Raw genomic sequence first — 144179 nt, 5'->3', positions numbered from 1 at the left:
GCCGAACGTAATTATGACATTGGTAACAGAGAGTTGTTGGCAGTAAAGTTAGCGTTGGAGGAGTGGCGTCATTGGTTAGAGGGTTCGGGGGTACCCTTTATCGTTTGGACCGATCATAAGAATCTGGAATACATCAGATCTGCTAAAAGACTCAACTCCAGGCAGGCTCGGTGGGCTCTTTTTTTCGGACGTTTTGATTTTGTTCTCTTGTACCGCCCGGGTTCCAAAAACATCAAACCCGACTCTTTATCTCGTATTTTTGATTCATCCGAACGCCCGGTGACTCCCGAGTGTATTTTACCTGAGAAAGTTGTCATCTCCACTCTGGTATGGGAGGTCGAATCGAGGGTCAAGACAGCCCTAGAAGGGGTAACGCCTCCGCCTGGTTGCCCACCGGGTCGTTTGTTTGTTCCGGAGGGGTTACGGTCCGACGTTATTCGATGGGGTCATTGCTCCAACGTGGCTTGTCATCCAGGAGTGACTCGTACCAATTTTTTAGTTAAGCAACGATTCTGGTGGCCATTAATGGCTCGCGACATTCACGATTTTGTGTTGGCTTGTTCAGTCTGTGCCACTGGTAAGACATCTAACCAACCTCCAGATGGGTTACTTCGACCGCTGTCTGTCCCTTCGAGACCCTGGTCCCATATCGCTCTAGATTTTGTCACCGCCCTCCCGCCTTCCAATGGCATGACGGTTGTTTTAGCCGTAGTGGACCGGTTCTCGAAGGCGGCACATTTCATCCCCTTGCCCAAATTACCTTCAGCCAAGGAGACAGCGGTCGCGGTCATAGATCACGTCTTTCGGTTACATGGCCTCCCGATGGACGTGGTCTCTGACAGGGGTTCCCAATTCGTATCCAAATTTTGGCGAGAATTTTGTAAATTACTGGGGGCCACGATCAGTCTGTCCTCGGGCTATCATCCCCAGAGCAATGGCCAGTCTGAACGAGCCAATCAGGACCTCGAGAGAATGTTGCGATGTTTGGTTGCCAAGAATCTGTCGTCCTGGAGCCAACAGCTTTCTATGGTGGAGTAAGCCCACAATTCATTACCAGTGTCATCCACGGGCCTCTCGCCATTTAAGTGTAGTTTAGGTTACCAGCCACCAATTTTTCCGAGTCTGGAATCCGAAGTTGCGGTCCCCTCCGCTCACGCATTCATCCAGAGGTGCCCGTGAGACTCTACTCCAAGCAGGGGGGGCGCATGAAGGCCAAGGCCGACCGTCACCGGTCAAAGCCTCCCGTCTACGTCGTGGGTCAAAAAGTGTGGCTTTCTACCAAGAATATTCCGCTCCGCTCCGTGTCTAACAAGTTAGCTCCCAAATTCATTGGCCCGTTTCCTGTCACCAAAATTATTAGTCCGGTGACAGTCCGACTCAAACTCCCTCCTGCGTACAGGAGAATTCACCCCGCCTTCCATGTGTCCAAAGTCAAGCCCGTGTTTTATTCTCACATTAATCCGCCTGCCCCGGTTCCCCCCCCGCTGCGACTCATAGATGGGGAACTTACTTATTCGGTTCGTCGTATTCTGGATTCGAGGCGGAGGGGACGCGGATTTCAGTACTTGGTGGACTGGGAGGGTTACGGTCCAGAGGAGAGAAGTTAGGTACCTGCTAGAGACATTCTGGATCACTCCCTTATCGATGATTACAATCGACAGGTAAGGTTATCTGGGAACGCCAGAAGGCGTTCCTAGGGGAGGGGGTACTGTCACGGTTCATGAATCGGCTGTCTCATTTCTGATGTGTGTGTGTGTGTCTGTATGTGGGCGTGGTTACTCATTGTAGTGATTAGTGTTGCCAGCTGTGATCAATCCCCGTTCCCTTTATATGTGCAGTAATTCCCATCTCATGCTGTCAGATCGTTGTGGTTTCCCCGGTGTTGTGTCCTGTTCCCGTGTGGCTCTCTGTTTCCCTGCTGTGGATTTCGTTTGTGCGTTTTTCTGACCATTAATAAACGCCTTTTACTTGCAATTGTATCCGTTCTGATTTCCTCACAGTAGGCCGCTGCGGGGTCTCATCATCCCTGACTGCAACCACCTGTGTCTCATTATCTTGTCAGTCTCAGCCGGTTTAAAGCCTTTATTGTTCATGAGTCCAACATCCAGCCACTCAAGAAAACATGCAGTCTACCTGAGGGAATAATATGCTCATATGTTTTGCTGCTCAAGAAACATTTCTGGTTATTACCAATGTTGAAAATCAATGGGTTTTTTTTCCGCATTCTTTGATGAATAGAAAGCTCAAAACAGATTTATCTAAAAAAGAAAGCTTTTATAAGTTATAAATGCAGCAGCGGCTCGCTCATAGAGGGCGCTGGGGCGCCGACCTCCCTGTCAGTTTTTTATTTTTATTTAATTTTTTATTTAATAATACATTTTTAATAATCTCTCATTTTGAAAAATAATCTGTGTTAATGACATGCTATTAATGGTTTTACTTTAGAATGTGCTTAGAACTCTCCAGAATGATATTTGCATTCACTTCATGTTGTTGGTGTAGTAGTAGCCAATAGGCTGTCTTCCCTGGGCTCCAGTTCGCTCAGCCCTACAGTGCTGGAATTTAAGCCAATGGTTCCCCTGTTGCTACGCAAAAAAGTTTATATTTTACCAATCATCGTCGTCGAATTGTATGGTTTGGGGGCTCTGAAAATATCGCCCGTAGTACTAAGACCAGAGCAGTGCACCTGCTGGACCATGGGACATTTACCTCAGAGGAGTGCGAGTGCAGTATGGAGGCGCCGACGACGTCGAGTAGCATTAATGTAATCGTGGGAGTTGAGCTAGCCCCAAATTCAGTTAAATCTCTACACCTGTATCCCTTCGAAAGAAGAACATTAGCGAAAAAACTCATTGTAAAAGAACTCGGACCAGACAAGCCAGAAGTGAATATAACCCAACAGGCGCGAGAAAAGGAGAAAACCTACAAGATAACCTTTTCCCGAGGTTGGTTCAATCGAAAGCTTTGGCTTACTAGCTGTGGTTACGCCAATGCAATCTTTTGCTTCCCTTGCTTACTGTTTAAAACAAGTGCTTGTGATAGCTTGTGGACACAGACAGGGGTGACAGACCTGAAAAATATGTCAGAACACATTAAGAAACATGAACGGGCAAGAGTGCATATGGACAACTCTGTGAAGCTAGCCATGCTAGGCCGAATTAGCATAGCCACACAGCTAGATGAGGGACACTGCAGAATCACTGAAGGAGAAAACCATAATTTAAGTCACCATTATGGATATCAGAGTGTGTTTTAGTTGGTCTCTTGAACCAGTTAAATTATTAACTTTAAGTTTTGTTTGGCTGCTGTACATGTTATAACAGCCAGATGAACAAATAGAAAAGGTGATCTGATGGTGTTGGTTGTTTTAACATAATCATTATTTCACAATCATTTAACCTGAATCACTGAACTCATATAGAGTCCAATTTCTGAGTTAGGTTTACTTTATTAATTATAGCAGCACTGGCCTTAATGGCCATAATATTTTTAACTTTTACAATGAATGTAATCCATTTTACGATGTTATAAAGCATGTTGCAGTGCATTCTGGGTTCATAAATGAACTGAGATTCACAGGCTGATTCTTGATGTCTGTGTCTCTCTTTTTTTGTATAAGAGAAACTTTTTAGAAATTATTTGGATTACATTGTAAAAGTTAAAAATATTATGCCGTACAAGGCCAGTGCTGCTATAATTAATAAAGTAAACCTAACTCAGAAATTGGACTCTATATGAGTTTTCTCCTTCAGTGATTCTGCTTGTTAACTGCTTGTTAATGGTTAACTTATGGAATTAATTAGATTAATACTCATTCTAATTTTTCATCAATCAATAATATTGCTTGTAATCTGTTGCCACAATTTTGAGTAAATATAGCGTATTAATTTTTATGCTGTCATTCTCACTCACAGTCACACACACCACGTTTCACACACATTTTCCATTAAAATAGTGATCTCAATAGGAATGTAACAGTATGTTTGCTTTGCTTTTTTTTGTTTTGAAGTTCTGAGCTGGATTACTGTGTTTCCATACTAGTTAAAATGTTAAAATCATCTTTCTTCTCATACTTGGTGTTCTTCAAGAATGTTGTCCCACCCTCACTTTGAGAGTCTTCTCTCTTTCTCTAGTATCAACACAGACTGTTATCCATTATCCAATTTGTCTACAGTGAACTTTTAAATATATTTAGTCTACAGCTGGGGCTATTATACAGCTATTGATTAAAGAACTAGATTGTTGTATTCCTATTATAATTTATTGTTATGCGTTTGCACTTTTTCTATTCTGGACACGGAGCATAATAAACTTGCAACTTGTTCATTATCATTACCTGTGAAACTGTTGATTTCTACATGGCAGTTCAATAATTAATGTTTTTTTAGACCATTGGTATTGACTGGTTTGAGTTATTTTATTGGTATAAGCAAGGGACATGGGTGGCCTAAAATGCACCAGAATGCAGGAAATCACAACTATGAAATTCAAAATTTTCTGGGGGAGGAGCCCCCATATCCCCCGCTCAAACAGCCCCACCTAAAATATTTTTCACCAGCCGCCACTGTATAACTGTCTTTACTGCCACTTTTGATCAATGTAATGCATCCTTGCGTAATAAAAGTATTACTTTCTTAAAAAAATGTTACAAAAGCTTTCTATTTCAGATAAATGCGTTTTTAAGGATGGTTTGTGTGTAATGTTACTTTTTTTTAATGACATTAAAATTATTATTAGAATTAAATTGTCCATAAATAGGTTAAGCAAAACAAATATGTTTATACCTGATAATCTTTTGTACACACACTTAACTGCAGACACTGAAATGACATACACTGTGTGGTAATAGTACAAATATTTTGAGTCTTCAAAGTGTCACGATTGTCCCTTATTTTCCTTTTCTGAAGTTGGCAACCCTTCCTTCATCTTGGATGAGCTGAGGCTGGGTAAATAAACAGCAACTTTTCCTTTTTTGGGTGAACTATCCCTTTAAGATGGCAGAGTATTGTTTATTAGGCATTGAGAAAGTTCACACAATTTTTTTTTTCTTTATCAAAGTAGTTGATTAATCTCGTAAGTTTCAGTTTTAGTTTAAGTTCAGATAAATGCCTCTAAGCTGCACAGGTTTTCAGCACATGTGTACAAACACAGATTATGCTTTTTTTAAGCTATACATTTCCAATCACACATTTGGCATTCAAAAGCAAACAGATTGTATGTATTTATGTTGCTTTATTTTCGCAATGATATTTGAGAGGTACTTCTATATTTCTACAACTCCCTTGTGTTCAACATTTACAGCTCATTTAAGTGCTGCTGGTTTCACTGAATGACTCTTGTTATAGAGTTCATCATATAGACAGAAGGTGGCAGTATTTACCTGTCTGCAAAGGACATGAAGCTGTTGAGTGATAGTTTCTGCTTCAAAGAGATTAGAAGGCATTTTAAGAAACACTGTTTGAGAAATCTCACTAATGAACACCGAAACTGATTTCACAGTACAGCAATATCAGCTTTCTGTGATTCATTCACTAACACACACTTCTGTTCAGGGCCGTGCACAGGGGGGTGGCCCGGTGGCTAGAGCCACTGCCCCTCTGCCCTCATCGACTGAGGTGCCCCTCTTCCCCACCCCCACCCCCACCCCCACCGCTCAAAGCATTCCGCTGATTCCGCTAATCCGCTCCAGGTTTTCCCGCTCGCTCCGCAGCATTACTCACAGTATACGACAGTTCACGAAAGCTGTCGCATTAACAGGTAGGCTATGCAAGACAGTGGTTGAATCTGCGAAATTAGTCATTTGTTTTTGTTGCTTTTTTGTATTTATGTCGGTAATGTTTTGCTCTTGGTCTTCTGGCTTCTGGCTCTTTCTACTAGTGCTAACAACTTGTACAACCAGGGCTGGACTGGCCATCGGGCATACCGCGCACTTTCCCGGTGGGCCGACGTGCTTTTTGGGCCGATACATCTCATACTCATACATTATTTTTATTATTATTATTTTTTCTTTTTAACGGCCCATAAAATTTGTATATCGGCGGCCCATTCGTTTTGTTTTGTTTTGCTTAATTGGCTGTGCTGGGTTTGTGCTGGTGTAATGCATTGGTCAGAAGGTTTTTTTTTTTTTTCTTCTGACAGACCAGTCCATGAAACACGTAGATCAGCGGCCCATTGGTTCTTTTCTTGATTGACACTGGGCTGGGCCAATCACAACTTTAAACGAGTGAGCGAGCGTGCAGCAGTGTCAGTGTGTATCTGTCAAAATAGTCAGCGAGATGGAGAAGAAACGCAAGGAATGTGCAGAAAAACAGCGTGAAAAAATAGAAACAGGCCCTTGAAGCAGACACTGTAAAATGTGTCAAAATATACACTACCGTTCAAAAGTTTGGGGTCAGTAAGATTTTTTTATGTTTTTAAAAGAAATATCTTCTGCTCACCAAGGCTGCATTTATTTGATAAAAAACAAACAGTAATATTGTGAAATATTATGACAATTTAAAATGACTGTTTTTTATTTTAATATATTTTAAAGTGTAATTTATTCCTGTGATCAAAGCTGAATGTTCAGCATCATTACTCCAGTCTTCAATGTCACATGATCCTTCAGAAATCATATGATGATTTGATGCTCAAGAAACATTCATTATTATTATCAGTGTTGAAAACAGTTTTGTACAATTTTTTTTTTCAAAATTCTTTGATGAATAGAAAGTTCAAAAGAACAGCATTTATTTAAAATAGAATATTTTCTAACATTATAAATGTCTTTACTGTCACTTTTGATCAGTTTAACTCATCCTTGATGAATAAAAGTATTGATTTATTTTATTTCTTTCCCCCAAAAATAAAATAAAAATTCTTACTGACCCCAAACTTTTGAACGGTAGTGTTTAATGTTACAAAAGCTTTAGATTTCAGATAAATGCTGTTTTGAACTTTCTATTCATCAAAGAATCCTGAAATAAAAATGTAAATAACTGTTTTCAACACTGATAATAATCATAAATGTTTCTTGAGCATCAGATCATCATATTAGAGTGATTTCTGAAGGATCATGTGACACTGAAGACTGGAGTAATGATGCTGAAAATTCAGCTTTGATCACAGGAATAAATTACACTTTACTGTATATTCACAAAGAAAACAGCTGTTTTAAATTGGACTAATATTTCAAAATATTACTGTTTTTGTTTGCATTTTTAATCAAATAAATGCAGCCTTGGCGAGCAGAAGATACTTCTTTTAAAAACATTAAAAATCTTACTGACCCCAAACTTTTGAACAGTAGTGTATGTTTTCTGCCCTTCATCAGCTCCTGTGGCAGATGATGATAGTGAGGAGGATCAGGAGAGAGATGAGAGAGTGTAGAGTCCGCGGTAAGCAGAACTACTTTCAAAACACTTAGGCCATGTCATGAGTGTAGGAACCCATAACCCAGTTACAGATTATTTCCACATCTGCATAGTTGATGATTACCGCAATTCACTAGAAATTTAATGAGAGGCGTTTGTAAACCATGTTTTCCGCCAAAATAAATGCTTGATGCAGTTTCAAAATAAAAGATCATGTGCTTATCTCTTTCAAGTATAGAAATTGGTACAAAACTAATTATAAAAGTTTTTTTGAAACCCGTGAAAACACGTAGGCTATTGGCCCATTGGTTGTTTTCTTGATTGACAGTGGGCTGGCCCAATCACATCTTTAAACACCTCCCCCTTTGGGCTTTGAGTGAGCGTGCAGTGTCAAGTGTGTATCTGTCAAAATAGTCTGAGAGATGGAGAAGAAACGCAAGGAATGTACAGAGAAATAGCGTGAAAAATAGATACAGGCCCTTCAAGCAGACGCTGTAAAATGTGTCAAAATATATATGTTTTCTGCAGCAGCAGCAGGACCTTCATCAGCTCCAGTGGATGATGAGGAGGATAGTGAGGAGGATCAGGAGAGAGATGAGAAAGTGTAGAGCCTGCGGTAAGCAGAACTACTTTCAAAACACTTTGGGTATGAGTGTAGGAACCCATTACCCAGTTACACATCATTTCCACATCTGCATTGTTGACGATTACAGAAATTTACTAGAACTTTAATGAGACGCATTTTTATGTTTTCCGCCAAAATAAAAGCTTGATGCAGTTTCCATCAAAATAAAAGATCATGTGCTTATCTCTTTCAAGTATAGAAATTGGTACAAAACTAATTATGAAAGTTTCCTTCATTGTTTTAGTGCATTTGTTTTACAAAATATGGCTATTACTGTCATTGGATTAATATTATAACTATTATTATGTAGTGTAAATAGACACTGTAACTAAAAGAGATTTGAATATTTCTTTGTTTAATTTGCACACTGAATATGGGTTGAAGCTTTTAATTTTGAACTCTCAAAGTGCACCAGATTGATGAATTTAACATTAAAATGCACAAAATTTTCTTAAGGGGGGGCATGCCCCCGAACCCCCCTAGAGGGACAGAGGTCCACTCATCACAGCTTTACCAAATATCCTGTGAGAAACACTGGTATTGCTATGCCAATGCAGCTTATAGCTTGTTTTAGGATTCATCACTGTATTAATAAATGTCCAATTTTTACTTATTTCATCTGTTAACTCTCACTCGTTCATATACTCACTCATTACATGGGATTAGTGGTTTTAAGGAATTGGAGTTGAAATGCATATATTTAAGGGTTTGCAAAGATGGGTGGTGTATATGATCATATAGTGGGCCAGTCTGGGCCAAAATGCCAGGGCCGATTTTTTTTTTCTTTGCCCCAGTCCAGCCCTGTACAACATATCCACGTTCTTAGAATTAGACGCTTGTCTAATCAAATTATTGTACTCTCGATCAGATCTATAACTAAAATAACTAAATAACCCCCCCCCCCCCCAAAAAAAAAACCCAAACAAAATAGTGCCCCTTTTTGGTTTAGGCCACTGCCCCATAAAATGTCCTGCCTACAGTTGAAGCATAAACACTGATGAAAGTCATTTTTTCACTTTCAAATACAGCTTGTATTTTTAACAAGCGACCTTCGATGATTTCTTCAGTAACACAAGAAATGGGTAAAAAATCTCTAGAAAACAGGATACCAACTCCACCACTGTTAATACTCTTATGACTGAGAACAACTTCCCCATCCCAATCTTTCTTCCATGCAGTTTCATTTTCAACGGTGCTATGCGTTTCTTGTAAATAAATGACATTTAACTTTAAACAAACTGATAAGGGAAACTCTCTTTGCATCCTCTCTTGATGCTTAAAGAACCCAGCTTTATGTCACACATAGCAAATGTTAATTTGCATTTGAACAAAACAGAGAGGTTAACACAAACAAAGAAAAAGAAAAACAAAAGACACCCAACCATCATTAGTTATTAACTTTTATCATAAAAATGTCTTGATCTGTAAAGGTCAGGTGTTCTGTATTTTCATGAATAGTTTAACTGAATAAAGGAACATCTTTAGATCTGGGAAAAACTCATCAACTTTAACTGATCTCAAGCCTTTGGTTCTTTGTAAAAAGGACTGAATTTTGGTGAAAGAGTAAGCACTCTCCACATCCATCTGTGTGTCTCCACTAACATCACTTTCAGACTCTTCGTGTTCATCAAACGTTCATCATTTGACTGAGAAGAACAGCTCATGGGATTCGTCTTTGACACTTTTGTAACTTGTTCAGTGTTTGATTTAAAAACACTGAACTTGATTTCAAACTTGATTTAAAGTTAGATTTTTTTCTGTATTTTTTAAATTTGGAAATGTCAGCGTCCAACAAAACCTCTTCCTCAGTAAACAACACTGACTCAGCTACTCTAGTCGTGGTTTGACCAGTTCTCTGCGGTTCGCCAGGTAAAGAGGCTCCGCTTTCGGCCCGAACGGTCCGCTGCGTTAACAGCCCGCGTCTCACCTGCTCTCTCTGGGCACGGGGGAATCACAAGCCCTACAGTCCCACACCCAAAGCATTTCATCGTCTCTGATGTTACATGCACAGTGTAGTCAAAGTCATCAACCTTAAACTTAAACACCAAATTCAATTCTTCATCGCTCTTTTTGAGAATCATGTGTACATGTCTCCTAAAGACACAACGTGTTTAAGATGAGGAGATTTACAGCTGATAGGAATCATCTTTATCGGAGACACTAATGTCTATGATAATGAGCAAATGAAGAAACACAGACACATTTCCATAAAGACCAACACAACTTACCAAGAGCAGCGGAAATGAAAAATAACAATGTTTTGGAAAGTGATATTTTCAGATAAAGTCTTCCTCTGGCGTTCCACATAAAGGAAGACGAGTGGAGTAAAAGAATCGACTCAAAAGATTCGGTCATGAAGTCGTCTCAGAGATCTCAGTTTACATATATATTTATAGCCTTGTCAGAAATTAGCTTAGCACTGGCGCATCCTCGCCTTAGGATTTCCTAATGATTTTCCTCTTTTTTTTTTTTTTTTTACTCTGTCACTTTAATTGAAAGAAAAATTATAATGATCACCTAAAGAAAAGAGTCGCACTTACGGGTTGAATGTCAATGAAAGCTTTTGACTTTTCACATAGGTGAAATAAAAATGTATTTACTCTGGCTTCTTCCTTTAAATATCACAATCCAGACACTTTAATTGGAGAGTATAGATTTTCTGTAGCCATCAAAAATACATCTGTTTGTCATAATTGATCTTCTCACTAAAGCTGATCGTCTGTGAACCAACGCCTGGCCTACAGTGTTGAACATTTACATGTTTACTTTCCACCTCTGTATATTTCAGATTGTAAAGAGTCTGTAAATTAATGTAAACTAAAAGCAGAATCCCTAGAGCTCGATATCATTATAATCCTGAAGATTAATTCCTGAAGACTTACCCTGATGATGATGTGATATTTGTGCAGTGTAAAATATGTGTTGGCTCTCTGTCACCCTGTTTGAGTTTGCATTCTGTGCGCTGTCTACACTTTCCTGTCTGTGGTTTTCCTTACGCAACTTTGACGCAAGCAGAAAACAGGCTAACTCATGTATTGACACATGTATCCTCTGTCCATCTGTATTAAACTGAGAAACAACTGAGCAGCAATCTGGTCTCTGTGTCTCTTATTTGGTTCTCCAAGTGCACTGTCAGGCTTCACGAGATTTGGAGGGCATTGCAGAAGACTGTAGATAATTGAAGAAAAAAAGTCACGCTGGTTTGGGTTTTGTTTTCACTTTCACGTTTCATGTCTTTAATTTTGTAATTTTCCTATAGTCAAAGTTCCTGTCATGTGATTCCCTTTTCCCTCATGTGTTCTTGCCATGTGCTCCTCTTGTGAATGTGTCATGTTAGGTGTGTTGGACATCGGCTGATGTAACCGATCGGCGAGAGTCGCTGAAAACAGAGACGTGAAGTCTGAAGACACTTTCTGCTTCCCGTAGTGACGCTCGCGTGATGTTTGCATACTTTACCACAGCTTTACCTCAGATATCAACAACAAATAAACCCCGTCCATCTCCAGACATCAGTCACATCAAGTGTCTCCAGGAATGGTTTATATTCTGAATCAAGTGATGAGAGTCGGCCTGGTGGATTTCACCTACGATTCTGTGTCATTAATGTTTCCATCAGAGATTGGTTTACATCTTCTTGTGTTGTCTTGTTCCTGCAGAGAATTAAAGGTGGAAGAATCATTTGAAAGTGTTTTACATTAAATCGGTTTGTTCATAGTCAATTTTACGGACCTGTATCGTGTGTTAAACAGGACAGTCCAGTGTGCGCTCATGTAGAATATGTAAATCTCAGTAATCGGCACATTACCAGAGCTTTACTATTATTATTATCCGCCTACACCTAAAATGATGATTTTACTGTCACATATGTTCATAACGTCCTGAAAGTCAGTTGTTGTGAAGTAAAAGCACAGTTTGTGATAAATAATAAGAAAGACTAAATAAGGCCGAGTCTGAAACTACAGTCTCTACTGAGAATCAAAGCTTGTTGAGATTGAAACAAACACTCGCTGATATCTGATGTCTTCCTTCCAGATTATTGTCTAATCTGAGGAGGATTCGTTACGATTAGAAATATTTCACACATTTCAGTCTGTCATATTGACCCTGAACACCTTCTGTGTGTCTTTGATTATAAACACACACAAATATGATCTTGACTTTGTCATGTTCATGATAGAGATATTTCAGTGTGAGCTGAGACACAGAGGCTGGTGTGTGTGTGTGTCACTCCTGTCATATAAAGCTGTTGTGCTTGTCAAGCTCTGGCATTTTGTACACAATTTCCCCGCTTGAAAGGAACAGACACATCATCAACGAAGGCCTTAACTGGATTCCACTCTTCTCTTTATTGCATCAATTATGATGAATGTTCAAATAGGTAGACAGAAGAAAGGTGAAAAACCTTTAACAGAAATCAAATGTAAATTAAAATATGTAAATTAATTGCAAATAAAAGCTTATTAAACATCCGTTGTTGTCATTTAAGTCTGTATCTCTCAAATAATTCTCAAATAATATTCATTTCATTCTGCTGATCTCTCGTCACATTCATGATCATTCATACTGTCATCAGTTAATATCAATCATTTTCCTTACTCTAAATAAATGGTAACTTAAATATAATGATGAAGAAAGTGGTGTAGAGCCAAATGTATATACAGTCAAAAGCCAAAAAAGTCATAAAGTATGAAAAGGATCCGCACATGTCGAATAGTGCAAAGACTTTCCAACTGTTGGTTGATGATGCTTCATTAGAGTGGGGAGATTGCATTGGTGGATTCAGGTGCAGCCGGGAACTTTATGGACTTATCTCTTGCTAGGAGTCTCCAGATCCCATCTCACTCACTCACTACCCCTCTGACGGTTACTGCACTGGATGGAAGACCTCTGGGTCCTGGGAAGGAAACCCTTCTAACCTCTCTCCTTCACCTCTCTATTCACCAACACCAAGAGGAGTTATGTTTCCACCTGATACAGAGTTCCCTGTGGTCCTCGGCCACCCCTGGCTTTTTCACCATAACCCTCACCTTGACTGGGCCACTGGCGCTATCCTTGACTTGCGCAATGCTTACCATCTAGTGCGCATTAGACAAGGTGATGAGTGGAAGACCACATTTAACCCCTTGAGGTTGGCAAACGCGCGGGCGCGTTTTGCTGGATTTTCTCCACATTGTAGCACTATAAACTTAAATTACTCCGTCATTTATGGTCATACAGAAAAAAGAAATATGAAAAAAGAATCTGTGATATTTCTACTTTTGTATGTGTCCAGTTACAATCAAATCAAAACATTGTGCTTTTGTAAAATAAAGAAAATAAACAGGGTGTGCGTTCTGCCTCTCCGTCGCGGTGAACTTTTTTTTCTTGAGCACAACTATAAAACTGAAACAAAACTCAGCGAATACTTGTCACACATTTATGAGCCATATACCTTTATAAACATTTAAGTGTGTACTTTTAAATGAACGGATTCAAACAAAACAAATATTCTCTGTTTAAGTAATTTGTATAAAACCAACAACATGTCCAGTATCTCAAACCCTTGCTCATTATTTTTTATTTGACCACGCCCACACGCACAAAAGAGATTGACATGCAAATCTGGAACTAAGTCATTAGATACTAGTACCTATTAAATAGATACTAGTACTTATTCATTAGATACTAGTATTTATTCATTAGATACTAGTACCTATTAATTAGATACTAGTACTTATAAATTAGCTACTAGTACTTATTCAATAGATACTAGTACCTATTTATTAGATACTAGTATTTATTCCAAATGTTACTAGTACAATATTTTATTTTACTAGTAAGATTTTTAATTGAACTCTCCAGTGGCCGTTCTGACTAGTCTTAAAATAAGACAAGTAAAAAAGCAGTTGTGACTAGTAAAATAAAAAATTGTACTAGTTTGAACAAGCTTGTTCAAGTCTCTCAGCAGTACCAGCGACAGGCTAACCGTTGACGCAGACCTGCCCCCACCCTGCGTTCCGGACAGAGAGTTTAGCTCTCCACAATTCAATTCAATTCAATACCTTTATTTGTCCTCCAGTGGGGCAATTAGTTTCGCAGCATAGGAGCACACAAACTTACAAAAAAGAGAAAAAAAAAAAAAAGAAAAAAAAAATATATATATAAATACACAAATACACATAATATGATAAATAACTTAATGCACATTCTGATCAAATTCAATAATGTGTAAGTTACCTTTTCCTCCTGGCATTTAGAAGAGAGACAGTGCTCTTCTAAATGCCAGACTGTTTTCTGACATCCAGAGTCAACCTGGAATTTAGATTTAGATTTTTTTAGTTTTCTAAGACAAAAAAGACGCTGCTGGCTTTTCTTATGGATCGAGTCAGTATTTTTCTTGAATGTCAGCTTGTTGTCGAGGAAAGTGCCTAAGTACTTATAAGACTCTACCGATTCAACTGTCTGACCATCGATCACTGCGATGTCAGGGGAAGGCTGAACACGTCTAAAATCAATGCACATGTCCTTTGTCTTTAAAACGTTTAAGGATAAAAAAGATTCCTGACACCATTTTAAAAAGTAATCAATCTTTTTAAAGAACAAAGAACCTTCCCTTACGAGTAGAGTCCCGCAAACTCTCTCAGCGGTTCATTGGGCCTTTCAAAGTGGTGAGGAAAGTTAACTCTGTTACTTACTGTTTATTAGGGCTGGGTAAAAAATATCGATTTCTCGATTTTAATCGATTCTCATTTTTACGAAACGATATCGATTCTTAAATCCCAAGAATCGATTAGTCATCCTGTTTTCAGTGATGAATGAATGGAACATTGTTGCGCGCATTCTCATTCAATAAATCGCAATAATCTTTGTGCTTTGTTATTATTAATATGAAACAAAGTCTCAGATTTCAAATTACGTCCATGTTCTTATGAAATTCAAAAACATAAATACCGTTTTGGCGCTGTGGCGTGAGATCGCTCTTGCTCAGCTCAAGTGAAGCAGCAGCGCGGAGCGCACACGATAACACGATATGTAACGTCACATTTACCTCAGAAAAACCATATCCAGTGACCATAAACTCGTTAGTCAGCTAGAAAAATTAACTCTAGAGAGGAGCATTTTGTGAAATATATGCACCATATTACATATTCATTATATTTTTTAATGTTTTCAATATTTAATGCATGTTTGAATAAATCTGGAGTTTATAACAGCCACCATTTAAATTTGTATATAATTTCATATAACTTTATTATTATAAAAATAAATAAGTGTATTTTAAGTGTTTGTATACAAATCAAATCAGTTATTTTTTTTACCTTCAATATTATAGTAGGCTAATGAAGCCTATAGGCTACTGACTCCCATAGTTTACAGCATTAGTTCAGAGATTTGTTTTCCTTTGCAATGTATTGTACCTGATATCCAAAATAATTATTGAATCAAATCGAATCGTAATCGAAATCGAATCGAATTTCAAGCTTGTGAATCAAAATCGAATCGAATTGTGAAATTTGCGTCAATACCCAGCCCTAGTTGAAATAGTGTGGCCCACGCATGACATGCTCGGACAGACTGTAGTAAGACAGACTTCAGACTTTTGTCATGTTCCTCTTAAGTTGTGCCATAACAGATTATATCATCAAGGCAGCATTGGCAACCTGGCAGATCTGCGTTCTTTTTTCTTAAATACAGCGGGTGCCGAAGCGAGACCATAAAGGCCTGCATAAACCAGTACAGTCCTTCATGAGATAGAAACGCAGTCAGGTTTCTGCTTTCCACAGCTAGAGGCAACTGATGATAAGCACTCTGTAGGTCAATCTGAGGAAATACTGTAGCACCCTTCAACTCTGCAAACAGTTCTTGCATATGTGGTAGTGGGTGTGAATCCACAATAATACTTATATTTGGATCGCGTAAATCCACACACATACAGATTCCTCCTTGTTTCTTTTTCGTCACCACAAATGGGGAAACCCAGGACCTCGCATCTATGGGCTATATGATTCCAGCTCTGAGCAGCTGTTGGATTTCATTTGAACTTTTCTGCTGCACAGGTTTAATGTTGTGGTCCACTTGAACCTTTTGAACCACTTACCTTGTCTCTAGGTAGTTTTCGCTTTCTGCGCATGCGTACTTTCAGGTGTATATGTGTGGTGAGCTACGGTTCCAGCCATTCATTGAAGCTCGCCGTTCTCACCGGGTTTTTCAAAATGTCTGAGGGTCGCAAGAGAAAAAGTGTCTACGAATTGTATGACAAGAAGAGAAAGGCCTCTGAAGAAAGAAACAAGACCAGAGTGTTTTTGGGAGAATATTTCACACGCTGGCGTGTGCTAAAAGCACAGGTTGGGCTTCCCACTGATGCCTCAGTTGCGAAGTTTCTACTCGACCGGTAAAGTCTGGCATGCTATTTGGAGAAATCCATTTAAAATCACTGCTAGTTAATAGGCGTTCCCTCTTGGGAGCAGGTAGCACATGTTGCACATGTGCATTTTTTTAAAAAGTGGAGAGGTCGGTTCTTTTCTAAAATTCAAGAAAATCCTCCACTATACCTTTAAGTGTTCATCCACCCAATTGAGCACCAGTGTTGTCGCTTGGATTGCATGGAATAAAGTACTATACATATCAGCAACATCTTCCGATGCTATGTGATAGTTCAGTGGTCTGATTAGATCCAGTCCCAAGAGAGGTACTCCTTTCTACACAATGTATACATTTGCGTCAGTCACTATATAATGTCACTATTGTAATGCTGATACAACCCAGTACAGGCAAGGACTGTTTGGAATAAGTGACCAGTTGAGCTTTGGGCAGAAGCAATTGAGTAGATGTGAAATGATTCTCCAACAAGGATTGTGGAAGAATTGACACGCTTGAACCTGTGTCCACTAACTGTTTCACTTTGTGCACAAAGAGCCTTGTGGTCTTGATATGTCATCTTCACTGTAAACCTTATCATTCACTGAAGCGTTCAAATTAAGCATTGTCATTTCTGGCACAGATGTTTATTGCACTGTTGTCGATTTCGTTGGCATACTTGTGCAAAATGGCCACGTTTTTTTGCATTGATAAAAGGACAGGACAGGACAGTCTCTATCATTAGCTAAATGATTACGGGATCCACAGTGGTAGCAATGTGGACTTGGTTTTGGTGCTTTAGAATCTTCACGTCTCTTTTTTTGTGCAGAGCGTGTTTTATGGCGTTTCCACTGACCTTTATTCGCTGAAACAACTTGCACAGCACTCTGTGGTTGGTTAATTAATGTTGGGTACAAGGGGGCTAGAGGCACACCTTAAGAAAAATGTGCTTTTCTCTACTCCCATGGTGTATGACTGCATAAAAAAATAAATACTTTTATTGAACATTGATGGAGAAACTGATTTTGTGTGAAAATAACTCATAAAAATGGTTTGTTTTGTTTAAAAATCTTATGTATGAGGTGGTGAGGGGTGCTTTTTACCCCACAGACACACACAGTAAAAACCAGAAAAAGACACACAGTTTTGATACAAATGTTTTAGCTAAAATAATGTTTTGATAAATAAATTATCTCATTTTTGTTCAATATATTCATTAAAACGTTCATTTAAAAAAAATAACTAAATAATTTTAAAAAGTAAAGATTCTGAAAGCATTGAATGAGTTACACCTTAACCCCCTGAGGTCGACGGTATCGCCGGCGATACCAGCTCGCTTTTTTTTTATCAGTGTAAAAGAAACTCATGAATACTCTGTTGACTTTGATTTTCCATAGGAGTTCCATACATCAATCGATTCTGTTAAATGTGTATTATTTTTGTGTATACTCACAATAAAAACATAGTGTTGTGCTTTTCGACAAATAAAGAAAAATTAACACGAAGCGAGTTCTGCCTTCTCTCTGTCCGTGTAGTCCATTCTGAAACGCGTCCGAAAATGAACCATAACTCAGTGAATACTTCTCACACATACAAGTGATATATGTCTTTATGAAGCTTGAAATCTCTTCTTTTAAATGAAGTAATTTATATAAAAAACAAATATTCTCATCTTGTGAAATCTGTATTAAAAGAGAGCGATTCCAGTCGACCTAATTAGAGCTAATTCAAATGTAATGTGACTCCGCCCACGGAGAGCGTGCGCTATTCAAACGCAAATGGCTGAGGTAATCCGCGCAATCCTGTGAACGCCCCCATCAGCTCGAGAAAACCAAAACACAAGTTTATTCAGAACATTACTTGCTTACACCGTCTTGCAGCGCTGTGAGGAATAATGAGGAATACGAGGAATATGAGCTGAGGAATACTAGTAAGTTTTTCCTTCTCGGGTTTCTGTTTATTGACGAATGAACGGCATGCGCTCTGTTTTTTCTCCATTATGGACGCGAGTTCTAAAAAAAACACTAAAAGACTTTCAAACTTTCACAGAGACCTCAAAACAAAAAGTACAAATCCTTTCTTTAAAACGAATTTCGTTTTGTATCAATTGTATCTTAATTTTAATAATTTTTTCATTAACAACTTTCCTGGATTTAAAGTAAATAAGCCTATCGTCAACGAATAATGATGTTTTAGCAAACTGTATTGCTATACTGAGATGAGTAAAAATCGACTGAAATATGTTGAAATAAAATGTTGGCTATTTGTATAAGCAACGTAAACTGCAAATTAACATTTATATGCCCTAATATTTCATGAAAACAACTTTACAGTCAGGCGAAATATGAAAGACAACATTTTGTTTAGTAGATTTGGGTACAGTTTTTACTGTAGAATATACTGCCTCGTCAAATAAGCTTTTGTTTAGCAATTTCTATATATAAAATAGCCTAATATTTTTGTCAAAAATAAAGTCATCAACTAAGATGTTAGCTGTTACAATGTTGGCTATATTCAAAGTAATGAATACATAGATAAAATGTAGGCCTATAATCTTTCTCTTTTTTTACAAAGAAAGAGTACACTTGAAATATTGTTGAAATTGTAATTATTGTGGTAATTGTAACCTTTTTAATAAAATAGCACAACATATGTACAAGATAGATGTAAGCAAAATCTTAAATGGTCAATATAAGTCTTCTTCTAAATATCTTTTGTCCAAGCATTGTGGCTCAGCCAGTTTCACACCTGTGTGAATGGCTCATCATTATGCAGAGTGGGTGGTAATTCAGGTGAAAACCACTCCTCGTTCACGCCCCCTCGCATATTGGCTTTCCAAGCAAAACCTGTTTTACATCAATTTAAATCAATGTATGGTTTTATTTGAACGATAAAGCAAGACTATTTTCACATAATTTTGAAGAAAAAACTATAGGCGACGACATCCATTGGTCAAAAGTCTTATTGACACATATTTACTATGTGTTTTGTGGCCTTATTTCAGAAATTTTAGTTTTTAGTTTTTTCAATATCCACGCATAAACATTATTCTCTCAAAAATTAAAACATGTACATACACGTGGCTCACATATTATGGTAGCCCTGTTTGTGCTTTATAGAGTGAATTTACACCTTTGCCATTAATATGTTTATAAGCAACTGAAAAAAGCACAAATGTAAGAGCATGTCAGAACATCTCAAGGGCCCAGAAAACCGCTCAGACTCCAGAGGGTTAAGCTGTACCTTATCGCTAATACGCGTTTCCCGAAACGTTCTTTGTTTCTAACCTTCTGTAAGTCATACGTTCGTAAGGTTGGTCTGGACCTCTCTTAGCTTTACCTTATCACTGTTGCAGGTCTATACGAATACAATTCAGAAGTTTTAATACACCCAGATAGTGTTCAATTAGGCTAATTTAAGTGATTTCATGCAAAGAATAAAATTGCCATTACACTGATTGTTGTTAGATTTTTAATTATATTATCCAAAGGTACATCAGCTGGCAAACCATTAAAGGCTTAATAGTCTATTTAAAAGGGAATGATTGTGGTGGGGAGTTTGCTCAAACTATGGCAGTGATACAGCGAATGGTTGTTCTAAAAGACGGCCTGCGGAGCGCTTTCAAAGGCCAGTGAAAGCATAGGCTACTGTCAGTCAAGTCCTATTCGGACACTAATTGTTTCTCATGGACTCGTACAGTATTTTAAACATTTACAGGGGTAAAAACTGTGATTTTAGTGTTGTCCGAATCCATAATGTCAGTGTTTTTTCTCACCCAACCTGTGAAAAAATCCCTGACCAAATTACCTACTGTTTTTTGACAAACAGGTTGTGTGGTGATTTAATTGCCATCTGAATCCACATCTCTGTTTTGTTTTGTTTGGTACGGTTCGCTTTCACACTGCAAACAAAATGTGGGTTAAGGTCGTCCATTCATTGGTAGAGGTGTGAACCGACACTGGTCTCACGGTTTGGTTACGATTAAGATTATCATGTCATCGATTCAGTTCAATTCAATATCACGATGCACCGCATCCTCAATTTAAAATTTTACTTCAAAAGTGATTTAAGTGCGATAAGACAAAAGAGAACGCTAAGTCTGTGAATGTCCTGATGCACACAAGACGCGCAGAAAAACGTGCGATTATTTTAGTAATCCAGTATTCTACTGATTATTCCATCGAGTAATCGGATAAATAACAATTGTAATAAAAAGTGAACAACAGCCATATTAATTACTTAAAATACAAATAGGTAACTCTTTACAATATGGTTCATTAGCTAACATTAGTTAACTACCTTAGTTAACATACTAAGAAGAATGAACAATACTTTTAAAGCATTTATTAATCTTAGTTAATATTAATTTCAACATTTACTAATACATTATCAAAATCAAATGTTATATTTGTTAACAATACTAATAGTGTTTCCCCTATAAACTTTTCCAGCAGCAGTGCTGTTACGTGCCAGAGGTTGTTACCAAGCCGCTCGCGGGGGGCCCAGGGGGGGCATGCACCCCTGGAAGATTTTTTTTTTAATAACCCCTTAAACCATGACTTCTGGCAAGTTTTGTGGATAGAAATGGACATTTTGAGACATACAAATTTGACATACCATCATTTGGCATTAATGCTGACACGCATGCACGTGGCCAGATGCTGTCCTTGTAGCCTATTCCTCAGGTCTGTCTTCACCTAGAAATAAAGCAAATACAAACACTGCATGAAGAGATTTCAGTGTGCCTGGAGCTGTAGGTATACAGAAATCACGTCAATATGTCTTAATGAATGAATAATGGATCTGACTAAAATCACCCTATTCAGTGTGGAAAAGTCAAGCTCACAGTTCACACTGGAGATTGGTATGCTGAGGGCGATGGCAGCCAGCTTACTTAATCCAGGGTAGAGCTGTCCCCACTCATCAAATTGTGTTTTTTGCTGGTCATGTCCTGGAAGAATATTGCACACAAATTACACACTTAGGGCTGGGCGATAAAACAATAACGATAATTATCGCGATATAATTTTTCTCGATAAAACGATATCAAGAGTTCGATAATTGTTCGATAATGTTTATGCGCCAAAAGCGGAACGAAACTCATTTGAACCGCGCGCCACACGGACCATTTATCCGCTCGGCTCAAAGTCCAAACGGCAGGGCAGCGCGAGCTCACTAGAGCTGATGCGTTTACTCTGATCGCTCTCGTCACGAGATCCAGTGAGAAGCGCTTGAATTCAGCGAAGAACACAATGTCTCAGTGATTTAAACCAGTTTAAAGCAGATGAAACAGCGCTGACAAACAGAAGAAACACTGCGGAAGGCCTTTCCGTCTACAAATTCCCATCATTTACCATGGATTTACTGTAACGTTAGCCTAGTAATATTAACTGCACCATGAAATGTGGAATATACATATTGAATTGTATTATATTATTAATGTAGACGATGTATTAAAGGACTGATGGAATATAATTACAGTATTTAATAATGTATTTAGGCTACTGTTTTTCATACAAATACCATAGAAACCATAAAGTTACATTTTGCCATGATAGTGAGGTTATCATGATCTAAATGCATGATAGGCTACTGGATAACCAATGGTTAAGTTTAATAAAACTCAAACAGTCAGAATATTACATTTAACCAAATAAAAATTAGCACATGCAGAAACTAAGAAATTAATTGTCCAATAAATATATTTATTTTGTTAAGGAAAAATGACAAATGTTTGAATGTTCTGCCTCAGATTTGTGAAATGTTCACCAGTTTGGCAAGTGTTTCTCCTGATATGTTCTGACAATAAAGAGTAGTTTAAAACCACAATTAACGCTCTGGTATCTACAACTTTCCCTTAGGAGCAAAAATATGCCTTTAAACTTGAAAGAAATAAAGATTTGACTTTTATCGTGATAATTATCGATATCGACTGATATAAAAAAAAGTTATCGTGATATTTTGTTTTGGCCATATCGCCCAGCCCTACTTGAAGTCATGGAAAAGTCATAGACATTTAATGGTAAAAATGTGTACGAACCCTGTTTAAAGATAAGTCCTTCCATTAACAAAATGAATTCCCAAAAAACGTGGCCACTACAAATCTTCACAAACGCAACTTCAGCTTCACTTGTGCCACCTTAAACACTGCAAACAAAACAATGTTTCCTAGCAACGGCAAACCGCGCTAACAATGTTTCCTAGCAACGGCAAACCGCGCTAAAATCTAATTAGAAAAGAAAACACTTACAATCTGCTGTGCTCTTCTGTTGCTCGACTGCTTCTTCTAAAAGTACTCGCAAACACGGTAAACATGTACTTTTAGCTGGCTGTGGCCACTCCTCCTCCTGCGCGAGTCTACAGTAAACCCTGCGCTGCTGAATCTGATGCTGCGGGGAGGAGACGAGCTGACCAGAGCTGCTGTGAGGAAACGTGTGCTTGAGGGATGTGTAACACAAATATAGTTTTAATACTAATTGTGTGACGTTTGCGATCGGTTATATCTTTAAAATTACGTTATGCTGATTGGGTTAGATATGATAATCACCTGTTAGTTATAGCGAGTTGTTTTGTGCAGGTGAAGTAACCGCGCTTTCCTGAACCTAGAATAAAACATGCATTTGCTGTCGCTTTTACAAAAACATTTATTAGGCCTCATATGAACATGTTTAGTGCTTGTAACTCGTAGCTGACTAACTTCCCGCCATCAGATCTAATGCATAAACATGTACAACACCTGAGCTTGGCTATTAAGAGTGAGCCGATGTCTGATGTCCTCCTTATCCCCGCTGGTCTCCTCTCCCGCTCCAGCTCAGTTCCTGGGAGATGCTCGTGGAGAAGAAGAGCTGGAAGCAGATTCTCTACACGCTCTTCTCCATCTGATCTGATCTCCGCCACTGATGGATGATATCCTTCAACAGGTGCACTTTAAGTGATATTTCAGCAGATAGATGGACCTCTTCTGAACTTTTCTTACTAGTATCCGTCAAAAGTTTGGAATAACTCTTATTTTGTAATGTTTTTGAAAGTCTGTTGATTGACTTGATCCAGAAACGTAGTAAAACAGTAATATTCTGATATTATTTATAAGATCTGTTTTCTATTTTGAAAAGCAATAGGGGTTATGCGGAGCGCCCAGCGTTCGAAGCGGAAAACAGGTCTAAGCATTTCCGCTTTTCACTTCCGCAGCGGTATGTGATCTCTGAGGTAACTGTTCATTCAATCTGTTAATTTTCGCTTATTATAATAAAATTCTTATTTCTGATCAAACTAGTCTATTTGTTTTAATTAAAATGTCACGAATGCTGAAATATCAGAAATGTGAACATCCGAACAGCAGTTTTTGTTGTGTGCCGATCTGCTCTGTGTCGGGGAAAGTTAACTCTGCGGTTTCCACCAGTTCAGTCAGGGCGATATGGGTCCGAAACATTGGGCGTGATAGTTTAGTTATAAGGAGATACACCACTGTATGCAGTCGGCATTTTATGGCTGAAGACATAATTGAAGGGGGCCGATGCCGTGTGAAACCCGGGGTGATTCCGGTGTTGTTCGCCTGGAACAACTTCAGCCTGCCGGCCTCTCGGCCAAGCGTGTGGCAGAGGACACAGCGGCAAGGGGAGGATGAGGATGAGGAGCTGATCGATGCCAGCGTGTCTTTGAGGTGTCATGAATATGACAGCAGAACTGAACCTTCAGCTCTGGATCTGGCCTGCGAGAAAACTGACGCACAGCAGCAGGCCATCTTACAGCCACAGAAGCGCACGGAGGAGACGTCGTTGAGGCAGTCCTTTGCACTAGAAAGTTTCAAGAGCTCCGATGAGGACATCAGGTTTTATACAAGGTAGGAAAAAAAGTTATCAGTTTACTTCAGTCCTAAGTAAATTCTGTTACTCTTGCTTATCATTAGTCTGCCAATTTCCAATTTCAAAACAAAGCCAGAAATGACTTGTAGACTAGGTTAAAACATTACATCATGTTATATGAGTGACAAGACTGTCCTAGTCCAGACCTTAAGCAATAGAGAATGGGTGTTTTCAATAAAGACATAATCAAAAAGAGGTAAATAGTGTCAAATGAATCTAAATTAATTATAATTTAAAATTTTAGATACACTTTCTAATTTTAATAAAACTTATAAAATTGATAGAAATAAATAAACTTTACATAAAATTACTTAAAAAGCATTGGACTACCTGCAAAAAAAAAAAAAAAAGAGATATTGACCTGATATTGAGAAAACCTGATATTGAGAATTGTGAAACCATGATATTGTTACTGTGAAGTAAAATTGAGATTTTGGTCATATCGCCCATCCATATTCTCTGCTAGATAGCAGAAAAGGTTCCCACAGTTTTACCACAGGTTCACAGTTTTTAGTTTTAATAGTGTTCACCACAAGTTATAGACTACATTGTAACCAGAAATAAGTATATAAATGGCTGCTATTTTGCATACGTTTATTTGTACTTGCCAGAAAGAAAGAAAGAAAGAAAGAAAGAAAGAAAGAAAGAAAGAAAGAAAGAGAGGGCAGAGATGAGGTTAGGAATGATAAGTCAGTAGGCCTGTGTAGTTTCTTCATTCACTGTGACCTAGACCTGCACTGGATGGCCAATTTCACATGTATTTTGTGTATTTTAAAAATACGAAATACTGTATTTGTATTTAAATATTTTTCACACAGTATTTTGTATTTGTATTTTAAATGCATTTCCGTGTATTTATTCCCATCTCTGCTTCTATAAGTAGGACTGTATACCGCTCATCAGAGAAGATGCTAAAGCTGAAGCACAAATGTAATGCATGTGACATCATGCACTACTCAATGGGAGACATTCTGTAAAGTGGATTGCTATTGAGCTGCTCATGCTGTCTGGTTACAGTCCAACATGTTCTTACAATGCAATTTGATCTTTTTCATAGATTTGCCAGCTACCACCATTTTCATGCATTTTGGCTGCAGACTGAACCTGCCACTAGGAGAATTGCCCGTGTTGGACAGTCATCGACAACCACAGTTCCTGATACGACTGCTGACCCACCGCGTAGACCAGTAGGTGTGGGGTTAGAGTTGTTGCAGTTTTCCAAATAAAAAGATTAAGATCCACAAATAAATGTTAAGAGTTTTACAAAAATGTATAAAATTCTGAAATAAATAAAATGATTTGCAAATAAAAAAATATTTATAAATGTTTTATTATTTTACCAACATAACTCTGCCTGGCATTTATTTGTTTATTTGTGAACTACTTTCTGTGCATTTGTAAATCACTGCACACATTTGTGAATAGCTTCTTGTGCATTTGTAAATCCCCTAGGGCATCTGTGGATTCTGAAACACTTCTATCCTCAACGTGCAAACAAATCCACAAATAACTGGACTCCTCCCACCGTTTACTCAAGCCAATCAGATAACGGCCACATTGAGCTTTAAACAGACGTCACATAGGGAAAAACGTGTTAACAATGATCAGCGATTTACAAATGCACAGAAAGCAGTGCACAAATAAATGCCAGGCAGAGTTTAATTAATTCTTTCTAGTTACTTTTGTGACCTCTGGGTCAACAACTATACACTGGACTAGCATGTCTTCTTGGGCAAAAATGACAGAGTCACACCATGCCATTCCTGTCAGCATAAGTTGCCCCTGCACCTGCCAGTAGTGCATGTGGCTTTCTTTCAACAGCAGTGTTCCTTCTTGCATGTGTAGATACTTGCAGTCAACGTAGCTGGTAACGTCGGGGCACTTGATCTCAGCCAGGCCAAAAGGTGGCAGTGCAGGAGGGTCAAACACTAGGCCATCTGGTGAGGTGCCAAGCCATGGGGCGTCCGGGTGAACAATTAGGCCACAGGGCATGTAGTTAACATCCCTTATTCTGCAGTATTCTTGTGCTGCCGTAAACTCCATATCTGCACCTGTTTGAGTAAAAGATGTTTCTGAATTTAAATTGAATGTTTTTTTTTTTTTTGCTACATGCCATGGGATTAATCAATGCTATTCATGACTTGTAAATGTGTTACACATCATTCGTAGATTACCACTTAAAGAATTAATAAGGCATAAGATCAACGAATCTTATCTACGAATGACGTGTAACACATTTACAAGTGATGAATAGTTTACACTTTAGATTAGGCGATGCAGAAAGTGTTGCAAATTATTTATTCATACGTTTACACCTCATCTGTAACAGGTGTTGAACACTGTAGTGTGTAGTGTAGTGTAGTGTGTAGTGTAGTGTAGTGTGTAGTGCAGTGTGTAGTGTTGTGTGTAGTGCAGTGTGTAGTGTAGTGTGTAGTGCAGTGTGTAGTGTAGTGTGTAGTGCAGTGTGTAGTGCAGTGTAGTGTGTAGTGTAGTGTAGTGTAGTGTAGTGTGTAGTGTAGTGTAGTGTAGTGTAGTGTAGTGTGTAGTGTAGTGTAAGTGCTGACTGGTGAGGGTATATACAGCTGTCTTCTGTAGTGTGTAGTGTAGTGTAGTGTGTAGTGTAGTGTAGTGTGTAGTGTAGTGTGTACTGCAGTGTAAGTGCTGACTGGTGAGGGTATAGACAGCTGTCTTCTGTAGTGTGTAGTGTAGTGTAGTGTGTACTGCAGTGCTGACTGGTGAGGGTATAGACAGCTGTCTTCTGTAGTGTGTAGTGTAGTGTGTAGTGTAGTGTAGTGTGTAGTGTAGTGTGTACTGCAGTGTAAGTGCTGACTGGTGAGGGTATAGACAGCTGTCTTCTGTAGTGTGTAGTGTAGTGTAGTGTGTAGTGTAGTGTGTACTGCAGTGTAAGTGCTGACTGGTGAGGGTATAGACAGCTGTCTTCTGTAGTGTGTAATGTAGTGTAGTGTAGAGTGTAGTGTAGTGTAGTGTAGTGTGTAGTTTGTAGTGTAGTGTAGTGTAGTGTAGTGTGTAGTGTAGTGTGTACTGCAGTGTAAGTGCTGACTGGTGAGGGTATAGACAGCTGTCTTCTGTAGTATGTAGTGCAGTGTGTAGTGTAGTGTGTAGTGTAGTGTAGTGTGTACTGCAGTGTAAGTGCTGACTGGTGAGGGTATAGACAGCTGTCTTCTGTAGTGTGTAGTGTAGTGTGTAGTGTAGTGTAGTGTAGTGTAGTGTGTAGTGTAGTGTAGTGTAGTGTGTAGTGTAGTGTGTAGTGTAGTGTGTAGTGTAGTGTAAGTGCTGACTGGTGAGGATATAGACAGCTGTCTTCTGTAGTGTGTAGTGTGTAGTGTAGTGTAGTGTAGTGTGTAGTGTAGTGTAGTGTGTAGTGTAGTGTGTAGTGTAGTGCAGTGTAAGTGCTGACTGGTGAGGATATAGACAGCTGTCTTCTGTAGTGTGTAGTGTAGTGTAGTGTAGTGTAGTGTAGTGTAGTGTGTAGTGTAGTGTAGTGTAGTGTAGTGTAGTGTGTAGTGTGTAGTGTAGTGTAGTGTAGTGTAGTGTAGTGTAGTGTGTAGTGTAGTGTAGTGTGTAGTGTAGTGTAGTGTAGTGTATAGTGTAGGCTTGTTACGATAGTCAGTGTCATTGAGTCATGCCATGGGATTAATCAGTTCATGCTGATGAATAGTGGTCTTAACCTGCATACCCTGATGTAAAAAGACTGACAGTGACACAATACCTCATGTTAGCAAAATGTTTTAATCTTTTAACTATCAAATCAAAAAACTCTCCAAAAAACTATTAATAAAACATGCATGTTCTTTAATGTTTGCTTATAATTTTACTGTCTTCACAGCTGTTCAACCCATTGTCTCCTTGGTTGCGAATAAATGTCAACTTTAGTAACACATACAGTAGCAGTTGAATTCAGAGGGGCCAGCTCTTATAGTTGGGCCTCCTGGTCCTCTTTCCTTGGGGGAACCACAGCCTAACATCCTGACTGGCATCATAATCCATCAGTTCTGGCCCCTCAACACTAGTTCTAATGAGGTCCTCCACAGTATCCGTATGCAGATTTGCTCTGTTCATTGTTGCATCCATTCCTGACATGAAACAGAAAATAACAACAAAAAAAAAGGTTCTCAATATATAATGTCAACAGAAATATGACCCATGCATGCAGCAAAAACCTCACCTGTTGAGGACAGTGGAGTAGTGCTCTAGGAGAAACTTTCCCTCTTTGACACCGTGGAGTGTCAGCTTATCTCCTGGCCAAGAGTCATGGTTGAAGACACTGAAACACCTCACTGCCTCGGCTGCTGGGCTGTTCGTTAAATTCTCTTCTATTGCCAAATGACAGAGATTGAAGATAAGGAAATGCATAGGCCTAGCAACAGTGTTGGAACCTGTCAGTGTGATTATGACATAGTTGTAAATACAACAACTCACCAAGAAGGCTGTCAAATCTTTCTTTTAGGTGTTTTCCTGTGGATTCACAGGTTAGCTCCATGGCTTTCTGCAATCTCGGGGCACACTGGCTGATAGGTTGACCTTCTGCCAGCTTTTCAGCTTCACCTTTTATAAGGGTGACTCCCTAATGAATCATTACATAAACACTCCACTGAGTACATTTCATTAACATGAACTAAACATTACATATTGTAGTCCATAAATGTACCTGATACTTTAACTTCTGTCTTCCAGTTTCTCCTTCTTTCTGTTGGGCTGGAACTCTGACTCTGGCTGCCATTGTGTGTATGGTAGCGAGGAGACTTTCAATTGCACTAACAACCGTTAGTTGTTGTAACCGTTAGATCAAACATGTGTCACCCCTGGCCCCTATTCTCTCTGTCTCCCTTACCTGAGGTAGAATTACATCATTTCTCTGGAGGAGCAACAGGCAGAATCGGCTGATGGAAGAATGCCACAAATGTCCCATGGTGGCTTTGATCTGCAAAAGTATAAATATGTCTTATTCTCAACTCTCATACAACAATTTTCTGTTCTTACACAAAGTCAAAACTGATTTCAATAATGAAACACTATCCAACTCAAAGAGGTGAGACACCAACCTTCCTTGCTCTGCCAGCTATGTCTGCATTGGCCGAGGCACCAGCCGGGTGGTCCATGTGCATATATACTGCAGCAAACTGCCCAGAGCTCTGGGGGTCGCCATCCTTCCCTAGTTTTAGGAACGTGCTCAAACTACGGGACACATGAGGCCGCCACCTTGTCCCTTTATATGCTGTGACTCATTGATTTGGGGCTGAAGTGGTAGGTTTTCCAGACGAGGTGTAGCAGGTCATATACTTGCCCAATCATAGAGACATCCTTTTGTACACTCAGCAATCCCAGCTCCAGTCTTTGTGTGGAACATAGTATAAAATGGTCAGGTATAATGTAATTTGATTTTGTAAAAAGATTATTTATGTATACAGGCAGATGTTAAACTGCAACACACCTGTGGCATGCAGTGGATTGGGATAACAAAGGACCCCAGCTCTGCATGGAGGAGGGCTATCACTCCACCTTTGTGGCCCAGGTTAACCGCAGCACCGTCAGCGCCCAAGGCTGTGGCTTCTTCAAGCCAGTTCTCACATTTTGGACCAAGGCTAGCAAAGGCTTTCTTGGTTGCAGCATAAATACCTGTAATATATGTAGCGTCTGGATCAATCAGACACACACATATTATTCATTTATTTAATGAATAATCCAGCAAACTCACTCTCCCAAATAAGGCCTGTGAAACGTTCCCCAAATGAAGCTAACACACTGGCAGGACGCAGTGCCTTGTTACAGGACACATACTGAGACTGGGTTTTACGACGCAAAAGAATGTCCTGAGAGCTGTGACTCTCACTTAAATTCCTGCAGAGGAAGAGAAATAAAAACCCTGTTAATCCTATATATATTCTATATATAACCACTTGATAAATGTGTAAACGTATCTAATTTTCCCATCTCATGATTTTCCCTTTTATGTGGCGTTTGTATTCTTGTAAACTCAATTGGGTTAATGTTTCAGACTTTGCATATTATGGTTAACCAACATTATATGTGCGGCATGTTTGGTCTCTAAAAAATCCAATCTTCGTCTCCGATTTGTTAACCCTCAGGGGACCACAAACGCGCCCGCGCGTTTTGCTCGTTTTTTTTTTTAGCAATGAAAATAAACACCAAATGCTCTGTTAATTTTGATCTTTCATTTTCGTGTAATACATCAATCGATCCTGTTCAGTTTCTATTTTTTTTCTGTATACTCACAATAAAAATAAAGTGTTTTGCTTTTTGACAAATAAAGAAAAATTAACATGATGCGATTTCTGCCTTCCCTCTGTCCGTGAACTCCCATTTGAAACGCGTTCAAAAATGATCAATAACTCCGCGAAAATTTAGTCAAACAGGCAAACAGACCCACGGGCATAAAGCTTGAGATCGCATCTGTTAAAAGAAGTAACTTATATAAAAAACAAATATTCTCAGTTTCTGTAATCTGTATAAAAAGAGAGCGACTCCTGTCGAGCTCATTAGGAGTTCATTCACAGTAATGTGACCACTCCCCGGAGAGCGCGTGCTATTCAAACGCAAATTCTGAGGGGTGTGAAACGCCCATCAGCTGTAAACACAGCGCGTCGCGATCGAGTGAGGCATAATATAGCCTACCTTATGGAGAAACGATTCCTCAGAACAGTGCTGATGAGGAGCAATATCTCCTGATATGAGGAGCAGATCCCGCTGCGCTGAGGAGTGAGGTAGGCTGTTTTCTTTTCTCACGTGTGGAATAACGTTATGGAATAACGTTAGTGTAGGCCTATGCAAACCGCAAAAAGATGAATCGCATTTCTATAATATGACTCGCCTTTCTGTGAGATGAATGAAGGGTACATATTTGTAAAGACTGTTTAGCCTGAATATGAATCGCGTGTCTGTGTGTGAAAGAATAAACTGCTTTGCTATAGCCTACTGAGATGAGTAAAAATCCACTGGAATATGTTGAAAAAAATGTATTTGTATAAGCAACGTATTAAACTGCAAAAAAAAAAAAAAAAACTATTTTTGTCAAAAATAAATTCATAGACTAAGATGTTAGATGTTCCAATGTTGGCTATATTCAAACTAATGAATACATATGATAAAATTTAGGCCTATAATCTTTTTTCTTTTTTTTTTTTTACAAAGAAAGAGTACACTTGAAATATTGTTGAAATTGTAATTATTGTTGTAATTGTAACAATTTTAATAAAATAGCAAAACATATTTACAAGAGAAATGTAAGCGAAATCTTAAATGGTCAATATAAGTCTTCTTCTAAATACATCTTTTGTCGTTGCATTGTGGCTCAGTCAGTGTCACACCTGAATGAATGGCTCATTAGGCAGTCATTATGCAGAATGGGTGGGGAGATTATGCAGAGATTATGCAATCTAAGGTGTAAACTACTCCTCCCCCTTGCATATTGGCTTTCCAAGCAAAACCTGTTTTACACCATTTAAATCAATGTATTTTTTTTTGTGAACGATAAAGCAAAACTATTTTCACATAATTTTAAAGCTAGAACACAAAGGGACAACATCCATTAGTCAAAAGTCTTGTGGACACATATTTAATATGTGTTTTGTGGTCTTAATTCAGCAACTTTCATTTTAATTTTTTCCAATAACCACGCATAAACATTATTCTCTTAAAAATACAAACATCTACATACACGTTGCTCGCATATTATGGTAGCCCTGTTTGTGCTATATAGAGTGAATTTACACCTTTGCCATTAACATGTTTATAAATAACTGAAAAAAGCACAAATGTCAAGGCATGTCAGAACATCTCAAAGGCCCCCAAAACACTGTGGTCCCCTGAGGGTTAATGTACATTACACGTTGCTAACTTTGCGATGCATTAGTATTATAAGAATCTTAAAGATTCTTTTCTTAAACACCCAATGAAAGTACATATTCAAATGCCCTGCTAGAACACAAAGGGTCGTAAAATTTCCCTCCAAAGGGAAATCTTCTCATTGGCTCTTGCACCTCCAGAGGTTGTGCCATCTTCACGCTTTAAAGTCACTGATCAGCTCTTAGCTCTCTCTTAGTCCCTTTCTGAAATGCTGACGTGAAGATGATGCTGAACTAGAAGCCTCTAAGGACCCACCAAGCTTGTGCCAGGCTGCGGCCTTGTCTTTCCATTCACCAAAGATCCTCTGACTACCACTGGTTCTCTCTCTCATCAAAACCACATCAGCAAAGATCAACTGGAGCCTCAACAAATTGCATCAGGACAGTTTAATTCAAATGGGCGAGACATGCAAGTATCAAACTTAGTCTCATTATTTGATACATTAAGTATCCTTACCCCTTTAAAGGAACACTCCGACTTTTTGGGACTTTAGCTTATTCACAGTATCCCCCAGAGTTAGATAAGTCCATACATACATTTTTCATTTCTGTGCGTTCTGTAAGTGTTATTTGACGCACCCACCGCTAGCCTAGCTTAGCACAAAGACTGGATGTAAATGGATAATGGTAGCATACTAATCCCAATAAGTGACAAAATAATGCAAACATTTTCCTATTTACATGTTGTGATCTGTATAGTCACAGCGTGTACAAATAAAAAGGCTATATGACACAGAGACCATTTTTAATCGTATAAATACTAGGAACTATATTCTCACTAGGCGTAGGAGCACAGCTACTTGGGCGGAGTGATTAGCGCAGCACACGAGACGCCCTGTGGTGAGGAGCAGAGAGTTCACTCAGAGTTGGAGTAATATTACTAGATAGTAGTCAGCAATTACTAGATAGTAAGAGTCAGCAATTACTAGATAGTAAATTTATAGTTTACAATCATGGGTGTTCGCTGTATTGTAAAGAGCTGCGACAATAAACAGGGGAGACCAGGTAATACTATGATGTTTCATAGAATTCCAACCAAAAACGCTGACCTGATGAATCGATGGCTACAAACACACCTGTAAACAGCATCACAAAGTATTTCGTTTGCTCTGAACATTTTACTATAGACGACTATTTTGAAAAAATGCAAGTTGCCACACGGACCATGAAACGTGTGCTAAAGGATACAGCCATCCCATCGATAATAAAGACAGGACAAATTGGATCACCTGTTGCTGCGGTAAGTGTTCCGTTATGTTTTGAGATGACTAACATTAGCCATACTGTAACAGTGTGTCACATGCCTGTCCTGTCTTGTGCTGCACATGGGTGTTTTTGTTGTTTGCCATGTGTTCTTGTTTATTGTCTAGCCCCTCCCATCTTGTTATCTGATTATTTGGTTAATTTGTCCCACCTGTTGTGTTCGTTACCCTCCTTTGTTTGTTCCCCTATTTAGCCTCCTTGTGTTTGTAGTCTTGTGCTGGCTCGTTGTCCGTGTTACCTGTATTTGATGTTCCTGTGCTGTTGGTATCTGAGTTCTGAGTTTTTGTATTTTGTCTATGTTTGTTTATTAAATCTTCTCTGCACTTGAATCCTCGTCTCTCGTTTAGTGTCCCGTGACAGAACGAGCCAGCCAAGTATGTGGATTCAGCAGAGCAAGATTTTTCCTCCGGGGGAGAACAAGGGAAACTCCATTTCCCTGTTTGAATATTTTGCCAGGTGTGCTCAGAGAACTTTGGAGGAGGAGAGCACCATGTCTGACGGTGATCAGATCGGAGGAGGTGGTTCGGTGGTTTCGGAGCCGGTGGTCAGGAGACGGAGGAGGAGGAGAAAGGCGCCACTTCAACGTCACGTCACATCTGCCCAGCCAGAGACTGTTCACGTCACGTCTGCCCAGCCAGAGACGGTTCACGTCACGTCTGCCCAGCCAGAGACGGTTCACGTCACGTCTGCCCAGCCAGAGACGGTTCACGTCACGTCTGCCCAGCCAGAGACTGTTCACGTCACGTCTGCCCAGCCAGAGACTGTTCACGTCACGTCTGCCCAGCCAGAGACTGTTCACGTCACGTCGGCCCAGCCAGAGACTGTTCACGTCACGTCGGCCCAGCCAGAGACTGTTCACGTCACGTCGGCCCAGCCAGAGACTGTTCCTGAGCCTATGTCTTCGGACAAGATGGTCGTCGCTGCCGCCGAGCCTGTTCAAGTCACGCCTGCCGAGCCTGTGTCCCCTGACAAGATGGCCGCCGTCGAGCCTGTGTCTTCGGACAAGATGGCCGCCGCCGAGCCTGTTCACATCACGCCTGCCGAGCCTGTGTCCCCTGACAAGATGGCCGCCGTCGAGCCTGTGTCTGAGCCGGTGGTGTCTGTTCCTGAGCCTGAGCCCTCTGTGACCGCGACACTGGCCATTATGGCCACAGCCATGTTGTGTGTGTGGGCTACGCACACACTTGAGCCGGTGGTGTCTGTTCCTGAGCCGGAGCCAGTGTCTGTTCCTGAGCCGGAGCCAGTGTCTGTTCCTGAGCCGGAGCCAGTGTCTGTTCCTGAGCCGGAGCCAGTGTCTGTTCCTGAGCCGGAGCCAGTGTCTGTTCCTGAGCCGGAGCCAGTGTCTGTTCCTGAGCCGGAGCCAGTGTCTGTTCCTGAGCCGGAGCCAGTGTCTGTTCCTGAGCCGGAGCCAGTGTCTGTTCCTGAGCCGGAGCCAGTGTCTGTTCCTGAGCCGGAGCCAGTGTCTGTTCCTGAGCCGGAGCCAGTGTCTGTTCCTGAGCCGGAGCCAGTGTCTGTTCCTGAGCCAGTGTCTGTTCCTGAGCCTGTGTCTGTTCCTGAGCCTGTGTCTGTTCCTGAGCCTGTGTCTGTTCCTGAGCCTGTGTCTGTTCCTGAGCCTGTGTCTGTTCCTGAGCCTGTGTCTGTTCCTGAGCCTGTGTCTGTTCCTGAGCCTGTGTCTGTTCCTGTGTCTGTGTCTGTGTCTGTTCCTGAACCGGTGGTGCCAGTTCCAGTGCCCGAGCCGGTGGTGCCAGTTCCAGTGCCCGAGCCGGTGGTGCCAGTTCCCGAGCCGGTGGTGCCAGTTCCAGTGCCCGAGCCGGTGGTGTCTGTTCCAGTGCCCGAGCCGGTGGTGTCTGTTCCAGTGCCCGAGCCGGTGGTGTCTGTTCCAGTGCCCGAGCCGGAGGTGTCTGTTCCAGTGCCCGAGCCGGTGGTGTCTGTTCCAGTGCCCGAGCCGGTGGTGTCTGTTCCAGTGCCCGAGCCGGTGGTGTCTGTTCCAGTGCCCGAGCCGGTGGTGTCTGTTCCAGTGCCCGAGCCGGTGGTGTCTGTTCCAGTGCCCGAGCCGGTGGGGTCTGTTCCTGAGCCGCCCGAGGGGTCGTCTCCGCCCTGGCCGCCCGAGGGGCCGTCTCCGCCCTGGCCGCCCGAGGGGCCGTCTCCGCCCTGGCCGCCCGAGGGGTCGTCTCCGCCCTGGCCGCCCGAGGGGTCGTCTCCGCCCTGGCCGCCCGAGGGGTCGTCTCCGCCCTGGCCGCCCGAGGGGTCGTCTCCGCCCTGGCCGCCCAAGAGAGAGTCTCCGCCCTGGCCGCCCAAGAGAGAGTCTCCGCCCTGGCCGCCAGATGGACGGTCTGCACCGCCCTGGACTCTCGAACTTTGTGTCCCGCCCTGGTCTGTCCCTCCCGTCCCGCCCTGGTCTGTCCCTCCCGTCCCGCCCTGGTCTGTCCCTCCCGTCCCGCCCTGGTCTGTCCCTCCCGTCCCGCCCTGGTCTGTCCCTCCCGTCCCGCCCTGGTCTGTCCCTCCCGTCCCGCCCTGGTCTGTCCCTCCCGTCCCGCCCTGGTCTGTCCCTCCCGTTCCGTTCGGGTCTTGTGGAGCGTCTGGTAGCCGCTCCGTAGGGAGGGGGTAATGTCACATGCCTGTCCTGTCTTGTGCTGCACATGGGTGTTTTTGTTGTTTGCCATGTGTTCTTGTTTATTGTCTAGCCCCTCCCATCTTGTTATCTGATTATTTGGTTAATTTGTCCCACCTGTTGTGTTCGTTACCCTCCTTTGTTTGTTCCCCTATTTAGCCTCCTTGTGTTTGTAGTCTTGTGCTGGCTCGTTGTCCGTGTTACCTGTATTTGATGTTCCTGTGCTGTTGGTATCTGAGTTCTGAGTTTTTGTATTTTGTCTATGTTTGTTTATTAAATCTTCTCTGCACTTGAATCCTCGTCTCTCGTTCAGTGTCCCGTGACACAGTGCCATGCTAATGTAATGTAACCTTAGTAGTGACACTATTACGTGAATAGGGGCTCCGTGTATCCCCTTTATTGTTATTATTGTGTTGTCATGAACACACTGTATCGCTCAATAACAAATGAGCGGCGCTAAATGTAACTCTCAGGACTGTAACATTCAACTTACTAATGAACAGCTTCCAAAGTTTGTAACTCCTCGTCTGTGTATTCTGGCTCGAAACTATATGGTTCGGGATCTTGGTTTCATACACAGTAAAATACCTCTGACAATTCCTAAAAGCCATGATCACGAGTCACGTCTAGCTAGTTAGTCACGTTAGTTTTGTTTACGGAACCATCAACAGGGCGTCTCGTGTGCTGCGCTAATCACTCCGCCCAAGTAGCCACTCCGCCCAAGATTCAAGATTTCACCACTGAGCCACAGGGGGAAAACACATAAGCTTTCAGTTAGCGTGAGCTTATAACAGAGTGTCATCATGCTTTGTGTCAGCGTTGTTTGCAGGCATGCATGTATTATAACAGGCTTTTGTTTACTGCAATATTAGTATTTCCAGCCATCTGAACTTAGAGGGGACTGAGAAATGTGTGAGAATTGGAGGTTGGTCCGGCCTTGGCGGGACTAAAAACAACTCTCTTTCCTCCTTTCGACGGTGAGTGAGGCACGCGAGGTGCTGAACATTGGTCGTGACTGTCCGCTCTGACATCCCTTGTGAACGGCGCAGTTTGCGCGGCTCAAACAAAGATAGAGAGAGCGGGAAGTTGGTACGAGACATTTGAAACAACGCTCAATGCAAATTTCTGTGAGGACTGAGGACCTGAGGACTGGTGTGATATGTTCATATTTTCTGGTTCTGCTCAGAATCCTGCCGGCAGCGTTCTGTATTAGCTGACATTGTCTTATGGTCTTTTTGGGAAGGCCAGTGAGGAGTCCATTACAATAATCCACCCTGCTGGTGATGAAAGCATGAACAAGTTTCTCTAAGTCTTGTCTGGAAACAAAGCATCTAATTCTTGCAATATTTTTCAGATGATAGTATGCTGATTTAGTTATTGCTTTGACATGACTACTGAAACTAAGGTCTGACTCTAGTGTCACACCAAGATTCCTGACTTGATGTTTAGTTGTTTGACCCCTAGAGTGAAGGTATGCGTTCACCTTGAGAACTTCATCTTTGTTTCCAAACACAATGACTTCAGTTTTGTCTGAAGAAACTGAAGAAAGTTTTGACACATCCAACTGTTGACTTCATCAATGCATTGGCACAGGGAGTCAATGGGGCTGTAATCGTTAGGCGATAGGGCTAAGTACAGCTGTGTGTCGTCTGCATAGCTGTGGTAAGCAATTTGGTTCTTTATCATTATTTGGCTCATTGGGAGCACATACAGGTTGAACAGGAGTGGTGCAAGAATTGAGCCTTGAGGGACTCCGCATGTCATGGATGTCCACTCAGACTTATGGTCTCCTATGCTCACATAATAACCTCTCCCATCTAAGTATGACCTGAACCATTTTAGGACTATCCCAGAAAGCCCCACCCAGTTTTCCAGCCTGTCAAGAAGTATGTTGTGATCGACAGTGTCAAATGCAGCACTGAGGTCGAGTAGTACCAGCACTGATAATTAGTCAATTGTATTGTAATTAGACAATTACAGGCCGATCTCAAATCTACCCTTTCTGTCAAAGATACTAGAAAAAGCAGTATCCTCACAACTGTGTTCCTTTCTTGAAAGAAATGATATCTGTGAGGATTTCCAATCAGGATTTAGACCGTACCATAGTACCGAGACAGCTCTCATTAGAGTCACAAATGATTTGCTCTTATCCGATCGTGGTTGTATCTCTCCATTAGTGTTGCTCGATCTTAGTGCTGCATTTGACACCACTGACCACAACATTCTTTTAAATAGACTCGAAAATTATGTTGGCATTAGTGGAATTGCACTAGCATGGTTTAAATCATACTTATCTGACCGTTATCAGTTTGTAGCAGTAAATGAAGAGATGTCTTATTGATCACAAGTTCAGTATGGCGTACAACTAGGCTCAGTACTAGGACCGCTGCTGTTCACTCTGTACATAATAATACATTTTATTTATTTGGCGCCTTTCTGGACACTCAAGGTTGCCTAATCATCATTATCACCTAATCATCATCAATAATACATGCTACCCTTAGGAGATATCATTAGGAAGCATGGAATTAGCTTTCACTGTTATGCTGATGATACTCAGCTGTACATTTCTTAAAAACCTAACGAAACTTACCAATTCACAAAATTAAGGGAATGCATAGCTGATATAAAAAATTGGATGACTAGTAATTTCCTACTTCTAAATTAAATTATAGGACAAAAAACTTCCTCACGTAATAATCTAGAATACTGTCTAACACTTGATGGCTGCTCTGTTAAGTCCTCGTCGTTGGTTAGGAACCTGGGTGTGCTCTTTGATACCAATCTTTCATTTGAAAGTCACGTGTCTAGTATCTGTAAAACCGCATTTTTCCATCTTAAAAATAAATCTAAATTACGCCATATGCTCTCATTGACAAATGCGGAACAGTTAGTTCATGCGTTCATGACCTCAAGGCTAGATTATTGTAATGCTCTACTGGGTGGTTGCCCTGCACGCTTAATAAACAAACTACAGCTGGTCCAAAACGCAGCAGCTCGAGTTCTTACCAGAACCAGGAAGTATGACCATATTAGCCCAGTTCTGTCAACACTGCACTGGCTCCCTATTAAACATCGCATACATTTTAAAATATTGCTGATTACTTACAAAGCACTAAATGGTTTAGCTACGCAGTGCTTGAGCGAGCTTTTAACAAATTATAGTCCTTTACGTCTATTGCGATCTCAAAATTCCGGCCAGTTGATAATACCTAGAATATCAAAATCGATTTCTGCCGGTAGATCCTTTTCCTATTTAGCACCACAACTTTGGAACAATCTTCCTAACATTGTCCGGGAAGCAGACACACTCTGTCAGTTCAAAGCTAGACTAAAAACACATCTCTTTGACCTAGCATACACATAATACATTATAGACTTCTATAATTCCATATTAGGCTGCATAGATTAGGCCAGCCGGAACCGGGAACACTTCCCATAAATCCTGATGTACTCGTTACATCATAAGAAGAATGGCATCTACACTAATTTAAGTGTCTTTGTTTATCCCAAGGTTTTCCAGCAGCCTGCCGGATCCAGGCCGTATCCAGATCTGACGAATGACCTTCGCCTGGACCCGATGACAACACAGTGCTGAAGTGCCAACTAGCCTCTCCCTATAGAGGATCCCTTTACCACTCTACAGATAAAGCGTTGTTGGAAAATTCGTTTCGCGTTCCTACCCCGAAGTGACAAAATAAAATAAAATTCTGTATCAAAATTTATAAGGAAAGACCAGTGCTTTGTTTAGGCTTGGTCTGTAGGGAATTACAAACCTGTGCACATATATTCAAACGCACATAACTATAGAACCAATTCTTAATGCGCATGTGAACGCCATCAGCGTTTCTCACAGGTTCGCGTTTAAAGTCTGTGTAGAGAGAATGGTGTCGTCTTAGCGGCCCCTAATTTAATAACAAATGATCGTTGCGACGGAAGCGAATCAATCAAAACTAACTAACCGGTTATATAAAGCCAAAACAATCTCTGTTACCTTAGATTATACGTTTATCTCTGTAAAGCTGCTTTGAAACAATTTCCATTGTTAAAAGCGCAATATAAATGAAGATGACTTGACTTGACTCCATCTAACTTACATTTATTCACACATTCAAATGATGTCCACAAATTAGTAGAATCTACTTGTATTATATTAGTAATGCAATCAAACTTAAATAATTTAATTAAATTGTAATTAAGTTCTTTATTAGATATAAAATTCGGGCTAACAGTGTATACTGTTAATATTAATTATAATAGCTACATTATATTATTGTTATATTAATTAGATAAGATTATTAGGATTTTTGGATTTGGACTGGACTACTTTTTTAAATTGGTTTGCACTTTTGGATTTGTTTGCTTTTTGTTTACCCTCGTCCTTTTTCCTGGTAGTGGAGCCAGCAAGAAAGAGGAGATCCTCCCCTGTCTAGAAGTATTCTGAAATGGTTGCTCATAATAAGATATATGTATTATTATTCTTTTTTAATGTCTTGATATAGTAATAATCCTCACTATATGGCTGTATAATATTTCATGTCTATTATTTTATGTTTCATGGTAAAATGCAAATAAAACTAGTAACATTTAATTCACTGCACAAAACCCCCCAGAAACAATTCTTAATGTTTCCCACCCCAGACTATTCTGTTGCAGTTTATTACACTCCCTCCACCTTAAGCACTGCATTCAACTCAGTCTCACTTTGGTTATTCATATTGTCACTATCCAAACAATTTATGAATAACTAATTAACTGTGGCTGCGAGGTCTCAGTGGTTCAGGAAGCCTCGTTTGGCCATCACTACTAGTAGCAATACACGTTGTTTGAGCTTAAAACCAAAGTTTCCCAATCAGGACTCAAAGTGGTTTGTGGTAACACAGCAGGCAAGCCATGCTTCCTCTGCCCAACAAATCTGGGGTGTGTTTCCCGAACAACGACGTAACTCGCTGCTTAACTACCATAGTACGATGCATCGTTGAAGAAATCAACTAGCTAGTCACGACTGTTTCCCGAAACCGTACTGTCGCAAAGTGGTCGTTCAACCACGTTGGTTTATGACGTCACGCACGTGTTGGAGTAATAACTTCTTTTAATGAATCTGTTTGGGATCGAATTAACGATAGATGTTTTGCTATAAATTACAGAAATGACATCAGAGGACTAATTCTCATTTTTCTCAGTTATTTTGCTTTATTTCCCGATTCAATCATAGGCTCGTTCTTACATAGTAGAGCACGTTCGCACATGCGCACTCTTCAAAAACGGTGCTTTAAATCGAGAGCTGTCGTTTCAACCACACAACTTTGCGATGCTGTTTGCTAATGTTCGTTGGAACGATGGTTTCGGAAAACACTGACTCGTTGAACTGCTGATAACGACGGAACTTGCGACCATAATTGGCAAACGATGCTTTTGGGAAACGCACCCTTGCCTAGCTCTACTACCCACCTGGGTATATACCATCCACTAGAGTACCATAGCGCCTCTGGTAGTGTATAATAGTAGTACACTCAGTATGAAAGAACATGGCAACAGGTCTGAGCCTGTTACAAGACAAAGAAGTGGATGACGTCACTACAGGCGCTCTTTTGTACTCAGGTGCACCTGTAGTGATTGGTTCAATCTGTTTTAAAATCAACGACTAAATTCATGCTGGTCAGGATTTAAGTCCACATAAGCATATACAACTCACAGATAGTCACAGATATTGTGCAGATACTTTCAGTAGGAAACAGTTAACATTCATGTTATATTAGAGGTGGTTTGTGGTCATCATTCATAATGAATTAATGCTGATGGAAAATGAGGAAATGTGCAATCATACTGAGTCTCTTACTAACAAGCTTTTGAAAATTGAGGAAAAAAATCACTCCTCATCCACTCAATAGGAAATGTTTTCTAATGGAAGAAACCAAATCAATTATGATACTCAGAAGAAGTGCTTCAAGTTAAATCCTTCATGACTGACACTTTAAAGAATGCATACAAACTGTATTGTTTATTATTTACGATATTATAATCTTCTAAATCATCATATGTGAAATATATGCATCACATCACTTTTGTGTTCACTATCAACATGTGTATGAAAGTGTCCTAAGCTAAGATGCTGTTTGATTGTTCCTCAAGTGCACCGTACTGTGAAAAAGTCTAATGTTCACAATACTTGAACATGAATTAGCTTTTCACCAATATTAAAGGTGCCACAGAATGGAAAACTGTATTTGCCTTGGCATAGTTGAATAATAAGAGTTCTGTACATGGAACTGACATACCGTGAGCCTCAAACTCCATTGTTTCCTCCTTCATACTGTATATAAATTTATGTAAAACGGGCGAATCCCAGCATAACACTGACTGTGACGTTGCAGTCGGGATCATTAATATTTACGCCCCCAATATTGTCATATACCAGCCCATGTTCTAGGCCAGGCAGTGTTAACGTGGACCTGCACAGCCGAATCATCACAAGCTCTGCAGGTATTGTGAAGAAGCAAGCAAAGACAACAGGTGATGTCAGATCATGGATATAAATGTTATGTTCCAGGCTGTGCTGCGGATTTGAGCACTTTTCATTCCCTTCCCACAGAACAGAACTGTCAACAGACATGGTTGATGTTTACAACAGGATACCTCACCATTTTAATTCACAGTTGTTAGTTTGCTCTGCCCATTTCACCACTGACAGTTTTTCTAACCTGGGACAATATCAAGCAGGTTTCGCTCAGCGTTTGATACTGAAGAAGGGGGCGATTCCATCTAACGTTATATTTCCATTACAACCCCTTCCGCAAGCGGTGAGTAATGTTAGTGATTTTATCCACTTATCCACCATTGAAGCCATTTCTGTTTCTTAGTGAGCTAACAACAGGGTTCGAAATGAGGGGGGTCTGGGGGGGTCCCGGACCCTCCATAAGTCATTAGGGACCCCCCCATAAGAATTTATTTTTGGATTTTGGGGGGTCCCCAACAAATATATTTTAACATTAAAAATGATTGTGAAAATTATAGGTCTTTAGTGACGTTTTATATTTATAACAGTAATTAATTTATTTCCTAGTGCGAGGCAGCAATCAGGGCAGCTATTAGCCGAGTGAGTTCCTATACAGCGTCACAGATTGTTGTTGTGGTGCTCCCGCAGATACGTGCTGTAGCTGAACGCGGCAAAACGAAACAAAGAGTGAAAACCTGAATGAAAATCCTGTAAGTGCTTCGATTATATTTATATCTCCATAATTGCTTATAGTAAAATATTAGGAGTTCGAGTTCCTATATCAAAAGTTGCATTAACTAGATACCCAGTGTAATGATTAGAAGAGTACGTTTGTCAATGTTTCTTGCTATCTGTAACGTTATGTGTATGACGCCAAATGATCTGCCAGCTAACAGCAGACTATGGAAGCTTGTTTCCGCCACAGAGTGAAAAATAAAAAAGGTAATTGCGACTTTTTAATCTCACAATTCTGACTTTTTTTCTCACAATTGCGAGTTTACATCTCACAATTCTGACTTTTTATCTCAGAATTACGTGATATAAAGTCGCAATTGCAGGTTATAAAGTCAGAATTGCGTGAAATAAAGTTGCAATTGTGTGTTATTAAGTCAAAATTGCGTGATATAAAGTCGCAATTGCGTATTATAAAGTCAGTGTGGTAAGCAAGAGATAGGATCCAAATGCAATTGAAAGATTAGAGTTTATTGAGAGAGCAGTGAAAAAGGTCTCTTCAAACAGGAACACAGGTTGCTGCAGGTTATGCAGAAATAACTGTCTCTTCAAACAGGAACACAGGTGGACTGCAAAAGTCTTTAGAAAAGATAACAGGACGGTCTCTGAAGAAGGTCCCCTATAAACAGGTCAGCAGCTCTCTCATAACTCTCTCGTTCGTGGCTGGAATGCAGCAGATTTCAGGGAGACCGGCTAGTAGACTTTAGACCTCTCGTCTCCACGTGCTGGGCGGCAGCAAAGCAAAGAACACAGCTCAGGGCGTTCGTCGACAGCGGGAGGGCTGGACACAGTGTAGAAGAGAAGATTAATAGACAGTGAAATGGCTTAGCTGACCTGAACCAGAATGTAGACAGGACTGGGACACGACAAGACAGGAACAGCAGGGTTCGTAGATAGCCACCAGCATCATACTCTAACGAAATAATCCGGCAAAAGGCAAGAAAACAGGGAACATTAAATACCAAGCGGACTAGAGGAGAGAACAGGTGAAATGAATCAGCGAGATAACAGCTAATGAGAGTCAGCTGAAGAGGGAAAAAGGGAAAAAGAGAGGTAGTGACCAGCAGAGGGGGGAAAAGGACAGGAAAAGCCAGAGAAAAGAACCAGACTCATGACAGTCAGAATTATGAGATATAAACTCGCAATTGCGAGAAATATACTTGAAATTCTGACTTTTTTTCCTCAGAATTGCATGTTTATATCTCGCAATTCTGACTTTATAATACGCAATTGGGAGATATAAAGTCAGAATTGCATGATATAAAGTCGCAATTGTGAGATAAACTATTCTGAGGTAAAAAAAAAAAAAGTCCGTCTTTTTTTCCTTAGAATTGCGAGTTTATATCTCACAATTCTGACATCTTTTCTCAGAATTGTGAGATATAAACTCGCAATTATGTGTTATAAAGTCAGAATTGCATGATATAGCCTAAAGTCGCAATTGCGAGAAAAAAAGTCAGAATTCTGACTTTATAAGACGCAATTGCGACTTTATTTCACGCAATTCTGACTTTATAACACGCAACTGCGACTTTATTTCACCCAATTCTTACTTTATATCTCGCAATTCTGAGAAATAAAGTCAGAATTGCGAGATGTAAACTTGCAATTGTGAGATAAAAAGTCGCAATTTTCTTTTAAAATGTTTTATTCTGTGGCGGAAACAAGCTTCCATAGCAGACCTAGCAGCTAGACTAGTTATTCAAAGCTAGCTTAACAACCTATACTTGTACAGTCAGTGATTACGAAAAATAACCAGGTCTGTAAGTTGATTAAAGTGAATGTGATTTGAGCATGAATGAGTATACATGAGAGCTTGGTAAGCTATCTAGGAAGCTAATATTATTTTTCTTAATTTAGAATCCTGCATCATGGAGAGAAAAAGAACTTGTAACTTTGTTGCTCCAGAGTTAGAGGTTTACCTGTTAGATTATAGCCCCATCTCCAGACACCACTACACTGGGCCTAGCCCAAACCATGAAAAACATCCCAAGACCATTATCCCACCTTCAACATTGGTCCATATAATTTTGCCTACAGTATATAGTGTAGCAAGGTAGTCTTCAGAATTTTTTATAATTTAATAATTAAATTTTAGGGGACCCCCCAAGAGTCCTAAGTCATTTCGAATCCTGATAATGACGTTGAAAGTTTATTGACCACACTATAGAAATCAATGTCCGTGAAAGCTCGGGTCCAAGAATACAAATCAAAAATCTTCCTAGTGCCAACCTTAGTGTTGATACAAAATCACATATGTGGTATAATTCAGCTTCAGGATCCACAGCAGTAAGGGTGTAATCCAGTTTCAGGATCCGCAGCAATAAGCCACATGGCCTCTAAACTCACTTCATACAGTTTCAGACAAGGGTCCAAACAAGCATGTGCGACAGAAAGACAAATCCCACAGAATGTGAAGTCCTTTTCCGATTGAGCATCAAACTCTCAGTTTCCCAACCAGGACTATTGACTGTTTGGATTCATAAGGCATGCTTACTCCTCCATTACAAATCTACTGCTTCTACTCTCTACACCCATTTTATACCTGAGATTATTACTCCTTGTTGGCCTCTCAAGGTGTGTAGTATAATTACAACACCCAAAAAAACATGTTAACAGGTTTGACTGTTACATACGCACCCGCTCACTTTAAGGCCCAATCCCAATTCTATTTTAAACCCCTTCGCCTACCCTTAACCCTTGCCCCTTGAAACAGAGTGGCAAGGCGTATGGGTGAAAATATTCCCTTAAGAAATGGGACACCACTACTACACCGTTACACGTCATTATACGTCGTTGCTAGCACCTACGTCACAGGAGATGCGCCAATGTTTATCACAAACTTCCAAGATGCCGTCGTCAGCTGTAGTCTTGCGTGAGTTACAGCTATTTTTTTGCATTTCTTTGAAGAACATGACCGTAAATATGAACACAAGATTGAATGTGACATAAAGAAAATGAATATTGGCAGTCATGTTGCCTCTGTAGCCAGTGGATGCAGGTACATTTCTCATACCCCTTCATTTTAAGTGTGGTCCCGAAAAATCTTCGTTTCAAGGGCTATCTGGCAATCGGAATTCAGGCAACCATTGGTCCCAGTGTCAATGCTGTTCTTCGACATAAGATGCCATCATTGTCTTCAAGGTTCGGTTGATGCGTTCAGTGAGGTTGGTTTGTGGATGGTAGGCGGTCATGAGCTTTTGGACAACTCCCCATTGCTTGCATACTTGGCTAAGTAAATTAGAAGTAAACTGAGCCCCTCTGTCAGAAACAAGATAGGCAGGAGTGCCTCATCTTGTAAAAATCTCTATCAGGATCTGGGCAATTCGTGGTGCCTTGGCCTGCCTCAATGGGAACAACTCCACCCATTTAGAGCAATAGTCGACCACGACCAAAAGGTGTTCATTCTGCTTAACACTCTTTGGAAATGGTCTCATGAGGTCGACTCCAATCATATGACCTGGTTCGACGATGGGTGTGGATTGGAGGTAACCAGATAATTTGCTCAAGGATGGTTTGTATTGTTGGCAAGTGATACATTCTTTGCAATGCTTCCATACGTCAGATCTTACACTCGGCCAGTATACCAGGTCTAGTAGTCTGAGTAGTGTTTTAAGTCTGCCCAAGTGTCCACTCAAAGGACTGTCATGAGCATAATGCAGAAATTCTTTGCGTAAATCTGAGGGAATGATGAGTTGTAGTTTCTGACCTATTTGTCTGTCTGGCATGCTTCAGAACAAAAGACGAATTTCAATCATGTAATGTACACGAGAAATTTCTTGGGCCGTCTGTGATTTTACTCTTAAGACAAGCTCTTGAATCTCTGGGTCCTTTTGCTGTGCTGCCGAAATATTAGATATGTCCACTGGTAGGTTGCTTGGTAGGTTGCTGGATTTTGCAACTCTTACTACTGCAATAATGTCTGAGAATAGTTGTTCTGGTGACCTGGATAACACATCAGGCACTACGTTGCAATGACCTTTACGATATTTGACTGTAAAGTCATAACCCTGCAACCGTATTGTCCAAGGAGTTAATTGCGATGAAGGTTTAGGATGTTGAAATACCCAAGTGAGTGCAGTGTGATCGGTAATGACCTCAAATGTCCTCCATTCTAGATATGGTCTCCATTTTTCAACTGCCCAGATGACTGCTAAACACTCCTTTTCAGATACTGAATACGACTTCTTTGCTCCTCTGAGGAGTCAGGGTGCATATGAAATTATTCTTTCACCATCCTCCATCTCTTGGGTAAGTACTGCACCCAGTCCCATCTCACTTGCATCTGTTTTCACCCGAAATGGTTTATTGAAGTCTGGTGGTAAGAGAACTGGTGCTTGAGTCAAGTCCTGTTTTATGATGTTGAAAGCTCTTTGGCATTCTTCTTCCCAAATCCAGGTGGATTTTTTTTTTTTTTTTTTTGCTTGAGGGCATGTAAAGGTGCTGCTTTTGTTGAGAAAAGTGGAATGAAAAGATGATACCATCCAGCTAACCCTAAGAATCGCTGTACGTCTTTGAGAGACTGTGGAGTCCTTCTACAAAAAATAATCACATTAAGAAAATAACTATTTATACATCAACCAGTCAACATAAGAAAATAAACCATGCTTACTTCCCCATTACAAATCTACTGTTTATACTCTCTACACCCATTTTATACCTGAGAGTATTACTCCTTGTTGCCCCCTCAAGATGTGTAGTATAATTACAACACCCAAAAAAACATGTTAACAGGTTTGACTGTTGCAACCTTCCTAATAAGGTAATAACAGCCCATTTCATTCTAGGGACAAATCCTAGGGTTGTAAATGAACATGTAAAAACGTATCTGGAGGATTTTTGCCCTTACCTAAGCCACATACATACATATCTGCATATATGTAGATATCAGAGAACAATTTAAAATATCGAATCAATGCATTCTATGGCACCTTTAACACAACTGTAACGATGTATGCAGGGAAGCTGAAGCCAGAAGACTCTTTCTCACAAAACACTAATAAGTTTAATTATATTTCAAAAAGCAAGCAAACAGACAGTGCAAACACATCTAAACATAACAGAGCCTGGACCAAGAGTGAAGGCAAGGGTGAGGCTTAAATAACACACTGAAACAAGCTACTAAAATGACACACAGCTGAAACCAAAGAGCTAATAATGACATAACCATGGAAACTGAACATTGAACACAGAGGAAGTGCATGCAGGTGAGGGCCAGAGAGGATGATGGGAAATGTAGTGACCGTGACAACAACATAATTTAACATGTGGAACGCACATTTTGTAATGATTTGTAAATCTTTACCAGAAATGCCCATTTCTTGTGTGGATAAAGTTAATATGCTTTACATTTATCACTACATCAAGTGTCAATAATTAGAATCAGACACAGATTAGTGGAACATTATTAAAGCGTAGTGCAGAATCAAACTAACTCAACGTTTACTGACGGATTGATTGTGAAGATTCACACACATCAGTGTCTTTTTTATTATTATTGTATTTTGTTTAATGTGTTTATATTTTGTGTACTGCAGGGTTTCTGCGTCTGGAATGAAACTGCAAATAAAGTGATTTTGTTTTCGGTAGTAAAAGTTGTTATAATATTTTGTATTTTAACCATATTTTGTTTTTATTTTGCTCTTACTGCTTAATCATAACTTGATAAACTTACAGTATGACAAAATCTTAGTATTATATCACTGTATTTCTGGATGTTCACATTCTCCTTTCTATAACACTTGTGTCTTTTTTTTATGGTTTTATATTGTGGAGTTTGGTTTGGTTTGCTGAGTGCTGATGCGGTTGCATGTGCATTAACTGTTAATGATGTTTAATGCATCTTTGTTTGGTGTTTCTGGAGTTAATTCAGGCTATAAAAGAGCGCTGAACAGTTCATAAACACCTTCATCTCCTGATGAGCGTCTTCAGTCTTCAGTCTGATTCCCGGTAAGATCATGTTATTGTGTCGTTGTGTTTCAGCCTTTATTCAAACGTTAGCACGTGTTGTTCAGCTTGTTAACTCTCTAGTGTGCTTGATTATGTGTAAAATAAATTAAAGAAATTAAGATGGAATTGTTTAAAGCAGGTTTGGAAGTTTTCTTTAAGGTCCTGTTGGAACCAGTTTCCATTTCAGGTCCTTGATATTCATTTGATGATGATGTGATCAGCTCATAAACTTCATCTTCTGTTTCCCAGGTGAAAAGGAAATGTATTTAAATTGTGATTTTTTTAGGCATACTTAATATATTAAATTACTGTACTAAGAGCGTATTTAATTTATTACTTTGAAACAACAGTATATTAAGTGTATTTCGAGATATGCTTAAGATCAATTTTAAGTTATTTGCAATATATTGTAATATATTTAATTGTGCTAAAATGGAACCACTTCAAGTACATTTAAGTGTATTTCTTTACAGTTCATTTAAAATGTACTTCATTTGAATGTACTTCAAGAATATTTCAATAGCATTTCAGCTCATTAGAAATATATTAGCATTAAACTAATAGTTTATTATAAAGCTGTTTTATTCAGTATTCAAAATGATATATTAAAAGTGCAAAAATAATTAAATATAAATGTGAAGACACACTTTGAAATCAAGAAAACTTTAATATACTATCTTGTTGTGTACATTACAAAATAAATACCTAGAGTACATTAGAAAAGTACAGCAGCTGATATAATCTCTTGAACAACATACATTATAATACATGAAAGATCAGTGAAATGCAATGGCAGAGCTATATTATACACTTTTGTAGAACATTTCTGTTATACCTGTATTACTGGAAAGTACACAATGAATATTACATCACTAAATAAATAAACATCACAAATGTTACGAAAAAACAAAGTGCAGAAGTGAATAATGCATTAGTTACAAACTCAGGCCTACAAACGGCTGAACCACAGAAACGGAAGAAGAGTTTGAGTGTCACATCTTCATCTTCACGTGGACGATCACTTCTTTGAGTTCGGCTCATTTTCCACAACTGAGGGCTTGTGGTTCAGACACTGTAGTGTTGAAGACTGCTTTATCACAGGGTCTGTGAAAGGGAAGAAGAATTGATATAAAATTAACCAATGATTAACATTTTTGTATCCATGTTTGGATATAAGTATAATAATTTTCACAGAAATGCATTAGAATTTCAGTTTACCTTTCAAAGCTTTGGCTATATCCTCATCAAGCTGGACATGAGTGTGTCTGTCGTCACTATACAGAACTCTATGAATTATACACTGAACATGAGATTAGAAGAAGCCCAACACAACTTACAGTGAGCAGAGTTAACTCAAAAACTCACAGATATAGTTATTATCAGTAATAAAGCAACCTGTGAGTATCAGAGGGCATGTTGTGTATTGATAATTATGTTTTTTTTAAACCTAGGGTATTCCCAGTGAGCGTGTCCCATGAGAAGGTCTCCATTACTACGCTGTGTTTACCTCAGTAGCTGATGGCCGGAAGTAGTTAAGCCTGTTTTGTAGAACCCGGAAGAATGTTGCGCATAACCCCTATTAGGCTGATTCAAAAATGATATGAGACTAAACCATTCTTACCAGTCTCTTCTTCGCTCGTCTCTGCACTCAGACTTCAGTTTTTCTTCTATAGCAGCTGATCTGGAAAACAGCAAACATTAATATTTCACAAAAAGTAGTTACTATAATAACTAATTGTGTTTTAGATGCATTGGACAATGTTTTATAGTTGTTTTAAGACAGACAAATGTCTCCACATAGATTTTAAACAGATTTATCAAAGTCTTTAGACCTGTCCACCTAGGAAAACTAAACCGTGAGCGATTTATTTATGCAAACAAAAACTCACCAGTAACTTCTGAGGGCAGATCTTCATCTCGACTTCGACTTGAAAAGCTTGGCTCTGATTGGTCAAACTGAATGTATCTGAACTGAAAAAGACGTGCTGTTAGACTTTGTGTCAAAAATACGACTGGCACAGACAAGTGACATAATTTAATACAAATCTTACCTAGAATCACAATATAATGAGGTTCCAAAAGTCACACGCCATGCAAACTTGAAGAAGCTGGGTAAAATTAAAAACATTTTCTATTAATTAGTTCCCCAAAAAACCTCTAAATCCTGTCATCACACACCCTTCCGTCGTTCCAAACCATTTAAGACTTTCATCTTCTCATTCATCTTCGTTCATATTTTAATGAAACCTGAAAGATTTACATCCCTCCGATAAACAATTCACCAGGGGCCGTATTCACAAAGAATTTTAAGGCTAAAAGTAGCTCCTAACTGGCGAATTTAGGAGCAACTCCTAAAAATAATGGGCGTGTCGCTCGTAACTTTAGGCCTCCTAATTTTTTTGACTAAGAGTAATTCACAAAGCATTTTAGCCCTAAAAGAAGCACCTAAGCCTGGGACAGCTTAAAAGAAGTCGAGAGGACTCCTAACTCACTAAGACCTATTCACAAACCGCTTTTTGTGGCATTTCACGTTGTGATGTTTTGAAATGCGTATGCGGCGGCTACAGGAGCTTCCAATCGCGAGGGAACAATTCTGCATTGTAGGCATAACTAGGGATGCAATAACGCCACCAACAACAACCAAAACTAGGCTACTCATTGCATGTAAACTAATTGTAACGTTTCATTGTGAATCAAATTAAAATGTTCTTCTCTTTGCAAACGTAGGCAGAGGCATATAGTGACAGATTAATTCAATAATGTTGCAAAGATATTGCATCAATCCATATGTTTCATTAGGCTACTAGGCTATTTGTTTTGCCTTACTCTTTATTCATTTAGGCTATTTATTCAGTTATTCACCATCTTCCGTCCTTCGCACTACTTGTGTAGCGCACGCATTCTCAGACCTGTCACTCATCATCGTAGGGGAGGAGTTTGGAATCATTCCCGCGTTACAATCATCAGCCAATCAAGGTGGTCACTTCAGTCAAGCTCGTGCATGAGTAATGACGTCATCCATAGCAACGAAGACTCACTCTTAGTTTAGGAGTTGTCATTTTTCTTTACTAAGAGTAGGTCTGAAAGGCGTTGTGAATAACTTTTAAGAGAAAACTCCTAGCTAAAATCTTTTAGTGCGATTTAAGAGTACTCCTAGTGGTAAGATAAAATGCTTTGTGAATACGGCCCCTGATAAACAGAAGCTCTGAGTGAGGCAAGCTCATTATCATAAGAACCAATCACAACCGTTCAGCGGCTCTGGACCCAATCAGGACTAGTCACGTGTGTTAGGCTATTGTTAGAATTTAAACAAGAACAAACTTTTTTAAACATCTTTGGAAAATGAATCTGTGATACATTTCAGATAATATGATGTTGAAATGAGGAATTGTGGGAATTTCAGTAGTACAAGCGTATCATGTAATGGACAACAGACTATAAGTAGCCTTTTACAAGTAGCCTGCAAACAAGTGAAAGTGAACAACATTAATTTCAGGTATGCTTTAGGGCTGTGCCGATAGACGATAGTATCGTGTATCGACGATAGTCAGAGATATCGCTGCTGGCAGATGCCTTTGACGATATCAATACGATAATTGGCTCACTTTTGTATTATTAATACAATTCATTAATGTATTAAATCATTATTATTATTATGAAGCTAGTATTGTTATTAAATTAATTAGGAACTACAATTAATTTGCCTTGCCTAAATTCATAACGACATCACCACATAACCACAATTGCGGTCACTTGCATCACACACATAACCACTCATCACCGACACGCGTGTATGAGGACTCCTCAAAGAAAATGTTTTTAAAACAGACTAAAAAACTACATCCCACAACAAAATTTAATTGCAAGGTGATCCATTCACAAATGGTCAAGAGTGCTTGTTTTAACAGACGCATCATTCTTATACAGAGCCAAGATGAAGACGGCATCGTTGTTCGTCAGTATTTTGTTTCCATAGCACATTAACAATACATTTAATGACACTAATAACACTAAAAACAATACAATTACAAAATATGAATGATAATAATAATATCAATAAAATTATATAGGCCTAGGCCTAATAAAAGTCTTTAGTTCACGAACGTAGCACAACTCATCTGTGAAAATCAAAAGTAACCTCAAACACTTGTTAAACAAGAAAATATTCTTCTATGGATATTAATAAACGCGGAGTGAACTTTAAAAATGAAAGCATCAGATATAAAGCGTTCTCAGATTACTTCAGTCGTCTAGTTGAGCCGAACCGGTTGTGAAAGTTAGACTGGTTCTTCACTCAAACCACCATTGTTAGTTAATTGTGTCTTTAAGGTAATTACAGTTGCACACGTTGGATCAAATAGTTTGTCTGTAATCTCAGGCATTTCCTACATTAGATCCACAAGCTTTAAGATGTGTGTTTTTACAGTGTGTGCAGTGAATGAAGAGCTCTTTAAACACGGCAGTGGAAACATCTGTCAGTCTGTGTGTTGCTCCACAAACTTCTGCTTTGACCTGCAGACGAAACACACAATCCTGTCAGTAACGTAAGTTCTTCTAGATTTACTCCTAGTTTAATAAACCATTGTACACTTGCAGCTGTGCTGGACTGAATATTCAGAACAACAGCATTCTTGCTTCTGTGATATTGTTCAAATGGAGGATTTCCAAACTTTAATCTTAGCTTTCGAACATTACACACATCTCCTCTAAAGAACATGTAGAGCAAACTGAGGAAACTTTATTTCAACAATCACACAGAAAACAAGTTATGTCATATATTTGTCCCTAATGTTTTTAATAAAGTAGTAAATAGTAAATGAATGCATGTTTTTAAACTAACGACTGGTTTGTTATTTAGTGTCGCCTGTCAAGATTTCATGAAACAATGGCAGAACAAAACGCCAGCAGCAACAGATCAAGTGGAGATTATGAAGATGAATGGAGACGTGAGAGTGAATTTCTCAGTAAACTTGAGTCTGCAGACTCATTAATTATCAGTATAATTTCAGCCATTGAGATTGTAATCATGATCTTAACTCTGTTTGCGTTGTGTGCTCTTATCAAATCTCATCGCTCCACTCCAGTGTTTGTTATGCATTTGATTCTTTCAGATCTCATTCAGATTAGTTGTAGATTAATAAACACAATCACAGAGTCATGGGTTGCCTATATTGCGTATATTGCATATTGGTATAGTTTGATTGCGGGTCTGTATTTTATGGCATGTGTTGCTTTTGAACGATATCTTCTGGTTTCTCATCCTATCTGGTACAGATCTCATCATTCACTAAAAGTCTGCTGTGGCGTTTCTGTGATCATCTGGTTTGTTCCTCTGATCATTGCAATCTTTGCATTCGTTCTTCTGATCTTTGCAGACATATACTTTAGCATTCTGCTCCTACCGATCGGCTGTTTAATCCCCTACCTGATAATCATTCTGTGTTTTGTTGGCACTTGTCGTGGTCTTTCACACGCAATATCACTTACTTCTCTAAAGCGCAAAAAAATTTTGGGCAGTTTGTTCCTGGTGCTTCTGACTTACACTTTTCTCATTCTCCCCTTCATAATCCTGAGTTTTATTATAGATTTTTTTCACAGTTACAACCGTACATTGTATTATATATTGGGGTTTTTGTCTACTCATCTCCTGTTTCTGAACCCACTGGCTGACTGTGTATTGTACATGTTCTTGAGGCCTGATGTTGGAGGGTTAATGAAGTCTGTTCACTGCTGTTGTAGAACTGACACACATCAGAGTTCGACACACAGCCGGGGCGAACACTCTCGAGACAGTAGTGCAGCGTTTGCCTGCTGTGTTTCAATGCAAATGCCTGCGTCTCATTCACAGACCGCCTGCAGTTCAGTTTAAACATCTGCACTCAATAAATGAAGTCAATGTCATTCTTCTCACTGCACACACCCTTCCTTTCTGTGACATTTAGGGTTATTAGAGATAACTCTTGACTCATAAAACTCAAAACTCAATTGCTCTGTTTGCGCTCCATTAAACACATCCGGTAAACAGAGTTTTATTAAAGATGTATTGATGTGCCGTTGATGCTTCTGCTGACGTTCTGTATCAGCAGGACTTTATCATACGATGGAGAGGAGGGTTGTATAAAGCACGGTTTATTCTCATTAATTCCCCCGATAGACTGACAGATCAACAACATCAAGTAGTTTAATGTCATAGTCTTGCTTGTGTTCCTAATGCATGTACATTATACTCTTTTACCAAATAACTACTATTCACGCTATTATTCACAGCACTTGAATATTGTTAGTTTAACTTCTATTGTTCTCCTCATTTGTAAATCGCTTTGGATTAAAGCGTCTGCTAAATGTTTCAATGTAAATGTATTAAAAAGATGGTTCACTCAAAAATGAAACTGACATAATGTACATATGCCCTCATGTCGACCAAAAGCTGGATAACTTTCTTTCTTCTGAACATAAAAGACAATATTTAGACAATAGACGTCAGTGGACAGTTTCGGGTGAACTATGAGTGAGACTTGATTTAAAGTGCACAGAATATATTAGAAGAGCACTAAGTTTATATACACATATTAACCAGAGCTTGCATGGAAATCAGAAGAGAGTTATTTGTAATATTGTTGTGTCTTTATGGAAGTGTTTCATATCGAGTCAGAGACTGTCCTGTATTCTCTCTCTTCTATCTTTAATATAATTAAAGAGCTCTCAGTTCTCCTGTATGTGTTTCTGTCTGTGATTATTTGACCAATAACAGTTGAACTGAGAAGGTCCACTTCCAGAAGAGAGAGTCCACTTGCTCGTATGACTTTAATGCAGAGACTCCACATGGAAAGAGCTCTCGCTCCGCTACAGTAAAGCCTTATTCCACCTCTCCCACTGTTAATACTTCACCCTTCCGCATTTTCTCATCCGACGTCCGCTAAACTGACACGGCACATCCGCTAGCTAGTTCAGTAGTCAGAAGATTGTTTATAGCTAGCCAAAACTTTAGCGAAATGACAAATAACGCTAATACCGTAAATGTCTTAAATTGGGAGCACGGAGAAAACTTCGTCTGATGATCAGATGGTCTCATATTGCCCCATCCATCGTCATTGTTAACGTGGGTAGACGATATGGAGAAGTGGCCAGAGGTAACCTATGGGGACATATTTAACTACTTCATCCTGACAGAAAGAGTTGATGGAGCAGCAATGAAAAATTATAGTTCTGAGGCCTATCAATATTTACACAGTGGGAAAGTGGGTCGTGTACTCTTACACAGTGAGGGTGATTTCGTCTCTTTAAAGAAGATGTGACCCAGCCAGTCGAGCAGTCCAGACCACTCTGCGTGGGGCTAGTTAGTCACCAGGGACCAGTGGAGACAACTGGATGCTAAACAAGCAGCAAAAACTGGAAAAACTTCAAAAATGTCCATGGAAAATTTCTTGTTTATTCAGGAGGCCACAAATTCCAAAAAAGGTGCAACACAGTCCAAAGCAAAATGTTCATTTGCAAGTCCAAGTTTAACTCAAACTAACAAAAAAAAAAAAAAAAAAAACTAACAAAAGGAATTTGTTCAAAGTACAACTCAAACAAAACAAACTCAAGGGAAAAATACAGTTATTTAGGATTCTTCTCACAACCTCTTCCTCAGGAAGGTCAGTCTTCCACTTTAAGCACAATGCTCTATAGTCATAAGCAAAATCTCTAATGCATTGATCAGGACCTTGAATCATAGCTTTAAGTTGTTCTTCTACCTCAGTGAGATAGTCAGTGGGAAGGAATGCTCCCAAGAAGGCTCTTTTAAACTCGTCCCAATTATGGATCTTGTTTCTTTCTGCCAGCCACCAACTCCTGCAGGTCCAGAGAGAACAGCATTAAGGGTGGCTACAAGTTCGGTGTCTGACAAGTGTCTAAGTGTCAAAAAATGTTCACATCGCTCCACAAACTCCACTACATCACTGGTTTCTCTGGTTTCTCCAAAACTAGGGAATTCTAAATGAATTGGGGGTTTAGGGTAGGAAGCAGTTGGCATAGTTGAATGCATTCTTTCACTGTCTAAAGTGGCAGCCCCAAAAAAACGATTAATGGGAGTGCTGGTTTTCCTGATACGGTCAACTTCCTTTCGCCACTTTTCATCCCTTCTTTGAAGACAGTCTATAACTCCATTCTCTAGCTTTGCCAAAGATCTTTGCATGAAATTTTCAATGTCATCAAACCGTTGATTCATCGCTTCTCTGAATACAGCTTCACGGTTTACTGCACTTTCACTGAATGTGCGAAGACCATCTTTCAACGTGTTAATTTCAGCACGTAATTCTTGGACTGATTGAGAGAGGTTTGATATTACTAAATCTGTGTTTTCAATCTCATTTCTTCCCGGATTTACAACAGGTTGAGCCTCATCATCACTCTCTTCAGCTTGACTGTCAATATACATTTCACCTAACAGTGAGCTTATCTCTACCACGGATCCTGGATCCCTATATACTGTACATTTCCAGGGGGAGCAGGTTTGAAAGGAAGGGACTCTGCTACACCCACATCATCTATTGGAATTAACTCTGCCTCTGAATTAGAATTAGCAGTTTCTATCACAAGTATAAAACACTGTTTGACCAAAATGATAAATAACAAATCAGATAACACAGTTAAATCAATTCATTTCAATACCACCATTCACATGAGTTTTCCCCGTACGGGCCACCATCTGTAACAAACTGGTCTTGCAATTTAAGTAAACCAGTAGTCACTTAAAAGTATAGGGTACTCACAAGGCATTAATGAATAAGGAGAATAACTGAATCATCACTTGTAATCAGACAAAGATAGGCATAAGCAAATTAACCAACAAAGTATATTCAACAAACTCAATAGTCAAATCAGAAAAATGACACTTATACAAGAGTCCTTGATCAAATAGTCCATGCTTGAGAAGTATTGTCCTTATGTGTGAATCCTTAGTCATTGAGCCCCAAAAAACGAATCAAAATATCCAAAAAATGTATAATAATCCTCCAAACATGATGAAATAGCAAAAACACCCCAAAAAAACAAGTCTTCTCTTGAATCTCGATGGGTAATTAATCCATAAGCGACTTCAAAGAAGAAGGCTAAAAAACATCAAGCAGGATCAACTCACATGCCTCCCCCTGGCTAACTTGCTTGGCCATTTCCCTTAAAGAAGGCCCTCCTCCCCCTAGGTGCTCTCCTGTCAAAATAAAAGTCCATTTTGCCTACTACAGGATGTTTCTCCACCAAACATAAAAGTCCCACATACAAAAAAGACAGAGAAATTCAACTAGGGCCAAAAACCAATTCAATCATCCCTATACATATTTTACACATTGTCTAACGTTCAATGTCTTCCTCACATTGGTAAAATAAAGTATATTTGTGTATTTCTCTTAGCCCTAATATAGTGTCACAACCTGACAATAAAAGAATAGGTGATCGAGTGTTTCAGGACAAGAAGAACAAAAGCCACAAGATTCCACCTCGAAATGAAATCGTTTCTGTATAAAATCATTAACTGGGTAAACCTTAAACATGATTTTGTAATGAGTCTCCTTGACCTTCGGAGCAACTGTGTATGCCATATAGCAGGTAAAAGCTTTATCCTTCACTGAGGTTTCAACATCTCCCAAAAAATAGCACTGATAATCATCAGTGATAATACGTTTGAGTTCTTTGTAAATAAGTTTGTTATTGCACTTACTGTCTAAGAGGTCTACATTACATAATCTACATTGTCCTCCATTTTTTTTTTATAAATAAAGACATCAATTCGACTGCAAGATTAAAAAGTAATGGTGAAATAGGACATCCCTGACGGATTCCTCGTTTAATTTGAATTCTGGGTGATGAAGCTAAGTTTAGGGAAACACTACTGAAAATATCATTATAGAACATGGAGATCACTCTACAAAACATAGGACCAAAGCCAAACATTTCTAGAGATTTGAACAGAAAAGGGTGTTCAAGGGTATCAAACGCCTTGAAAAAGTCTAGAAATATAAGTAAGCTTGTCTGAGGAATTAAAGGAACCGTATGTAGGATTGTGGTCAAAACTGGTACTGCAATCACTTTAAAAATACTGTAGAGCGGTGTATCCCCTCCCCCTACCCCCTGACTCCAGGTTGCCAGATAAGCTGCAGGATTCAGCAGAAACGTAGACTGCTTCAATGAGCTTCCAATGGCAAGTGACGACAAAACGTACACAGTAAGTTTTTTTTTATTTAGCAATTATAACGCGGGACAAATTCAATAACACCAATGGCTATTACAGGGTTGTTTTCAGTCCCATCAGAAAATATTGTTAGAGTAACTAAATTACATTAGCAATGGTCATACAGGTCAACTTGCAGCATGTGTAACTTAGTCCACGATATACTGTACGTGAAGAAAGAATGACGAATAATTTTTTCTGAGGTAAAGTTAGGCTTCTGTCTCAATTACGTTTCAAATTGCCATAATGGGCGTGCTAATGTTGTTTTCCTCAGCGTCTCAGCAAAATGACAGAGAAACGGGCTCCTATAATGCATTGCTAATGTTAGCATACGTCCATGTGAGCTAATGTTACGTTACTTTACAAGAACATGCATAACTTTGTTCGACTGTCATGAATATATGAAATGTCCATTGACATCAAGTACAAGTTAGCCAAGCTTAGATGAATCTTACCTGTCCAGGAGAAAATTAGCAACGTTGGCATCTGTTTTCAAATTCTTCTCCGTTTTCAGCCGTCTCCATCTTTCAAAAGCATCTCCAATACAAATTCTGGTTTTATTTCGGACTTTGTCACGACGAATTTCTGAATTATAACGAGGTCTTTTTGATTTAGTAATGTTAGACATTTTTATCCGACTAGAGTTAGGGTAGGTTAGAGCAAAGCTGGCAACCCGGATCCCGAAACACTACTGACTTCGTGATTGGTAGATAGGTGGAGGGAGGCGCGTGTCAGGCCAATGACAATATCCTAGCCATACTACTGTTGTCAGTGATATAAGTATTTGAAATGAACATGATTTCTTAATGTCTAGTGACACATCAGGGCCATTTTATGATTAATTGAAATAGATTTCTTACATACAGCTCCTTTAAATAATTATAATCAAGCATGTCATGGACTAATCTAATATGACTGTGAATACTTCTCCCTTTGATAAAAGCCGATTGTGTTTCACTGATAATTTCACCGATGCCTTTTTTAAGTCTATTTGCAAAAACATGAGAAAGCAATTTGAAATCATTACACAAAAGAGTTATTGGTCTCAAGTTGTCTAAAATAATTTATCCTTGTTAGACTTTGGAACTAGAATAATTAAACCATGCTTCATTGATGACGACAATTCACCTTTTAGGGGTTGAACGACTTCAAATTATTTAACGTCGACTGTTATGACATCAAAGTTGAGTCGACGTCGACTAGTCGTTGATGTCATTCATACAAAAAACAAGAGATGGGACTGCTTTGCAACTTGCCTAATTTATTAGCAGAACATTATACAGATGCTGATTATACAGCTTATGTTGCAACTTAAATAAAAAATAAATTATACAGCTCAAACGTTAACAATGCAACAATAACTCCCGTTTTAATGTTATTTTTTTAGCGATGCATGTCGGCATAACAATGCTAAAATTATACAGCTCGTATGTTGTAACTTAACGGTTAAAATGAAACAATAACTCCCGTTTTAATCGATGCATTATTTCGGCATAACAATGCTATTTACTCAAGATAACACTTTACTACGATAACACGCCTACTCACTGTCACAGTCCTGCTCATTCACAGCTTTTAATTTTCGATCATGGTTTGCATGCAAGAACATGAGGGCATCAACGTGATACAATTCCAATTATTTGCGGGTGAAATGTGAATTAGAGATGAATCATTATTTTGTTTAAATAAATATGTTTTAAAGATTTTAATAAAGAGATCTCATTTCCTGGTAAAACGCAAAGAGCGTACATGCTTTTACTTCCGTTTTTAAAACAATCTCTTCAGTGAAAATCAACCATGGAAAACATATGCTTCGAGCACCACTTAGTGATCATAATATAACATGAAAAGAAAACCCTACATGGCATTGCCTAATAACTTGACAGATAACAGAATTTATTCTAGCAGTTTCATTCAGCTAACCCACCTTTTGCTGCAAGCGGCTCTCCCTCATCCTGGACCAGGCTGTTCAGGTGGCTGTGAGCGGCCTCTCTTTTACCCTCTGGGATCAAATGAAGATGTTTAAACCGAGGATCGAGCACACAGGCCACAGTGGGGATGGATTCTGTCAGATCGTCGGACTCCAGTTTAAACCGTGTTTCCAACTGCCGTCGAACAGTGTTCTTAAAGGCACGTACAGCTGTCATGTCAGATGCTTCGATGCGCAGAGTGGTGCTGATCATGTTGAAAATGACTGGAAATATGAAAGACAGCCCCACATGCAACTCCGCACACATTATTTCTGTGGCCTTGTCCAAAGGTTGCAGCACTGGAATCAGCTGTTCCAGCATCTCCCGATGTGATGCTCTCAGGGCGAGTGACTTTTGGACGGCTGGTTTGGTGACGGTTTCATCTGCGAGCACAGATTGCACCGCGATTCTTTGCTCCAACAGCCGCTGGATCATTACGTATGTGGAATTCCATCGGACCGCACAATCAGTCTGGAGTTTGTTGGGTCTTATGCCAAGTTGTTCCTGTCGTTTCCTCAGGGCACAAGTGGCTACCGCTGAGTGGCGAAAGTGACTGACAACTCTCCTTGCTGCATCAATAGCCTTAGAAACGTCAGGTAAGACTAAGCCAGCTTTTATGGCTAGCTGTAGGGTGTGTGAAAAACACCTGTGCAAAACACCTGTATGCCCCATTCCTTAATTATTTCAGAAAGACGGTCAGCAATGTTGGCTGCAGTATGTCTCTCTGGCATCACTGATGTACACAGCACTCGGGCCGTCAGCTTCCATGTGTCGGTGATATAGTGAGCCGTTACTGTGATGTACGGCTCCATAGTGGAGGATGTCCACAAATCAGTTGTTAGCGACACAGTCTGGCCTCGACAGTTTTTTCACGCATGCAGTCGTACTGGTGTTTGATTGTGTTCCACAATGTCTTGTACGATGGAATATCGTAGCCAGGTTAAAAAAAGTGCAGTATTTCTCTAAAACCTTCTCCGTGCACTGCAGCTAAAGGTCGAATGTCTTTGACGATAAAATTCACCAGTAAATTGGTAATTTGCTGCCGTCTTTTCTCTGTCACAGCAGGTTGTTTAGTGAAGGTTCTAATTGACTGTTGTTGAGATGGTTTACATTCGTCACTTAACGTACTTAGCGGATGCCTTTTCAGATGCGTGTGCATTGCACTTGTTCTTTTGTTGTACTTCAGGACAGACAGGTGACATTTTTGCAAGCTTCATCTTCAGTGAAGTATTTCCACACACTTGATGTAACGTTGACCTGCTTTCTGCTTCAATGACCCTCTGGGCTCTTCATTTGTTGTCGACTGCAACGCGGGCATGTTGATAGTATCAAAATTAGCGCAATCATAGTGTCACATGATCAACGCGACTAGTCGACGTCAAGCTTAAAGCGTCACGACATTGCATTAAGGTCGACTAGTCGGTTCAACCCCTATCACCTTTACCTATACACGTTTTTAGTGCTTCAAAAACTAAGATTCTTATTTCGGGCAAAAAATGATGCCATCAATACCTGGGGACTTTCCATTAGACATTTGTTTAATCGCAATGTCTAATTCTGAAATCTCAATATCAGCTTCCATCATATTTCTAAAATTAGGGTCTATTATAAGAACTTTATCTTTTAAGTAGGAAAAGAAAAAAATCACAATCTCTATTTATAAATTTTGATTTATATAAATCACTATAGAAGGAATAGATGTAATCATCAATCACTGTTTTCTCTTCACTTATACAGTTATTATAAAATCATCCAGCTCTAAATGCAGAGAGTGAAGTTCTTTCTGCTCTCTCTCGCTGAGAATATCTTTATTACCAAAATAATTTAGGCTTGATAAAATTGTTATCTGCCTTGATTTTCTAGCATTTACAATTTGTTTTTTGTAATTTGTAATTGCCCATTTTTTTATGTTAAATTTAACCCGTCCCCATTTTCCTATTGAAGTTAATTCAGGCATAGTTTTAACATTGCTAATCATTAACAAAACAGAGTTACAAAATGATTCACACTTTAACAGATTGTTGTTAAACTTCCAATGAGTTCTGGTAAATGGTGAACTGCCATTGCTCCTAAGAGAAAGTGAAATAGCACTGTGATCAGATAAAACTGAAGGAGAAATACCACAGTCAACTGAGGAAGAAAGAAGATTACAAGTTATCAACCAAAAATCCAATCTAGAATGTTGAATGCGCCCTAAAAAAGACCCCCGTGTAAATTGTTTTTTAAGTGGGTTCCTTACACGCCAAACATCAATTAGATCAAGAAACTGGGATATGTTATAGATTAGGGGCTTATAAGAAAAAGTGTTAAGAGGAGTGGGACACCTATCCTGCCATTCATCTGGAACGGCGTTAAAATCCCCTCCAATCACCCGTAGTGTTTGGGTGCACCCCCGTCCTTCTGCTGACTGAGCTTTCAATGTTGTTACGGAAAGGGCGAAGCTGATTGGTTGGTTCTTGTCACATGACCTGCAGTGTGTTTGTGGCATTCTGAAGAGTTGAGATTTGTTGTGTGTCGCTTCAATTATGAGCATTTGAACTAACTTGGGCGCGCAAAAGACACGATATGTGAACGGCCTGTTGGCGAGCGACCTCCACTACATTGCGTTACACACAAATCAGCAGATCAGCGGCAGGTGTGTCTCGTTTATGGATCCTATATGTAGTCTTGTGTTTGTCAGGTCCAGTGTCAGATCGTTGATTACTGCTTCTTTGTGTGTCACTCTGTGCAGTTCATTCCAGTTCCTGGTCACTGCGGACTATCCTGCCTTCAGTGGCGTTTGCATTGGACTTTGCCCGAGTTTTGCCGCTGCCGTCGTCTTCTACGGTTCTAGTCTTCAACTGTCTTCTAGGAATTATTCAGCCCACAGCAGTCTCTGCGCTGCCAAGGACCTAACTGCCGACCAGAGACTTTCCACCTGCCTTGCCTTGTTCTCTTGCTGTTCTAAATAAACCTTATTCTCATTCGCAATTGGATCCAGTGTTTTTGTGACCTGACATATGTGTTGTACATAAAATGTATGTAATTGCACATACTATTTTGTCATTAATTTATGAATATTGTTTAGGTTCATTAATGATAAATGTTATTTGTAATCTGCAATAAGCAGCAGTAATTATTTATGTGACTGAAAAAATCAAAGTACACATAACAGTTTAATATAAAATATTTTTTTGTTTTTTCATTCTGCTAGATGGCTGGACAGAAAACAAATCCCCTGTGGGAATAATTTCAGAGCCAACAAGGAATGCAAAGTGCAATATTTGCAGTGACGTGGTGAAAATGGGAGAATAAGAAAAAAAAATACCACAAACATGCGGAGTCACCTAAAGTAGTCGCCATGCATCTGTGTATGAAGAAGCACAGAAGAAAAGAGATACTGCTTCAAGCTCTGCCTCAGTGAGCAAAGTCCAGACAACACTCTCGGTCCAAAGTTACTGACACATTAATAACAGATATGATTGCCACTGACAATCAGCCTTTACAGTAGTTTCAGATGTTGGCTTTCAACGGTTGTTGGCTGTGGCTGAGCCATGGTACACCTTAAAAAGTGAAAAACACTATCGCACAGACATGCTTGACGGTGTGCACAAAAAAGCAACAGATAAGATCAGAACTTTGATTGCACCTGAGAATGCTGGATCCCATTTAGCTTTCACCACAGACTGTTGGTCTGGAGATGCTGAATCGCTGATGAGCCTCACTTGCCATTTTATTGACAAGAACTGGGAGAGGAGACAAGTTATCTTGAATGTAAGGGCCATGTTTGGCTCTCATACTGGAGATTATATTTTAACATTTTTGAACGTTAACATTTTGAGCTGAAACTTCACAGACACATTCTGGGGACACCTGAGACTTATATTACATCTGTCTACACTTACTTGTCTTTGAGTGAAAAGTGCAGGCCATCTGTTCCTTTTGGACAAAAAAGCTAGAGGATTTGTTTCCAAGACAACGGAGGAATCCAGTGAACAGTTGTGTTAGTCTAAGACCTGTTTAACTGACATCCCAGCAAGCTCTCCAACATTACTCCCGATGCTTCCAAGTTCTTCAGCTATTTCTTGAATGGCTGTCTTCGAGACATGTAAAATGGCTTCCATGCGTAAAAACAGTGAAGCCAACTTATGTAGAGTCAAGCCCTCAACAGGAAGATCTGGACTGGACTGGGTGCAAACACCCTTCGGCTGGTAGGCGGTCCGCAGGCTGATCATCTGTATGTTTAAACCTCTCCTCAACCTCTTAGATTGGCATGAAATTAACTCTGAGAACACACAAGCTTGAATACTGCCGTCTTCAAATGGGCACTGGACATTGTCATTGTTTTTCAGGGGAATACCCAGATGGGAGAAGTACTGTTCGCAGGCCTCTGAGAAACTGCAGAGGTTACACTTCAGCCGGGTCTTCACGTGATCTACAGGTTTAGCATGATGCGAATGCTAATGTCTCATCAGTGTTGCCTGAGTTGTGAAGGAGCAGACACATTCTTGGTCAACACATGGCAAAGGACACGTCCTCCCATGATGTCCATGGTTTAATCTGTAATGCTGAATGATAAAAAATGCAGTCCTTACAAGTCCACTTCATCTTCACGTCAACACCAACATACCTACAATAAAAAAATATAGTTTATAAAAAATAAAAAATAAATAGTCAAGTCTCTCAGGCTTAAAGTTGGCATGAAGCAAAGTTTTGATCATATGACAGGAAACCACACCATACAACAGACCTTTATTATCCCAGCGGAGCAGATTAGCGGAAGTGCTCGCCAAAGCAGTGTGTTTTCCTCCGGTTATGTATGTTTTCAGTGTGCTGTTAACACACAGCTGACTAAACGCCTCTTAAAATGAGCATCCGCAGAGTGATTTCTAAATCTAGACAATTTCAGAGACAGGAGAAGAGATATTCTGATGATTACGATACACAGGATTCTCCAAACTCAAAGCAACTTGTCTTTCTTTAATCCAACATAAGCCGAGGCTCGTAAACATGTGACTATTTTACCACACGCTGTCAGTGCTCGACTGAACTGATGACCACGATGCTGCAGTGTGTGTGTGTGTGTGTGTGAATAAGATCAGAATGAACATTTATTTGTATTAAATATTTTTCTGTGTCAGTTTTCATTGACAATCATTTCACTGTATGTAATTCACACAATTATGGCAAAATTCTTACTATTCAAATCAGTTGCGCTGTCAACGCATTAGTTTAAGATTAATTGAATGTTTAAATGTTTAACAGCATTACATTTCTTTTAGTCAGGTCCGAATCTTCAAGATTGTGTAACCCTGTAGGCATTTTTGAGGAAAAGTTGTTATACCACATTTTTAGAAAGTTCAATGTCTCCTGAATAAGGATCCACCGTATAACATTGAAATCAGGGTCCCATTTTCTTGTAATTGTCATTGAAACAATAGGTGCATTATTCACAGCCAAAACACTACAGGTGGATAGGGTAAAAATTTTAAGTTATAGATATCACCATAAAACCTTTCCAGTTTTTCACTTACATAGAGACAGACATTTTTTGTATTACAAGTTTTCTGAAATGTCATGTTTACATATGCAAATGAGGCATACCAATATATATATATATATATATATATATATATAATTCGAGAGGCAGGCATACCAGTGCGCGGTTCTCCCTTTCGGGCTAGCCCTGTCTCTTCGCGTCTTCACAAAGGTTGTCGAGGCAGCCCTTGTTCCTCTCGACGACTGGCTGATCCTAGCTCACTCTCGAGACAAGGTTTGCGAACACAGGGACCTAGTGCTGCGGCACCTAGCTTGTCTGGGCCTTCGGGTCAACTGGGAGAAGAGCAAACTCTGCTCCGTGCAGAGGATCTCTTTTCTCGGTATGGAAATCGACTCGGTCGCCATGTGCGTGCAGCTTATGAGCGTGCGCGCGCAGTCACTGCTAATTTGCCTTCGACAGTTCGAGGGCAAGAGTGCGGTTCCACTGAAACTATTTCAGAGGCTCCTGGGGCATATGGCATCCGCAGCCGCAGTAACGTCGCTCGGCTTGCTTCATATGAGACCGCTTCAGCTTTGGCTTCGCGATCAAGTCCCGAGGTGGGCATGGCAACACGGCACGCTCCGAGTCCCAGTGACTGCCGTCAGACCTTCACCCCGTGGACGAACCTCAGTTTTCTATGGGCTGGAGTGCCCATAGAACGAGTTTCCTGGCATGTTGTTGTATCAACAGATGCCTCCATAATGGGCTAGGGCGCCATGTGCAATGGACATGCTGCCGCAGGCTCCTGGACAAGACCCCAGCGCCTTTGGCATGTCAATTGCCTCGAGTTGCTGGCTGTACGTCTCACCGCTTCTGTGCGTTGCTCAGGGGTCAGCACGTATTAGTCCGATCAGACAATACTGCCACAGTAGCGTACATCAACCGACAAGGTGGTCTGCGCTCCCGCCGTATGTCGCAACTCGCCTGCCACCTCCTCATAGTCAGAACCATCTGAGGTCGCTTCCAGCCATTTATATCCCGGGAGACCTGAACCGTGCAGCTGATATGTCTCGGTTTCGGCCTCTCGCTGGAGAATGGGGACTCCATCCCCAGTCGGTTCATCTGATTTGGGATCAGTTCGGGGACGCACAGGTAGATCTGTTTGCCTCCCACGACTCTTGCCACTGCGACCTGTTTTATTCTCTGACCGAGGGCACGCTCGGCACGGATGCACTGGCGCACAGCTGGCCGCGGGGCCTCTGCAAGTATGCGTTTTCCCCCAGTGAGCCTTCTTACGTAGACTTTGCGCAAGATCAGGGAGGACGAGGAGCAGGTAATTTTGGTTGCCCCGTATTGGCTCAACCGCACCTGGTTCCAAGAACTAGTACTCTTCGCGACAGCACCTCCCTGGCCAATTCCTCTGAGAAAGAACCTGCTTTCTCAGGGACGGGGCACCCTATGGCACCCTCGTCCCGATCTTTGAAACCTCCCTGAAAGTGTATGGTGCCGCCATTGCCACACATCATGATGCAGTTGATGGTAAGTGCACTGGAAAGCACGACCTGATCATCAGTTTCCTGAGAGGAGCGAGGAGACTGAATCCTCCTCGCCCTCCTCTCGTTCCCTCTTGGGACCTCTCTGTGGTTTTAACTGCTCTGCAGAGTGCTCCCTTTGAGCCTTTGCAATCAGTGGAGCTTAAGTTCCTGTCAATGAAGACAGTGCTCCTGGTTGCATTGGCCTCCATCAAGAGGGTAGGGGACCTGCAGGCATTTTCGGGTGACGAAGCGTGCCTGGAATTTGGACCGGCTAACTCTTACGTGATCCTGAGACCCCGGCCTGGATATGTGCCCAAGGCTCCCACCACACCCTTTCGAGACCAGGTGGTGAACCTGCAAGCGCTGCCCTTGGAGGAGGCAGACCCAGCCTTGGCACTGCTCTGTCCAGTACGCACCCTCCATACTTACGTAGACAGGATGCATTGTTTCAGGACTTCAGACCAGCTCTTTGTCTGTCATGGTGGGAAGCTGAAGGGAAAGGCTCTCTCCAAGCAAAGGTTGTCTCACTGGATAGTGGACGCCATTGCTTTGGCTTATCAGCAGCAAGGTCGACCATGCCCCCTTGATGTGACAGCCTGCTCCACCCGGAGTGTGGCATCCTCTTGGGCTCTAGCGCATGGCGCCTCGCTAACAGACATATGTAGATCTGCAGGCTGGGCGACACCTAACATGGCCTCTGGGCGACCCCCACGTGTGTAGTCCACTGTAAGCCTCTCTGAGCATGTGTCTTTCCCTCGGCAAGCTACCTTGCCACCCCTGGGTTTGAAATATTCCACCTGCAGCTGGACACCCCAGTGATTCTCAATATACAGCCCCCTGGGGTCATGTGTATTCCAAGTCCCCCCCTTCGGGCTGGGCATAATTGCATATTTCCACTGATATATGCTTCCTAGTGTTCCTTGGCATAATTCCAGCAGCCATTAAAAACTATCCCTTTCATGTTAATGTTGTTTTTTCATTGTTTACATGTTTAAATATTCTGAGAATGCATAGTTTTAGTTCTAATGTTTAATGTTTAAACTGCAATAAATGCATTAAAACTTTTTTTTTTGGCAGCCATTTTGTTTTTATTGTTTATGCCAAAACAGTGATGTTTACAACGTGTTATATGGCAGAAATGGATTCAGCACCTAAAAATCATATAGAAACAACACTTGAAGTACTTTTCCTCAAAAATGCCTACTGCATCCTATCCAGGGCTATTTATCTATTTTGGGACCTGACTATTTAAGGCAGCTGCAACTGCACATTCATCCATCAATTTTAATACTGCTCTTACGAAAATTAACCATGGTTTTACTACAAAAAAAAAAAAAAAAAAAACATGGTTATTGTAGTTAAAACATGGTAACCACTAATCAACCATGGTTTTGCTAACCATAGTTTAACCATGGTATTTTTAGTACAACTAATACAAATGGTAATCAATCCGTGAAAAAAAACATGGTTACTAAATTTTTACTATAATGAAACAATGTTTAGTTTTCGTAAAGGTGTTTATCAGTCGAATTAATTACAAAATGTAAATTCAACAGGTGTGAAATATGCTCAGTAAGAGAAAAAAACACTTTTAATGAGGACTGTGACAGGTTAGTTGGGAAATAAATTTCACATTTGGAAGGAAAATATATTTACAGGAACATGCTGTGATGCTGCTGGAGAATGTGTCCTGACCAGATGTGAGGAAAGATTGGCCTATGTATAAATCAAATATTTTTTTATACTAATAGCGTTTGTGATCGGTTATGTAATAACTTTGAAATTACGTAATGTTGACTGAAATCACCTGTTAGTTAACTATAGTGCGCACGTTGTTTCGTGCACGTTTCTGTGGTTGGCCAAGACTTATTTAACTGAACGTTTAAACCTCATTTAAGTTCTTAACAAGCTATTATATCTGCTAACTGCTTTTGAAAACGGCACGTTGCTGTTGGTATTACCGCACGTTTGATTATTACCTCATATGAACATGTTATCTTAGTACTTGTAACGTACCTGACTAACTTCCCGCCATCAAATCTAATGCATATCTGTACAACATCTGAGCTTGCCTATTAGAGTGAGCCGATGTTCGATGTCCTCCTTCTCCCCGCTGGCCTCCTCGACTCGTTTTTATTCTGAACTGTTTTTATTCTTATTTCCTTTTATTATTTTAATTTCTTCTATGTAAAGCACTTTGAATTGCCATTGTGTATGAAATGTGCTATATAAATAAACTTGCCTTGAAGTGAGATGTAATATACCTGTATAAATAAATACAGTTTAAGAGCATGTCTCGTGCACTTTAATGCCCTCTGAATGTAAAAGATATGCTCCCTTTGAGCTGTGAATCATGGGGATCCACAGTCCAATAGCCTGAAGTGAAGAGAGATGTGCAGTGCGGAGGCTCCCGAGGAACACGGTTGACAGGTATTGCCACTGTGCATGAAGCCCAACTCCTCTCCCCAAGCTGTAGTTTGTGTCGTCTGCAGTTGCTGATCCACCTTGCCCTTTCTCTTCTTCTCAGAGTCCAATAGGATGGTTCCCTGCAAGCCAGAGTTTAAGACCTTAACAGAAACAAACCTTTTGTGTTGTTTGTGTACTGGCCTACCAAGACTAGACTAACTAAACTGCATTAACACAACTGATGTACATACACTTCAGATCATCATCATCAGCTCAGAGGATGAAGACTTCAGATGCAGAATCCTCTAATCTCTGTCCGAGATCTTAAAGCACTTTGAATTGCCATTGTGTATGAAATGTGCTATTTATCAGGCTCCTGTGTGTTTACTGGAGATGAACAGGACCTGTACCTTTACACTAAAGTGACATTACTGAACCTAAGACATGTCTGATAAACTGCATTAACACAACTGATGTACATACACTTCAGATCATCATCAGCTCAGAGGATGAAGACTTCAGATGCAGAATCCTCTAATCTCCGTCTGAGATCTTCTGAAGGAGAGTGTCTTTAGCAGGCTCCTGTGTGTTTACTGGAGATGAACAGCTCCTGTACCTTTACACTAAAGTGACATTACTGAACCTAAAACATGTCTGATAAAAATGCTATTTTATAAGAGTTTGTCAGACGGCCCTCAGAGGCTTTTGCATATAAAGTCTACACAGGCACACAAGTGTAAGACTGGTAAGAAGGATATGTGTATAGCGTTTGAAATAAGTATCTTATGCAAAAATAAACAAAATTGTTTTTTCTTTTTATAATTTAAAATAATTGTATGTAAATATGTAAAAATGTTATTTATTCCAGGGATGATGGTGATAATCCTTTTATAATAATAAATGTTACTTGGGCATTTAATCATATTATAGTGATTTAGCAAGATATTTTCTTCTAGCTGTCTAAATGCATTTATGTATTTAATATTCTTCAGTCGAATCTTCAGATGAGAGTATTCAATAGCGCTTAGTCTCTCGCGAGAAGTGAATTACGGTTCTCTTGTTTCAGGGCATGCGATTGGCTGTTCGCTGCTGATGTCACTCTTTCATGTGTGCACGCGCGCCTCCGGGGTCAGGAGAGGAGTTTGAGACGAGTCGACGGAGGCCGTTGATGAGTGTCATCGTTATGAAGGTAATCGTGTTTAACACGACATTGTAACGGACAAACGTTACTTTTTGTAATTCTGTACTTTTTGTATTTTTGTTCAAGTATTTTTGTTAAGACCTGGTTGTAATGTATTGGAGTCACGGGCAGTAACAACAGGAACAGTTAGAGGGCGCTATTGCCTGGAGGTAACTGGGTATATAAACACTGACACCATAGAGTAAGACAGTTCGTTTGGTAGAGGGAAATCTCAGGATTGATCTTGTGCTACCTTCTTTCTCATCCTAAGTCCTGTGTTGAGAACTCTTTGAGTTTCTGCTCAACTGTGAGTATGGTTTGGTTTATTTTTGATGTTGTGTTTGTTTGAGATCACTGATATTAGTTATTTGATTTCTTTCTAGAAAGGACTTTTCATTTACCACATGTGCTTTTGTGAATGGCTTTGCACATGGTCAGCTATGTGGCACTGAGGACAGCTATGCACTAAGCATCTGCATTTCAAACGATCTTTTCTCGTATGGAGGATTATAGGATTACTATCATTGCATCGCACTCAATCTTTGCATCGCTCTCAAATAACTTTGGGGATCTGAAACTTATTACATCTTCAGCACTTCATCATCGTCACACACCTTATCCAAGACAAGACATGCCAAGAGATAAGTTTTCTTCATCTCATTGACTCTTTGTTGAGGAGACAAAGACCTCCAAGATCTCTGACTTTGTTTCTATTGTCTTTTTTGACACATTTATTAAGCACTGGTGAATAAAATAAAATAAGCAAATGATCATTTGGTTTGTGAAGAGTGATTTTTATCAGTACATGTCAGAATTCTGTTGAACCTCCTCAGAGTAACATCTTTCAAAGAAAGGAGGTGTTACAACATGTTAACAAATAGTGTGTCTTGCATAATGACCATCATATATGTTTAGTGCCTGTGTAACTTAATGCGCGCACGCTTGTGTTATCGGGCCGCTCCCCCCCTCTTGCACACCTCGTCACTACATTGGGCCGCTGATGCCGCTTCTCCACTGCATGGGACGGCTCACTTAAAGGTCCCATTGCATGGATTATTTTATTATTTTAGAATGTTTCCTGGGGTGCCCTTATAATGTTAGTATGTTTTTTAGATCAAAAGTTGTTATAATTTAGAAATAAAAGGCATATTTCCTAGCCTGATTTCATCACCTGATTTGAACACTCTGTTTGAAGGGGTGTGTCTGTATGAGACTTAAGTGTAAACGCCCACTGCTGTGATTGGCTGACATGCTTGCATATTAAATATCTCGCATTACATGTGGAACTATCTGGAAAACGTTTACTATAGGGATATCCCAGTCATGTGACCCCTAGCCGCGTGTCAGCCATTTTGACGGAATACATCCGTCAGCTACTCAGCGGCAATGGATCTATTAGGCGAATTATAAAATGATCTGTTTTACTTTCGGGTTATAGGGCTGTGACGGTGGCAGTTTTTTACCACTGCGGTGGTAATGGACCAACTACCTGTGGTGGTTAGGGGGGTTGTTTTGAAAATTTAAATAAAAATGTAGTGTTTATTTGAGCAAAAAAGTGTTTATTTGAGCAATTCCGTCAAAGAAGCAACACACTAAAGCCTGTAAAGCATTGAAATAAATATCAGTAAATATTGGAAACTTAAATAACATAATAAAGTTAAATCTATAAAAAACAAAAGATTGTTTAATAAATTCCAGACAAAGACGCGTATTCCGCATGAAGCCTACCGAACTGCGCTTTGAGAGGGATGTGGGACACGAGGAGGAAAGAGACCATCAATCTATTTTCTGATATCTTCATGTTTTCTACTTGTTGTATGAAGAGCGAATTTAATCTTCCACAAGGGCAAGACATTTAAGCTATGTTTGATATTGCGCTACCAGAGAAAGCGAAAATAAAAATCACTCGCGTGTGAAGCGCGCTTTACAAATAAACTTGACGCGCCTTACATGTCTAATAACAAGCACAAACTGTGTTAAAATGAATCTGACGTGCAAGTAAAAATGTAGGCTATCTGACCTACAACGTTTTTCTACTTTACCACAGTAAAGAATATGAACCGTTTATAATTATAATCCACTTAGAAAATCGAGACGTGAGTGAAGATTTGGGGGGGAAAAAAGAAGAGATTACATGCAGAGATGAGTCACGATTTTTGAATATTCGATTAGTTTATTTAATTATAGAAAAAATACAAATGTTTTTGGTGCTAATGTGGTGGTGACGCGTTCATATAATTCGGCCCTACGTTCTGTAATAAGGTCCTGTCCTGAAAGATATTCCTTTTGTATGATCACGTATCTGATCGCATCCAACTGCACAGCATCGCTCGGGCATGACAGGAATATTTCGTGACGAGCTGTAGTATCACTGGCGGTTTAGCAGCATTTTCTATTCCGTCAAGATGGCTGCTCCAAGTGGCGGGACGTCCCTATTACAGCTATTATACGTTTTTACTATTACAGCTGTCGGGATTAACGAATCATGAGAAGTCACGCCATATATGACATCAAAATACCGCGAGAGCGATTAGAAAGCATGTGGAGCCATCAGCTCTGTAATCGCTCTCGCGATACTTTTATGTCATACGCCGACCAGCCGAGTCGAACACGCCTCTTTCGAGAACCTCTGTGTTTACGTTCGAGGTATGCGATGCTCAGTATCATAAGTGCGCGCATGCTCAGTATCAGCTGCTCAGTGCTCATCACTTCTCTCAGGACAACAGGTCTCAGTTCAGTAAACTGTTGGAGTTACTGGAGTAACATATACTTCGGGATATTGTTTATTTTGAGTCAGAGGGACTGTGTCAGGCATGTCCAAACTTTAGTTATTTGTGGATCAGTGCTGACGCTAGATGCGAACTGTTATATGTTATTTAAAGCAGATGGACTCTGACACGGAGGGCATCGCAGTACAACAGCCACACTGACACCAGGTAGCGTTGCCAACCCGCTCTTCGCCCCAAACCACCACCGGCTGTTCTACATAACGACGTACCACTGCTCGGTCCCCACGCCGGATCGGCTCAAATGCATATATTAATACATGCTAACTTACAGGGTGTAGACAAGAGACAGGAGTATGATGGCAGACATCGCGAACAATGTTTCCATGTGCAGTTTGTTAACATATGACTGTAGCCAATGAGAATAATGTCTCTCTGGGGAGTGCCTTATTTTACGTGGCTTATAAAGATCGCTTTGGGTGTGGTAGGAAGGTGCGTCTACTAGTCACAGGTGACGTCATCCATTTCCGGCGTGTCGCGGGAGTGTTTGGTCTGGTAAGGAGCTGCAGTCACAGCTGTATTCCTGAACGTTTGTAGTGAACTGGGTTTTATGTACTTATTTGGTTCACGTATCTCTCTAGTGTGGATTGAGGAAGCCTGCGGGACAACGCAGGTGGTAACTGATCGATTTTACGTCCTGGAGTTTAAATGCCCTGTACATCACAAGCATCTTAAAACGGTAGGTTGTGTTAATTTATTGTTTGTTGCACTACGGTTCTGGATTGATCATTTAAAAATTTTATTTGTTTCTAGTTTATAGACGGAGGGAGAAACATTGCAGTGGGTTTCTCGTCGGGGCTTTTGTGGCTGTCTTCATATATGGGTGGGAGACATATAAGCCTGAAAAAAGTTTTTATTTTTTACTTCAAATATTAGGCAAAAAAAATATTGAGTTGTGTTGTACTGACTCTTGCATTTCCCACAATATATGTGGTCTTTTAGATTTTGTATTTGAAATTGGATTTATTCACCAATTTGTTGCATTCGTGCCTAAAATTGTCATATGGTGTGACATAAAAGTTATTCTATATAAAATGAAAATGGGATATACTCTCCCTAAGTAACTAACTTCAACATTAATTGTTTTCATTACTATCTTAAGATTTAACATTTCTTTTGTGCAGATTCATTAGATTTTGTATTGTTTTTCTAAACCATCATGCAAAGTAAGTCATCTCTCCTCAGCCTTTCCAGATATTTTAGATTAATTATGTTAAATCCGGTTATAAATCTATGAAAATGCTTGTGACTCTTGCTGATACTATTTCTCTTGTGTTCCCTTGACTTTTTTATGATTTATAAGAAAGTATTTTTACTGGCACAATTCTGAATGTCACACCAAATTATATAGTGTCACGCTATATGATTAACTGCACCACTCCACAATTTGTCAATGCAAAAAACTGTATTTTATTTGCATTCAACATTCAGTTAATTCAATTCAGTTAACATTAATCAAAAAACATACTAACATTGTTTTAAAACTTTCAAAACGATAAGAAACTCATAAATACACTCACCTAAAGGATTATTAGGAACACCTGTTTAATTTCTCATTAATGCAATTATCTAATCAACCAATCACATGGCAGTTGCTTCAATGCATTTAGGGGTGTGTTCCTGGTCAAGACAATCTCCTGAACTCCAAACTGAATGTCAGAATGGGAAAGAAAGGTGATTTAAGCAATTTTGAGCGTGGCATGGTTGTTGGTGCCAGACGGGCCAGTCTGAGTATTTCACAATCTGCTCAGTTACTGGGATTTTCACGCACAACCATTTCTAGGGTTTACAAAGAATGGTGTGAAAAGGGAAAAACATCCAGTATGCAGCAGTCCTGTGGGCGAAAATGCCTTGTTGATGCTAGAGGTCAGAGGATAATGGGCCGACTGATTCAAGCTGATAGAAGAGCAACTTTGACTGAAATAACTACTCGTTACAACCGAGGTATGCAGCAAAGCATTTGTGAAGCCACAACACGCACAACCTTGAGGCGGATGGGCTACAACAGCAGAAGACCCCTCCGGGTACCACTCATCTCCACTACAAATAGGAAAAAGAGGCTACAATTTGCACAAGCTCATCAAAATTGGACAGTTGAAGACTGGAAAAATGTTGCCTGGTCTGATGAGTCTCGATTTCTGTTGAGACATTCAGATGGTAGAGTCAGAATTTGGCGTAAACTGAATGAGAACATGGATCCATCATGCCTTGTTACCACTGTGCAGGCTGGTGGTGTAATGGTGTGGGGGATGTTTTCTTGGCACACTTTAGGCCCCTTAGTGCCAATTGGGCATCGTTTAAATGCCACGGCCTACCTGAGCATTGTTTCTGACCATGTCCATCCCTTTATGACCACCATGTACCCATCCTCTGATGGCTACTTCCAGCAGGATAATGCACCATGTCACAAAGCTCAAATCATTTCAAATTGGTTTCTTGAACATGACAATGAGTTCACTGTACTAAAATGGCCCCCACAGTCACCAGATCTCAACCCAATAGAGCATCTTTGGGATGTGGTGGAACGGGAGCTTCGTGCCCTGGATGTGCATCCCACAAATCTCCATCAACTGTAAGATGCTATCCTATCAATATGGGCCAACATTTCTAAAGAATGCTTTCAGCACCTTGTTGAATCAATGCAACGTAGAATTAAGGCAGTTCTGAAGGCGAAAGGGGGTCAAACACAGTATTTGTATGGTGTTCCTAATAATCCTTTAGGTGAGTGTATGAGTAAATCAAACACCATCTCACTTCAAGAACATTAAATTAAGTATAAAATTTAAAAGAAATACATTAATTGTATAGGTAATTTAATGTTCACTATTAAACATTCACTATTATCATTGAATATGTTTTGAATAGTTATTTATTTATCATTAAAAAAGGTGCATGTAATATTGTGTGACAAATATATCATATGGTGTGACTTAGAAAAACAGTCACACCATATGATACAGTGTCACACCATATGACGTTTTGTTCAGTTAAGATAATCTCTTGGTTAACTAAAAACAGCTAGCTTATACTTAGCATGTAAATTGCCACATGGCAGGAATGATTTTTAAGAATTAATAAGTAAAATTCATATAAAATTGTTTCATTTTTATGTAAATAATGTCACACCATAAGACACAAAACACTGACCACTAGTGAGCATATCAGATACAGAGCTTTTTAATTAAAAATTAAAAAGCCAGAACTCAACTCTTGACCTTGCAAACCACTCCAGAGATGGCACTGCAACTTCCTGGTTGAGTGTGGACCTCTTCATCATAATGATGTCCAAATTATTGCCCGTTCAAAATATAGATTGCAGTGTCACACCATATGACGCCCATTTTACGGACAAAATGTATTTGGCCAGAACTTGCTTTAAAATCATACACAGACATCAACACTTTCTGTGTCTGTTGAAATGGCCTAATTCTGTTACTTAAACTGTAAATCTATCAATTATTTATACTTTGCTGATATATATTGTCATATTAGTAAGGTCACACATATCCCGGACAGTCACACCACATGACAATTTTGATGTTTAGATAAAAATTTGAAGTAGAGGTCTTTATACAACAACTACAGCTATGGTATGCTGTAATAATATCTTGTCAGAGGAACAACATGAAGATATATATTTTTAACAAATACCCATTTTTATTAGGTTATGACATCATGGACGGGTAGAATTGCATGTCATGTCTCCCACCCATATGCTGACTGTTATACCACTGATTGTCGTTCAGTATTGTGCTGCATATGGTCACGTTACAGACTCTCGTCTCGCGGTGCTTTGCTGGCTCGACTGCAGGAATGGATGCGTAATCTGCCGCGAACTGCATTCACGTGCTGCTGTAGTATTGTGTTTATTTCTGTTTAAAGCTGGACAATTGCAACATCAGCTGTCTGGTAGTCTGGCGTGCCGCAGGTTCGATACGATGGCCTAACGTTACTCTCGCTTTGAGGCATCAAATGATTTAACCATCCAGCAGTTATCTTGATTTGGTTTCTTTTTTTGAGTGGTGTAAACGCTGTAGCGTATACGACTCTGGGTAAATATGAATTAGCTCAAGAATATGGGGAATTTTGGGAATATTAATATTTATGACTCATGGTCATAATTCATAAGTCGCATGTACATTTATTTTATCAATTATCGAGATTACCTTGTTCTGTAACTGGTCTGACCAATATTTAATTCGTCCAGCGAAATAAATGTAAGATCATTACAGTTAAGAAGAGGTATTCACAAACTCCAAGAAAATTTTATGTTCTGGCCACGGACATCAAACTTTCTGAGTTTATTAATTAAAACTACTCAAGTAGTCTATATATCGAGCTTTGTAGCTTATAATTGGATCTTTTTAAGTTTCATTGACTTATAAGGTGGATTTTCAAACACAGAGACAGTGAAAAGTATTTATGAATTTTAATAAATGCAAAACTAGAGATTATATGAGCTACAAATATAAACGTACGTAAAAATGCAAACAATAAACAAACAAACATATAACCAAACAATAACTTAAGTGATCAGAATGAAACGAAATGAAAGAAAGAGAGAAATAGAGAGAAGGGAAAATTAGTAATTATTACATACAGAAACCTTTGTTCACGAGACCCCTGGAAACAGCTTTTATCAGCTCAATATACTTGCAGAATTCTGTGCTCTTTCGGGTGAGGCGGAGGCTGAGGCAGGAAGCGGACAGCGCGGACGGGGTCCTGTTTCTGCTGGGTCTTCCAGTGCCGCGAAGTTTAAAAAGGCTCACTGAAATGTAACGTTACCGAGAAAGTTCAATTCGTCTCCCGGGATGGGAGAGGCCGGATCTTAGTTGCAAAAGACGGCAGGCAACTCTACATGACGCGGGGGTTTGCGTCCCAGAGGCCAAGGCAAGGCCTGTCCAGCTGGAGCAGCGCTGCACGTGGAGAAGGAGGAGGAGGTCAGGGACCGGAGGAGCGAGGAAGTGGGATCAGCGGGATCGATGAGAGAAGAGAGAGAGGAAACAGGGTCTCTTGCTTTTTAAAGACATCTGTTTACGCCCTGTTTTCGGTGACAACAGCCAATCAGATCTTCTGATCTGTAGCGGGAAGAAGTCTTCTTTGTGTAAAGAAAAACACGCCCCCTTTTACCATATGTCTTATGAGGGAAAGGATTCATACTTAGAAATATGATATTTCCTGGAACAAATGCATATTATTGTACTTTGCAGTCAAGATTCGTCTCCGTGAGATGGAGAGGATTACACAGATATCAAAAAAATAGAATATAGACGTTGTAGCAATGCACAGATACATTATTATGCATTAGTATAGGCATTTTAGTTCTATTAATGTTACAATAGGACATATATGCTTTCCTATGGTTTACACACACCTCTTAACACAAAAAGGGATATATTTTAGTAGATTTAAAAGCGACTTTATTGGTGAAAAGTCATTTTCCTGTGGTGGGTTTCTGTTTGAAAGTCCACGAGTGTGTGTGTGTGTGTGTGCGTGGAATGTCACGAGCCTGTGAGGTTGGGGAAAACACCAGCCAAACCGGCGCTGGCAAATTGCTGCGTGGCTATAAAATCACTAGGGGTCCACGCTGAGCTGGGGGGTTTTAGAGGGGATTCTTAAAAACAGGGTTTCCTTTGTGACTCAAATGTCCCTCTGGGGGGGCAACAAGGTTGCACCTTTGACATGTCCAAGCAGACTTAGCGACGCCATGGACAGACCCGTTGTCTGAAAAGACAACGAAGGATGTGTTTGGAGACAAGGATTTACTAATTGGAACAGCATGTGACCGCATGTCAGGCATTGTCGCTACAACGCTATATAATTTGAATTATTTTTTGCTTATTCTGTTTTGCTTTCTTGTTTTGTTTATGTGAACCTATTGCTTTAAACATTTAGTATTCTTTTGTTGTAGATTTGTTTTTTTAATTTATTATTTTGTTGTCAACCAAGTTTTTGTGAACTGGTTGTTAACCGGACGTTTTCTTTTGTTTGATTAGAGTATTTTTTTCTTGCATCCACCATTTCAGTTTACTGGTTTATTAGTGGGTGGCAACCATACGTGTGTGTAATTGCTCTTAAGTCATTGAGTACTCAGTTTTATAAGAATGTATTTGTGTGTGTTTTTGTGTATTTTGATTCGTATATTTAAATACATTTATTAATGGTGCCCAAATAAAAACTGTAATTTTGTATTTCATCTGTCTCTGGTCTTATCTCAGCCGCAACCGAACCTGTGTGCTTTAAAGTTAATCTTATCAGGCGATTCCCCGATAAATTTGCCTCCGGGGTGGCGTAGTCGGGTATCTTAGAGGGCTAGAGTTTAAGTCTGCCTTCTGGGGGTGAGGCAACTCTCTCTCTCCCTGGTGTAAACTTTCAAATTTATGCCCATTGCAAGCTAACACGCCTGCCACATAACGTTAGACGTCGTCTTTTTGTCTGGTACTAATACACATCACTAAGTTAGCGTTAGCTAGTTCATGCTTACAGCTGTTAGCTAATAATGTCTGTACCTAACGTACGTTGTTCGCGGTCAAAACTCCGTGGTGTAGACAGTTTGATGTCGGGATATCCCTACATTCAGCCAGGTTTATTAAATCTGATGTCAAATGACCTTTTTCTTTGACAGCTATTGGCAAAATCACAGCATGGGTATTTTTATGAAAGATATAGATTTTCAGCAGAGGGAATTACTTATAGGCTATTTGTTGGCTTCTTGAGCCGTGTGTTGCAAATGTGACACATCAGTTTAAATTTTTATATATTTTATTTCCTCCGACGATCGGTTCCCACTGCCAGGGTTGCAACTGAAATAATAGGCTAAAGCAATGAACGATAATGGAGAGCACAAGTGTAATTATGGTCAGATCTTTGTGCTGACTGATACTGAAGTGATATTAATAAGCGTTGTGATTTACACATTTACAGCATTGGCTATTTTGTTGCCAGCTTTCCTTCCTATTTTAGGAAGCAGCGACTGGATTGTGTTTTCCCTGTAAAACCGTGTCTGTGTTCTTCATATTTATGTAGGATTATAATTTGCTCTTCTTATGTAAAATATGCGGCTCTGGTAGATGTTTGTGATTGGTCACGCTGTGCAAACAATTGATTTTGAGGCATCAGTAATGAACAATGTGGTCTGGGTAACATCTGGGGGCTAATATTGTTGCTGCTCTCCGCCCATACCGACACCTGGACTGTCTAGAACATGTTTACTACACTGTCCTCCAGCACGCCCATGACTCATGCAGCGGGCACGGCTGTGCCTTCACCTGTTGCTGCAGGCCCCGCAACGAAGAAGAAGAAACCGCTGGTTGACTTTGAGGAACAGGTTATTCAGGTTATAATTAATACGTCATCTGCTGCTCGCTGTACAGACACACACAAGCCATCAAATTTGGTTTTATGAATAAATGGTTTAACAGTGTAAACCAAACGTGTTTTTAGAGTTTAAAGCTAAATCATTTGACTTCTTGTGTGAGCTGGTCTTGCATCTCAACAGTATGTGTTGAAGAGAAACAAGCTGCTGTTCTAATGTCTGTAAGAAGAAACTCTGTTTGTCAGATCTTTCTTCATTACAGCTGATGTTAAAGATAGATCAAGTGTAGACCTCCAGGGTAGGTTGGTTGTTAGTGTCACTGAGTCATTATGAGGAACACATTCAATCCTTCTGATGAGTTTAAACTTTGGATGTAAACTCATTAACTACAGATGGGTTTGTTGTTTTTCAGGACAGACTTGCCTAAGAAAGGAACTTCCTGTTGAGCGATGGACATTAATGGTTTTCGTGATGGAACTTATGTTTTCACTTAGTCTCATATATTTTAAGTCATATTTGCAGCTATATTTGTGTATGTATTTGAAAATTGACCTTCATACTGACTTCATAACCTGAGAATCTAATCACTGATTTGTGGGAGTATCCGACATGTGTGATCATATAAAAAGGCAAAGGGCTCATTCTCTCACCCTTTCTTCTCTCTCTCACTTTCTTTTTCTTTCTTAAAGTAAAGTTATTCCTCGCTGCTGTCACCAAATGCTTGCTCTGGGGGAGAATAGTCTGGTCTAGACCTACTATATCTGTAAAGTGCCCTGAGATAACTTCTCTTAGGATTTGACATGCATTTTATTTAATTATGAAATGCATCAAAGGATTTCTGAAACATCAGGTGTTACTACGGCTGCCACCTCGTGTGTGTAAATAACTGATTGTGTTTATCTGAGATGCAAAGCAGGCTGTGCCAACCCGCGCGGTAGATTGGTTGGCTGGGGGAGTCCCGCCCAGTTCCTGGAGGTCCCTGAGATGGGGACACTGATTGGTGCAGCATACCACCTCCGAGCCAATTGAGAAGCTTCAATGAAGTCAGCCTCCGAAGCCTGATGGATGGCAGCCCAGGGCAGCTGCCAGACCTGATTGGTTTGTCGAGATGTATGAGAGTGTGGTGATCAAATGTGTTTTATTATAGTTCTATTTAGTGTGATGTTGATAAGAAAATTAAATGTAATCACCTTGTATATGTTGAATGTGTAAATCATGGAAACAGCTCCCTCTGTGATGTAATGACTGTTTCTGTTTGATCTTGTAGTTTAATCACCAAAAGTTACTTTTAGAGAACAGTTTGGGACAACAGCTCTGGTTGTAAATGCAGTGAGGACCAGAGGACCATGAACACCTGTGATGTCACAGTCAACACAATCACTTTGAATGGGAATGTGTTGTAGCATCATTTCAAAATAAAGTGTCTCTAGCTGCATTATACCGACTGCTAAGCTACACAGTTGTTGTTCAGATGTGCACCAGTAGGTGATGGAGAGAGAAACGTTTTCTGGGGGAATCTCCAATCCTGCTTCTGATTTTGATAATCAAAAACCCTTGTTTTGATCAATTTTCAAATTAAAGTCAAACTTGACCCCCCTAATAATGAGTAAATATGATAATTATAGCAGTAGTTTAGCTTTGACCTGTATGACCGTGAGGTTAGTCTCACATGTCAGACCCTCCTCCAAAGCACGCTGGAATAAGGTCTGGTGAGGCCACATAGCGTTCGGGAATGGGAGGAAGACGTGCTCTGGGTTATTGCCATTTCTTTAAACCAATCGCAATAAGTTCAGTCTTCTAGTTTCATATGATACACACAGAGATCAATAATTCGATTTTATGAATCTATACTGGATTGTTTAAATGAAAACAGATTTCCAAGAATCCAGCCCTATTAATAAGCTGCATTCTGTGTCCTATTAAAAGCTTTACATTTAGAAATCTTAAATTGAATTTAAAGAACCCTACAGGGAACCTATAAATGATGAGAGTCAAAATGTTTATCACACTTTATTAATTAAAAAAATTCTTAATTTTAACTGTAACTATTATGATACTGGTACAATTAAAAATAATTTATTTGCTTACCTGTCTATCAATACACTCGCGAGAGCAGAGTCTCTGTCAAGTCCAAGATTGTCGCGCAGCTCTCTCCATCTCGAAAACGCCTGGCCGATATTTATCCGGGTTTTATTCCTCCGTTTGTCACACAGTCTGCGTGTATCCGAATATGGACGCTTTTGTTTTGTTGGCACTTCAATACTCGCCAAAGAGTAATCGTGATCCATAACAGCTATAACCATACAGTCAATGGATAACGCTATAACCACCACTTCCGCATTTGACCATGTGATATTCCGGTGTGGAGGAACATCACCTCAGAGAATGTAGACGGGCTCTGATCACATGGTCCACACCGGAAAAAAAGGAAAAAGCGGACATTGCGTCACTAAGAGTCGACATTTCTTTTCCGGGACGGCCAGTTATTTAAAAACGGAATTTCTCTGCAATAAAAAATCTTTGGAGACTTTTGAGATATTGTAAGTACACAACTGGAGGAAATATATCACACTGTGCAAGTTATTATCGGAAATTTTATTACAAAATAGTTACATATTGGAGCTTTAACAGTGACAGTTGGTAGCGATTAGAATTCTTTAAATCATTGATATTTCTGCCACCCTCGTTTGTATTAAACTATGGATTCAGAAATATATGTCAATTTATAACCATTTGAAAATGATGAATCAAAGCACGCAAAGGCCCAAACAAAACCGGACTCATAGGGAGAGGCTTATTTATCCCTCCACTCAATGATCCAGCATCAGGGGTCACAGTCCGGGTCCGAGACACGGGGGCGCTTCCTGGAGCAATTCTCAATTTGATCAATAAGACCTTTAAATAGTTCACTTGCCTGTTGATGGACAAAGCACAGTCCGCCCCCCGGCCTTGTGTACTGAGTGAGTGCTCTGTTTACATCAGCGATACAGATCAAATGATTATTATTATCTTTAGCTACACACCACTTGGAATGATCATTACCAGCCTTCCACTCAACCTTCCCGTTACCCAGATCAGCTTTTACAGATGCAATATTGATCACTTGATGTTGATTTTGTACACAGTAGGAATCTTCACGGCCAGTCTGGCAGCCCCAGGTCTGGACTCTCACATCAGTGTCGTATGTTTCTGCAATAGTGAGGTAAAGATCTCCATCTGCAAGAACAACAACACATGAGTCATGGTACAGAAACTGTCACAGATCAACAGGTTCTCACTCCCATCTGGTAAAATACGGACAATATTACACAACATACTCCACCTTTTACATGCTTTGATTATAAAGAAATCAATAAATCTTTTCCACTTGGACTTAAAAGTTCATCTTTACATTGGTGACGTTTTTTTATACATTCTGCAGATTAGTGTTCAGTTTGAGGAAATGGAAACCAAAAGATTTCAAATTTGGAAACTAAATTTGTGTAATTTAGCTCCAATTGTTTATAGGTTTAAAACACATTTAGTATATTTTTTTTACCGTATTTTCCTTGTTGTGGCCTTTCTTCTTCTGAAACAAACAGTAAAATAGTTTGTGTTAGGGTTGGGTACCAAATTCAATACTTTTTTAGGCACCGAATGAATTGCCCCCTTAGCATAGAGTACTGAAAAATACCTTGTCATTCAATACCAAATTTCAATACCTAAGGAGTGAATCTCATCTGCATCAGTGACCATTCAGCATGCTTCTACCAAGATCTAATAATTAACAGTCTAATAATAATTGAAAAGTTACACGCAGGTGTAATCCTCTTTATATCTGAGGCAGCTGTGTTAACAGTCGATAGTGTACCTGACATGTACAGACAAAGCCACAGATTCGGGTAGTTAATGGTTAACCGACAAAAGGATTTTGACCGATTAATTCTGTCAGTTAAATCATTAAAACACTAGCCTGGCTCCGCCCTCCTTCGTACTTCCGTTCAATTTTCATTTCTTTCATTCACCACTTTCAGTACCCCGTCTGGGTTTGTGAAATATTTGCGGGTTTTCTCCGGCCAAATCTTTATTGTCCAATCAACGAACAGAAGGAGTTGCTGAGAGCGATGGCGTTGAGATCATGCTCTAGTTTGTAATTCCGTAGTGGCGGCGGAGAAAGATGCGAGCGAAGCCATTCGGTCCGTTGTGAATATCCAGAAGTTAAAGCTCGAGCAAGAACAACCTTTGCCAAGTTGTGTTGGTGGCCATGATGTCGTGGCCCTCCTCCCCACGGGGTTCGGGAACAGTTTGATTTTCCAGCTCGCTCCGTTAGTGGTGAAGGAGTTGGTTAAGGCTAACGCTAGCGATGCTAAGCCGACGTCACGACCAAACGTTAGCGATTGGTTACGGCAGATCCAGAGTGGCTCTGGGCAGATCCAATAGTTTTAAAGATCAGCAGAGTACACTCTTAACACTCAATCTGTGTTAAGTTTTCAGTTAACTTAAAGTTAACGACAAGTACTCTTCTTTACTCCTAAATCTCATTTTATAATACCTCAAGACAAATCCAGCAAGCTAACAGTATGTTAAAATGTAACGTTACACACAGAGTAAAGTTACGTTACACAAATCAACATTAGCCACATCAAGCTACTACACGGAGCCCTAACCGACCGACCAGTAACACTTAACCTTACATTTTCACCAGCTAACGTTAGCTCCCCAAACATTAGCCATGTTGAATCCTGCTGTCAGTCATCATATATTAACAGCTATTGTTGTCAGCTTCCATCATGCCTTTACACGACTCTCCTTTCAGCAAAGCAAATTAAAACCCAATAATCCATGTCTTGATGAGGTAAAGTAACGTCAATCCCGAAATGATTCCTACTTCAGCAGCAAAGTCTTCGCATTACTAGCTATCGTAAATGTAATTTTTCATAACGTTAACGTAATAAAAAAGACAATTGCGACAAGTCAGCAGTTCTGGTGAAGTCATTATAGCCTTTATCAACAAAAACTCATTGAAGCTAGCAAGGCTCCTCAACTACTCCGTTCATCGCCAAAACAAAACTTCATGCCAGTTGACAGTAAGAAAAAAAACCCGTCAGCACAAAAAGCCAGTCTTTAAATATTTATATATGAAAATAAGCTTTTGAAAAATAGGCTATAGGCCTATAATATGCACGCACACACATTTGCATGTAGACAAAAAACCTGAGGTAGCCCAAAAAAGATTATTCTCTGATTATATAAACATTTTACTCTTAAAAAACAGTCTGAGGAACAAACTGAACAAGACCATCCTATTTAAGGGCCAATAGGATGATCAAAAACTCACAAAAATGTGTATGCATGTAGTTTGTGTATGTGAGTGTGCTTGTGTGAGAAAAATATATTTTGCACAATTTATGACATAAATAAATGTATTAATAAATTACAGTTGGATGTTTCTCTCATGTGTCTTATCGTAACTACCTCTATAGGCCATGATACTGAATCTATTTAGGATATCTACATTAAAAAAATATTGTTTAATGTATATTAGCCATTCAGAATAACATAGACACTTTTTACATATTAAGTTCAGGCAAAATTGAAAAAATACTTTTTTTACCTGCAATATAAATGCAAAATTATGAGATTATCTTCAATTACTTGCTTGTTCTCTTGGAGCTATATCAATCAAAATTCCACCCAAATCTCTATTTTTTGTTTCGTTCTAGAAAGGCAGAGTTGTCTTATAGTCATTACTTTGAATTAAAACCACTATTGATGTATTGGTAGAAAAATATAAGGATTATGAACAGGGGTGCACATAACATTTTTGGTCTTGTTCTCAGGAGAGAACCTGGGGTTGTTGCTTGGTCCTCACATTTTCAAATGCATTTTTTACTTAACCCACCTCACTGGAGGAACAAATTAGAGGGATGCATAATATATTGTTAAATATTGTTATCTGACTATAGGCTACCTACCCCCCCCCCCCCCCCCGAGCACACTTTAAAATAGTGAATTTTTTATCAGGCAGTAGGCTAATATGGCCTAGTCGAGTCTATGCAGACTGCTTGTTATTATCAGAGATGGCAACGCTGGCGAAGGAGGTAACTTTACGTGACAAACTCAAAAAAGGAGAATAAAAAACAAAGGCAATAGAAGGTCATCCATCCATTTTTTTCCCAAAAACGCTATAAATCCATCCTTTTTCTATATATATATTTTTTTTAAATTTATGGTTTGTCTTTTTTTTTTTAAGTATTTTGTCATCTATGAGGAAAAAACAATCTTACATGAGTGACAGTTCTCCATTACGGACGCGACCACTCTGAAAGCGCCGCGGCACTAAAAGACTTTCAAACTTTCACAGAGACCTCAAACAGAAAGCACAAAGCCTTTCTTTAAAGCGAATTTCGTTTTGTATTAATTGTATCTTAATTTTAATCCATGTTTCATTAACCAATTTACTGGTTTTAATAAATAAAAAAAAGTAAACAGGCTATCTTGATTGTTTAGGCTATTTTTTAATTATCACCTAAGTGTAAAATATTAGGCTGTGTATACCAACATGGATCAATTATTAATATTACATTTCATCTGTCTTTTGTAGGCATAGGCTAGCTGATGGCGCACCAACGAAAAATCCTAAATGATGTGCCAAAATGCGTTTTCTATTAGGCTACAATGAAAATATTGTACGGCCAGGTTTGCCGAAGTTCGTTTAATTTAGGCTATTTATTTATTTAAATTATTTATTTATTTTTGTCCATGTGCGCCGATCGGAGACGGAGTTCACTGCTGATATTCTGAGGTAAGAGAGTTTTCTAGTCTCGCGGCTATCATCAGCAGCGCCTTGCTTTGCCCAATCAGCGGATGGCGGGCGGGTGCGGTTTTGAAAATTGGTCAAAAACGTTGGTGCGGATGGATGGCAGACGGATGATGAGTTTTGCGATGCGGTTGCGGATGAAATAGCCCATCCGCTCATCTCTAGTTCTGAGGCCTATCCAACACCACAGATTGCGCACCTATCTATCCCCAAATCTTAGGTACGCAAATGAGGGTTGCGGCAATTCATCTGGTACGCATTGTTTAATTGGGTAGCGCATGCGCACCTGTGCACCACTTATGTGCATCCCTGATTATGAAGACAACATGAGCCTCTTTCCCCATTGGTTCCAATGGAAGCAATTCTAAAACTTAACCCCAGTAAGATGGCCGACAAGTGGTTCCATCCTGGAATGGCAAGTCAGAATTACATGTCATATCTATTGTTCTATATCTATGTTTTAAACAATATTATTAAAACAAAAATAAAAAGGTTATTACATTTCTTTTTGCATTGTGAAAGAAATATTTGTACCTGCTAGTCAATTTGCTAATACTAACTTTGCACTAGCAAGTTGCGTTTTAAGCATTTTTTTTTCTGCTTTTCGCACAAGCGGTTTCAGAAAAGTGTCTGTGTGTGTCCACGACAATGCACGTAACATCGTGTCTGCAGAGACATACACAGAAAGTATGTCCGAGCCTCATGGATGAGTGAACTGAGACTGCTTGTCAGTTGATAATCTGTTAACGAGAGTCAGCTATCAGCCAGAAAAATTCTAAATTAGCCTCCCTACCCGTACCCGACAGTTATTTAAACTAAAAACTCTTTTTCATTTGAGGCGAAGAGTCTCTGACACTTTGACAGGAACCTTTCTGAAGACTGTTGAAGCATAAAGTCAGTGAGCTTTAGCAGCTACAGACATTTAAATTTAACCAGTTCTAACAAGTCACATGCTGTAATGAATTATGATAAATGTACTTCACCACCCACCGCTGATCTGTAATAGCCAGTTCTCTGTAAGTTTCTATACATCCTACGCTCTTGAACGTACCATAGCACAAAACTCAATCTCGCCTAGGGCAACCAAAGGGCTAGAACCGGCCCTGCAAGCCATCACCTCCCGTTAGCATCCCATTGACTGCCATTCATTTTGGCGTCACTTTGACAGAGAATAACTTTACATCTGAAGCGTTTAAAGACTCCATTTGTCCGTTGTTTATTTCTAAAGAAACACGACAATGTATAAAAGGCTCCATTACCTTGTACCTCACGTTATGGCTCCGTAGCAGACGCTTTTATAAAAATAGGCTAACGATTGGGTCATAACCACGAGACTTACTGTCACACAGTAGAGGAATTACCGTATAGTACAGGAGAAGCTCACAGGTAGTTTGGACTTACATTAGCTGTTTAGTTTAATTGCTAATGTTAACTAGCATGTTAGTGATCAATAATTAGCCTGTGCCTATGTTATCTCCTTACATATACCTACGCTCTCCGTCTCTGTACGATTGGGAATGATTGAGATTTCTCTTGGCACAGCTACCAGAAGACTTCCAACTTTCAGACAGGTTGCTCACGTCACACCTACGTCTTCAAGCTCAGTTGGAGGCTGCTCAGTAACGCTCAGCCAGCACCGGGAAAGAGACTTCTAATATTCTTCACTGGTCTCCGTCCAGAGACACGGGCTCTGCTGGTCCACTTCTTTTACTGTCTATGGTGAAAACTCTGTGCTGTTATGCTAGTTCTCCAGTGGATATACATCTCCTTGGCCTTTCTCAACATTCACCTCTACTTCCCTGTTTATTGCTGTGTGTAAATGACATAAGGTGAGATTAACGACATTATACTGTCTGACTGGATGCTAACGTGTACTGTTTAGATGTGCATAAGTTAATGCTATCTCTGTTGTAGTTATTAGCGTTGTTAAAGCTAATAAGCTAATTCACAGTGGGTATAAGTTAGCAGAAGGTTTGATATTCGAAAAATATGAGCTGTAGTAAGTAGTAGCCTGCCATTGGCAACTACTACAGCAATCAGAATGAGAAAATGTCTTTTTATAGAATTTTGGTGATTTCTTTCCTGAAAGAATCCCAGTAGGCCTAGTCTATATCACCAGCCTGAGCAATGTAATTTGTAGACGGTCCCTAAACGTTGATTGAAGTGCTGTTTTCGCTCGTTAATCGGTTGCAACAAGAAATACCATTGTGATTTGTTTTTTGATACAGTGTCCTAAACTGTCCTTAACATACTATATAATGTAGTGGACTTTTATTGAAGAAACTGAATTGGGGGTACGTCGAAAACGAATATCCTGCAAATATCAAACCTGCTGCTAACTTATACCCGCTGTGAATTCACGCTGTCTGCATGCATCATGTGAGGTGATTTGTGTACGTTATATGATTCCTGTGATATACTTGAGTACCGAATACAGTCCTTCGCTACCTTATTATGTTTGTGTATATGTATTTGTGTTACGTATGGTGTTTGCTGTGGTGATTGTTACTTTGTATTATTACAGACCACAGCTAAATAAATCAACCAAACAGGACGTCTGTATCTGTGTTCTTTAATGGGAACACCAACCCCACACCTTGCCACTCTAAACCAGTTAAATTCCTGGAGACATTTACATTTATTCATTTAGCTGATGCTTTTATCCAAAGCGACTTACAATTGCTATATATGTCAGAGGTCGCACGCCTCTGGAGCAACTAGGGGTTAAGTGTCTTGCTCAGGGACACATTGGTGTCTCACAGTGGATTCGAACCCGGGTCTCTCACACCAAAGGCATGTGTCTTATCCATTGCGCCATCACCACCCCAATCTCTCCTTTTCATTTGATTTCCACAGTAAAAATGGTTATTAATCTGATTCAAACCATCATGCAGATATCTCACCTTTATACAGTTTCTTAGCAATGCTATGAAACAGTGTTCCTTGTGCTGATGTCAGTTCGTGGATACTCGCTCCTGGTGTTGCGCTATTCTTTGTAACTTTGATAAGCTCTTCATGGAAGTCAGCTGGAATATGATAATCAAATGGGAAAGCTGAGATGTCCAGCAGGTGTTGACCTTCGAATAGTACAAAAAGACAACATTATTTTTCATATTTAAATCAACCACTAAGAATATAAATATGAAGATTTAACTGAGAATATTACCTATCTTTTTGAACTCGTTGTACTTGAATGTTACACAGATAAACGTCTGAGCTTTTGCCGTTCCGGTGGATGGCCAGAAGTTATTATCTCTTTCGAAAGGGAATTTTGGTGTGCTGTGTAAGAGCCAGACTCCTGTGTCTTTATTAATCATCACAACTCCTGAAACATCAACAGATAGACAGAGAACTATAAACTGATGTTTAAAGTCCTAAAATGTGTTTTCCTGACTGTTTTTAATATTATGAACTAACAGATAATAGACTAGATCAGTTGAATCTCCTGTGGGCGACGCGAGGAGAGGAATCGAGGAGAGGAATCAAGGATGCACAAACTGGGAATTAAAGTTCTATTCACACTGAGCAGACTCTGTCCTCTGTGATGAAAACATGACGGAGGTTCAGAGAGATGCTTTCTCTACTCACCTTTACTGTGGCCAGACTTTTGCGGAGCACTTTTTTTTGGAGGTTGATCGCTGTAGCTGATGAATCCAAAGTCTGCTGGCTGTAAATTATGCAGAATGAAGAGAAGAAAGTGTCAGAAACAATGATTTAATGATTAGGATGTACATAGTTAAAGGTATACGCCACCGTTTGTTGAAACAGGGCTTATCACGGTCTCCCCTAGCTGTAGATAGGTGAAACAGGGCTTATCACGGTCTCCTCTAGCTGTAGATAGGTGAAACGGGGCTTATCACGGTCTACCCTGGCTGTTGATAGGTGAAACAGGGCTTATCACGGTCTCCTCTAGCTGTAGATAGGTGAAACAGGGCTTATCACGGTCTCCTCTAGCTGTAGATAGGTGAAACAGGGCTTATCACGGTCTACCCTGGCTGTTGATAGGTGAAACAGGGCTTATCACGGTCTCCTCTAGCTGTAGATAGGTGAAACAGGGCTTATCACGGTCTACCCTAGCTGTAGATAGGTGAAACAGGGCTTATCACGGTCTACCCTAGCTGTAGATAGGTGAAACAGGGCTTATCACGGTCTACCCTAGCTGTAGATAGGTGAAACAGGGCTTATCACGGTCTACCCTAGCTGTAGATAGGTGAAACAGGGCTTATCACGGTCTCCTCTAGCTGTAGATAGGTGAAACAGGGCTTATCACGGTCTCCTCTAGCTGTAGATAGGTGAAACAGGGCTTATCACGGTCTACCCTAGCTGTAGATAGGTGAAACAGGGCTTATCACAGTCTACCCTAGCTGTAGATAGGTGAAACAGGGCTTATCACGGTCTACCCTAGCTGTAGATAGGTGAAACAGGGCTTATCACAGTCTACCCTAGCTGTAGATAGGTGAAACAGGGCTTATCACGGTCTCCTCTAGCTGTAGATAGGTGAAACAGGGCTTATCACGGTCTCCCCTAGCTGTAGATAGGTGAAACAGGGCTTATCACGGTCTCCTCTAGCTGTTGATAGGTGAAACAGGGCTTATCACGGTCTCCTCTAGCTGTAGATAGGTGAAATAGGTCTTATCACGGTCTCCCCTAGCTGTAGATAGGTGAAATAGGGCTTATCACGGTCTCCACTAGCTGTAGATAGGTGAAACAGGGCTTATCACGGTCTACCCTGGCTGTTGATAGGTGAAACAGGGCTTATCACGGTCTCCTCTAGTTGTAGATAGGTGAAACAGGGCTTATCACGGTCTACCCTGACTGTTGATAGGTGAAACAGGGCTTATCACGATCTACCCTAGCTGTAGATAGGTGAAACAGGGCTTATCACGGTCTCCTCTAGCTGTAGATAGGTGAAATAGGGCTTATCACGGTCTCCCCTAGCTGTAGATAGGTGAAACGGGGCTTATCACGGTCTCCCCTAGCTGTAGATAGGTGAAACAGGTCTTATCACGGTCTCCCCTAGCTGTAGATAGGTGAAACAGGGCTTATCATGGTCTCCCCTAGCTGTAGATAGGTGAAACAGGGCTTATCACGGTCTCCCCTAGCTGTAGATAGGTGAAACAGGGCTTATCATGGTCTCCCCTAGATGTAGATAGGTGAAACAGGGCTTATCACGGTCTCCCCTAGCTGTAGATAGGTGAAACAGGGCTTATCACGGTCTCCTCTAGCTGTAGATAGGTGAAACGGGGCTTATCATGGTCTACCCTGGCTGTTGATAGGTGAAACAGGGCTTATCACGGTCTCCTCTAGCTGTAGATAGGTGAAACAGGGCTTATCACGGTCTACCCTGGCTGTTGATAGGTGAAACAGGGCTTATCACAGTCTCCTCTAGCTGTAGATAGGTGAAACAGGGCTTATCACGGTCTACCCTAGCTGTAGATAGGTGAAACAGGGCTTATCACGGTCTCCTCTAGCTGTAGATAGGTGAAATAGGGCTTATCACGGTCTCCCCTAGCTGTAGATAGGTGAAACGGGGCTTATCACGGTCTCCCCTAGCTGTAGATAGGTGAAACAGGTCTTATCACGGTCTCCCCTAGCTGTAGATAGGTGAAACAGGGCTTATCATGGTCTCCCCTAGATGTAGATAGGTGAAACAGGGCTTATCACGGTCTCCCCTAGCTGTAGATAGGTGAAACAGGGCTTATCACGGTCTCCTCTAGCTGTAGATAGGTGAAACGGGGCTTATCACGGTCTACCCTGGCTGTTGATAGGTGAAACAGGGCTTATCACGGTCTCCTCTAGCTGTAGATAGGTGAAACAGGGCTTATCACGGTCTACCCTGGCTGTTGATAGGTGAAACAGGGCTTATCACAGTCTCCTCTAGCTGTAGATAGGTGAAACAGGGCTTATCACGGTCTACCCTAGCTGTAGATAGGTGAAACAGGGCTTATCACGGTCTACCCTAGCTGTAGATAGGTGAAACAGGGCTTATCACGGTCTACCCTAGCTGTAGATAGGTGAAACAGGGCTTATCACGGTCTCCTCTAGCTGTAGATAGGTGAAACAGGGCTTATCACGGTCTACCCTAGCTGTAGATAGGTGAAACAGGGCTTATCACGGTCTCCTCTAGCTGTAGATAGGTGAAACAGGGCTTATCACGGCCTACCCTAGCTGTAGATAGGTGAAACAGGGCTTATCACAGTCTACCCTAGCTGTAGATAGGTGAAACAGGGCTTATCACGGTCTACCCTAGCTGTAGATAGGTGAAACAGGGCTTATCACAGTCTACCCTAGCTGTAGATAGGTGAAACAGGGCTTATCACGGTCTACCCTAGCTGTAGATAGGTGAAACAGGGCTTATCACGGTCTCCTCTAGCTGTAGATAGGTGAAACAGGGCTTATCACGGTCTCCCCTAGCTGTAGATAGGTGAAACAGGGCTTATCACGGTCTCCTCTAGCTGTTGATAGGTGAAACAGGGCTTATCACGGTCTCCTCTAGCTGTAGATAGGTGAAATAGGTCTTATCACGGTCTCCCCTAGCTGTAGATAGGTGAAATAGGGCTTATCACGGTCTCCACTAGCTGTAGATAGGTGAAACAGGGCTTATCACGGTCTACCCTGGCTGTTGATAGGTGAAACAGGGCTTATCACGGTCTCCTCTAGTTGTAGATAGGTGAAACAGGGCTTATCACGGTCTACCCTGACTGTTGATAGGTGAAACAGGGCTTATCACGATCTACCCTAGCTGTAGATAGGTGAAACAGGGCTTATCACGGTCTCCTCTAGCTGTAGATAGGTGAAATAGGGCTTATCACGGTCTCCCCTAGCTGCTGATAGGTGAAACGGGGCTTATCACGGTCTCCCCTAGCTGTAGATAGGTGAAACAGGTCTTATCACGGTCTCCCCTAGCTGTAGATAGGTGAAACAGGGCTTATCATGGTCTCCCCTAGATGTAGATAGGTGAAACAGGGCTTATCACGGTCTCCCCTAGCTCTAGATAGGTGAAACAGGGCTTATCATGGTCTCCCCTAGATGTAGATAGGTGAAACAGGGCTTATCACGGTCTCCCCTAGCTGTAGATAGGTGAAATAGGTCTTCTCACGGTCTCCCCTAGCTGTAGATAGGTGAAACTGGGCTTATCACGGTCTCCCCTAGCTGTAGATAGGTGAAACAGGGCTTATAGGTGAAATAGGGCTTATCACGGTCTACCCTGGCTCTAGATAGGTGAAATAGGGCTTATCACGGTCTCCCCTAGCTGTAGATAGGTGAAACAGGGCTTATCACGGTCTCCCCTAGCTTTGGATAGGTGAAACAGGGCTTATCACGGTCTCCCCTAGCTGTAGATAGGTGAAACAGGGCTTATCACGGTCTCCCCTAGCTGTAGATAGGTGAAATAGGGCTTATCACGGTCTCCCCTAGCTGTAGATAGGTGGGCCAACGCATTTTTTGTGCATGCATTGTTTTAGTCCGGTGCAACACCGGCAGCGTTTCACTGCATCAATCTGGATAGACTTGTGCTATCAGTAAATGTATTGTTGTCCAAATAATAGATATATTGTATTGTGATAAAACGTGGGATTTACATCCCTAGTATGTAGCCAATCCAAAGTGGGGAACAGTAAGGTGTGGGCGTTTCAATGTGTCAAATTTCTGTGAGACGCTGCAGGATAGGTAGGGGTTTGTAACTAGACTATACATGGTCCAATCTGCCCCAAATTTTTAATGCTTTTAGAGACATGGGGACATCTACAAGTCAATAATAGTTATAGTCATAGCGCCCCCTACTAGAAATAGGAAGTTAGCCCTGATGCCACATAATGGAAACAGGAAGTGGTGCACAATTTTAAATATGTAATTTCTAGGGCTGGGCAACGATTAAAAGTTTTAATCACGATTAATCATGATTAATCGCATTGTTACACGCAAAATCCAATAATGAATTCAAAAGTAGTGTATAGCGCAATTGTATTTTAAATGTTCTTTCCGTATGAACTAAAGTGCCATAACATTTGTTCTGCAAACACTTAACATCAACATTTTGTTTATACAGCAGCAGTTAAATAAAATATTTAGTGTAAATCTCAACAATCTCTAAACAATGTAATAAAAGCAAATACAAAATGAAAGCTTATTGCCACTGCCAGGGCATTCATGTTATCCTGTTTGTTATATATATATATATATAATAAAGGGTAGATTTATATATATATATAAATATAAAATAAGAAAAAATATATAAAAAAAACTGCCCACAAACTCCTGAGCCACAATCATAACATTAAAACAGGCAATTTCTTTCTTCTTCTTTGTTATGGTGCGTCTTGAGGAATCTCATACCTGCCATCATTTCTTGTGATTCTCCATATCACTAATGGGCCTGCAGTCTGTAGCTATCCACTTTGCTATGGCGTTTGTTAGCTTCTCTTTCCTTTGTTTATCTATACTTCTCCTACACACTGCATCTAACATAGTTGTAGTAGTAGTTTGTTTCGTAGAAAGATTTTCTGGTATCAGCTGTGTGTATTTAGTGCATTTAGGTGATATTTCAGACTGGAAGTACTCCGGTGATAAGAAAATTGGTCGACTGTGCCGTCCGGAAGAACTTTAAAATGAAAATGGCCATGTACAAGTTCCGTACCCTTCTCCATGTTTGAGGTTTGTTCATTCGCCAATTCTTTTCTTTTCTGTTCCTGCGTTACTGCGCGATACAATAATTGTCGGCATTAATTAATTAATGAGTTAACGCGATAATAACACGTTAACTTGCCCAGCCCTAGTGATTTCCAACGCTATGCACTCCATGGAGGGAATTAAGTCTAACTTCTGCGTGCAATGTCCAACGGTCATGGAAATACACGGCCGCATCGACTGGTGAGCTGCCGGCACACTTGACAGATGCAGAGTACGAGGGCCCGTTCATCGGAGCTTGGAGCTTTAACTCTGAAATTTCAGTTTCAGTGTGTTGAACAGTATCAACACAGCAACACGTTACTTTTAAGGAAATCTAGATAGTTGATGCTTTTATAATTAGTACAAACCATCATATCTATCCATCAGTTTGAGTCATGGTTTGATTTTCATCAAAATACAAACAGATCTGCAGTTTAAACATGATTCTCACCATTGGTGTGGTAAGAATGGGCTGCAGGGTTTTTGCCAGGACACTAATATGAGTGTCGATGCGCTGTTCTTTAGAGGTCTTCCCATTTGAATCAATGTAAATATATTCCAAACCCGTCGTTCCGATGTTATTCAGTTTGGGTGCCTTGTAGATGATGTACCTGATGATGATGATGAGAAGAGGAGAGGACAGAGACTCATGAACACTAAACATGAATCTAATGTAATCGATCACATGCATGTTCAGAGTGACCAGACTTCTCTCTACACCCTGAATATATCTGGAAACAGGAAGTTAGCCTCATGTTGCAAAACATCATCCGATTTACATGAAATCTATATTGTGTGGTCCACACTTGATATAAAGCCACATATTGCATGTTTAGTGCAGGGTGGCTTTTTGCCATGAAACAGAAAGTAGTTGCAATTGACTGGTGTCTCGCTAGTACCCCTGACATGCCGAGGGATGCAAAGGGCCTGTTCATTGCTGCTTGCAGCCAGGGCCGGCGATTGCTATAGGCGACCTAGGCGATTGCTATAGGCGACCTAGGCGATTGCTATAGGCGACCTAGGCGATTGCTATAGGCGACCTAGGCGATTGCTATAGGCGACCTAGGCGATTGCTATAGGCGACCTAGGCGATTGCTATAGGCGACCTAGGCGATTGCTATAGGCGACCTAGGCGTTTGCTATAGGCGACCTAGGCGATTGCTATAGGCGACCTAGGCGATTGCTATAGGCGACCTAGGCGATTGCTATAGGCGACCTAGGCGATTGCTATAGGAGACCTAGGCGATTGCTATAGGCGACCTAGGCGATTGCTATAGGCGACCTAGGCGATTGCTATAGGCGACCTAGGCGATTGCTATAGGCGACCTAGGCGATTACTATAGGCGACCTAGGCGATTCTAGGCGATTGCTATAGGTGACCTAGGCGATTGCTATAGGTGACCTAGGCGATTACTATAGGCGACCTAGGCGATTCTAGGTGATTGCTATAGGCGACCTAGGCGATTGCTATAGGCGACCTAGGCGATTGCTATAGGCGACCTAGGCGTTTGCTATAGGCGACCTAGGCGTTTGCTATAGGCGACCTAGGCGATTGCTATAGGCGACCTAGGCGATTGCTATAGGCGACCTAGGCGATTGCTATAGGCGATTGCTATAGGCGACTGCTATAGGCGACCTAGGCGATTGCTATAGGCGACCTAGGCGATTGCTATAGGCGACCTAGGAGATTGCTATAGGCGACCTCGGCGATTGCTATAGGCGACCTAGGCGATTGCTATAGGCGACCTAGGCGATTGCCTTGGGCGTCAGATGTGTTGGGGGTGCCGTGTCCCCCTTAGGTCTACTTCCCATTAATAATAAAATTATGAATGACAAGCAAAATAAAACGTGTTTATTAAACATGATCATCCAAGGGCGTGAATAATTTGGTGAATAATTTTAATATGCACATTTAAGGAGGTTACTTCCTCAACAAAAGAAGCAAAAGTGGGAAGAGTAAAAGATGCTAGGCTACATGTGTGCTGACTCAGATATAATTAGAAAAGGAGAATCTAAAGGAGAATAAATAGTTAAAAGCAATACAGAATGCCTGAGAGCCTTACTGCAATATATTCCATTATGTTTTTATATTTGGATTGTAATCTCTGTTTCCCTTTAGATAAAGATATTTCCAGCATAAATTGATTCAGAAAAAGGTAAAAAACAAAACTGAATCTCGCCTAGGGCAACCAAAGGGCTAGAACCGGCGCTGCTTGCAGCTTTGATTGTAAAGATTATTTTTGTGCTGAACAATTACATATTTGGGCTTGGCCAAAAATGTGCACACAGGTCAGACCTGGTGAAAATTGCAATTGTTGGTGGGAACATTTTTCTCATCTAGAGGAACATATACATTTTTTGTGAAATTTCTTTGCCTGACGTGTGCGTGGCATGGTTGCTCTATAGTGCCCCCTAATTATTTTTTGCCTTTGACCGCATCTTTGACACCCTTAATATACTTGAATACTCACAAATGGGTCATGTGACAACAGGCCATTTTAGGCCCTTTACAGGTATGGACGCTTTTTTGAAAACCGATTCAACATATTCCTCCGAAATTGGGTCAGCAGCATGTCAAGACTTTTACGATGCCAAATTGCAAAGCTTCGTCCTCAGACCCTAATAAACTACTTCAAATTAGGAAAAGTAGTAGTAGTAGTAGTAGTAGTAGTAGTAGTAGTGCTGTCTCACCAGTCCACTTCTCCGTTGTTGTGGTCTCTGCAGGTCACGCCTTGTCCATCAGCGCTCCAGCAGAGCAGACTGACCGTCAGGAAAATCCTCCACATAACTCCCTATAGAGGTACAGTGAAATGTATCTGAAGTTCTCTGGCCCAAGTTGCAGAAGCTTGGTGACGTGGTGACTACGGACACTGTCTGGAAGAAAGAAAATAATGAATCATATTCAATTCAATTACATTTTTCATGTCATAGCAGGGCACTGCAGGGCGTTACAGGGTGTAGCAGGGTGTAGCAGGATGTAACAGGGCGCTGCAGGGCAAGGTGGAGCAGGACATAACAAGGGGTGCTGCAGAGCAGGGTGGAGCAGGACCACGGCGACAGCTGCAACCATGATTTAGGTACCACTCTAATCCAAGGAAATATGCTGGGCGAAAAAAAACATAAGGACTCCAGGGAATAGACTCCCCAGAGCTAAGTTAATAACAAGCAATTCTGGGACATGGATGCACACAGATGGACAGAGGAGAGAGAAGTTCAGTGTGTCAAAGGAAGGAAGTCCCCCGGTAATCTAAATCTATAACAGCATAATTAAGAGAGACAGGTTAAGGAGAGGAGCCTGGTCGTGATAGAACTCTCCCCAACCTCTACTTTCGTACGAATGTAAGGTAGTATGTTCAGTTATTAGTTATGTCAAATACATATGAAAATCCAACTATAAAATTAAAAGATGATTTTTTAAAAGATGTACAGTCCCTTTGCTAAAAACTAAAAAACACAGATATGATTCTTTTTTAAACATGGAAAATAAGACAAACATGTTCAGTTCTCTCTTGTGTTTCAGAACTATTAGATTCTGAGTAAAGATATAATTGAAAAAACTGTTCTTAATTTAAATTCAGCTTGTTTCATTTCAATATTACTAAAATAATCATATGTTCTGTTATTAGTTATGTCAAATACATTTTGCTCCCACCGAGGACGCATGGGAGAGACGCGAGGAAATCATCGGAGGACTGCTAAGTCATTTGATAGACTGCAGTGAAGTCTTTTTTTCATCTGGTGATGGTATCCTTTTAAAGTAATTGTATATAGTTAATATTATTAGTAACAGCTGATATGTGCTACCTTAAATCTGTCATCTCCTGCAATGAGAGGACAACAAAGCCTACAGTAGAGTCTCCATTGATGTGGTTTTAATGTTTGTGGTGTCAAATATACGCCACAGAGACACAGAGCAGGTAACAAAAAGGGAACCGTCTTCGTCCTTCCACATATTTCTTTTCGTTGTTACTATCGCCAGTTGCTATAAACCGACCCAAAAGTTTAGGTTCTTTGAAAGGAAAGAAAGTACTTTGCTGAATAAAAATTGTTCTTTTACTGGTCAGCTGAAGAAAAGGCTTATTGATAATCAAATACGTACAGATTAGACTTCTGACTGCCGGCTTGCAGTTTGTCTGTTAGATTTTTACTTTTTTTTTTTTTTTTTTTAGGTTTCCATTTTAAAACTGGCCATGGACAACAGATGAAAATTAATCAGGAACTTCAGATCCATTTCTCTGGAACTCTTCCTGGGTTGACCCGGACTTTAAAACACAGGTATGGATCACAGGTTGGATGATTCTGTCACGTCTCGTCCCTATGTCAAGTTTCTGTTTAGTTGGTTTCATGTTTTCTGTTGGTTTTCCATTTCCTGTTTTATTTTCATAGTTCCTCTGTCCTTCCATGTGTTGTCTTGTCTTACTTCCTGTCTTTTGTCTTTCCCGCCTTTATGATTGTCTTCTCCGCCCTGATGTCTTTCACCTGTTCACCAGCCCTTGTGTCACCTGCCCTTTGTTAACCCTCAGGGGACCACAGTGTTTTGGGGGCCTTTGAGATGTTCTGACATGCCTTGACATTTGTGCTTTTTTCAGTTATTTATAAACATGTTAATGGCAAAGGTGTAAATTCACTCTATATAGCACAAACAGGGCTACCATAATATGCGAGCAACGTGTATGTAGATGTTTGTATTTTTAAGAGAATAATGTTTATGCGTGGTTATTGGAAAAAATTAAAATGAAAGTTGCTGAATTAAGACCACAAAACACATATTAAATATGTGTCCACAAGACTTTTGACTAATGGATGTTGTCCCTTTGTGTTCTAGCTTCAAAATTATGTGAAAATAGTTTTGCTTTATCGTTCACAAAAAAAAAATACATTGATTTAAATGGTGTAAAACAGGTTTTGCTTGGAAAGCCAATATGCAAGGGGGAGGAGTAGTTTACACCTTAGATTGCATAATCTCTGCATAATCTCCCCACCCATTCTGCATAATGACTGCCTAATGAGCCATTCATTCAGGTGTGACACTGACTGAGCCACAATGCAACGACAAAAGATGTATTTAGAAGAAGACTTATATTGACCATTTAAGATTTCGCTTACATTTCTCTTGTAAATATGTTTTGCTATTTTATTAAAAATGTTACAATTACAACAATAATTACAATTTCAACAATATTTCAAGTGTACTCTTTCTTTGTAAAAAAAAAAAAAGAAAAAAGATTATAGGCCTAAATTTTATCATATGTATTCATTAGTTTGAATATAGCCAACATTGGAACATCTAACATCTTAGTCTATGACTTTATTTTTGACAAAAATAGTATTTTTTTTTTTTTTTGCAGTTTCCCAGCTAACAATTTAACGTTCTGGGAACGTTCTGGGAACGTTAGTTTTTGGTTCCCAGAACGTTCTGGGAACGTTCCTAAGAACGTTCCCTATTGGTTAGCCAGGAAAGTTTTCTTTACGTTAATAGAACGTTCCCTATAGGTTAGGGGAACGTTCCCGGAACGTTGCCGAAAGGTTCCCAGAACGTTCCCGAAAGGTTCCCGCAAGGTTCTCGTAACGTTCCCGGAAGGTTAGGGGAACGTTCCCGGAACGTTGCCGAAAGGTTCCCAGAACGTTCCCGGAACGTTCTCCTAACGTCTACACATCCTGATATGCCTGTACACAAATTATAGGTCTACAAACATATTCTACATTGTTTATTGTTCAAACACTTAAGAATCCTATGAATATATTATTACAATAAATTGAATTTACAGAAACTATCATTAATAAGTAAATCAATCAGTTTGTATTAAATAAATAAATCAGCACACAATCCATGTTTTTGTTGATTCATTGTTTAATTATCAACCTAAAATAAGTCATTAAAAACAGTGTTAGCAAAATGTATTCAGGAACAGTAATTTACATTTAATATTTCAAACATGAATATATTTCAATAAATAAAACTGCACAAACATTTTAATTAAAACTATCTTTTGCAAACTGTAGCCTATAACTTTGGCTAAAAAGTTGAAAAAGTATTTATTTATATACAATATACATGAATGTGCCAATCTTCACACCGCTCAAAACATTTAAACTCCCAACACCATCTGCAAATTTAACAAGTAAATAAAAAGACAACGTGTTACATGGACACACAATCCCATGCCAAAATTCAAGCCCTGTAATGGCAGTAATATTCATCTGGAGCAAATGAAAAGAGTGAGGTGGGATTGTGTGTCACAAGCTGTAGGAGATATGAGAGCACGAGCGCTGCTGGTATCATGTATTTATTCAGATATTTCAGCATCAATGTGTATAGAAAAATGTATATATTTCAAAACACTACATTGCATTTATTTATATTGCACTATTTATTATTTCAGACTACAAATCAAAAAAGGAATGTTTTATATAGGGGTAAGGATACCCATTAAGCCTCTCTCTCTGAAGTCAAATAAAAAACAGAGAAAATATTTAAGTCTAGTGAACTCTGACCTGCGAATTCGCTCTACCTTTTATGTATAAGTCTCACCTCCAATGAAGAATTTGAAAACCTGTAACTGCTGTGTTGTTTATGAGAAAGAAAGTGAAAAAAAGTTTGAAACTGCTATCAATTTTTTTTTTAATCTCTGTGACTTTACACCTACAAATTCCACTGTCACAGGTGCTCAGTTTTGCTATAATGAAACCCTCACAGAACATGGTAATAATCAGCCATCCATGCAAAAGCAAAGGTCGGTGTAGTTTACAGGTACATCTGTCCAGGCCAACGTCTGATGCCTTGATGCCTTCCGCTGGAACCTGAAATAAAAAAAATAGTACAGTTCAAAATCTATCATACATACATCTCATCTGGTATCACAAATTATCATTCCAGGTTCACTTTAAGATATGCTCAATATTAGTGCTGCACGATATTGAAAAATTTAGAGTTTATTTAGAGATATCAGCCGTATGGTTTAGTGCATGCGCTAACGGCTCCAGGTTTGTATCTGGTAAATTACCCCACTAATAATGCCCAGAATGGTACCAAACTACTACAGTAGTACAAATAGGTTCTGTACTCATTAAACGAGGCATTGGAAAGTTTGTAAGTACATCAGGAGTTTATTTAAATAACACTTGCCTGACGGCGAATGCTACTGCTGATGTTGACGTCACTTTATGAGTACAGAACCTATTTGTACTACTCATTTTCCCCGACATAGAGCAGACCGGCACACAACAAAAACTGCTGTTCGGATGTTCCCTTTTCTGATATTTTAGCCTTCGTGACATTTTAATTAAAACAGAAGTAAGAATTTTAGTGTAATAAGCAAAAATTAACAGTAAACTCAGAGATCACCTACCGCTGCAGATGTGTACGGAAGTGAAAAGCGGAAATGCTTAGACCTCTTTCCGGTTCAACTGCTGGGCGCTCCGCATAACCCCTATTGGGGGGATTTTGTAGAGGAGTGAACCTGCATAGAAAATTACATTAGATAACAAGCATAGATAAATACAATAGAAGAAAAACACAGTTGAAATAAGCAGTGCATTATGTTTTTGAGTTAAATCTAACTTATAAGGTACAGAAATTGATTTATCAAAATGTAAAATAAGTCTTCAGTGTAAAAATAAAATAACTATAAAATTAATGTATCTTTGCTAAAGCTACAAGTCATTTTCTCTTTTGATGTTTGATCACCATTGGCAACACAAACAGCTGCGGGTACGTTAGGCTGTTGTCCCTTTAAGACGAATGTGCAGCACTAATATAAATGACACGCATCCGTTTTCTTTCTGTTTAAAACACAAGACAAGAGGAAACTCGCCATTTTGACTTCATTTTGCGTGCACGTGTCTGTAAAAAAAAAGTGAAAGAGAACTGAATTCGGCTAAACTCACCTTCTTCATTTACTGACTGTGGATGGCATCAAGGTCTTGTCCTGAAGAATACAGGGCCAAACAATAGGGATTTTATCCCATCTGGTAACAAGAGCAAAGCCATAACTTTAAGAACTCTACTGATATATTTACCCCCTGATATTGCATTGGGGATATCAATTCAAACATTTTTAAAGGCTAAGAGTATGAGCCACAGCTGCCCAAGATATCAAGGGGTTGCAAATTAGTCATGGCTATAAACCTGTATGCATGGCATCTACTTTGTATTTTTTATAAAGCAATGTTCTATGCATTTGTCCCTGTCAAATAAACATTAAATAAATAAATCTGTGAAAAATAACTGCCTAAAGTTGTCGACCCCCTGAACCGCATTTAAAAGTACAAAGAATTTCAGTATTGATCAATAAAAAAAATACATAAATACCTTTGAGTTGGACAGTATGGTGTCAGTCTCATTGGCCAACATAATTCAAAACAGACCTAAAGAAATAAAATAAAATATAGTAATCATCAGGATATCATGTTATCATAATAGTTAAATGAATTATTATAACTATGACCATTATAATATTGTATTTGTCGCCTATTATTTAGCTGATTATTTAGCTTACAGGCTTCTCAAGGACAATCTCACTGAAAAAACTTGGGGTTAATGATTTTAAAATGTGAGACTTATTTCAAAAGCATAAATCTTACAGACCCCAAACCTTTGAACAGCAGTGCACTGCATGTTTGAGGTGGTTTTGCTTACTAGTCATATGGTTCATAGAGATTTTCTTGGACAGGGAGTGCAGCAGGCCATCACAGCATGATGATCTAGGAACATAACATGCTGTTTGTCACAGAGCCAAAAATATTACATGTGATAGGTTTATTACAAGGAACCAAGCTAGAACAGAGGTGAAATGCATAAAAGATAAATATATACAAATCTTAAGATAATATATTGTGAAATAAATGCATATGGAATTATCATCATGATTAAACAATAACTCACCCCTTGTTGTAGAGTTTTATTTTTTCTCTCGCTATTCTGAAATCACATTTTAGCAATATTGGTAAGTGACGTCACTGATTAAGTTAACAATACAGTGCATTCTTTTAGGTTAGCCTAAATAAATTAGCTTACTTCCCATTGACAAATTACCAGCAAAACTATCAAAAACTGTTATCTACACTAAATATGTGTTTAAAAACCCAAACTTTCATAAATAAGACCTCAACTTAACGTAACTTAGGCCTAACGTTGTCTTTTGAAAACGGTTAGCTAGCGTAGATGCTAACGGACTTTTTCAAAGACATAAAACCATTTTTTTAAAATAAATATTTAACAGAAGCGTGTCAATTACACGTAAGAAATGTGTCAGGGGCGTTTGTGTGTATTATTTGTGAGATTTTGTTGTCTAAACTTACCTGAAAGCAGTGAAACCAACAGCGAGAGACGGGAGTTTTGTTGTTTGTCAGTTGTCGATGACGTTTCCATCTGCTCTCGCGCAGCGCACGTGCTCCAGTGTTTGATCACGCGCATGCGCATTAAAACACTTCAAAGTCACGCAGCATTTAACATATAGAATTAAAATATATAACATAATTTAAAATATCATTAATAAAAAGTTATTGCGAATAGATCTGAACGTTGTTGGTTATCTTATAACCTTAGGGGACCGTACTGACGACGTTGTCAGTTGAATCTGCCTGTTAATAGTAATATAAAAATAATAACCTGCAGAGAACATTCTCAGAACGTTCTCTTTAGGTTATAAAAATAAAACCTAAAACCTGCAAGGAAACGTTCTGGGAAGGTTCTCTTTAGGTTATAAAAATTAAACCTTAAGATAACCTACAGGGAACGTTCTGGGAAGGTTCTCTTTAGGTTATAAAAATTAAACCTAAAAATAACCTACAGGGAACGTTCTGGGAAGGTTCTCTTTAGGTTATAAAAAATAAACCTAAAAATAACCTACAGGGAACGTTCTGGGAAGGTTCTCTTTAGGTTATAAAAATAAAACCTAAAAATAACCTGCAGGAAACGTTCTGGGAAGGTTCTCTTTAGGTTATAAAAATTAAACCTAAAAATAACCTGCAGGGAACGTTCTGGGAAGGTTCTCTTTAGGTTATTAAATAACAACCTGCAGGGAACGTTCCCAGAACGTTCTCTTTAGGTTATAAATTTAGACCTAAAAATAACCTACAGGGAACGTTCTGGGAAGGTTCTCTTTAGGTTATAAAAAATAAACCTAAAAATAACCTACAGGGAACGTTCTGGGAAGGTTCTCTTTAGGTTATAAAAATAAAACCTAAAAATAACCTGCAGGAAACGTTCTGGGAAGGTTCTCTTTAGGTTATAAAAATTAAACCTAAAAATAACCTGCAGGGAACGTTCTGGGAAGGTTCTCTTTAGGTTATTAAATAACAACCTGCAGGGAACGTTCCCAGAACGTTCTCTTTAGGTTATAAATTTAGACCTAAAAATAACCTACAGGGAACGTTCTGGGAACGTTCCCTTAATGTTATAAACATAGATCCTAAAAATAACATACAGGGAACGTTCCCAGAACGTTCTTGTTTGGTTCCCAAAAAAATAACCAAATGGGAACCAAACGGGAACGTTAGGGGAACGTTCTGTGTTTGCTGGGTTAATACGTTGCTTATACAAATACATTTTTTTCAACATATTCCAGTGGAATTTTACTCATCTCAGTAGGCTATAGCAAAGCAGTTTATTCTTTCACACACAGACACGCGATTCATATTCAGGCTAAACAGTCTTTACAAATATGTACCCTTCATTCATCTCACAGAAAGGCGAGTCATATTATAGAAATGCGATTCATCTTTTTGCGGTTTGCATAGGCCTACACTAACGTTATTCCATAACGTTATTCCACACGTGAGAAAAGAAAACAGCCTACCTCACTCCTCAGCGCAGCGGGATCTGCTCCTCATATCAGGAGATATTGCTCCTCATCAGCACTGTTCTGAGGAATCGTTTCTCCATAAGGTAGGCTATATTATGCCTCACTCGATCGCGACGCGCTGTGTTTACAGCTGATGGGCGTTTCACACCCCTCAGAATTTGCGTTTGAATAGCACGCGCTCTCCGGGGAGTGGTCACATTACTGTGAATGAACAGTATTGATCATTCAATCAGTTATTGATCATTTTCGAACGCGTTTCAAATGGGAGTTCACGGACAGAGGGAAGGCAGAAATCGCATCATGTTAATTTTTCTTTATTTGTCAAAAAGCAAAACACTTTATTTTTATTGTGAGTATACAGAAAAAAAATAGAAACTGAACAGGATCGATTGATGTATTACACGAAAATGAAAGATCAAAATTAACAGAGCATTTGGTGTTTATTTTCATTGCTAAAAAAAAAAAACGAGCAAAACGCGCGGGCGCGTTTGTGGTCCCCTGAGGGTTAACCCTCGTTTACTTACTAACTTACTGTCGAGTCATTGTCTTGGACTGTGGTGTCGTGGTCTGTTTAGCTCTGTGCTTCTCTGGTATGGTATGTTTGTCTGTGTTTCCAGTTTGTTCCAGAGGCCCGTTCCAGAAAGCAGGTTTAGTGAAAACTCTGAGTTGGTTAACCCTGAGATGAGGGAAACTCTGGGTTTTCCGTTCCAGAAAGAGAGGGAACTTAACCTCAGAGTCAGTTACTATGGTAACTTAACCTCAGAGTCAGTTACTATGGTAACTGAGTCTTTGAACCTAACTTGGTCGGGAGCAGGTTTTCTTCAAGAAACCTCGAGTTTCTCTCAGTCTCTCATTTCATCATTCATTCATTCAGTCTGTATCAGGCGCATTTTAATGCAGTTTTATCTGCATGAATAAAAAAACGTATTGGTTTATATTAGGCAGATTATAAAACATGTCATGTCCTTTTGTCGACGATCCCGTTTATGAAAAAGCTGTATTAATTCACAGAGAGTTTAAGTCGGTATTGAGTCCCGACTATAGATGTATTTTCATTTCTACATAACCGATTTGAGAGGTATTTTTTATCACAGTCCATTAGATATGTAGATACCTTATCTGTCCTCATATCACTAACATCAACCATCGTGGACAGGCTTTAACATCCAAGCAGATTCTTTGTATCGCATTACGTGTTTTGCGAACAGCAGTTTTCTTTACAACAGTGTAGCGATCATACTGTAATAGTAAAGCCACTGTAGAGCCGTCAGAAAAGTGTGACTCGCTCTGGAACGTTTTTTAAACGTTTTTGTAGTGTTCCCTGGACAGTAGAGCCATTAAAAAGAAATACATCATTATACATTATAGTTCTGTTAATGATCATGGTGCTGCAGCCTCAGAATGGGATTAGTAGGCTATAGCTAGTTTACTTTTTCGCCCGCAGGATTGCACCTAAATGAAATTATAGGTGTAATACAATTCCAGTTTTCACCAGTAATATTATGTTAACTGTGATTAAATATGAAATTAATATACTGTGAATGCGTACTGTTGTACTAATGTACTCTCTCTTTTGAAAACGGCAGACGCTGTCTTGCTTTTTTAACGAAATACATGTTCAAACTCACTGTTTGCGCGCATAAGTATTTCCGCCGACCCGTTTGTTTGTGGTTGTTACCATGGTGAATCGTAGAATCATGGCTCCATTCATACTGCCTTTTGTGCACGCGCGTAACCCTGAGTGAACATACTCCGAGTTGATTGAACCAACTCAAATCAGCTGTTCTGGAACCGAAAACTCAGAGTTTCCATCTCAGGGTAAATCAACTCAGACATCAGGGTTAGACTCAGAGTTTGGTAAACCTCCTACCTGGAAAGGGCCTCTGGTCTTTTGTGTCCTCAGTACTTTTGGAAAGTTTTTTCTTGTTTCTTCAGGACGCTTTTTGTTGTACCTAGGGATGGCGAAAACTAAACATTTTCTTGACCGACCACCGAGCCTCATTCGCCGGTTGAAACCGGTTAACCGATTAGTTTAAAATATAGGTCTGTGCGCATGAGCAATAGTCACTCACTTCGCCAGAGCATGCGATGTGAAGGGTAGTAGCACCCATGGTATATTAAGAGAATGATTTTTCGTACTAAAAATAAAGTCAAAATCAGCTATTTGGGACTATTTCGTCTACAAAAAGGAGGATGTTGACTGGAGTGTTATAAAGTTGTGGATGGTTGTCTTTTTTCAAAAGTCTTTTGTCTTTTATTTTTCGTGTTCGCATTTATGAGGAAAAAAACAATGTTAGGCTACGTGACAGTTCTCCATTACGGACGCGACCGTTATGAAAGCGGGACTAAAAGACTGCTTTAAAACTTTCACAGAGACTTCAAACAGAAAGCACAAAGCCTTTCTTTAAACGAATTTCGTTTTGTATTAATTGTATCTTAATTTTAATCAGCGTTTGATTATCCAATTTTCTCGATTTAGCCTAATAAAAAAAGTAAATATCAGATAGATATCACGACATGGAGGCGAACTGGAGCTAACGTTAAGCTATCATCCATGCACCGAAACTCAACGTAGCCTATAAGGTAGCTTACTTGTCTCACACACCTAAAAAAAATAGAAATATATCTATTATCTAGGCTACAGAAATCTCTACTTTTAAACAGAACCATTCAAAACAAAATAAACTACTCACTAACTGCGAAGATCGCGAGTCAGATTTCATCTTTGCAGCCGACACAGAAAACACTTTATTAATAGATAAATGTCTCATCGCAATATTTTACATATTCATAATCATTTTTTGCTGGTTCTTTGTGACAGCTTTTAGGTGCCGTTTACATGAACGTGTCACTGAAAACAGAGAGAGAGAGAGAATAAGATTTTTTTTTTTTTTACTTATTTTGAGGAATGAACAACAAACATCTGTTAAGAGCGCCGCCACGGTGGATTGCGTAGAACGTTCACCGAATTCTGACAGAAACATGTTCTAATTTTGGAATAAAATATTAAGTGACCTTTTTGTCACTTGTAATGAAGCTTGCTTATTAGTGAAATTATTAATAGCCTATCATGAAATGGAATGGTAATTATTGACTTTAGCCTGGATTGATCATGGCTCGCAATAGGCTATATCGTTGGGGAAAAAAATATCGAAATGTGGGTTAATTTTTTCCCAATATCTAATATTTTCCCAATATTGTACAATATCGTGCCTGCAATTTCGCAACTCTGTCGCATCTCTCTGGCGCTCTGCCTCCCGCTTTGGCTACCTTTCTCACCCGAAGAGGCTTGCGGGTGTCGCGTTTTAAGGTGATAGCCTAACGTTACATCATAGATTATGTGTTACTACTGTAGGCTATTTAAGCACTGTATCACACAAGTTGCAACAACTTACATCTTTGTCATTCTTTTTGGTGAAATGGTCCCACACACTTTTTTGCACGCTTCATCCTGTCGTCTGCCCTGGCTCTAACCTCGAGTGTTTTAGCCTGTAGCCTTTACGCAAACCGAAACCTTGTGAGCGCGCGAATCCAAACTCTGTGACCTCGCGCCAAATGTTTTTATTGGTTTATTAAGTACAAACAGGCGAGTTATGAAAATTTGAGTGTGAGGGATTTGTTCACTTCACACAAAAAGATCTTGGAATGAGATGGCTAACTGTAGTAGTAAAGTCCACTGTCTATAATAGCCTAATTTAGAGATCACTTTTTTTTTTTTAACCGACTACCGACAACTTTGACCGGTTAACGCTGATACGGTCAACCATCGGTCAAACGGTCATCGGTTAACATCCCTAGTTGTACCATTGCGTAATTATGTCTTTGAACTCTACACTGCTCCTTCTTCTCTACATTTGGGTCCATGCCTCGCCACTCCCGTGACAGTTTCTGAATCAGTCGGTCTTCCCGTTTGTTACATCAACAGACCTTTCAAAATGTGTTCTTAAAAAAACTAAACAAAAGGTAGTAAAGTGTTTAATAGATGACCATTGATGTGAAACGTTTAATGATGCACTCCTTAATATGTGCCGTATGGCATAATGTGATATGCTATATGTATAATATTGCATAATATCCAGTCTATTTCACTCAAATGGAGATGTAACTGTGTGAATGAATGATAAATTAATTAATGTGAAAATACCAACTGGGAATTTATCAAAAACTGATGAATGTCTGGTACCAAATTTAAGGATTTTGAAATGTAACGCATCAACTATCAGGTGAATGTTTATATCTTTATATCCCCTACAAGCCAAATTCCTCACTACTTAATTACTTTAAAACCTTTTGTAATAGCAATAATAAAAACAGGATGATGTGAACTTGAAGCCCAGTGAATGTGGAGGTGTAACTGTTGCTGTAATTGTGTGTTTTAGGGAGTTATGTGGAGGATTTTCCTGATGGTCAGTGAATGTGGAGGTGTAACTGTTGCTGTAATTGTGTGTTTTAGGGAGTTATGTGGAGGATTTTCCTGATGGTCAGTGAATGTGGTGGTGTAACTGTTGCTGTAATTGTGTGTTTTAGGGAGTTATGTGGAGGATTCTCCTGACGGTCAGTGAATGTGGTGGTGTAACTGTTGCTGTAATTGTGTGTTTTAGGGAGTTATGTGGAGGATTTTCCTGACGGTCAGTGAATGTGGAGGTGTAACTGTTGCTGTAATTGTGTGTTTTAGGGAGTTATGTGGAGGATTTTCCTGATGGTCAGTGAATGTGTTGCTGTAATTGTGTGTTTTAGGGAGTTATGTGGAGGATTTTCCTGATGGTCAGTGAATGTGGAGGTGTAACTGTTGCTTTAATTGTGTGTTTTAGGGAGTTATGTGGAGGATTTTCCTGATGGTCAGTGAATGTGGAGGTGTAACTGTTGCTGTAATTGTGTGTTTTAGGGAGTTATGTGGAGGATTCTCCTGACGGTCAGTGAATGTGGAGGTGTAACTGTTGCTGTAATTGTGTGTTTTAGGGAGTTATGTGGAGGATTTTCCTGATGGTCAGTGAATGTGGTGGTGTAACTGTTGCTGTAATTGTGTGTTTTAGGGAGTTATGTGGAGGATTTTCCTGACGGTCAGTGAATGTGGTGGTGTAACTGTTGCTGTAATTGTGTGTTTTAGGGAGTTATGTGGAGGATTTTCCTGACGGTCAGTGAATGTGGAGGTGTAACTGTTGCTGTAATTGTGTGTTTTAGGGAGTTATGTGGAGGATTTTCCTGATGGTCAGTGAATGTGGAGGTGTAACTGTTGCTGTAATTGTGTGTTTTAGGGAGTTATGTGGAGGATTTTCCTGATGGTCAGTGAATGTGGAGGTGTAACTGTTGCTGTAATTGTGTGTTTTAGGGAGTTATGTGGAGGATTTTCCTGACGGTCAGTGAATGTGGTGGTGTAACTGTTGCTGTAATTGTGTGTTTTAGGGAGTTATGTGGAGGATTCTCCTGATGGTCAGTGAATGTGGAGGTGTAACTGTTGCTGTAATTGTGTGTTTTAGGGAGTTATGTGGAGGATTTTCCTGATGGTCAGTGAATGTGGAGGTGTAACTGTTGCTGTAATTGTGTGTTTTAGGGAGTTATGTGGAGGATTTTCCTGACGGTCAGTGAATGTGGAGGTGTAACTGTTGCTGTAATTGTGTGTTTTAGGGAGTTATGTGGAGGATTCTCCTGATGGTCAGTGAATGTGGAGGTGTAACTGTTGCTGTAATTGTGTGTTTTAGGGAGTTATGTGGAGGATTCTCCTGATGGTCAGTGAATGTGGAGGTGTAACTGTTGCTGTAATTGTGTGTTTTAGGGAGTTATGTGGAGGATTTTCCTGACGGTCAGTGAATGTGGTGGTGTAACTGTTGCTGTAATTGTGTGTTTTAGGGAGTTATGTGGAGGATTTTCCTGATGGTCAGTGAATGTGGAGGTGTAACTGTTGCTGTAATTGTGTGTTTTAGGGAGTTATGTGGAGGATTTTCCTGATGGTCAGTGAATGTGGAGGTGTAACTGTTGCTGTAATTGTGTGTTTTAGGGAGTTGTGTGGAGGATTCTCCTGATGGTCAGTGAATGTGGAGGTGTAACTGTTGCTGTAATTGTGTGTTTTAGGGAGTTATGTGGAGGATTTTCCTGATGGTCAGTGAATGTGGCGGTGTAACTGTTGCTGTAATTGTGTGTTTTAGGGAGTTATGTGGAGGGTTTTCCTGATGGTCAGTGAATGTGGAGGTGTAACTGTTGCTGTAATTGTGTGTTTTAGGGAGTTATGTGGAGGATTTTCCTGATGGTCAGTGAATGTGGAGGTGTAACTGTTGCTGTAATTGTGTGTTTTAGGGAGTTATGTGGAGGATTTTCCTGATGGTCAGTGAATGTGGAGGTGTAACTGTTGCTGTAATTGTGTGTTTTAGGGAGTTGTGTGGAGGATTTTCCTGATGGTCAGTGAATGTGGCGGTGTAACTGTTGCTGTAATTGTGTGTTTTAGGGAGTTGTGTGGAGGATTTTCCTGACGGTCAGTGAATGTGGTGGTGTAACTGTTGCTGTAATTGTGTGTTTTAGGGAGTTATGTGGAGGATTTTCCTGATGGTCAGTGAATGTGGAGGTGTAACTGTTGCTGTAATTGTGTGTTTTAGGGAGTTGTGTGGAGGATTTTCCTGACGGTCAGTGAATGTGGTGGTGTAACTGTTGCTGTAATTGTGTGTTTTAGGGAGTTATGTGGAGGATTTTCCTGATGGTCAGTGAATGTGGAGGTGTAACTGTTGCTGTAATTGTGTGTTTTAGGGAGTTATGTGGAGGATTTTCCTGATGGTCAGTGAATGTGGAGGTGTAACTGTTGCTGTAATTGTGTGTTTTAGGGAGTTATGTGGAGGATTTTCCTGATGGTCAGTGAATGTGGTGGTGTAACTGTTGCTGTAATTGTGTGTTTTAGGGAGTTACGTGGAGGATTCTCCTGACGGTCAGTGAATGTGGAGGTGTAACTGTTGCTGTAATTGTGTGTTTTAGGGAGTTGTGTGGAGGATTCTCCTGATGGTCAGTGAATGTGGAGGTGTAACTGTTGCTGTAATTGTGTGTTTTAGGGAGTTATGTGGAGGATTTTCCTGATGGTCAGTGAATGTGGAGGTGTAACTGTTGCTGTAATTGTGTGTTTTAGGGAGTTATGTGGAGGATTTTCCTGATGGTCAGTGAATGTGGAGGTGTAACTGTTGCTGTAATTGTGTGTTTTAGGGAGTTATGTGGAGGATTTTCCTGATGGTCAGTGAATGTGGAGGTGTAACTGTTGCTGTAATTGTGTGTTTTAGGGAGTTATGTGGAGGATTTTCCTGATGGTCAGTGAATGTGGAGGTGTAACTGTTGCTGTAATTGTGTGTTTTAGGGAGTTGTGTGGAGGATTCTCCTGATGGTCAGTGAATGTGGAGGTGTAACTGTTGCTGTAATTGTGTGTTTTAGGGAGTTATGTGGAGGATTTTCCTGATGGTCAGTGAATGTGGCGGTGTAACTGTTGCTGTAATTGTGTGTTTTAGGGAGTTATGTGGAGGATTTTCCTGACGGTCAGTGAATGTGGAGGTGTAACTGTTGCTGTAATTGTGTGTTTTAGGGAGTTATGTGGAGGATTTTCCTGACGGTCAGTGAATGTGGAGGTGTAACTGTTGCTGTAATTGTGTGTTTTAGGGAGTTATGTGGAGGGTTTTCCTGACGGTCAGTGAATGTGGAGGTGTAACTGTTGCTGTAATTGTGTGTTTTAGGGAGTTATGTGGAGGATTTTCCTGATGGTCAGTGAATGTGGAGGTGTAACTGTTGCTGTAATTGTGTGTTTTAGGGAGTTATGTGGAGGGTTTTCCTGACGGTCAGTGAATGTGGAGGTGTAACTGTTGCTGTAATTGTGTGTTTTAGGGAGTTATGTGGAGGATTTTCCTGACGGTCAGTGAATGTGGAGGTGTAACTGTTGCTGTAATTGTGTGTTTTAGGGAGTTATGTGGAGGATTTTCCTGATGGTCAGTGAATGTGGAGGTGTAACTGTTGCTGTAATTGTGTGTTTTAGGGAGTTATGTGGAGGGTTTTCCTGACGGTCAGTGAATGTGGAGGTGTAACTGTTGCTGTAATTGTGTGTTTTAGGGAGTTATGTGGAGGATTTTCCTGATGGTCAGTGAATGTGGAGGTGTAACTGTTGCTGTAATTGTGTGTTTTAGGGAGTTATGTGGAGGATTCTCCTGATGGTCAGTGAATGTGGTGGTGTAACTGTTGCTGTAATTGTGTGTTTTAGGGAGTTGTGTGGAGGATTCTCCTGATGGTCAGTGAATGTGGAGGTGTAACTGTTGCTGTAATTGTGTGTTTTAGGGAGTTATGTGGAGGATTTTCCTGATGGTCAGTGAATGTGGAGGTGTAACTGTTGCTGTAATTGTGTGTTTTAGGGAGTTATGTGGAGGATTTTCCTGATGGTCAGTGAATGTGGAGGTGTAACTGTTGCTGTAATTGTGTGTTTTAGGGAGTTATGTGGAGGATTTTCCTGACGGTCAGTGAATGTGGAGGTGTAACTGTTGCTGTAATTGTGTGTTTTAGGGAGTTATGTGGAGGATTTTCCTGACGGTCAGTGAATGTGGAGGTGTAACTGTTGCTGTAATTGTGTGTTTTAGGGAGTTATGTGGAGGATTTTCCTGACGGTCAGTGAATGTGGAGGTGTAACTGTTGCTGTAATTGTGTGTTTTAGGGAGTTATGTGGAGGATTTTCCTGACGGTCAGTGAATGTGGAGGTGTAACTGTTGCTGTAATTGTGTGTTTTAGGGAGTTATGTGGAGGGTTTTCCTGACGGTCAGTGAATGTGGAGGTGTAACTGTTGCTGTAATTGTGTGTTTTAGGGAGTTATGTGGAGGATTTTCCTGATGGTCAGTGAATGTGGAGGTGTAACTGTTGCTGTAATTGTGTGTTTTAGGGAGTTATGTGGAGGGTTTTCCTGACGGTCAGTGAATGTGGAGGTGTAACTGTTGCTGTAATTGTGTGTTTTAGGGAGTTATGTGGAGGATTTTCCTGACGGTCAGTGAATGTGGAGGTGTAACTGTTGCTGTAATTGTGTGTTTTAGGGAGTTATGTGGAGGATTTTCCTGATGGTCAGTGAATGTGGAGGTGTAACTGTTGCTGTAATTGTGTGTTTTAGGGAGTTATGTGGAGGATTTTCCTGATGGTCAGTGAATGTGGAGGTGTAACTGTTGCTGTAATTGTGTGTTTTAGGGAGTTATGTGGAGGATTTTCCTGATGGTCAGTGAATGTGGAGGTGTAACTGTTGCTGTAATTGTGTGTTTTAGGGAGTTATGTGGAGGATTCTCCTGATGGTCAGTGAATGTGGAGGTGTAACTGTTGCTGTAATTGTGTGTTTTAGGGAGTTGTGTGGAGGATTCTCCTGATGGTCAGTGAATGTGGAGGTGTAACTGTTGCTGTAATTGTGTGTTTTAGGGAGTTGTGTGGAGGATTTTCCTGATGGTCAGTGAATGTGGAGGTGTAACTGTTGCTGTAATTGTGTGTTTTAGGGAGTTATGTGGAGGGTTTTCCTGACGGTCAGTGAATGTGGAGGTGTAACTGTTGCTGTAATTGTGTGTTTTAGGGAGTTATGTGGAGGATTTTCCTGATGGTCAGTGAATGTGGAGGTGTAACTGTTGCTGTAATTGTGTGTTTTAGGGAGTTATGTGGAGGGTTTTCCTGACGGTCAGTGAATGTGGAGGTGTAACTGTTGCTGTAATTGTGTGTTTTAGGGAGTTATGTGGAGGATTTTCCTGATGGTCAGTGAATGTGGAGGTGTAACTGTTGCTGTAATTGTGTGTTTTAGGGAGTTATGTGGAGGGTTTTCCTGACGGTCAGTGAATGTGGAGGTGTAACTGTTGCTGTAATTGTGTGTTTTAGGGAGTTATGTGGAGGGTTTTCCTGATGGTCAGTGAATGTGGAGGTGTAACTGTTGCTGTAATTGTGTGTTTTAGGGAGTTATGTGGAGGATTTTCCTGATGGTCAGTGAATGTGGAGGTGTAACTGTTGCTGTAATTGTGTGTTTTAGGGAGTTATGTGGAGGATTTTCCTGATGGTCAGTGAATGTGGAGGTGTAACTGTTGCTGTAATTGTGTGTTTTAGGGAGTTATGTGGAGGATTTTCCTGATGGTCAGTGAATGTGGAGGTGTAACTGTTGCTGTAATTGTGTGTTTTAGGGAGTTGTGTGGAGGATTCTCCTGATGGTCAGTGAATGTGGAGGTGTAACTGTTGCTGTAATTGTGTGTTTTAGGGAGTTATGTGGAGGATTTTCCTGATGGTCAGTGAATGTGGAGGTGTAACTGTTGCTGTAATTGTGTGTTTTAGGGAGTTATGTGGAGGATTTTCCTGACGGTCAGTGAATGTGGTGGTGTAACTGTTGCTGTAATTGTGTGTTTTAGGGAGTTGTGTGGAGGATTCTCCTGATGGTCAGTGAATGTGGAGGTGTAACTGTTGCTGTAATTGTGTGTTTTAGGGAGTTATGTGGAGGATTTTCCTGATGGTCAGTGAATGTGGAGGTGTAACTGTTGCTGTAATTGTGTGTTTTAGGGAGTTATGTGGAGGATTTTCCTGATGGTCAGTGAATGTGGAGGTGTAACTGTTGCTGTAATTGTGTGTTTTAGGGAGTTATGTGGAGGATTTTCCTGATGGTCAGTGAATGTGGAGGTGTAACTGTTGCTGTAATTGTGTGTTTTAGGGAGTTGTGTGGAGGATTCTCCTGACGGTCAGTGAATGTGGTGGTGTAACTGTTGCTGTAATTGTGTGTTTTAGGGAGTTATGTGGAGGATTTTCCTGACGGTCAGTGAATGTGGAGGTGTAACTGTTGCTGTAATTGTGTGTTTTAGGGAGTTATGTGGAGGATTTTCCTGATGGTCAGTGAATGTGGAGGTGTAACTGTTGCTGTAATTGTGTGTTTTAGGGAGTTGTGTGGAGGATTCTCCTGACGGTCAGTGAATGTGGTGGTGTAACTGTTGCTGTAATTGTGTGTTTTAGGGAGTTATGTGGAGGATTTTCCTGACGGTCAGTGAATGTGGAGGTGTAACTGTTGCTGTAATTGTGTGTTTTAGGGAGTTATGTGGAGGATTTTCCTGACGGTCAGTGAATGTGGAGGTGTAACTGTTGCTGTAATTGTGTGTTTTAGGGAGTTATGTGGAGGATTTTCCTGATGGTCAGTGAATGTGGAGGTGTAACTGTTGCTGTAATTGTGTGTTTTAGGGAGTTATGTGGAGGATTTTCCTGACGGTCAGTGAATGTGGTGGTGTAACTGTTGCTGTAATTGTGTGTTTTAGGGAGTTGTGTGGAGGATTCTCCTGATGGTCAGTGAATGTGGAGGTGTAACTGTTGCTGTAATTGTGTGTTTTAGGGAGTTATGTGGAGGATTTTCCTGATGGTCAGTGAATGTGGAGGTGTAACTGTTGCTGTAATTGTGTGTTTTAGGGAGTTATGTGGAGGATTTTCCTGATGGTCAGTGAATGTGGAGGTGTAACTGTTGCTGTAATTGTGTGTTTTAGGGAGTTATGTGGAGGATTTTCCTGATGGTCAGTGAATGTGGTGGTGTAACTGTTGCTGTAATTGTGTGTTTTAGGGAGTTATGTGGAGGATTTTCCTGATGGTCAGTGAATGTGGAGGTGTAACTGTTGCTGTAATTGTGTGTTTTAGGGAGTTATGTGGAGGATTTTCCTGATGGTCAGTGAATGTGGAGGTGTAACTGTTGCTGTAATTGTGTGTTTTAGGGAGTTATGTGGAGGATTTTCCTGATGGTCAGTGAATGTGGAGGTGTAACTGTTGCTGTAATTGTGTGTTTTAGGGAGTTGTGTGGAGGATTCTCCTGACGGTCAGTGAATGTGGTGGTGTAACTGTTGCTGTAATTGTGTGTTTTAGGGAGTTATGTGGAGGATTTTCCTGACGGTCAGTGAATGTGGAGGTGTAACTGTTGCTGTAATTGTGTGTTTTAGGGAGTTATGTGGAGGATTTTCCTGATGGTCAGTGAATGTGGAGGTGTAACTGTTGCTGTAATTGTGTGTTTTAGGGAGTTGTGTGGAGGATTCTCCTGACGGTCAGTGAATGTGGTGGTGTAACTGTTGCTGTAATTGTGTGTTTTAGGGAGTTATGTGGAGGATTTTCCTGACGGTCAGTGAATGTGGAGGTGTAACTGTTGCTGTAATTGTGTGTTTTAGGGAGTTATGTGAAGGATTTTCCTGATGGTGTAGAATTTAAAATAATCCAAGATATTTTAAATGAATATTTGAATATTGATGAATATGAATATTTGCTTGACTGTTTTTCTACCCCCTCTTCTTACCACAATGACAGCCAAATGTTTGTACTTTGGGGGTCGATGAATTGTCACACCTTTAGTACAGTGGTGGAAGTGTAATTATCTGATTGGTCAGTTTGAATGTCTCACAGTTGGGTTTTAGTCACATGGTCAAGGAAAGGATAAAAGAAGTTTGTTACTGTTGCTCTGTCTCTTGGATGCTCTGGCTCTCTTCTTCTCTGGGTCCCTTTCTTGGGGCCTCCTCTTCTCTCTCTCTCTCTCTCTCTCTCTCTCTGTCTCTCTCTCTCAGGTAACATTTTTCATATATGCTGGGTACAATTATTAGTATAAGTTATCATCATCTCATCTCATATATTTTGTAACTATTTTAAGTGTAACCATAATTTGTCATTAAACCTTTTCAATTGCAACTAATGTACTAACTAGTTTTGTTTTGGTATTGACTTTGAAGTGCTACATATTGCAATACAATATCGTCGTTATCTATGTGACCGAATGCTCTCTTTTCCATGTTGCCCACTTATGCAAATTAAGCTAGAGGTTCCCGCTGTCAATTTCCCTTTAAGTATTGGGACACGTCATTTCCGATTGGCCATAAATAGCCTCTTTCAGCCTGTTAGGATACGCTGCTTCCTGTTGACTCGGGGGTTCCCTTTTCGCTTCCCACGTGCGGGCATTTCGAGTGTGGTGTTACGCCAGCGGTTGCGTGCTTTTTACAATGGCGATTGCCTACGGTAAGTTTGTAATGCAATGTCTTATGACAATTGTGGTTGGGTATTAATCTGACTTGTGGGTATGACGTTTAGCTTGTTGCAGGCATGTGTGAATTCATTTATGCGACACTGCGGAATCAAAGTGAGATCAAATAATCTGGCGGGCGGTTCGGCGCTTGCTTGACTGATTTCATCATCGGGTAAGTCTGGGTCGAGGGAAGTGATGGGCGCTGCGTGTGTGAGCATTTATTTTAAAAGGAGGTGCTTTGTAGCTTGTTTCAGAGATATACAGACCAGTTTACGCGACAGGATCAAAGCGAAACCAAACCATCTAAAAGTGGTTCGTTACGAACACGATTGACTGACTTCATTGTCTGGTAAGCTTTTTCCTGATTGGGTCGAGACATTAAGCATTTTCGTGGGTAATTAACCATTGTGTTTCCCCTTTTAAGGTGTTTGAGATCTGTTGTGCAAATCTTTTGCTCTCGATTCAGAAGGCCTATTTAATGCGAGGAATCGCCGTTGTCCCACAGTCTATTTCTCCCTTGCCTGTTCACCTTGATTTAATAGTTATGGTTTGTGTCTTATGATTGGAATGATGATGTTATAATTTGTTTTTTGTTTTGTTTCTTTCTTTATTTGGAAATCATTTGTTAGTGGGAGCTATTGTTCCCAGGCGAGTGTTTGGGTTTATTAGTAATTTATTGTTTATTAATTCTGAAATTATTTCTTTATTGTGGAAGTGTGTGTGTGTGTGTGTGTGTGTGTTTGAGTGTTTCTTTTGCTAGATGCTGGGGGCTCCAGCCAGGAATCCTCCTCTTCCTTTTCTGTGGATTGGTGATGGTTTGAACACAGGGTGTGGTGTGCAGTGAGACGCACGGATTTTGTGTGCAGTAGTGTGAGTTGCCCCAGAGTGTGTGTGTGAAGCCAGGTATTACCTGCTCTCGAGTCCTCAGCCAAAGCTTCTGAATGTAGTGTTATTGTATGTCCTTGTGAGTGTTTGTTAAAACGACTATGTTTCCTTCCCTGATCACATAAATGATCAGTTGTGGTGGCATGTCCTGCCTGGCACGCCCAGTTGATTTTTAAAGGAGATTTTTATTGTTAATAAAGAATTATTGTGCATGATATTCACGTCTCTGTTCCTTCCTAATGCAACCAACTTGCGTGCCTTAAGATAAAGTGTATCAATTATTCTCTGTGTGATGTCAGAGTGGCGTAGTCGGTTTTCTTAAAGCTGCCTGTTCTTCTATTCTATAAAGCTGCAGTCTAACTCATGCCACATATAGCAATGCTCTCCCACAAATATTTAGCTATTGTAACTGTACTTATTTCCGTCGTTGGTATAAGTGGCAGTGGGTGGTATAGACAAGAAATGTGCAGTTTTCTACCATCTTGCCAATAACTTTCTTTAGTCATTCGGCAGTTCTTGCAGCTTGAACCACTGCAGGAATTCCACCCTTACAGATGGTGCCGAAACCCGGGATCCCTTGCAGTGAGTTTTTTTTAAGTTTACTGTGGTCGGTCATCAGAATGAAGACATTTTTTCACAGTTGATTTTGTGAATGGATTAAAGCTGATCTTCTGACCATGGGATGGGTAATTTGCATGAATTGAATGAAACAGATTTTAGAAGGTTTTGAATAGCTTTAATAGTCCCATTACTGTATAATTTGTAAATATTGTGAATATTCAGATCTCCTCGGGGATGGAAGGGAAAAAATCTGATAATAGTGATGTATTGTTTGCTTTATGGAGCAAAAAAGTTGAGCCTACTTTGTGTAAACTCAAGAAAGAGTACACTGGAATTAAATGTCCAGATAAGGAAATGCTCCAATGGTGGGACACAATAGGCAAACATCAAAAGAAATCAAAACATGCTGAAATAATTGAGGCTTTAAACTTCATAAGTTGTACACGGCTATGTGAGTTAACAACAAAGTATAGATGCTAAATGTAAAGAAGTGCAATCTAAAAATGCAGAGGCACTAAAGTCTGAGGCAAAGATTCAAGATCTTCAAATACAGCTAGATAAATTGCTAGCTGAGCAGTTAGCCCTGACTGAAAAGTGTAAAAATCCCAAAGAGACCATTGCAGAACTCGAGGCTAAGCTAAATGCTAAATTGTCTCCCAATGCTTAACAGCGATGGGACTAAGAAGCATGTTCACTTCTTAGAGGAGGTGACTAGCTCTAATGAATCTGAAACGTTTAGTTCAGAAAATGCATGTGCAACTGACCAAGAAAGTGTGCCTATTTCAGTTCTTAAGGTGATGCAACACCGTAATAGCACAGAGTCATGTACCAGAACGCATGGTGTACAAGCATTAGAGAGTCGCGAAAACCCTCAAACTCCAGGAGAACATAGCAAACATCCCTATGGTAAAGAAAGCAGGTTTTGCAGTTCCTGTCAGAAAATAGGCCATAAAGAGGGAAAATGCTGGTCACTGGGAAGGGGCAGACCTCCACCTTATTTTCAGAAAAATAGTAAACCACTTTCTAAGAGCAAAAATCAGCGATCTGCACGCACAGGTAAAACTCTTAGTGAGTTAACTGCTTTGTTCATGCAAGGCCTTCAACTATTAACTTCACTTGCTAGTGGGTTAGTAGCCCAATAGCAACAAGTTAAATAGTTAAACATCCAAATTGCAATTATCCTGTTTGTATTTTCAAATGTGTAATTGTGCGTAACACATTGTGCTCATAGAACACACTTTATAGTTGTTTGTGCTACATGTGCACATAGGCTAATTAAGTTTATTCTTTAAAACACATGAATGCTTTACTGTAAGTGTTGTATTAAACACTTAGGTTAAAAGGTTGTAGATGCTAAGAATTCTAGACCATGTATCTTGTGTAAACTGGAATAACTGTTTTACTGGAATTGCATAGCAATTTCAAGTTGCATGTGTGACTATGTTGAATTTGTTTGTCTTCTTAGTGGAAAACTCTGCTATTTTTCCATATAGCTGCAGTAAAACCACGTAAAGGAGCATAGAATTGCCATGTGGCCACAATGTTAATCACGATTTAAAATTAAAATAGCCCCACATTTTAATTAAAATAGCCCCACATCATCACATAGCCTTCACCATACCTAGAGATTGGCATGGGGTACTTTCCATAAGATCATCTCTCAATGCAAATCAAACCAGCTATTAGGCTAACTGAAATAAAACCATGCCAATCTCTAGGTGTGGTGAAGGCTATGTGATGATGTGGGGCTATTTTAATTCCAGAGGCCAAGGGAACTTTATCAGGATGCAAAGTATACTGGATCCATGAAGTAACTGGCCTTTAAAAATAAAAATCTGCCTGCCTCTATGGGAATTTAACATAGGGGTGTCCAAACTTATGCACCCTGTATTTTAAGGAAGAACATTTATTTATTTACGATACATTATTCATTCACAAAGAAAATTGGTGTCCTTAAAGTGTAAGTTGCAGGTTAACCACCACAGCCAATTAATGTGTAAATTAAAGTTCTCTATATGTATATATTTAATTATTTCTGTCTTAAAATGCGTTAAAATAACATTTATTGGGGTTTCTTCGAAGGTAGCGTGTTTTTTCAGTAACTGGTGATGACGTCACAAGAGGAACTCGCAACCCATACTCTGCTAGATTCCTACTGTAATATATGGCTATTTGGAGAACTACTGAGGATGTGGGAAACCATCAAATTCTTTATGGACCACAGCCCTACAATTTTTAACCGGTCAGGCGTGAGAGAGGGGAGCCATGGCACTCAAAGAGTTATTAATGCTTGGTGTGAGGAGAATTAGTGGAGGGTTGGCCAGGTCCTGGTGAGTAACATTAGCTACGTTAGAGCTAGGCTAGCCTGGTGCAAACTTAACCCGGATAATATAATGGAACAAGCAAGACTTTTCAAAATATTGCCGTCATGTAGAATAGCAAGGAGGGACAACGACTGAAGACATTATTTACTTACAGTAAGTCAGTCCAAATCAGAGCTGTAGAGATGCACACACACACACTGCACAGGCATCAATCGCTAGTCTCATCGACGCCTCAAACGTCATGTAAACCCTTCCTCAATCCACGCGTTATCAATTTCTCACGATTTAATTAGCGATGTTTATTGTCAGAAAAGAAAAAGAGAGATCGATGTCCCCATCACTGTGTGTGTGTGGGCTATCAGCAGTGGAGAGTGTGTGCTGCCGTGAGGTGAACGCGTTTTGGAGTTTAGTGGAACAGCTGGACCCGCGACCGGCTGATCTGACGTGCCTGAACCCGTTTGTTTTGCGAATAGCTTATTCTCATTTCAGGCAGGATCACGGTCCCCTTGAAGTCAGCACACACGAGTATGTTTACAATTGAGTTATTTTATCCATAATTTTTTTTATCAAATAAAACATACAACCAACTTTTCTGAAGTTATGTAAGGCGAATATAGCTGCTAGCGTACGGTAACTCTACTAGTGAGTTCCTCTTATGACGTCACGCCCCATCTAGTGGAAGGGAGCGGGAGCGGTTAAAACCACTGTTAAAAGTGCCAACTTTTCATATTATATCAGCATTTTGGTATAAAAAACAATGGTGGGCGGTTCTTATCTTTATGTTTAATAAACACATTGCATTATCTTCGTGAAAAATTTTACCTGCAACTTACACTTTAAAGGTTGGATTTTTCCTAATTTTTTTAATTAAGGCATTAAGTTCAACTTCCAAAAGATGATTCTTTATTCCTCTTTTTAGTCAACTTTAGTATGGGTGTCTAAACTTATGCATAGCACTGTAAGTTAACATCATTTCATACATTTATTTTGTAACTATTTTAAGTGTAACCATAACCATATTAAACATTTTCAATTACAACTAATGTGCTAACTAGTTTTGATTTGGTATTGACTTTGAAGTGCTACATATTGCAATACAATATCGTCGCTATCTATAGCAACGCTCTCCCACAAATATTAAGCTATTGTAACTGCACTTATTTCCGTCGTTGGTATAAGTGGCAGTGGGTGGTATAGACAAGAAATGTGCAGTTTTCTACCATCTTGCCAATAACGTTTCTTTAGTCATTCGGCAGTTCTTGCAGACTGAACCACTGCAGGAATTCCACCCTCACAAAAATACATCTAAAAACTGAAAGATGATTCATGGTCACTTTACTAAATCACAAAAAAACACAGATATGGTCTTGACAAATAAGATGACAAATAAGAAAAATGTTCAGTTTTAATTATCAGATTCTGAGTAAAAACATTGACGTAATCTAAGAAACAGTTCTTAATTTAAATTCAGCTCTTTTCATTTCAGTGTTCTTACCTGTGTTGTTGGTCTGTGTTGTTGGTCTGTGATGCAGAGGAGGCAGAGAGCAGTTTATATATCTGCAGAGGGGGAGGAGGACGCTCTGCGGTCACATGGTTTGGAAATTACAGTAAGTAAACTCCCTTTACTTCTTGTTAAACTCACACCCTTTCTCTGAATGTAACAACAAAATTATCAAGGAAGGTAACTTTTGGCACAATCCAGAAATTTGCACATAGCACCTTTCAACAACACCGTAAATTTTATTTGTATAGCACCTTTCATAACAAGTAAACCCAAAGTGCTTTACATTTAAACAGCATGAATAGAAAAGAATACAATAAACACAAGACAATAAACACATTTATTTTTTTAAACTTTAATAATTACAAACAAGCAATCAGAAGCATTGAAATGTATTGAAGATGTGAATTCAATTGTGGTTTCATCTCACAGTGTTTATTTCATTTTAATTCTGCTTCAGATGGAAATACAGTCAATGTTCTTTACATAATGTTGGATAGTTTAATAGAATAGTTCCACATACTGGAATGTAAATTGAATGATTTGAAACAGGAACAATGCAAAAATAAACTTTAAACTTGTTAAACAAGAGAATATGTCTTGGGCCAGGTTATAGCAACAATTGCTAATTTCCACTTGAAGTCCCTGGGCTAACATACCATAATATAATAATAATAATATAAACATACAGTGCTATGCATAAGTTTAGACACCCATACTAAAGTTGACTAAAAAGAGGAATAAAAAATCATCTTTTGGAAACTGAACTTAATGCCTTAATTTAAAAAATTTGGAAAAATCCAACCTTTAAGGACACCAATTTTCTTTGTGAATGAATAATGTATCGTAAATAAATAAATGTTCTTCCTTAAAATACAGGGTGCATAAGTTTGGACACCCCTATGTTAAATTCCCATAGAGGCAGGCAGATTTTTATTTTTAAAGGCCAGTTACTTCATGGATCCAGGATACTATGCATCCTGATAAAGTTCCCTTGGCCTTTGGAATTAAAATAGCCCCACATCATCACATAGCCTTCACCATACCTAGAGATTGGCATGGGGTACTTTCCATAAGATCATCTCTCAATGCAAATCAAACCAGCTATTAGGCTAACTGAAATAAAACCATGCCAATCTCTAGGTATGGTGAAGGCTATGTGATGATGTGGGGCTATTTTAATTCCAGAGGCCAAGGGAACTTTATCAGGATGCAAAGTATACTGGATCCATGAAGTAACTGGCCTTTAAAAATAAAAATCTGCCTGCCTCTATGGGAATTTAACATAGGGGTGTCTAAACTTATGCACCCTGTATTTTAAGGAAGAACATTTATTTATTTACGATACATTATTCATTCACAAAGAAAATTGGTGTCCTTAAAGGTTGGATTTTTCCAAATTTTTTAAATTAAGGCATTAAGTTCAGTTTCCAAAAGATGATTTTTTATTCCTCTTTTTAGTCAACTTTAGCATGGGTGTCTAAACTTATGCATAGCACTGTACCATGTGAATGTATAATGTCAACATACAAAATAACCAATATTATGCAACCAGGAAAGAGTCTCTGAAATGTAATTCAGCAGAACACACGTCATGCATCTAAAGCAAAGTTGGGCGTTCCTCTGATTGTTCAACTTCACAGGAAGAGACTTAAAGTAAATGTTGAACAGGAACAGTTGTTTGCACACTGAGGTCTGACTGTCATCTTTTATAAAGATGAGCACACATGAAATATAATCTCTCAGTGCTGCACTAAAGAAACATTTTCCTTCAGTGATAAACCCTGCTGGTCTTTGACTCTCTGTGTAGATCAGGGGTCAGCAACTTAGCTCAACCAATCAACACTAGCAATAAGTGTGCCAGAGTTGTTTTAAATGTTCCAATCTGATGTCAAATTTTTATTAAAGATATAGATTTTCAGTGTAGGGAATTACTTAAAGGCTATTTGTTGGCTTCTTGAGCCGTGTGTTGCCAATGCGACATGTAAGGACCATCCATTAGCCCAACGACGGAATCCAACGGCCTGGCGAAGGTTTAAAGCATGTATGTCTTTTCAGCTCTCCAGTGAAGTTCACTTAATTTATTGGAATTTAGTTTTAGTATTACTTTAGCTCTATGCGTAATCTGACTCCAATTTCAAATGATAATCAAATTTAGATTGTATTTCTGATTAGAAAATAATCATAAATATTGATTATGAATTCATTTAGATCTTTGATTATTCTGATTATCCCATACTTTCAATTATTCGTTCATCACGGACCTAGTGTCGCCTTGAGACGTCACGTCGCGACTGCGCGCTCACGATCACAAACTAGCCAGTCCTGAAATAGTCAGAGGGTGCAGTACAAATATTTTACCCTATGCAGTCGCACACTACAGACCCATAGGTGTAATTTATATAATATTTGCAACGTACAACATGCGAAGTCAGGAGATAGTCAGAAATCAGGAGGTCTTCCTAAGATGTGCCCCATGCTCCATTCAAAGTGCCTTCAGTTTGATCTATTCTGGACAAAGATTTGCGGAAACACCAGACTACACATTAATCTACTGGAAATAATGATTTCAGAAGAATGCAGAATAAATCAAGGTTAACATTTATTTGTCAGGTAAAAATGTATTATGCCAATTACAGAAGTAAATTATTAAAAGCCAATTCAAAAAATATATGACATCATTTACTCAAAGATGACTCTAAAAGTAAGTAATGTTTTCCTGACAGAGACACACAGTAATGTGTCAGGGCTTTCCAACAGGAAAATACTGACATGCATTACTGTGTGGGGGATTATCTTGGTAAAAGATTCCCAAAGGTTGCTCTGTCCCCTCACCTTAAATACCAGATCAGAACACAAGGGGGTTATACAAATGTTGTTTAGAGTTGGTTGGGCCAATCCATGTACCCCAGGGGGGTAGCACCTGTTTTTTTGAGATGTAAAGAGATATCAGCCAGAGAGGAGATACAGGATTTTCCTAAGTTCTCAGTCTTTTTCATTAAACCAATGACTGCAATGAAATTAAGACCATTTTACCAATCGCACTGCGACCATTAAAATGACACCAAACATGAAAAGGAAAACCAACATATTCACAAGATACATGTGATATATAGACATTCTTAATGACCTTTCAGTGACTTGAGAAGGGAGAAGAGGAGGGAGAGGGGAGATGAAGTCAAACAAGGAGACAATGAGATAAGTTTGGGCAGGACCAGGTTCTGTGCTCTGCCTTTGTTATCTGCTGTCCAGGGTGCATTTTATGGCGTTATTGCAGGGTGAGTTTTGTTTTAGCAGGAAAATCAGTTCTTATAGATGACTGTCTGGCCCCTTGGGACAGATTTAGATCAGGCCTAAGGGGACACTTTTGGACATTTGGACATTTTCCTGTTTCCACATTTTCAGTGTTATTCTCTGAGTGTTCATAGGCTGACCACTGTAGTTTGCAGTGTTAGTCGATTGGTGCAGGAATCCAGTTGTCACCTGAAATAACAGCATTAAGACAGGTTGAACCTTAAAATGAAAGCATGGCAGAATGCGTGGATGCTGCAGCAGCCGGACTGGGTGTCACATGACCCTCTTGGCCGGGGTTGCTTCCACCTTCACTTGGCTGCGTTGTTATTCAGTCTGTAGAATGATCTCGTTGTATCAAGTCTGTTTGCTTTGGTCTGCATGATCAGAAAGTGTCAGTGGAAAGTGTCATTATAACGCTTTGCGGAAACATCTTTGTCCTCCCTAGGATGTTTTAACTGACCCTTTGAGAAGTCCTCGGTCACCTTCAAGCAGAACGTTTCATTTGCCGGGTAGATCAGAACTCCATAGTTGAAGGAATCATTTCACTGATGACGCTCCACTGCGTGTGAGACACCTGAACAACTTCTGAATGACCATGCAATAATTGAACACTGATGTATTTGTGGTTATTGTAAGATGAGGAAAAAGTTATTGGATAAACACAAGAACACAAGATAACAAAACATGATGTACTCAAAAATGTGAAACTCAAAAGTCAAAGGTGCGAGTGGTAAATATGGTCTCTTTTTCAGAATCATATATTTAATGAACAGGTGTAATTTGATCACCAAATTCTTCACTACCGCAGTGATCTGGTAGTGGGATTTAGACTTGGTCTGGATAATCAAGGGAGGGTAGCAGAAAGTCACCATAACTAGTATATTTACTAGCGGTATGCATAATTAGAGTAATTAGAGTATATCATATAATTAAACATGGAAATACACAATTTCATAATTATAAAATTGTCTACATTAGTTGTTATAAGTGCAAATCATTAATGAAACCTAAGGTTTTAATAGATTCAATTAGAGAATGAAATGTATTGAAACAGAGATTTAAATTCTATAGTTTAACTCTTGTGAGCATCCTCTGTGCATTTGATGTACAGGCTAGGTCACACTCAATAGTGCAGGTCTGACTGGGAATTGTTTAGTTGACAGATAGAAATGCCTGCATTTTAGATTTAGCTGTTTAGATATTGTCATTAGTCATTTGTTGGAAACTAGGGGGCCCTCCTGGTTTGCAACAATGCTAACAATTGGACATAATAAATATTTTGTCCAAAGACCAGTTGTATTAATGGGTCTCAATTAGATTTGTAATGAGGATTTAAATCAATTGATGTGTGACCACAGCCATGCATGTCCTATGCACAGCACAGTATTTACATACAGGAAGTTGACAAGACTGTCATGCTGAAAATAAATTATTCAAATAATTTCCCTTGTCCTATATGTATGAAGGTGAATGATGTATTGCATGATGTGAATAATTTTTGCCTGGATAGTCTTATGATCTATGCCAGGTAGAGATGTTCTACGATTGCCATAGTGATGGTGTGTATTGTGTATGTTTGTGTATAGGAGATGGGTGGTGTTTTATCCTACCATAATTTGTGTTGCATAATTTAGTTCCAGTTCTAAACTGGGAGGCCACATACAGGAGCTGCTTCTGTAGTGTTATGAGGTGTGAGCGGCCCCTTGAAGTTTCTCCACCCCCATCTCCTAATGTAAGGTTGTGTGTCCTGCTTAAGGCAGGCGAGATCAGACCCTTGCGGAGTCTGGTTCTGAAGAAAGTCATTTGTCAGCCTGTAAGGAAATAGACCTAGAGAGGAAAACACAGTTTAATCTTGAGCCTTTATACAAATTGCATTAAGATAGATGGTCGATCTCAATATTTATTTAATTGCCTTTGCCAGACAGTTGTTACTGATGGCTTTGATCTGTTAAGATTTTACGCCATTAGAATAAAATTTGTTTTTGTTTACAAAGACATGTATCATTATCATGATCATGTGTTTGCAAAGAAAAGATCAATTAAATAGTGATAATGGTCAGATCTCACTGCTGTTGCAGTTAAACTCAAACAGTCTGCTGTGTAGTGAGCATTAGGACCCTCAGGTCTGTTAGGGAAATCTCTTTGCATGATGCTGTTTATTTACACTAGCCAGATCTGTGTTTAGGGCAATTAGATCACCAGGGGCCTGTACCATGAAGGTAGCTGAACAAACTCGGGGTTACAGGATTAGTTTTGAGTTGACAAAACCAAACCGATGCGATCAGGCTTTATTGGTACCATGATGCAGCTCATCAACTTTCTCTGTCAACTCAGGCTTTGATCCTCAAGCTATGATTACTCCACGCGCGCGTGCACATAAAAGAGTGACGTCGGCACTGAACAGCCAATCGCGGGTAGTAGAGCGAGAGCGTTATATTTTTCCGCGGAGGAGCAAGAGATAATCATTCATAATTATGATGAATTTAAATATGTATTTCAAGCTCGAAACAATACGGTCTCTGCTGCCAAAGCAAGAGAAGACTGTTGGAGAAAGATTGCTGATTATTAATGTGTAAGTTAAACAAATACGTTCTATATTTATGTAAAAGTATGTATAGCCTATACGTGTAATATAGCTTGTAGCCTATTTTTATAATATATAAAAATGTGCATGTACTAAGAAAGATTAATATTAATTGATTTTTAGATGCAACCCCAACTCCAAATGTTCTTGGCAGCAGATAAAGACAAAATATAAAAATATAATTCAAAGTGGTGAGTATTTACCACAACCTTTTATTATTTGTGTGAACATTTTATCACAAACACTTGTTTGCAGCAAACAGAAATAAAGAGTTAAATTCAGAAAACCAGAATACACTGGCGGAGGAGTTGGCTCTGAGTAGGCAATAAGGGACGGCCGATTATGGATGTGATTACAGGTGCTGTACAATCTGACCCTGGTGCTGGCTCCTCTAAGCAAGTAACACTGGGTACGTGTGCAATACATTACTACTTTTAAGTTTTAAATATGACTGACTGTATGTTCTGCAGTAGAGGGAAATACAGTGTCCCTGTTGAAGCCAGCACACACACACACAGTCTCCCACACAGAGGTCAGTATGCAGCGGACAGAACACCAAACATAACCTGCTTTACAACAGTTATGCTTTACATTGGCCTATTTTTATTTATTAGAGTGGAGGAAATGATCAAGACACTCTGTGTGTGTGTTCTCGGACAGTTGCTGATGTGAATGCACTGGGCTTTTTATTATGGCAAACATTTGAATGTGTGGCATAAAAAAGGGACTGGCCCTTACACATCTCTTTTAATGTAGGATTTTTCACAACCTGCCCCAGAAACTGAGGCCTCTACCTCAATGGCCTTCAGAAGAAATGTGTAAGGATTTAAAACCCTTGACATAAATTACAGTCAGTCCTGTGTATGTAGGAAGTCAAGGAACCTTTTGTGATTTGACGAGCCTCCAGAAAACTTGTAATGATCATGTTTGTGGTGGAATTATGTTTCAGGTGGAAACAGACTCAGTCAGGGCCCTGTACAAAAGGAGTCTTGAACTAGACTGCACACTAAAGGAGACTTGAACTAGACTGCACACTAAAGGAGACTTGAACTAAACTGCACACTAAAGGAGTCTTGAACTAGACTGCACACTAAAGGAGTCTCGAACTAGACTGCACACTAAAGGAGACTTGAACTAGACTGCACACTAAAGGAGTCTTGAACTAGACTGCACACTAAAGGAGTCTTGAACTAGACTGCACACTAAAGGAGACTTGAACTAGACTGCACACTAAAGGAGTCTCGAACTAGACTGCACACTAAAGGAGTCTCGAACTAGACTGCACACTAAAGGAGTCTCGAACTAGACTGCACACTAAAGGAGACTCGAACTAGACTGCACACTAAAGGAGACTCGAACTAGACTGCACACTAAAGGAGACTCGAACTAGACTGCACACTAAAGGAGACTTGAACTAGACTGCTCACTAAAGGAGTCTCGAACTAGACTGCACACTAAAGGAGACTTGAACTAGACTGCACACTAAAGGAGACTTGAACTAAACTGCACACTAAAGGAGTCTCGAACTAGACTGCACACTAAAGGAGTCTCGAACTAGACTGCACACTAAAGGAGTCTCGAACTAGACTGCACACTAAAGGAGTCTCGAACTAGACTGCACACTAAAGGAGACTCGAACTAGACTGCACACTAAAGGAGACTCGAACTAGACTGCACACTAAAGGAGACTCGAACTAGATTGCACACTAAAGGAGACTTGAACTAGACTGCTCACTAAAGGAGTCTCGAACTAGACTGCACACTAAAGGAGTCTCGAACTAGACTGCACACTAAAGGAGACTCGAACTAGACTGCACACTAAAGGAGACTCGAACTAGACTGCACACTAAAGGAGACTCGAACTAGACTGCACACTAAAGGAGACTTGAACTAGACTGCACACTAAAGGAGACTTGAACTAAACTGCACACTAAAGGAGTCTTGAACTAGACTGCACACTAAAGGAGTCTCGAACTAGACTGCACACTAAAGGAGTCTCGAACTAGACTGCACACTAAAGGAGACTCGAACTAGACTGCACACTAAAGGAGTCTCGAACTAGACTGCACACTAAAGGAGTCTCGAACTAGACTGCACACTAAAGGAGTCTCGAACTAGACTGCACACTAAAGGAGTCTTGAACTAGACTGCACACTAAAGGAGTCTCGAACTAGACTGCACACTAAAGGAGTCTTGAACTAGACTGCTCACTAAAGGAGTCTTGAACTAGACTGCACACTAAAGGAGTCTTGAACTAGACTGCTCACTAAAGGAGTCTTGAACTAGACTGCACACTAAAGGAGTCTTGAACTAGACTGCACACTAAAGGAGTCTTGAACTAGACTGCACACTAAAGGAGACTCGAACTAGACTGCACACTAAAGGAGCTGACTGTGAGCTGAGGAGGCTCCAAACAAAATGAAACTGCTGGATAAAACTGATCTCAGTATGTATATAGTTATATAGTGTATATATAGTATAACTTATTTAACCAAGTAACACTTTAGTATGAATATTTATTAATGCAACTTTCTCTTGCTCTCTTTCTCCCTCCCATCCCACAAAACCAATAAAACAGTGAGACCTATCTGCAGTTTCAGTGTGCTTTTATTAAGTGTAATATTGTATGGTGATTGCATCTACATCTGCACCAGCTGGGTGGTCAAGTGTGATCGGGTCAGTTTCATCGGGGAGAAGCTGGTTTTATGGTGTTTCTCGCTCCTTTCTACTGGTGGCTATATTGTGCAGAATGGCACATGCAGACACTATCTGTGATGCCCGCTCTGGTGACTCTGAAGTGCCAAACACAGTTGAAATGTGCCTTTAGGAGGCCAAAGGTCATCTCTATCTTCACTCTGGTTTTACTGAGGGCCACACTGAAGCGGTGCTGTGGCCCTGTCTGAGGGTCATGATAGGGGGTTATTGTGTAGGTTTTTCTATCTCAGTTCAAATTAACAGTGTTTTGTACTGTACCAAATTTAACTTGCTTTCCTCAAAGCGCTGACACAACACAGACTCACGGAAATTCGTGAGACAAGCACTGGAGCCAGGCCATTTGGCATCCAAACTTGATCATATGTTCATGACCACAAGTCGTCTGCAGATGAAATGTTTAGTAGATCATTGTTATATCTGTTAAAGTTACTATTAATTTAAAGATTCATCTCACAGAAAATAATCATCTCACATATTCACATCATCTCTACCTGAACATTAAGGCTGTGATAGGACTTCTTATTAACATAATCTGCCTCATGTTCCCTAGAGCAGTGGAGATTGGAGCAATAGACTGCATACATGTTGCAATGACTCTAGGGAATCCTATCATAAGATTAACAGAAGAATAATAAAAAAGATTCAAAATAATTCTTAACATGTATTATATTGTATAGTACATTTGTGAAATTTGCTTTTTGAAAAAAAAAAAAGTGTTCATGTGATGTCACCCTATCAGTATATCTTACTGGCACTTTTATAAAAGCCCTCTTTTATGGACATGGTCGATAAATGTCCGGGGAACACTATTAATGAAACTTTTCATGTACTCCTGCAGAGCGAGGACCACCTTGCGAATGGTTCGACAAACATATGTTTTCCCCTATAGCTTCTGTCCGTCACCCACCGTGCAAGAATGTACCACTTGCAAAAAAAAAAAAAAAAAAACGCAACGCAATACCATTTGTGGTAGGCTAGCCTACAGTAAGTGCATGAATTCGACGTGTTAAATTCTTTATGTACGGCTCAAGAAGTTCGCAAAGATAAGACATTCCTTCCGCGGAAAACTGTATCTTTCATTCAAGTAACTATCAGTTAAGGCAAGGGGATTTTGTCTGGCTAAAAAACTCTTTCTCTACGAAGTGCTCGTCAAACAATTTGCGCTGAGATGTCCACAGGATTTGGAAGAAAAGGTGAAGTCATTGCAACAGACACTGGGAATAAGTTACGTCACCTATATGTTTCTTTGCTCTCAGCTGATTGGTCAAACTTCAGTCTGAGATCTCGAATCCAGAACATAACCTGCCCCGGAGCAGGTTAGCCGTGCAGCGTAAAATACCATGGCAACGAACACCGATTAAAGCTGAGCTACTTTCATAGTACCTAAAACCCAGGGTTGGCGGAAACTAAACTGAAACATAGCTGGCTAGCCACCTAAACCGGCTTCATGGTACAGGCCCCAGGTGTGGTGCTGTGCTTGTTTGTTTTAGCCTTTGGAATTAATGGTGTTATTCAAACTCTTGGCCATTTGGATCTCTGTGGTCTATAAAGACTGTAGATTTTCTGCATTGATGTTTACATTCCACACAACTGTTCTTAACCCTCTGGGGTCTGGGCTGTTTTTGGGGCCCTTGAGATGTTCTGACATGCCCTGACATTTGTGCTTTTTTCAGTTGCTTATAAACATATTAATGGCAAAGGTGTAAATTCACTCTATAAAGCACAAACAGGGCTACCATAATATGTGAGCCATGTGTATGTACATGTTTTCATTTTTGAGAGAATAATGTTTATGCGTGGTTATTGAAAAAAATAAAAAATAAAAATTCTGAAATAAGGCCACAAAACACATAGTAAATATGTGTCAATAAGACTTTTGACAAATGGATGTCCTCGCCTAGTGTTTTTTCTTCAAAATTATGTGAAAATAGTCTTGCTTTATCGTTCACATAAAACCATACATTGATTTAAATTGATGTAAAACAGGTTTTGCTTGGAAAGCCAATATGCGAGGGGGAGGAGTAGTTTACACCTTAGATTACAGTGTCCCACCCACTTTGCATAATGATGAGCCATTCACTCAGGTGTGAAACTGACTGAGCCACAATACAAGAACAACAGATATATTTAGAAGACTTATATTGACCATTTAAGATTTTGCTTACATCTATCTTGTAAATATGTTTTGCTATTTTATTAAAAAGGTTACAATTACAACAATAATTACAATTTCAACAATATTTCAAGTGTACTCTTTCTTTGTAAAAAAAAAAAAAGATTATAGGCCTACATTTTATCTATGTATTCATATTTCAGTCGATTTTTACTCATCTCAGTAGCAATTCAGTTTGCTAAAACATCATCATTCATTCACACACGCGATTTAAATTTAACTTCTGGCAAAGATGAAGTTGACGATAGGCTATTGACTCGCGATCTTCGCAGTAGGCTAGTGTTTTGGATGGTTTGTTTAGAACCAGCTTTCTGTAAATATATTTCACATTTTTTAGACATGTGAGGCGAGTATAGGCTACGGTCTGGTTCATGATGATCTCCAGTTCAAGCACCTTATGTTGTGATTGCTAGCCTATATTTACTTTAAATCCAGGAAATTTGTTAATGAAAAAATTATTAAAATTAAGATACAATTGATACAAAACGAAATTCGTTTTAAAGAAAGGATTTGTACTTTCTGTTTTGAGGTCTCTGTGAAAGTTTGAAAGTCTTTTAGTGCTTTTTTTAGAGCGCTCGCGTCCATAATGGAGAACTGTCACGTAATATTGTTTTTTCCTCATAAATGCGAACACGAAAAATAAAAGACAAAAGACTTTTAAGTAAAACTTACTCTGAAATTGTGTTCTCGGCGGAATTCGCTCTTCAAAATGCTGCCGTTCGTCCTCTGAGGAAAAGGTGCATTCTTCCTCGCTGTCCAGAATCATCTGAAGGGAGTCTTTATTACCGGAGAAGCGTGTCATACTCAAAACGCGATGAACTATCAGTCTGAAGTCTGATGAACAAACTGTGTTTTTATGGCATTGATCGGGGGGGCGTATGCGATGCATACTAGATCAGGTAAACTATTTACATGTGAATCGCGCCGGGGGCGGGGCGGCTGCAGCTCATTTAGAGATAATGAAGGGAGAAGGAAAAACGGTACCTCTCCTTGCTTTCAAAGGGATTACATGAGTTAAAAACATTTGTTTTTTATATAAATTACTTCATTTAAAAGAGGAGATTTCAAGCTTCATAAAGACATATCTCACGTGCCTGTGTGAGAAGTATTCGCTGAGTTATGATTCATTTTCGGACGCGTTTCAGAATGGACTACACGGACAGAGAGAAGGCAGAACTCGCTTCGTGATTATTTTTCTTTATTTGGCAAAAAGCACAACATTTTGTTTTTATTGTGAGTATACACAAAAATAATACACATTTAACAGAATCGATTGATGTATGAAACTTGTTTTATAAAATCAAAGTCAAAAGAGTATTTGGGGTCTCAATTCAACTCATAAGGAAAAAAGCGAGCAGATCACGCCGGCGTGATCTCCGACCTCTGAGGGTTAAATGTCCAGTAAAATACCTTCCCTGATCAGATCCCATGTGAGCTGAAGCTCCCAGAGAGGAGTTTGTTAACACTTGCACCACTTCGTTTGTGGTTTTGTTGCAAGAGAAAATTAAAATGTGTACCTCCCCTTGTTACTGGGTTAAAGATCTGTTAGATCAAAATTAAATCATCCTGTGGATTTGGATGGATATTCAAGGCATGGTAATCAGGTTGATCATTTTAGTTGGTATATACTGAGCATTGTAATTTCTCTCATTAAAGATTTTTGCACAAATAGAAGGTAAAGAAATTCTTTCTGATTCATTCTTCCTTTCAGTTTCCTTTCTTATCCAATACTTTCTCTAACCATCTATTATCTCATTCCTCCCAACACTAGTGTTCCTTCTTCTTGTTCCTTACATACACGTACCATCTGTCTACATTCTGATTCTTTTCATTCTCATTAAACATCCTTTCCTCTTCTAACCCAATGCTGAATCATCAAGAGATTAAAGCCATTCTTGGCCATTACAATATAATGTATATTACAATCTGGTCATAATATAAATTATATTTGATAAAATTGTATAAATCAAACCAATTTTATTTACTGGTCTTGGGGGTTTCTACTGAGTAATTTGTCCAAACTGACTTGTTATCTTCTCACTTGTCTTCTAGAAGGTGTTTGGCCCTGCAGCTCCAGCTGTGCTGGCATTAGTATTGTGTACACAGCAACAACCAAACTGGAAACCAGTTACAGCTGCTTCGATGCTGTGAACATTCAATGGACTGCAGGCATTGAGAAACATGGGTCAAATCATTGCTCAATTTAAAGATTTTTGTGACTACAATTTAGAATTGGACACAATTATCTTGTTTTAGGCTGAGATGTTATCAGTTGCATTCTTTTAAGAATCTTCTTTGAATGTGAAAGAAAGGTTGGACAAAAAGGTCTCATGGAGGGCGCCAAGATTGTTTTATGGTTTGTTACTTTTGTCAGTCTCTTTTGAGACCTCGAAAACATACAAGAATGCAGTGATTGTAAAGTCTGTTAAAAGACCAAATTAAAAGCTATGTTTTATAAGACTGAGCCTTAAATGGTGTTGTTTAAACCATATATGGGACATCAGTCATGAACTTTTTGACACTATTGAAAGATTTTCAAAGAACAATGATTACTTTGATGTAATTCATATTGGTCTTTTTCTAAATTATCTCATGAGACAAGGACAAGCTGCATGTCCTCTGAAACTATAAGGCCTAGAGCTGAAGATCTTTGCCCGAACCCGACGGGACCCGACGGGTTTGGTCGGGTTCGGTCTTAATTTCTATTATTTTACACGGGCTCGGGCTCGCGCTTCAGGTTGCGTGGTAAATGAGCGGTCAGGTGATGTGTTTAGATTAGCGTGAAAATGGATCTTGAGGAGGTGAAATGGAGGCTGATCTCTGGAGGACTTATTTTATTTCTTTGTTACAACTTCCAAGTGGCCTCTAGCCTCCGTTAGTCATGAATAAATGATGTTAAAAAATGTATAAATTACTCCTTTTTTTACGAAAGACAAAGTGCGTGCATGTGTGCGTGTGTGCGTGCGGCGCAGTCTCTTTTTTTCTTTCTCTCCCTTTTCCGCCGAGTGGTGCGTGTGCCGGCTCGCGGTGTGAAGCGCGTGTCCGCGCTATTCTCCGACACTCTTATCACTGCTGATAGACGGCCTTTTGGACAGTCGGGCTGTAAACGGGTTCGGGCTTTTAAAAAGCTGTCAATCAAAATGTACTTATCGGGCTCGGGCCAAACTCTGTCGGGCTCGGGCCTTTTCGGGCCGAACTTTTAAGGCCCGATTACAGCTCTAAGGCCTAGCTACAAGCCTCTTAGTAACACAATAATTGTCATTATATGCATAAGTTTTCAAATTTTGCGTATTTTTCCAAATTTCAGCCTAAAGGACTTCTGCATAGTAGCTGTTCTCTAGGACTGAGAGACCATTTTCTCAGATAATTTCTTTTGAAATATTCTAATTGCATTGCACTGTTTTGTCCAACTTTACTTTTCACACACAAAGGATTCAAGTGAGACATTTTTACTTGTTATCTTTTAGCACATCAAATCACAAGTTTTTTTCACAAGTTAGCGTGACCATTTTCTTAATTCCATTATTGCAATGTTGTTGCAGCAAAGCAAATAATTAAATGCAACGACATTATTTACCTCAGAATTTAAGTTTTTAGTTTTCAACCCTCTGTTGAGTACCAGAATAAAATTTGGATGATGTTATTCCAATTTAGGTTTCATCAATTGTTGCTTGGGCAAACAAGGAGGCATTTAAAGGTAAAGCAAGGGATATATTTTCTCATCTACGCTGCCGCTATCATGTCCCTGATATGTGGTTTTATCTAATTCTCAAGCCCCACCAGATTTTGCGTTCTCCGGTCTAACTGGGTATGCGACCCATTCTACAAATGTGTCTATATGAGGTGCGTCTGAATTTTCCCTCAACACTTCTAAAAGGCAAAAGAGAATTGACTTACCAAACGGCTGAAGAAAGAGAAGGACATCTTATTTCTCTTACTTGCTGCAAGTCCCAATATTTCACTGAAAAGACACTCGCAACCTGGAGAATCACGGAGGGACTGTCACCACTTTGTAAGGACCATCCATTGGCCCAATGACGGAATCCAACAGCCTGGCGGAGGTTTAAAGGGTCATGAAACCCTAAACCAAATTTTCTGAGATTTTAACAGAGGTATGTGTGTTGAACACCATTGAAGACAATGTTAGCATCTGTTAGATTTAATAGTAGGGGGAAAATGGTTAAATTTTAGTTTTTTTCCGCTATTTTCATCTTCCGGGTTTAAAATCTTCATCATGTCCACGTCACAGGCTGTGACGTGGCAGAGCACTATAGTACTCTGATGACTCATCAGTGTCTCATAATTATTCATGACTGAGTTTTCTTATCCAATGAGAAGACACTGTCTCTTAATTATTCATGACACCACGTGGAACTTCCCACAGACATGTCAAACTGTGATTTCGCGTAGTAGATGAGAGAGGCAATGATGGGACGCGCGTTTGTTTTCGTGGTGCAAAAGTTCCAGTGTCCGCGATGCTGCCAGGGCTAGACTCTGACTGCAGGCGGTTGGTTGGCCATCAACCACGGACACATCTAAACTATGCGTGTGTAGCGACCATTCAACGGGAGAATGGTGGACTTCGACCTTGTACAACAATGCAGGTTTCTTGCGAGTGATGCGGTCCGAGGACTTTTCTATCGCTTCAGAGGTGTGTGTCTAAAATGTAACTCTGACTGTTTTACTTGCCTTTTGTTAAATAGTCACTCATTATTATAATTTAGATATTTCGATAATACCTCAAGTGTTTGGAACGTATGCTTAGTTTGTGCAAATTTCTATGTCACTGTCCATCTTTATTATGTGGGTTTAGGGGGCGCGTAGATCTCTAGGCTATGTACGGAACTTTTTTTTTTTTAAGCGGAAAAGGTATTATTTTCAAATATATGCATTTATAGTGTGTATATAAACAAATATATATTTTATAATGGCATAATTATACATATGCATGTACATTTATATGTTTTAAATAGAATTATGATTACTGTAGTAGGCTAATATGTGTAGCAGGGCATTCAGTTACTTTTGAAAGGACAAAAATAAGGTGTCAGTGTATTTCATGATACTTTAACTTTGCCAGCTATAAAAAAAACTAGCATTTCCTCACGTTTTACCACTTATTTTTAGTGACAGTCGATATGCACGGGCCTCTGGCTTTGACCACACCCACTCCCCTCCCTTCTTATCACAGCCATCCACGCCCATTTAAGTTGCATTTTTCAAAAAGATTGTGAGCTAGACTTGAGCTGAAAGAGGGGGGTTTCATGACCCTTTAATGCGAAGGTATGTCTTTTCAGCGCTCCAGTGAAGTTCACTTAATTTATTGGAATTTAGTTTTAGTATTACTTTAGCTCTACGCTTAATCTGACTCCAATTTCAAATGATAATCAAATTTAGATTGTATTTGTGATTAGAAAATAATCATAAATATTGATTATGAATTCATTTAGATCTTTGATTATTCTGAATATCCCATACTTTCAATTATTCGTTCATTACGGACCTAGTGTCGCTTTGAGACGTCACGTCGCGACTGTGCGCTCACGATCACAAACTAGCCAGTCCTGAAATAGTCAGAGGGTGCAGTGCAACTATTTTACCCTATGCAGCCGCTCACTGCAGACCCATAGGTGTAATTTTTTATAATATTTGTCAGGAGATAGTCAGAAATCAGGAGGTCTTTCTAAGATGTGCCCCATGGTCCATTCAAAGTGCCTTCAGTTTGATCTATCCTGGACAAAGATTTGCGGAAACACCAGACTACACATTAATCTACTAAAATGAATGATTTCTAAAACTTCAGAATAATTCAAGATGTAACATTTATTTGTCAGGTAAAAATGTATCATGCCAATTACAGAAGTAAATTATTAAAAGCCAATTCAGAAAATACATGACATCATTTACTCAAAGATGACTCTAAAAGTAAGTAATGTTTTCCTGACAAAGACACAGTAATGTGTCAGGGCTTTCCAACCGGAAAACACTGAAACATCACTATGGGGGATGATCCTGGTCCCAAAAGAGTCCCAAAGTGTGTTCTATTCCCTCGCCTTAAATACCAGACCAGAACAAAAGGGGTTATACAAATGTTGTTTAGAGTTGTTTGGGCCAATCCATGTACCCCAGGGGGGTAGCACCTGGTTTACTGAGATATCGTAAAGAGATATCAGCCAGAGAGGAGATACAGGATTCTCCTAAGTTCTCAATCTTTCTCATTAAACCAATGACTGCAATGAAATTAAGACCATTTTACCAATCGCACTGTGACCCTTAAAATGACACCGAACATGAAAAGGAAAAAACAACATATTCACAAGATACACCCTATGTGTTAAATAGACATTCTTAATGAACTTTCGGTGACTTGAGGAGGGAGAAGAGGAGGGAGAGGGGGATGCAGAGATAAGGAAGAAGGACAGTTTGGGCAGGACAGTGTCCTGTGCTCTCTCTTTGCTATCTTCTGTCCAGGGTGCATTTTACTGCTTTATTGCAGGGTCCGTTTTGTTTTAGCAGGAAAATCAGTTCTTACACTGTCATTGGATTAATATTATAACTATTATGTAGTAGGTGTAATGTAAATAGACACTGTAACTAAAAGAGATTTGAATATTTCTTTGTTTAATTTGCACACTGAATATGGGTTGGAGCTTTTAATTTTGAACTCTCAAAGTGCACCAGATTGATGAATTTAACAGTAAAATGCACAAAATTTTCTTACGGGGGCACGCCCCCGAACCCCGCTAGAAAGACCGAGGTCCACCCGACACAGTTCTCTTACGAGAGATACTCTCGTACTGCGTAGAATACGCTAGGGGAAAATCTATGCTAGTTTACCACAGCTGGCAAAAAAAAATATTACGTGACAGTTCTCCATTATGGACGCGAGCGTGTTTTTAAAAAGCACTAAAGACTTTCAAACATT

At 39.8% G+C, this 144179-nt stretch overlaps 1 protein-coding gene across 2 annotated transcripts; it reads right to left on the bottom strand.

The window, feature by feature from the left end:
• Nucleotides 1–83775: 83775 nt before the first annotated feature.
• LOC308689349 (deoxyribonuclease-2-beta-like) lies at nucleotides 83776–126512 on the bottom strand. 2 transcript variants are annotated; one of them, XM_081362998.1, is made up of 8 exons: nucleotides 126483–126512; nucleotides 100125–100307; nucleotides 97885–98044; nucleotides 92355–92433; nucleotides 91933–92091; nucleotides 91670–91843; nucleotides 85506–85535; nucleotides 83776–85183 (listed from the first exon to the last, which is right to left on the bottom strand). In XM_081362998.1, exons 2-8 carry the CDS (start codon nucleotides 100217–100219, stop codon nucleotides 84792–84794), a joined length of 1089 nt encoding a protein of 362 aa, XP_081219124.1. In that variant the 5' UTR covers nucleotides 100220–100307; nucleotides 126483–126512; the 3' UTR covers nucleotides 83776–84791. The 2 variants fall into 2 exon arrangements, with proteins under 2 accessions (XP_081219124.1, XP_081219125.1); XM_081362999.1 differs by having other exon boundaries at nucleotides 83782–85183; nucleotides 97885–98164.
• Between the last annotated feature and the right edge of the window lie 17667 nt (nucleotides 126513–144179).

The sequence above is a fragment of the Scardinius erythrophthalmus genome, assembly GCF_964197995.2.
Source record: "Scardinius erythrophthalmus genome assembly, chromosome: 4".
Lineage (NCBI taxonomy): Eukaryota > Metazoa > Chordata > Actinopteri > Cypriniformes > Leuciscidae > Scardinius > Scardinius erythrophthalmus.
The sequence above is the reverse complement of the archived record's forward strand: the minus strand, read 5'-3'. Positions and strand labels throughout refer to the sequence as shown.

Coding starts and splice junctions, on each gene's coding strand:
- LOC308689349 (XM_081362998.1), bottom strand. CDS start 100,219: ATGTGGAGGATTTTCCTGACGGTCAGTCTGCTCTGCTGGAGCGCTGAT. Junction 98,045..100,124: donor AACAACGGAGAAGTGGACTG/GTGAGACAGCAC, acceptor CATCATCATCAG/GTACATCATCTACAAGGCAC. Junction 91,844..91,932: donor CAACGAGTTCAAAAAGATAG/GTAATATTCTCA, acceptor TACTATTCGAAG/GTCAACACCTGCTGGACATC.